General features: G+C 32.3%; 10 protein-coding genes across 29 annotated transcripts; 8 read left to right on the forward strand and 2 right to left on the reverse strand.

Annotated features, from left to right (window-relative positions):
• The first annotated feature begins 4728 nt into the window (after nt 1-4728).
• On the forward strand, nt 4729-6850 carry LOC7477457 (polyubiquitin). The gene is made up of 2 exons (XM_052452628.1): nt 4729-4915; nt 5517-6850. The coding sequence occupies exons 1-2, from the start codon at nt 4853-4855 to the stop codon at nt 6624-6626; spliced, it is 1173 nt and encodes a 390-aa protein (XP_052308588.1). The 5' UTR covers nt 4729-4852; the 3' UTR covers nt 6627-6850.
• A 6944-nt stretch (nt 6851-13794) lies between these two features.
• Nucleotides 13795-27094, forward strand: LOC7477456 (DNA ligase 6). 7 transcript variants are annotated; one of them, XM_024599506.2, is made up of 20 exons: nt 13799-16224; nt 16310-16427; nt 16534-16615; nt 17305-17407; nt 17529-17625; nt 18329-18431; nt 19635-19757; nt 20040-20087; nt 20176-20273; nt 20375-20440; nt 20543-20608; nt 21128-21287; nt 21438-21545; nt 21943-21992; nt 24865-24899; nt 25017-25078; nt 25150-25311; nt 25406-25494; nt 25876-25975; nt 26702-27094. In XM_024599506.2, exons 1-20 carry the CDS (start codon nt 13908-13910, stop codon nt 26864-26866), a joined length of 4152 nt encoding a protein of 1383 aa, XP_024455274.2. In that variant the 5' UTR covers nt 13799-13907; the 3' UTR covers nt 26867-27094. The 7 variants fall into 7 exon arrangements, 5 of the variants coding, with proteins under 5 accessions (XP_024455275.2, XP_024455274.2, XP_024455271.2 ...); XM_024599503.2 differs by having other exon boundaries at nt 13801-16224; nt 26558-27094; XM_024599505.2 differs by having other exon boundaries at nt 13801-16224; nt 18398-18431; nt 26558-27094.
• Nucleotides 27095-37495: 10401 nt separating this feature from the next.
• On the forward strand, nt 37496-40039 carry LOC7487360 (histone chaperone ASF1B). Its single transcript, XM_052451954.1, has 3 exons — nt 37496-37889; nt 39102-39223; nt 39328-40039. Exons 1-3 carry the CDS (start codon nt 37781-37783, stop codon nt 39676-39678), a joined length of 582 nt encoding a protein of 193 aa, XP_052307914.1. The 5' UTR covers nt 37496-37780; the 3' UTR covers nt 39679-40039.
• A 2656-nt stretch (nt 40040-42695) lies between these two features.
• Nucleotides 42696-45455, reverse strand: LOC7477454 (lisH domain-containing protein C1711.05). Of its 7 annotated transcripts, none has more exons than XR_008058928.1 (6): nt 45113-45455; nt 44766-44816; nt 44183-44385; nt 43414-43545; nt 43203-43325; nt 42696-43114 (listed from the first exon to the last, which is right to left on the reverse strand). XR_008058928.1 is itself a non-coding variant. In XM_052451905.1 (6 exons), exons 1-6 carry the CDS (start codon nt 45333-45335, stop codon nt 43031-43033), a joined length of 747 nt encoding a protein of 248 aa, XP_052307865.1. In that variant the 5' UTR covers nt 45336-45452; the 3' UTR covers nt 42696-43030. The 7 variants fall into 7 exon arrangements, 6 of the variants coding, with proteins under 6 accessions (XP_052307865.1, XP_052307864.1, XP_024454690.2 ...); XM_052451905.1 differs by having other exon boundaries at nt 43266-43325; nt 44766-44817; nt 45120-45452; XM_052451904.1 differs by having other exon boundaries at nt 43266-43325; nt 44766-44817; nt 45117-45452.
• Nucleotides 45456-50483: 5028 nt separating this feature from the next.
• LOC7477453 (2-hydroxyacyl-CoA lyase) lies at nt 50484-54989 on the forward strand. Its single transcript, XM_002305807.4, has 2 exons — nt 50484-52139; nt 54284-54989. The coding sequence occupies exons 1-2, from the start codon at nt 50721-50723 to the stop codon at nt 54596-54598; spliced, it is 1734 nt and encodes a 577-aa protein (XP_002305843.1). The 5' UTR covers nt 50484-50720; the 3' UTR covers nt 54599-54989.
• A 128-nt stretch (nt 54990-55117) lies between these two features.
• On the forward strand, nt 55118-64128 carry LOC18097602 (protein DETOXIFICATION 2). Of its 2 annotated transcripts, none has more exons than XM_024599310.2 (6): nt 55118-56247; nt 62224-62768; nt 62861-62947; nt 63068-63124; nt 63228-63466; nt 63591-64128. In XM_024599310.2, the coding sequence occupies exons 1-6, from the start codon at nt 56014-56016 to the stop codon at nt 63890-63892; spliced, it is 1464 nt and encodes a 487-aa protein (XP_024455078.1). In that variant the 5' UTR covers nt 55118-56013; the 3' UTR covers nt 63893-64128. The 2 variants fall into 2 exon arrangements, with proteins under 2 accessions (XP_024455078.1, XP_024455077.1); XM_024599309.2 differs by lacking the exon at nt 55118-56247 and adding an exon at nt 60372-60944.
• A 5152-nt stretch (nt 64129-69280) lies between these two features.
• Nucleotides 69281-72188, forward strand: LOC112327275 (protein DETOXIFICATION 3-like). The gene is given in 7 exon segments (XM_024599643.2): nt 69281-69655; nt 70041-70585; nt 70704-70790; nt 70877-70933; nt 71013-71251; nt 71444-71649; nt 71823-72188. Coding segments are annotated over 7 exon segments (1428 nt in total). The 5' UTR covers nt 69281-69424; the 3' UTR covers nt 71886-72188.
• An 11832-nt stretch (nt 72189-84020) lies between these two features.
• LOC18110020 (protein DETOXIFICATION 3) lies at nt 84021-86933 on the forward strand. Its single transcript, XM_024599150.2, has 7 exons — nt 84021-84351; nt 84737-85281; nt 85400-85486; nt 85573-85629; nt 85709-85947; nt 86140-86345; nt 86520-86933. Exons 1-7 carry the CDS (start codon nt 84121-84123, stop codon nt 86580-86582), a joined length of 1428 nt encoding a protein of 475 aa, XP_024454918.1. The 5' UTR covers nt 84021-84120; the 3' UTR covers nt 86583-86933.
• A 25725-nt stretch (nt 86934-112658) lies between these two features.
• On the forward strand, nt 112659-118681 carry LOC7456844 (WD repeat-containing protein 55). 4 transcript variants are annotated; one of them, XM_052452611.1, is made up of 16 exons: nt 112659-112973; nt 113211-113420; nt 113531-113563; nt 113658-113722; nt 113849-113936; nt 114060-114132; nt 114554-114660; nt 115070-115112; nt 115201-115257; nt 115668-115744; nt 115902-115950; nt 116033-116079; nt 116152-116225; nt 117280-117335; nt 117542-117662; nt 118222-118681. In XM_052452611.1, exons 2-16 carry the CDS (start codon nt 113326-113328, stop codon nt 118281-118283), a joined length of 1047 nt encoding a protein of 348 aa, XP_052308571.1. In that variant the 5' UTR covers nt 112659-112973; nt 113211-113325; the 3' UTR covers nt 118284-118681. The 4 variants fall into 4 exon arrangements, with proteins under 4 accessions (XP_052308571.1, XP_052308574.1, XP_052308572.1 ...); XM_052452614.1 differs by having other exon boundaries at nt 113259-113420; XM_052452612.1 differs by having other exon boundaries at nt 112659-112835.
• Nucleotides 118682-129745: 11064 nt separating this feature from the next.
• On the reverse strand, nt 129746-132264 carry LOC7456843 (zinc finger CCCH domain-containing protein 14). 4 transcript variants are annotated; one of them, XM_024598964.2, is made up of 3 exons: nt 131231-132264; nt 130202-130515; nt 129746-129906 (listed from the first exon to the last, which is right to left on the reverse strand). In XM_024598964.2, the coding sequence occupies exons 1-3, from the start codon at nt 131894-131896 to the stop codon at nt 129849-129851; spliced, it is 1038 nt and encodes a 345-aa protein (XP_024454732.1). In that variant the 5' UTR covers nt 131897-132264; the 3' UTR covers nt 129746-129848. The 4 variants fall into 4 exon arrangements, with proteins under 4 accessions (XP_024454732.1, XP_024454733.1, XP_024454734.1 ...); XM_024598965.2 differs by having other exon boundaries at nt 130202-130506; nt 131231-131965; XM_024598966.2 differs by having other exon boundaries at nt 129746-130515; nt 131231-132263.
• Nucleotides 132265-143234: the final 10970 nt, after the last annotated feature.

The raw sequence follows: 143234 nt of genomic DNA on the forward strand, positions 1-143234 counted from the left end.
GATGGAACAAATTAAAATAAAATCTTTTAAGAATGGAAGGACTCAAAAGTTAATAAAAATGAATCTTTGAACGAAGAAAAAACATGAAAGAATAACATAGAACTAAGATGTGATTATAGAAAATTTGGGGTAAAGGTGTAATAAGGAAGAATTATACATATAAATAGAGTGTTTGGCTTGTTCTATAAGGGGGGAGTGGCCAACCAAGTAAGAGAAAGGAAGAGAGGAAAATTTAAGGGGAAATTCAAGTAAAAATCTCTTTAAACAATCAAAGAGAGCTAGATTAAGGAATTAAAGAGAGTTGAGAAAAGATTTAGATAAGAAAAGTTGAAGAATCCCAAGGGTTTGTACCTTGGGAGGGATGAAAAGGAAGGAAGAAAATAGGGGTGAAGGAAACATGATCTTCCTTGGTATTTTCCTCTTGATTTCTTGTTCACATAATGGAAAAAAAAAACCCTTTAATTGGGTTGTTCTAAATTGTTTTGTGTTTTCAAGCATGTTTGAATTACTATTATTATTATTATGGAAATTAGGTTATTGAATTGGAATGTTTATTTTTATATTCTTGCAGATAAATGATATTATAATGCATGAATAATGAGTGAATGATAGTTTAATAGAAAGAATGGAAGAGAAATATTTGAACTCCCACGATTGATTAGTTTCGGCCAAAACCTAAAATAAAAGAGTTAGGATTGATTGATGAAATCATTGTGAAAATTGTTTGGAATTGTATTAGAATGAGTATTTAATTAATGGGTGAAATTTTAATTGTGAAGATTAGAAAAGAAAATATCATAAGACCATTGGAGGAGGGGAATTTGATCAAAGAAGAGTGTGAAATGATGAACTAAATTGATTAGTTGTTAGTAGGAAATCATTAGGAATGTTTTAGTTAAGTGACAAAGTAAATGTTGATTAGGATAAAATCAAAAGAAAAATTCTAACACCACTGAATACTACCATTTCATTAAAATGGTAAAATAAAAAGGGAAGGACTTTGTTTGGATTGAGAACTAAATCGAGTCAATTTAATGATAAAATGGATTAGTTTATATGAAAAATGAATGGATTGATTTAAATTGCCTATAATTATGCATATGAGCTTTTATTTTCTTGAAATGAGTTTAATAAACAATGGAGAACAAAAGTGGAATTTATTGGTTTAAAGTAATGGTAAGAAATGGAGGTAAAATTGTCAAACACTTATTGATAGTAAATGAGAAGAAAGATATTATGCAAGAAGAAGAAGAATATATTCTTGGATTATTAAGCTAAGGATTAAGCATATAAGAAGTAGAGTTAGATAAATATTTAATTAGAAGTTTTAATGGGGTGAAAGAAGAAAAACTATGAAGTAAAAGTGAATGCGGGAAGATTAGAGTTTGGAAGGAAATTGAAGGAGAAACCTTTAATACCTCAAGTTTAAATTTCAATCTAGGAATAAAGGAAAAGGGATTGACAATGATCTTTGAAATATTAATATTAAATGGAAGTGTTAGGATATTTAGGAATGCATTGAAAGGATTTAATAAATGAAAATTGTAAAGTTCTTTAGTTGTAGGAAGTGGATTAAATGAAAGTTATAGATGAATTTATTTATGATGAAAATTTCAAACCAAAAATAACTTGTATGATAATAATGCAAGAGAGGTTGAGGAGGTTGCATAAAAATCAGGGACAGTTATTCAACAACAGACTACAAGTAGGTGTTTATCACCTTATTATTTTAATAAATCCTTCCAGTTTATTTTAACTACAAATTTATTAGTGCACAATTTCATCATGAAAATTGAATATATATATATATATATATATATATATATATATATATATATGAGAAAGTAAAAGATCAAAACATGAAATGATTGATTGGCTTCCACATGGAAATGTCGGATTAATTGGCATCCAAATAAGATGGTCGGGTTGGTTGGCGTCCTAATAGGAAGGCCAAATGGATTGGCATCCGAATGGGATGACTGGAATAATTGGTATTCACCCAGGAATACCAGATTTATACGCTTTCATATGAAAATGTTAGATTGACCGGCATCCAAGTAAAATCGCTAGATTACTTGGTAATTTAATGAAATTATTGGAGATGTTGATATTCATAGAATTTGCCAAAATAATTGGCTACCATGGGGTTATTTGGGGTTTTGGCATCCACGAAGGATAGCCGGTTTAAACATGTATTAAAAAAATAACAAAACATGAATGAGAATTTTGAAAAGAAATTCAAATAAACTGGATAATAATTTTATAATAAGAAATTGGCTTAAGGACTAAATGTCATTTATGTGTGACTTTTAATAAAAATTAATTTAATATCATAATGTTTAATCTTTTCAGGTCCATCACAAGCACATCATGAGTAATTAGGCTTATGTTATCTTATAATTTTGTTGCATGGTTATTGTACTTGTATGGAAGCCATGTAAAGTATTTATCAATTAGTGCCTTTTGCTATGTAATCCATAATAAAAGGTTATAAATGATGGTATTATAAATGGATGTAAAGTTTAATTACTTGAATGTTTACATTTAGTATATATTAGATCATTTAATTGTGAAGAATTTTTTAATCAAATGTTCTTAATCTTGATATCTTAGTTTATTCAATTTTATGAAAGTCATTGCAAACTATTCTTGTGGGAGGATATTGTGAAATAAGGTCCAGGATGGTTGGACCATAATTAAAAGATTAATTTTGATGAAATGAATGAAGTTGTCGATAACTTGGTATGATCTAAGTTCAAAGAAAACTCTGCTGAAATTTCAATAAAATATTATTAAAAAAAACTTGACTTTATTTTAATAAATAGGATATTTCATAATTCTTAACATGATATGTGAATGAGTTGACATAGAGTCACCCTGAATAACTGGGGGTGTTACATAGATGGAGAGGTAGGAGTTTTTTTTATTGAACAACACTCCTTCATATACATCAGGAGTCAATTGATGAGAAAGGGCAAGAGAAAGCTTGATCTCAATTCCTACATTGAGGAATATATGCGTAGTTAAAAATCCTGGGGAGTTATACATTTTTGTATTGATAAGATCATTCATTATTTCTTGAAGTTTGATCTCTGACCCGGATGAACCAACTAAATCAAATAGACTCTGTTTAACTGTTTATATAAATAGTGAAGTAACTTGATATATTATTTTATGTGTTTGGTTAACAAATTTGTGTTCTGGCTCAATGGTTCACGCATGATGATGATAACGCGTGTGTTTAAGTACTAAAAGAAGCAATATTTTCCTTTATGATTTAGACTACATGCTTGATACATTATTTTATGTTTAGTTAATAAATTCATGTCTTAGCTTAATGGTTGACATGTTGTGAAAATAACACGAGGTCAGGGACATGCCCAGGTTCATGGGCCTCCCTTGGGCCCATACAACTAGGCTTTTGTTAACATATCAATGGCTTATTTAATTAGTCATCTGGGTTGTTTAGCCTTTTTTTTAGTTTTTGGTTTTTTTTATTTTATCCTTTAATACGAGGTTTTTAATTTCTTTGTGTTTTTTTTTAATTTTTTTATGATCTTTTAAATTGTTTTAAATTTCATCTTTTAATATAATATTTTTATTTAATTTTATCCTTTAATATTTAATTGATTTTTTTTCTTTGGATCTATCCAATAAATAAGATCACATCGAAACAACTCTCACACGATATAATTTAAAATCTAGTCAAGTAAATAGTCAAGTCATTATTTTTCAAGTTTGAATATTTGTAATGAATTTCATGACAATACTACAAGGTTTTGACAATCTAAATATTATTTCTTTACATTAAAAAAATTAATCTAATCGCATAGAGAGCACAACTAATAAATAATTCAAAAATAAAAATAAGAAACAAAACTTCAGTTTTCATAATGAAGAAAAATATTAACACAAGCAAAACAACTTTTTTATCAACATTAAATGCAGCCATACGACTTTTCAATTACTAATTTTTTTTCATAAAAAGTAAGTTTAAGGATGTGTTATGTAGGATTATTATGTAATAACTTTTCTTCTGTATATTTGAACCCATTTACATGTATATCAAAAATTAAATTATTGATTCAAGTAATTTAAAGACAATATTATTAACATGAAACTAAGTACATTTAACAGAGGACAATCTAATCTATAATGCTAACCTAGTGGATACATAATAGTTTTGAAATTTGACGTGAAGTATGTAAATAAAACTTAGATTATAGACGGGAAAGGTCATTTGAAGTTATTTCTAAAAAACAATTAAAATTTAGAATGATGTAATTTTAATTAAAAATAATAAAAAATTTTGTACCGAATTTTACTAAATCAAATAAATTATCAATCAATCCAAGTTTTTAAATGAAATAAATTATTTTTTCTTTTACTAGTTGAGACTTTATAACCGAGAGTTAAAGTTATAAATAGAAGAAAACAATAAAAATAAAAATTATTGTATAAAAATTTGTTTGTTTTTGTGTTTTTAAAAGTGGTTTTGAAAAAATTTGAATTTTTTTGTTTTAAATTATTTTTTTTATATTTTTTTAGATATTTTGATGGCTGATATAAAAAATAATTTTAAAAAATAAAAATATATATTATTTTAATAGATTTTAAATAAAAAATACTTAAAAAATAAAAATTATTAACCTTCCAAACATGCCTCAGTATCTGACGTGTAAAAAAAAAGTGTGAGGTATTTATAACTTTGATAAAAAGGGGGGGCAGAAGAGGACGTGTCTTTAGTGTATGCTTTTCAAGTCAACAGCTTCGCGAAGAAGGAAAGAGTTGTGCTTATTAGATCATCGACAACAATAGTGGAGGAAGGAAGGAAGGGTTTTGAGTTTCACAAATGGAACTTCCAACTCCAAGAAATGATTCTCAAGAAGAAGAAGAAGAAGAAGAAGAAGAAGAGGTCTTAACTCTCCACTTTCTCTCTCTTTTCTTTTGCAGTTTTGTGGATTATTGCCCTTTTTCTCTGTCTATAACAACTTGTTGTTGTTGTTGTTGTTGTTGTTGTTGTTGTTGTTGTTGTTGTTTTGTAGCGTTTCTTAGCTGTGGTTTTTCATCTTTACACTGATATAATCTTCAAAGTTTATGGATTGAAAACTTAATAGAGTCTTCTTGAATCAAATAAACCCAAAACAGAGAGTGAACATGTTTGTTGCTGAATGTGTATAAAAATATTGAATTTTATTTTTTAAGTTCAAGATACATGTTTTGTCGTGTCTTGAATCCTCCAAATTCAGGGTTTTTATTTATTTATTCTATTGGGTTATTGTTATTGCTTCCTTATTCTAAGCAGTGTACCTCTCTCATGGTTAATAAAGGTTTCTTTATATTGGAGCATGTTTTTCTCTTCGCTGGCTTGGTTGGTTTATATATATACACACACACTAAGATGTTGTGTGCTCTGTTTTATCTGTGCTTGTGTGAATGGAAGCTATTGTTCGGTTTTATTTATTTTCAAAACTTCTGTGGTTCTTACATAATTTAGAGATTTCTCCCCCTTGCAGATGACTATATATTTGAAAGTCATGAAAACGTCGACGATGAAAGTTCAGAGATCAGATACAATTGGAACTATCAAATCTGCGTTTTGTGAGAAGGAAGGAATTCCTAAAAGTTTCCAAGAACTTTTTTTTAACGGTGACCGGCTCAAGGATGACCAGAGAGTGGTTGATTATGGTATTCCGAAAGATGCCACTCTGCATATGATTCTTCAGAGTTCAGTTGGGGTGAAATTGTTAGTCGTTATACCATCACGCCAGAAAAGTGTTGTGGTTGAAGCAAGGACTTATGATACCGTCCAAAAAATTAAGGCTGTAATTCTTGAGAAGGAACAAATTCTTCCACATCAGTACAATCTTGTCTATGCTGGAGAAGTGCTCGAAGATGATAGGAGTTTGGCCTCTCTGAATTTGCAAAGCGAGCCAACCCTTCATTTGATTTTCAATCCGAAAGATTTGTTGTCATTTTCTGTAATCACACCTGCAGGGGAAACTGTGAAGCTCAAAGTTAAATTCCTGTATTCTGTTTCTGAGGTCAAAGCAATAATTGGTGGCGTGATTGGTGTCCCAGTCAGTGATTATGATCTAATCTACCAAGGCAAGAAGCTTGAGGATTCCAATTCATTGGCTTGTTGTGACCTCCAAGAAGAATCTATCTTGGAGATGTCACCCCAGACATTTCAGGTATTTGTGAAGGCGTGGAGTGGGAAAACCATAACTCTGAATGTTCACCAACGTGATACTGTTGAAGATGTGAAGGACAAGATTTTCCAAAAGCTTGGCGGGCCAAGCTATTGTCAGAGCATTGTATTTTCTGGAAAGCGACTTGAGGCAAACCTTGATCTGGCATATTACAACATCAGGAAGAATGCTACCCTTCATATGGTTTTCTCACCTTCAACAATAACCACCAAAATGGGATTGTCTCAAATCGGGGCTGAACCGAACTCCTCCGCTAGAATACGTGATTTAAAGGCTATGATCCAAAATAAACTTCCCAGCACGGTAAAGGAAGTATATTTCCGTGAGATACCACTGCAGGATGAGTGCTCTATAGCTAGTTACAACATCGGTGAAAGTGATGAGCTGACTGTTGTTTCTGAACAGCGCTGGTAAGAGTCTGGGGAAAGATCGCCTGATATCTGGCACAGCCTGGTGATATGATTTTGATTTGTGTACATGTTATGTTGTTTTGTGCTTGATTGCTCATAATATTCTCGGTGCCTATGAATTTTGTGAACTAAAGTAAGAACAAAAGTAACCTTCTCTTATTATGCTTTCGGTACTTCACAGAAAAAGGGGAGCGAAATAGAAAATGTAATCATCTGAGTTTAGGATCATTTTGTTTATCCTTTCATGCTTCTCTTTTTATGTTCAATTAGGGATTGTTTTTCCCCTAAATTTGCTCAGCTGCTTAAGTGAACATCCCCTCACATGAAAGAGATTACCATGAATATCTCTCTATTTAGTTGGCTGATGGATCCTTGCTGAATTCAGTTTCCCAGGCTGCAGCTGAGCAGATTTTTCTTTAAGAAAGTTACGTTGTGCAGTGCACTCAACTTGAGTGTTTGGGGAGCAGTACGTGAACCAAGCGAATCCATTATCTGAGTCTACTGCATGGAATTACTCTGAACAGGACTCCCACAACTCTGAGTCTAACCCAGGAACATGAATACACTGTTCTTATATATATATATATATATATATATGACCCTTGATGAAACGCTAGTCGATTTACTAGCAATTATAAATAAATACAACTAAAAGAAGGGCTGGGTTGGTTCAACTGTTTATATAAATAGTGAATTATTTATATGAATAGTTCATTTTTCATATAAACAGTTAAATTAAACCACTTTTTTTTTTTTTAGTTTAACGTGGGTGTCCGGGCCAGCTTACGCGCACCTTGACTAATCCCATGGGCCCTGAAGTTAACGATCATGTAAGCCTCCAGTGGCCATCATATAAGCAACTACAGGGTTCGAACCTGAGACCACAGAGGGAGCAAACCTTTTTTAGTTGTGTACGAGATGGCATGTCCGCGCGCTGCCGCGGGCTTATAAAACAAATATACTTGATAGTGTTATAATTGTGAACCAGCGCTAGATAAGTAATAAAAACTAAAGGTATGATGAAGTCAATATTTCATGATGGGAAAAAAAGTTGTATTGGTGATCAAAAACTTAGAGACTGAACAAAATGATTGTTTTCACTATATTTTTTAGCTTTTCTGTTAATAAAAAGAAAAAAAATTACAAAGCTAAATTCTCTACCAACTTAATATTAAAAAAAAACCAACAAAGATAATCTTGGAAGGAAAAAAAACCTATGAGAAAAAACGTTGTAGCAATTGACAATGTTTTGTGAGGAAAACTACAGTGTTTTCACTTCAATAAAATCGACAAAGACAATTTTAGAAAAAATCATAAAAAAACCATTTAGAGAAATATTGTAGCAATTCATAGTGTTTTGTGAGAAAAGTTACAATGCTTTCCCCATATGATTTAGCTTTATTGTAATTATAATTCTTAACCAGCTCAATATTAAAAAAAAAAATCGACAAAAATAATTTTGGAAAAAATCATATGGGAAAACACTACAACAATTCACAGTGTTTTAAAGAAAAAAAATTACAAAGTTAAATTCTCAATAAGTTCAATATTAAAAAAAAATCGACAGATACAATTTTAGAAAAAAAAAATAACAAAAAAGGGGGGGAAAACCATGTTGGAAACATTGTAGCAATTCACAATGTTTTGTGATGAAAGTTACAGTGCTTCCCCACATGATTTAGCCATATTTGTAATGACTTGTAATTGTAATTCTCAACCAGCTTAATATTAAAAAAATAAAATTGACAAAGATAATTTTTAAAAAATCATAAGAAAAAAAAAACCATGTTGAGAGACACTCTAGCAATCCATAGTGTTTTGTGAGGAAAACTATAATGCTTTCTCCACATGATTAAGCTTTATTACAAAGTTAAATTCTAACCAACTCAATATTAAAAAAATAAAATTGATAAAAATAATTTTGAAAAAAATATTAAAAAAAAAAGAAAACACAAAAGAAACTGGAAAAAAACCATATGGGAAAAAACACTATGGCAATTCACAGTAATTTGCGAGGAAAGTTACAGTGTTTTTCTCACATATTGTAACTGTAATTTTTAACTAGCTCAATATTAAAAAATAAAATCGAAAAAGTTAATTTCGGAGAAAATCATCAAAAAACAAAACAACAAAAAACCATGCGGAGAAACACTGTAAGCAATCAACAATGTTTTAAAGAAAAAAATTATAAAACTAAATTCTCAATCAGCTCAATATTAAAAAAATAAAATCAACAAATATAATTATGAAAAATCAAAAAATAAAATAGAAAAACCATGTGGGAAAACGCCGTAACAATCACAGTATTTTAAAGGAAAAAAATTACAAAACGAAATTTTTAATCAGCTCAATATTAAAAAAGTAAAATCGACAAAGATAATTTTGAAAAAAAATAAACAAAAAAAAAAAAGGAAAGTTGGAAAAAAAGAAAAGTCATTTTGGAAGAAAAAAAGAAAAAAAGGGAAATTTGGAAGAAAAAAAAAGATGAAAAAAAAAACAAAAAAGTAAAAAAAAAGAAAAAAGAATGCACTATGGATTACTATTGTAATCCACAATGCATTGGGTGTGGGTGAACAGTGAATTCCCTACACCCTTTAGCTTATTACTTAATTGTAATTCCTAACCAGTTTAATATCAAAAAAATAAAATTGACAAAGATAATTTTAGAAAAAAACAAAAAAAAAACTATGTGGGAAAAAACATTATGGCAATCCACAGTAATTTGCGAGGAAAGCTACAATGCTTCTCTCACATATTGTAACTGTAATTTTTAACCAGCTCAATATTAAAAAATAAAATTGAAAAAGATAATTTTGGAGAAAATCATAAAAAAAACAAACAAAAAAAACCATGTGGAGAAAAACTGTAGCAATCAACAATGTTTTAAAGAAAAAAATTACAAAACTAAATTCTCAATCAGCTTAATATTGAAAAAATAAAATCGAAAAATATAATTTTAAAAAATAAAAGAATAAAATAGAAAAACCATGTGGAAAAACACCGTAGCAATCCACAGTATTTTAAAGAAAAAAAATTACAAAGCAAAACTTTTAACTAGCTCAATATTAAAAATCTAAAAAATTGACAAAAATAATTTTGAAAAAAACAAACAAACAAACAAAAAGGAAAAAAGGGGGAAAAAATAAAAAGTGCACAAAAAATAAAGTAAAAAAAACAATAAAGTAAAAAAAAATGAAAAAGAAGAAAAAAAATAAAAAAGTACAAAAACAAAATGTAAGGGAATAATAATTCCCCGCACATCGTTAATATTAATATAACTTTGTGTCGTAAAGAGGCTAAAACATTAATAAAATCATTTTAGGTGACAGGTGGAAAAAAAGGGTTATTCATCTTTTATATATATATATATATATATATATATATATATATATATATATATATATATATATATATATATATAAACAGATTCACGCGTACATGCTTTGTTGTGATTGGCTCTATGGGGTTTTTTATTGGCTTGGGCTTTTCGGATCTCTTTTATTTATCTTTTGGTTTTATTTTTTCAATTTTATTTTTTAATGTGATGTTTTTATTTAAATTTACCCTACAATATTTTTACCCTCTTTTTTATTTTTTTATTTTTTTTATCAATTTTATTTTTTAAAGGGGAGTTTTTATTTAATTTTATACTTTAGTGCTACATTAATAGTAAATCATTTTTTGTATTTTTTTTATCATATAATAAAATAAAATAAAATAAATTTGACCCAATGGATTCCATAACACGAGTCATGAGTTTGACAGGTTGATCAGAGTTAACCTGACATGTTTCTTGTTTTTCCTTTGATTTTTTTCTTTGAACTTGCCCAGTCAATAAGGTCATGTCGGGACAACTTTCACACGATTTAATTTAAAACTAGAGCTAAGCAAAAATTTGGGTTGAGAGTTTTCAAGTTTAAAACATTGTATCGAGTTTAATGATAATGACAAAAACTTTTCTATGGTCTGCATATTATTCTTTTCAGTTCCAAAATTTTTTAGTACAACATGTAGGAAATAAACTATTAATAAAACTCTATAAAACGCATAGGGAAATCATTATGCATACAAACACAAAAAAATAATTTGTTGCTACCGTGAAACTACATTTTTTTCTTTGAAAGAAAAATGCCTTGGGGTTGGGGGTATTATAGTCTTTTTATATAATTCATTAGTCATTAGTCATTAAAGTATTGTCCAAGGATATATGCATCTTTTAACTTTTTGGAATAATAAAATTACTAAATTTCTCCCTAAGTAAAAAAAAAAAAAATAGAGTTGTTGACCAATGGTATTTCTGTTTTTATATTTTTTAAGAAATAGTAACAAGACATTTTAATTTTTAATATGTCTTTACATAGATGAACTTTATTTTTAAAAACAAAATATTTATTTTTAGATAATATTTCTTCTATATGCAGCTTTGCATTATTATTTTTTTTCTTTTATTTTATTCAATCAATTTCATATGTGTGTCTATTTCTATTATTGTTTGATTTTAATAAACAAATTCAGTGAACACAACCAAGTAAATATCTCATGTTGCGTGATAAAGTATCTTGATCTACACATATCTCTTAATTTTTCTAATTTTATTTTTAGTTGTCGTTAATGATTTTATTTATTTAATTACACAGATGGTTATCCAATTATTTAATTAGATGCTTGCATAAACTTTTTAATTTACACTTATAATTTTTTTTATATAAAAACATACATTGAAAAATCTTGCATATCTAATTGTTTTATTGAGAAAAAAAATATATGATCTACAGTAGAACACAACTTGAATAGCTACTTTCAAAAAACAAAACTAAAGGGGGAAGGGAAATTATTGTAACCCAAAACACTATTCATTGTAATAATGTAATTACTAAATTGCTCATTTGCCATTAAACCTTTGATCTAGGCATTAGGGTCAAGATGATCATTTCACCATGACACAACTGTCTTTTGCAAATTATATGAGATTAGATTGATCATTTTGTTTTTTGTTGCACAGTGAAATTGCTAATTTAACCCTAAAAGAAAAAAAAATATAATGCTTATTACTCAAGGGAGTTTTGGTCTTCTTAATTTTTTTTCTTAATAGTGTATTTAATTTGATGTACTTAAAGAAAAAAAATCAATATAACTCTCTCATAAGGGCTTTTTTTCTTGTCATTTTGCATTGATTTTATTGTAAATTTAAAAGTTACTTAAGAGCATTATTGTAATTGACATATATTAAATATTATTTTAAAAAAACTTGGTGGCATGTGTGTAGCATGCACCTACATGTGAATGACCCCTACACTGTTCGGACAACACTTTTAGGGCCATCCAGCCACCAAACATTGCCTTTTGGGGTGGCGTTTGAAAGCTTTCAACACCCCCCGCATGATGGGGCGCCATGTGTAGCAGAAGTGCCTCTGGTTTGGCACCAATGACCTTTTCTTTCTTCCCCTCCTTGTCTCTCTTTTCTTCTCAAAAATAACATCAGCCCTTTCGAAATTTCAAATAAGCCTCTTCACATTTGGTCCTAATCCTTTTTATTGCCATTTTTTCTAATTTTGAATAAGACATGAAATTACAAAATGCTTTTCAATTTCACCCCCTTTTATTTTTTGATCTTTCGAAATTGGTCCCCATTGTTTTTATTTCCAGGTCAAGGGTTTCACGAGTTATAAATTTTAGAGGTTTGACCGAGTTTAGGAAGTTTTCTCAGGTTGACTTGTTTTTCTTTTTCTTTTTTTAAAGCTAATATTATTTTTTTATTTTTTTACCCTTTTTGCTTTATTGCTTTTTACAAATTGTCTTCTATGACATTAGTCTCAGGCTTATGACTTGAGTCACCAGTTTTCAAAGGTTAATGTGGGTTGATTTTTCTTTTGTCATTTTGTTAGATTGATTTATTTCAATTGTATTTTTCAACATTTAATTTATTTGAAATTGGTCTTCCTACCTTTGTTTTTTTTTTTTTATTGGGTTATCACGATCTTGTGCTTATGGTTGTAGGGTTTGCGGGTTAACATGAGTTGACCCATATTGTTTTTTGTTGCATGAGATTAGTTTGGGTTCATGGCCAGGGTCATTGGTTTAAAGTTTGATGTGCATTGACCTTTTTTGGGTTTTTTTTAAATTAATTTATTTCAATTTATTATTCAATATTTGATTTATTGAAAATTAATCTTTGTACTTTTCTCTTCTTTAATTTCTATTGGTTTAACCCGATCCTATGCTTATGGTTACGAGATTTACGGGTTAACTCATTTTTTTCCATTGTCTTTTTAAATTAAATTTTTTTTGTCCTTTAACATTAAGTTCTTCGATGATTGATCTTCACCTTGGTATCATGATTGGGTTAGAGATTTTGCATCTTGACTTGAATGGGCTTGAATCGAGATTTTTTGATATTTTTTTAATTATATTTTTTTTAATTTTCATCTTTCAACATTTTATTTGCTAGAGATTGAGATTCATTTTTTTTCTTTTCATTTTCATTTTTATTTTTATAAAGTTATTATGTTCTCATTTGATTTAATAGGAATTGGTCTTCGAAATTTTTTTCTTGTGTTTCTTTTTATGATATTATCTCAATTTTATGTTCATGATCACGAAGTTTGCAAATTAACCGGGTTTAACCTATTTTTTAAAAAAAAATTAGTTTCACCCCGCAACATCGAGTTGTTTCGTATTCCGAGTATGCTTAGAGCGAGTTCATTTTATTTTATTTTGTTGTTATTTTTTTACAATTTATTTATTATTGTTATATATATATTTTTTTTACAATCAGAAATAGTTTGATATACTTGAGTGATAAAATTAAATTATGGGGTATAATTGTTGAACTTCAAAATTATTTCTAGATAGTATTTGCCACCCTAAATTATTAGATACCGTACTTTCTTTCACATAAAATATGAAAACTACCATCATAACTATAAGTATTTATAGGTTTCATTATCATTATAAGTCTACGAGTCTCATACTTATGTAAAAAGAGAAATAGTGTACAAAATCCATGCATAAAAACTATTATGATTTAAAAATAAAGTTCCGATTTATTATTTATCCTTTATATATATATATATATATATATATAAACATTTAATTTGTTTTCTTATACTTAAATATCTACACTTAAAGTTGAAATGTGCCCTTGACATTTGACAATATACTCTATACTCCCTACAAGGATATATAAGCATGCAAAAACCTCCCCCAAAAATCCTAGTGAAAAGAAATGCCCTCTCCCTCTCCCACTCACTTCTTCTCCTTCCTCTTTCCCTCTTGACAAATTTCAATGGCCTTTCAATCCGATCACCAAACCCCACAGTCCATAAACTCACAAACCCTATACTACAAATCCCTCACTTCACTTTCCCTCCAAATCCCTCCAACCCCATCATCCTTCCTCCCTCTCCCTCCTTCTCTCCCTCCTTCAAAACTCATCCCCAAAACCCGTTTCCTCATCGACGGATTCCGCTTTTCCTCCCCTTCCATTACTGCCTACTTCCTCTCCCACTTCCATTCTGACCATTACACTGGTCTTTCCTCTCATTGGTCTCAAGGTATCATTTTTTGTTCCCCAATCACTACCTCTCTTGTTACTAGTATCCTTAATGTCCCTGAATGTTTTGTCTTTTCGCTTCCTCTGAATCGTGCTGTTGATATTGATGGTGTTGAAGTTAGTTTAGTTGATGCTAATCACTGTCCTGGCGCTGTTCAGTTCTTGTTGAAAGTGCCCATTTGTAAGAATTTAGATAATTTTGAGTTGTATGTTCATACTGGTGATTTTAGGTACTCTTGTGAGATGAAAGATGATGTTTTTTTGAGAGGTTTTGTGGGGTGTAATACGGTTTTTTTGGATACTACTTATTGTAATCCGAAATTTGTGTTTCCTTTACAAGAGGAGTCGGTTGATTATGTTGTTAGTGCGATTGAGAAGATAGGAGGAGAGGGGTTCAGTGGGGGTTTGGAGAAGAGGGTTCTGTTCCTCGTGGCTACTTATGTGGTGGGGAAAGAAAAGATTTTGATTGAGATTGCACGGAGGTGTAATAGGAAGGTCTATGTGGATGCCAGGAAAATGGAGGTTTTGAGGGTTTTGGGGTGCGGGGAGAGTGGGGTGTTTACAGAGGATGAGAATGAGAGTGATGTGCATGTTGTTGGCTGGAATGTCTTGGGGGAAACTTGGCCTTATTTTCGGCCGAATTTTGTGAAAATGAAGGAAATTATGGTGGAAAGAGGTTACAATAAGGTTGTGGGGTTTGTGCCAACTGGGTGGACATACGAAGTGAAACGTAATAAGTTTGCAGTGAGATCAAAGGATTCATGTGAGATTCATCTTGTGCCATATAGTGAGCATTCAAATTACAATGAACTCAGGGAGTATGTGAAGTTTTTGAGACCTAAACGTGTCATTCCTACTGTTGGTGTGGATGTTGAAAAACTCGATAGTAAACATGCTGCTAAAATGCAGAAGCATTTTGCTGGGTTAGTTGACGAGATGGCTAATAAGAAGGAATTTTTAATGGGTTTTCTTCGTGGGTCGTCTGAGAATGATAAGAAGGTTGAAATGGATGCTGTCTCAGGCTTGAACGAGGGGCTGGCGCAGGAGAAAGAGTTAGTGGAGTCAGTTGAAATGAAAGCCCATGAGAATAATGACACTGTTGCTTGTCTCAACTCCTCATCTATACTGCAAGAATCTCCTACACACAATTTAAGCATGCTAAATGATGAGGAAAGAGATAAACTCGTTCATGAATTGAGTGATTGTTTGCCCACATGGGTTACCCGAGACCAAATGTTAGATTTAATCAGCACTCATGGGAGGAATATTGTTGAAGCAGTTTCTAGCTTTTATGAACGTGAAATGGAATTCCATGATCAAGTAATTTCTTGTAGAGTAACTGTTTCTTCATCTGAGACAGTTCCATTATATGACTCTGAATCACCTTCAAAACCAGCTTCTATTAATACTGATAGTCGAAGTATGGGTTTTCTGTCAGGTCAAAACTACAAGTCACCTAGCAAGAATCCTAAACTAAAGGGTGGTAATTCTCCTGGAAAAAGGAAGAGGAGCGTTGGCAATAAGCCTGGCAAGAAATCAAAAATTAATTCAAAGCTGGAATCTGGCTTGTCGAAGCAATCCACCATTACTAAGTTTTTCAATAAAGTTTTGCCTGATGCTTCTCAAGTTAGTGTGGTTGCATCTATATCTGAGCAATGCCCTGGAGATGAAAATTTGTTGCAAAATGATGATGTTACAGAGTCATACAGGGAGGAGGTAGATCAGTTTATTCAGATAATTGATGGCAATGAGTCAACAAGAAGTTATGCTGCCACCATCCTCAAGAAGACAGAAGGAGATATTAACAAGGCTCTGGACATGCATTATGGTGATCCCATGGGTAACCTTGGCAAGAGTATAGAGGCTTTGGTGGTTTCTGGCAATATGGTTGAGCGCCAGTGCGAAACTGGCTCCTCTTCTGCCAGGGAGAAAGAATTGTTTGGAGAAATAGAAAATATGGTTGATCTATCCGTTCAGGGATCATTAATAAAAAACGTGGATGCAACTCTTGTATCACTACCAACAGAAAAATATAATCCCATAGAGCATGGTTTGTCTCTTCACTTTTGAAGTTGATTAACTTACTGGTATTCTCACATTCTCTCTATGTTGCATTAAGTTCTGAAGTTACGCAGCATGCTGGAATGGTGGACAACCTGCACCATATATCCATCTTGCACGTGCTTTTGACCTGGTCGAGGCAGAAAAAGGAAAGATCAAAGTTACTTCGTTATTGTGCAATATGTTTAGAAGGTTTCCTCATAGGCTACCCTTTTTCTTTATTCATAAAATTAAGGGATGCGTTATGGTAATACTTAGCTCAGCGGGAAGTGTCGCTTGCAATTTTTGTGTCATGCAGTTTGCTGGCATTGTCTCCTGAGGATGTGCTGCCTGCTGCCTATCTGTGCACAAATAAGATTGCTGCTGACCATGAAAATGTGGTTAGTGGTCTTCTTTCTTGAATTTTGTGTTTGCTTTTATCAGTCATGGGATTTAATTACATTCCATCCTCTTTAGGTCTTGCAATTATTCCCATAACTTGTGGAACATTTTATTTCTGGCATTGAATGATCTCCAGATTATGAATTTCACATATATGTTTTCTGGGTCAAATATTTGGAATATTCATATGCTATGTAATAGCATTATATTCATGTTCTATTTGCTAGGAGATATGGACATGTTTCTTCTCTTCTGAGAATGAGATATGGACTTACTTGCTCACATATGGTTTAATAGTATGAACTTTTTATGTTTTCGTAATTGAGCTAGCATCAGTAATTCTTTTTTCACCATGTGTTTCTCAGTTGCCTATAATTCAACTGAATCTTGGTCCAGTCCAAAAGCTAAGCCTTGGTCTTAAAGTAGTTGGGTTCAGTTGCATGGATCCATTTTTCCCCATTCTTTTGTCAGGGCTAAACCAAACCTTCTGTAATTAATAAATCTTTTTATCACTTGGCTCACGTCTTGCTTCATTTAATTCTCCTACCTCTCATATGCTCTGCTTCCCAGTTGCATGTTTTTACTGAAATGCAATTGGAGATGCTTTATAACTCCAGGGTTGAGGGCTTGGTGATTTTCTCTGAAATAGAAGAAAGAAAGATGTACCAATGAGCCTCGAATTTTTCAGGAACTAAACATAGGTGGAACCTTGGTTACATCGGCTTTGGAAGAGGCATGTGGAACAAAGCGGTCTAAAATAAGGGAAATGTACAATAGTATGGGGGATCTTGGTAGGAAAAAAAATCCCTCAATCTTTGATCTATTATGAATTTTTTTATTAGTTTTATTTTCCTGCTAGTTTTTTTCCATTCAGTATGGCCTGATGAACAAATATATTGTTTGTGGTTAAAGGTGACGTTGCTCAAGTATGCCGACAAACACAGACATTACTGGCTCCTCCTCCTCCCCTTCTTATTAAAGATGTATTTTCTGCGCTGCAGAAGATAAGGTATGGCCAGTGTTTGTGATTTAAGATAGAACTGCAACTTTAATGGGATTGTTGGGATGGCTATGAGGATTGTTTTCTGATGTCCTAATTGAACATGTCCGGGATATGTTTTCTGGTGATGACACTCATTAACAGAAGTGAACTCAGCTTTAGGAGGCAAGAATCAGGCAAATTTCTTACTAGTAAAGGTCTTTTTTTGTTGATAAATTTTGAGGGGACTGTTAAAGCTTTAATGGGCTCAGGCAGTCAAGTATCATCTTTACTTTTTTCTCTCTCTTTTGTGATATTGTAGCAGATATCACTAGACAATCTACTGGTGCAAAGTCATAGAAGGAGATCATTACCAATTCCAAATAAGATTGCAAAAACAAAATTTTTCTGTGGATTCTAGTGGCTGCTGGATGAAGGATTGCATCCTTAATGATCTATTGTTCTGATCCATGCTGGAATTGCCTAGAAGTTGAACAATCTTACACTGGAAGTAACTGATTATGTTTGCAGCTTCTTTGTCTAAAAGTTAGAAATTAAATAATCGCACAATTATGTTTACTTCTTCTAATTTTAAATTCCTAGATGATTAGAGTAATATGAAAAAGAGTGTGATGATCCATATATATCTAACCTATCACATAGTTTACAGGGAAGCTCATTGTCACGCAAGTCATTAGCTTCATTCACATTTTTCTCATGTAAGATTCTCCAGTGTACAAACAGGTAGTGGAAGTACTGGTCGAAAGAAGAGCCTCATTGTGAATCTTATGCGTTCTTGTAGGGAGAAGGAGATGAAGTTTATTGTCAGAACTTTGGTAAGAGTCCTGCACAACCTTTCAGGATTATGACCATAGTAGGTATTCTATAATCATTTTATTATTCAAGTAGATAAGCTACTGGTCTTTGCTGCTCTTATCAAACAACATAAGGAGACAAATGTTTTAGGGACTTTGATAATTGCTGATTTACCTAATCTAGCTGTGGATTTGAAAAGGTGACAGGATGATTTTACTCCTGAAATCCTAGTTCAGTTTAATAATCTTTTTCACATGGATCTGTACTTGCATCCCGTTGTCTATCTTTATGCATTGAGTTTTCCCTATCCATGCATTTCTTTTAGGAAGGAAGATGAATGCATTGATAATATTATCATGCTTTTCTTCTAATCCATCTTAATTGTTATTCTTTCTGGACTCTGTTGTGCCCTTTGGTTATTTTGTAAGGGTTACTGACTACTCGTGCACACCACAGAATTTAAGATCTCATTTTTTACATAGTAAGGCCAGGGAAATTTGCATCTTGTACTCTCTTTTTGGCTGTCTTGTGATCTGAGCATTTAGTTCTAGGAGTTGATTTTCATAATTTGTTGTTTTACTTGTCTTTCTCCATAAGTTCTTGTGATGGAATCAACCAAATAAAACTCAATTTGGAAATCTTCTGCAGTAGCACTTCAATCATATTGTCTTTGTTAGTCAATTTAAAACCATTCATATGATTTGATTGAGGTTAGTTTCTGGTATCAGTAATCTATTTAACTTTCTCTGAAGGTAATTGTACTCTTGTAATTTCTGGATTTGATGGAAAGAGATTTTAGCAACTGTCCTTAAGCTGGCAATTTATTGCTATATTGAGTCTATTTCCCTACGAAATAGTCAATCCCCCACCCCCCTCTTGGGAGCCTTACACTACCTGGGATTTGGGTTATTAATAGCCGACATACAGAAAAAGTTTCCATTTATATAAAGAAAAGATGGAAGTCTGTTGAAAAATATCAGTAGTTGATCAACTTAAATAAAAAGAGAATGATAAGAAAAAAATTGCAGCTTTGTTGTTTAGTTGCTTGTGATCAGGACCGGATTTCTTTCCTTGGACATACTGATTGTCATTCTTATATTTATACATGTATAGCCCATTTATCTCTTATTCTAAATTCATAGAGATATGAAAGGCAAATATTGAAATAATTTTTAAATATCTGCTGTGCTGTAGTTTTTTTATTTTTCTTGCTATATGAACAGGTAAGGAATTTACGGATTGGAGCAATGATGAGAACTATCCTACCTGCTTTAGCTCAAGCTGTTGCTTTGAATTCCTTTTCTTCTGATGAATGTAAAGCTGAGAATGTGAAGGAGAAACTTCAGGTTTGGTTTCTAATTTTTATTACCCTGATGCTTGATAACAACATTTTTCTTTTCTTTTCTTTTTTCCCCGTTTGCTTTACTTGATTTAGCTGTATTATATTAAAGTAATGTATTATTTTTATGCAGTAAATGGTAGGTTGAGTGATTTCTGACCACTCATGTACCTTGATGCTAAATGAACTTTTGTCCACTTTCTATGAAAAGTTCAACTTACATTTCTATACACACTGATGTTGGTGTTCTGTATTTAAATTGTTAATCCAATATTTCTGTTACTGTTAGTACATTTCCACAGCAGTGGTTGAAGCTTATAACATCCTTCCTACTCTGGTAAGTTGCTTGTATTTGACTCAGTCATTTTCCTTTTTTGATGTTTTCAATGTGTTCTTCTTATAAATCATGCCAGATGTTCTAACAGGATTTGGTTGTTCCTTCACTCATAAATGAAGGCGTTGGATTTTCATCGTCAACTTTATCAATGGTTGCTGGGATACCTCTTAAACCAATGCTTGCAAAGTACAGATTTATTTAAATCACTTAAGCTTATTATATGTTCATACTGCTCATTAAATATACTGTACTAATTCCTTGAATCATTGTGTGCTTTTGGATGATAGAATTACAAATGGAGTTGCTCAAGTACTAAAGCTCTTTGAAAATAAAGCTTTTACATGTGAATACAAGTGCGTGCTCCTCTTTTCATGACACTCTTTTTTTAAGATTTTTTCCATTTCTTTCTGCGTGCTTTTCCCTTTTGATGATGGTTAGGTACTGGGTTTGTGAAGAAAACCTAGTGGTCACATCAATGTATGCCAGCTAGCATTTTATGCTTACAACAGTGGAGATTCCGGGTATCACAATGATTAGAGATATTGATAATTACTTTAAGAGAACAGTAGCATTTGTAAAGCCTTCATAGAAATGAAAGAGCCTTGATGTAAGCAAAGATGATACATGTAGCTGATCAATCTCCAGAACATCATTCAATGCCATAATAACTACAAATGTCATTGTTCCTAGCAATATGGTTTTAAATTGCAGCTTGAACTTGAAAATTGTGGTCATATTTGTTCCTGCAGCTCTTTGATTTATGAAAAGTCACCATTAGAAACTGTACCTTTTTTACTTGAATCTCCTGTCTTTTTAGTATGTTTTTTAGTTGTTGCCATCAAGATAAGCTCTTTGCCAGATATTTTTATGCACTCAGCATTGTGGAGCTCTTCTTCTAAGAATCATAGTTTAATTGCTGTCATTCATTGATTGAGTTGGGAAAACATGTTATGCACATTATGTGATATCCTATTTGGGTTTTTTTTCTTAGATTAATGGAGGATTCCTTATGGAACTTGTTTCTGTATGTATAATTTCAGATACGATGGTCAGCGTGCCCAAATTCACAAAATGCCAAATGGCACTGTACGTATATATTCACGAAATGGGGATGAAACAACTTCTAGGTTTCCTGATTTGATCAAGATAATTGAGGAATCTTGTAAACCTGCTGCAGCGACTTTAATAGTGGATGCAGAGGTTATATATTTTGCAGTGGAAAGTTTTTTAGTTCTTTTTGTGAATTTTATTTAATTATTATGCTTCAGCTTACGTTACATTAGTAAATTATTGTTCCTGAACTGGACAAGATCCAATTGTGTATAAAACTAGCAGTACCTTTTGGATCAGGTAGTTGCAGTTGATAGAAAGAATGGCTGCAAGCTCATGTCCTTTCAAGAGCTATCTTCAAGGGAGAGAGGGAGCAAAGATTCTTCCATTGCTGTGAATAAGATAAAGGTTTGATCTATTGTCAATTATAATGTATCCACTGCATTACATGCGTGATGATGTAATCCTTGAGACCATTTATAAATTGGTAACTAGTATGCGTTGTGCTAGCCACTAGGTGTTTAGAGTGTTTCTGGGTGTGGGAATAAGCTTAATGTCTTCTTAAAGTGATGGAAAATGTTTGTTTAAGCCTGATGCTGGTGAATGAATAATTAGTGTGCCTGGCGGGCTGAGTAAGGAAGAAGAGAATGGGGGCATAGTCAAGTGTTGGGTTTAATTGCCTAATATCTTACTTTATGTAACATCATTTTCCTTTGTCTTGTTGATGTGATATGGTCTAATTTCATTCTCAGTGATGGTAACTAATCTGATTTTGTATTTTCTCTTATGTTTCCACTACACGCAGGTTGATATATGCGTGTTTGTCTTTGATATCATGTTTGCTAATGGAGAACAGTAATTTCTTGAACCTTCTCTTGGAATTTCGTTACATGTGTCAATTTCTAAGCTACCAGGTAAAATTTTGTGAGAGTTGGATTTGAGATTATTTGTGGTTATGCAGCTGTGCTAACCTGTTTGGTGACTTAAAATTTTTTTTTAAAAAAAACTCTTCATTATAATAGTGTAATTACTAAATTTCCCCTTGTTCATTAAAACTTTGAACTAAACATGGGGCAAGATGGTTTTTTCACCATGACACAATTGTCTTTTGCAAATTGTGTAAGGGTAGATTGATTATTTTATTCTTTTTACAGTAAAATTACTAATTAAACCCTGGAATAAAATAATCTAATGCTTACTACCTAAGGACTTTTTTGTATTTTCAAAAATTTTAGAATAGTGTAATTATTTTGATACTTTTAAATACAAAACTCTCATTTGAGGGTTTTTATCATTTAACATTGTTTTTATTGTAAATTCCAAGGGTATTCAAAAATTGTTGGCGTGTGTTGTGGATGACCCGGCGTGAGGGGTCGTTCCAAGATTAATGGTGGTTTGGTGACGTTGCCAACCCCTTAAAAATTCAAGAACAACTTTTTAATTTGTTGATTTTTAATTTCATCCGTCTTAAATTTTTTTCTTTCAAATTTGATCTTTATTTTTTTTTAATCATTTTATAAATTGATTTTATTTTATGATTTCAACCTTCTTTATATTTTCTTTTCTAATTAAATTTAATCCTTATTCATTTGATTGTCAATTATTTTGTTTTGGCAAGTTTTTAAAATTGTTTCATAATAAACTTTTTTATTGGACTCGGATCCAGGGTTTCATGTATTGCGAGTCTTTAAGATTTGACTAGGTTTGTGATGTTTTACCTGGTTTGCTTGTTTTTTTTTTCTTCTCTTTTTTTCTAAGCTAATAGTTTTTCATGTTTCATCGATCAATGTTTTTTCAATTGAATTACCTTTACAAAAAAAAAAAAAGTTTTTTCAATTGTAAACCGGGTTCCTTTTATTTAGCTTGCTTTCTATTGAATTTTTTGTTGGTCATGAAAATGACCTTGTTATTTGAGGTCTTTGTTTTCTATTTTCTTTTTCCAAATCCATTCCTTTAATATTTGGAATAATTTTTTTAAAACAATTTATGAGGTTAGAATTCTTTTTCTATTTCATCCCCTTTATTTTATTTTTATTTTTCTTTTGAATATAGATTTCATTTATTTCATTTCTATTTGTTTTATTTGAGATAATTTTTTTTAAAATTTTTTTTTTATTTTTTTCTAGGATTTTTCAATGATTTTAAAAATGACCTGGGTTTTCTTGGTTTTTTTTTTTTAATTGTTTCTCTTTATTGGATTTATTTTGGCTAATCAATATTAAATTGGTTAGGAATTAAGTTTTTTTATTTAGGTTGGGTCTAAGATTTAATGGGTTACTAGTTTGAGATTTTTGTCTAGGTTTAGAAAGTTCGCCTGAGTTTTTTTGGGTTTTCTTTTTCTTTTTTTAAAGGTTATGTTTTTTTCAGTTTTATCATTCAATATTTATATCATTAGTGATTATGTTTTGTTTTTTTTTATCTGCCTTCTATATGATTTTTTAACCGGACATTTTTTTTTTTTTTAAGGTTTGTCCATATATCAATGTTTTTTTCTCAGCCACGTCTATGTCTCGAGTAACATTTTTTAAAAAAAATTAAAAACATATTTGCATCATAAAACAATTTTTAAAATTGATTTTTTTTTTCACAATTTCATCCTTTAAAATTAAATTGGTTAGGAATCAAATTCTTGATTCAACTTAAGTTCATAATTTCACGAGTTGTGAGTTTTAAGTATTCGACTAAGTTTAGGATGATTGCTTAGTTGTTTCTTCTTTTTAAGCTAATGTTTTTTTACCATTTTTTTAGAGTTTTGCCTTGTTATTTTTTCTGTTTGATTTCTATATGGTTAGTCTCAGATTCATGACTACAGTCACCGGTTTCAAAGGTTAATGCGGGTTGACTTTGTTTTTTTTTTTTTCATTTTTAAATTTATTTATTTTAATTTCATCTTTTAACATTTATGCATTGAAAATTGATCTTTTTTTTTTTTTAACTTTCCTTTCAAGCGGTTCTTTTTTTATGCTTTTATTTCTATTAGGTTACCCTTAATCGTATGTCCATTGTCATGGAGTTTGTTAGTTAACCCAGTTTAATAGGGTTTTTTTTCTTGCTTTTTTTTTAAAAAAATTCAGTTTCGACCCTAACATTGAGTTTTTCAAACTCTGGATGGGATTGTGTCGGTTTTTTTTACCTCATTTTTTGTTATCATTTTTTTGTTATATTTTTTAATTTATATTATTTAAATTATCAATTGATCTGGTAACTTGGGTCTCGGATTTTTTTTCTTACAAAAAAAAAAAAAAAAAAAAAACCAACCCGCAGTAAAGCGCGTGCCACAAATCTAGCAGTTTACTATGGTAGTTGTGTCATGCTGCTAGCTCTAATTAACATGAGATTAAGGCTTCATTGAATTGAGATTCCTTTGTCTGTGCTATAGGGAGAGGATAATTATCAAGGCAATCAGATAAACTAGTAGATATGGACTTTTACATGTAATATTTGTTCTCAAAATCATTAATCTAAGAAGAGTTTAGATTCCATCAGAAGATGAAATTTTGCTGATATCTCGAAATTAAATAATTAGATCATTGTCACTCCTGATCTGACAACAAGGTTTGGAGCTTTCTGTTCCAGTTTTTAAGATACCTAATCAGTTATGAAAGTGCTTTCATTGTGTGTGGTTCCCAACTGTTAAGAATCAATCAAGCCATACGGATTAGGTAGGCTAAATTTCACTCTTTCCAGAAGTGGATTGCTATTTAAACTGGTTAATCTTCTGTTGCAGGCTGTTGGAGCTTCCTCTCCGCCAAAGGCGACAATGTATGCATTTTTCTTGTTCTTTGAAGATGTATTCTTTTCTTTTATTTAACTGGATAATAACTTCTTTTCCCTGTAAGTGTTGTGTGTTTCAACTCTAACCTTCTTCTGTAATAACAGACTTGAAAGACTTGTTTTGTGATGAGAGATTAGGTTGTTTTGAATATGCGAAGGAGATGACGGTAACTGCTGTAATTTACCAGTTCACATAATCAGTTCTTTTCAGTATTTTAAGTGGCTCTATGCTTTGTAGGTTGAAGCACAGGATGCTTGTTTGACCAATGATGCAACTTTGACCAAGATGAAATCTTTCCTTGAAGATGCATTGCGGTCCTCGTGTGAAGGGATTATGGTGAAATCTCTAGATATCGATGCTGGATACTGTCCATCAAAACGGACTGACGCATGGTTAAAGGTTTGATGTTTTATAGTGTTTTTTTTTTTGTTATCTTACTACATAAAAATATAAGGATGATTAGTTACTGGTTGAACTGATGTTTCTTTTGCAGGTCAAGAAGGATTATGTTGAAGGACTGAATGATTCTCTTGATTTAGTCCCGATTGGTGCTTGGCATGGAAATGGGAGAAAAGCAGGATGGTAGTAACCTTTTCTTTTTCCTCCCCTTTCATAACAGGGTTTCCTGGAAGATTCTGGTGTCATATTTTCTTCTACTTTCTGTTTGCTATGATATAAATACACGAATTAAATTTATTTTGCTGTTATTGATAAACCGCAATGAAATCATTTTGAACAAGTTGGAGGTTGGGGTCTGTACTACAGCACTCAAGTTCAAAAAATAAGGTCAAAGAATGTAGTTTCAGGAAAAAAGAAACTGAAAGAAGAGAAGGAAAGAAAAGTTTGAATGTGCTGTTATGTTCTTTTCTATTCCATGCACTTGCTAAGTGTTTTGTGGGTGTATCCATGACATGTCAAAGTGATGTTGCTACCCTTGATTATCTGACTTTTATTATGTTGCAGGTATAGTCCATTCCTCATGGCATGCTACAACCCTGAGACTGAGGAATTCCAAAGTGTGTGCCGTGTCATGTCTGGGTTCTCAGATGCTTTTTATATAGAGGTAAATGGATTTCATGATTCTCATGTAGATAAGTCTATGCATATGGGCATGTTATCAAGGGTATGGTGGATTTAAACAGAATTGTCATTAGAAGACTCTTAATTTTTAACATTAAGGGGAAGTACCTTCTGATCTTAAATAAATCTTGAGCAAATTGACATAAACATACTTTCTTCCCAAGTATTTCATTATGAACTTTCTTCCCGAGAATTACATGATGAACTAGAGAAGGGTGGTGGCGCTGTGCATATTTCAGCTAGCCATCTAGGTTTCTATAAGGAGAGTACACTGCTATTTACATAGATAGTCAATTCATCTAGTTGTGCTGTTAGGAGATTCTCTGATACTTGCTACCTGTAGTGTGGATGGATCAGTAACCCAACAGGTGAACCTTTAGAGTGCAATTCTTATTTCTCACAAAAAAAAAAGTAAATAAGAAAGTAAAGAATGCAATTCATGCACATGTAAAATATTTGAAAAAATTAAGAAAGCATTTCTTGCTCTTCGATTAGTGTCGAGCTGATTTGCCTTACTCTCTGGAGTCTATCATTCTAATCCTCCAAGGTAATAACCGAGTTGCAGATGAAAGAATTCTTCTCTGGAGATAGGATCTTGGCCAAAAAGCCACCATACTATCGAACTGTGGAGGCGCCGGATATGTGGTTTTCTCCAGAAGTTGTTTGGGAAATAAGAGGTGCTGACTTTACAATTTCACCTGTTCACCAGGCTGCTGTAGGTTTAGTTCATCAATCTCGTGGCATCTCAATCAGATTTCCAAGATTTATTCACTCCATATCGGATAGAAATCCAGAGGAATGTAGCACAGCAGCAGATATAGCTGAAATGTTTAATTCTCAAACAAGGAAGATGGACGTGACAGCTGAAAGATGATTATTATCCCAGCAATCTCTACATAAGCCCTTGTTGCCAAAGTTTGTTTTAGGCAATGTGTTAATAGGCTATTCCAATTTTTTGTTTATAAGATGGCCTGTTGCCATGTTTTGTAACCTCTTTTGGCTGTTGCATAGCCTTGTGATGATGCAAACATCATCCTTAGTCAATTTTTGAATCATTATTGATTGAGAGCCGGAAGTTATTTTAAAAGAATTTTTTATGTTGTTTCTTTGTTTCAATTAAATTTTTTTATATTTTTATATTGATTTAATGTGTTGAAATTAAAAATAATTTTTTAAAAATTTAAAAAATGTTTTAATGCATTTATAAAAAAAAAATATTTTGAAAAACAATTTTTATTATAATATCAAATCGGTTCTCAAAACTTTTCGTTGTGCATTATATTTTTAGGTCTTGTGGTGTTTTTTTTTAAAAAAAAAAATTCTTTTTAACTTTAAATTAATTTTTTTATATATTTTTGGATAGAATATTAATGTAAAAAAAATTTAACTATATATATTATTTTAATTCTTTTCTAAATAAAAAGGTCCTTTCACCACACTTTCAAATCTAAATAGATCTTTTTGCCTCTTCTTCGGCTATTCTATCTGTGGCCATGAAACTTTAATCCTTATGTCAAGTCCATTATATTCATCGACTTTTTAGGCCCAACATTGGCTCGCCAAGTCTAAAATATTTGCTCGAGAACTGAGCCTGCATGGAACTTTGAGTAAATTATAACTTACATCTCTGTCATTTTGATATTTTTCAAGTTATAGAAACTAACTATTATATTGGCTCGTGCGTTGTAGTAGGTTAGTATTAATTTTAAAAAATATATATATAAAGATATTATTAAATATATATAGAATGTTAAGTGTTTTGGGTTAGATACTCATGCAAGATAAAATGTCTTGAGTTTGACAGCCATATCAGACTCACGCGAAAAGAATTTGGCATCTATGTCAAATCTAAAAGTCTTCGATCTTACAGCAATGCCAGACCTAAGCGAATCGGATCTGACATCTATGTCACATCCAAGCGCACCCAAACGAATTGGGTTTGGTAGCCATGTCACACCCAAGTGTCTTGAGTCTAGCAATTATGTTAGACCCACATTACTTGGATCTGGCACCCAAGTAATTTGGGTCTTACTTGTTTGTCAGATTCAAGTAAATATGCGTTCAGCGCAGCTTTTTGAATTTAAAAATAATAAAACAATATTAAAATGTCCCTTATGATTATAGAAAAGTACACAAAAAATAGCATGAAACAAAATTCGCCCGTATGCAAAACTTATTTTGTCTTTTACAAGGCTAAATATGTATTTTAACTATTTAACAGTTTGTGAAATGTCAAAAAATCTCTGGGGAACAAGTCTTAATTTTGTTAACCTTGGGGATAAAATATTATTTTTATTGTGCAAATAATCATCAAAAGACAATTATACTCTCGCTGAAACGTTTAATATTAATGAGCCTATGAAAAATACCGAAATACTTCCACAATGAGGGCTTCAATTTTTTCAATCAAAAGGCAAAATGATAATTTAACTTTATGTGAAAAGACAACATTAGCCTCATCCCGATCTTTTAGAGCTTAGAAAATCCACTGTGCAAGTCTACATTGGATTGTGTCTTGGTCCACAGTACACTTGCACAGGATTGCCAGACCCGCGCTTGGGTTTGGCACCAAACATGGTTGTCAGACCCAAGAATCTTGGGTCTGACGTGGTTGCCAGACCCAAGCAAACAACAAATAAACATATGATAATTGTGCATTTTAATTGTCAGGAGAGAGAAAAGAAAGAAAAAACACAAACAATCGATCATTGGCGGCAATCCAACCATGATGTCCATACGTGTCGCACCATGTGGAAGAGGACACATATGTGTATCTAGTTATACAATGGATTGCCAGATTTGGCCACCGAAAAGCGTCTCATGCGCCTTCTTAATGGTGCGAGTGTCGCCCACTTGCTGCAGCTCTTCGATTAAAAAATAAAAAATACAACGTGAAAATAATAAAACGCCTCCCATAATCTTCTTAATTACACAACATACCCATGTAAATTTCACTGTCACAATTCACAGTAATATGTGTCTAGAGTCATAGTGAAATCTCCACGCCATTTAGTTTTCTTTATAATTAATTTTCAATTTCAATAATCATTGAAAAATTAAAAAAAGAAAAGAAAAGAAAATTAATCGTCCATTGTAACTTTTTTTCTTGAGAAAAACAAAGTATATCCAACTTACAAACTTAAGCATCGACATGTTTTATGAAATATGTGAGATTTTTGTTAATTACTTGTTTTCAGAATAATTCTTATTAAGTAATATCCACAAGAACATGATTACATATAGGATTTGTTCAGTTCAATATATCATTATTTGTAAATAATATAGATGATATTAGTAGTAAATTTATCAAAATAACAAATATACTAAAACACACGGAGATTTCATTGTGGCTATAGACTTAGTTTACTATTCACTACAATAGTAGAATGATATTTATGGCCTTGGCAAAAAAAATTGCATGCCTTTGATTTAGGGATGTTTTGGTATTTTCACGTAGGCTATTTGTCATTATTTATTTGTGTAAGGGTATTTTTTATTGTGCAGTATTTTTATGAATAGTAAAATAACAAAAATACCCCCTAGAGTATTTTGATATTTTTGGTTTTTTATATACAATTGAATTACAATGTACCCTTGTATCCGAAAAAATTAATGCATTGGGATGAGGGGTATTAGAGTTTTTTTGCTCTGGTTTTTTTGTTAATTGTTGGTTTGCATAAGGGTAGTACTATGATTAACTATTAAAATAATATTTTTAATTAAAAAAACTGTTGGCGAGTACTGTGCATGCACCAGCTAGTGGGAGACACCATGTCTTTAGGGTGGCGCGTGTGGTGTTTCCCAGTGGTAAAAAAAGGGATTCTACCGTATGATCTGATTCCCCATCGTTTCCTCTTCCATTCTAATCAGTGTGTGTGGTCCAAATATTACTAGTTTATTGACAGTGATACTTTTTTTCCCTTCATTTCTCTCTCCTACCCTAGATAAATAGATTGTGGTCCTTATTGTTATTGATATTTCACATTCAGTCTTTTTAGTTTTGATTTGTATATTTTTGTCATTTTCTATTTTGTTAAAGTTTTATATGATTTCAATTTAACCATTGATTTCTAATTTGTATAATGATTTTTTATTTGGTCCTCCTGCTTTTAATTTTGTATTTTTGCCCCTTTGTCCTTTTGACAAAGTTTTTATGGCTTTCAATTTATCCTTCAAATCAAGTTTATGAATTTGATTTTTTCAATGATAATAATAGTGATTTTAGTTTGATCCCTCTTCTTTTGATTTCTTACAATAATAATAATTGTGATAATAAAAACAACAATAATAGTGGTAATGAAAATAAAAATAATAGTATCATTGATAATGATAATAATAAAATGAGTGATGATGATGATGATAATGATGATAGTAGTAATGACAATAATAATAGTAGTAGTGGGAGGAGTGATGATAATTATTATTATAGTAATATTAATATTAATAGTAATGATGATGATGATGATGTTAATAATCACAATAATAATAACAGTAATGTTAGTTATGAAGATAGTAGTAGTAGTAGTAGTAGTAGTAGTAGTAATAGTAATAATAATGTTAGTTATAATAATAATAACAATAACAACAACAATAATAATGGTGATAGAAATAAAAATAGTAATGAAAATAATACCATAATAATAGTAGTAATAATAATGACGACAATAATAATAATAATAATAATTAAACATTTGTTATCACGTGTTAACTTAACTCTAATTAGCGTTGTTACAAATTTGTCATAACTAGTTTTTATATTATTTTTTAATCTTATTTCAATACCTAAACATTATTTTTTGTACAAAAAAATAGTCCGACCTTGCATAGAATCAAGCCTAGTGCATACTTGGCCCAAAAAATTTTATATAATTTTTAAAATTTCCCGTCATATAAAGAAAACTAGAAGAAGAGGAGGAGGAGGAGGACATGAAAAAAAAAACATTCTTATCTTTTATTTGCTTGACCAAAGACAACCAAAAATCAAAATTGAGAGTCCGGTATGAATAATAAAAAAAAAGATATACTTTAATATAATAAAATAAATGAAAGATTAATAAATAATATATTATTTTGGAGGGGAAATTGCATAAAATTGATTTAAAAAATAAAACTAAAATAAAAGGTAAAACATTGTTCTCCTAGACATATTGCACTGCGGACGAGAATAGTATTTCCACCTTTTTGCTCTTTTGAAAAAACTAATAGGCTAATAGCCAGGGTAAAATCATCTTCGCAATTGGACCATTTTGCTATTTTTAAATTGAATGGGACATGATGGGTATTTTATGTTCCAATGTCATAGTAAAATTACATCACTACCCTTAAAAGAAATAAATTGTTAGTTCCTATTGAGGGTTATTTTTGTATTTTCATATAAATTATAAAAAGTAAAATAATCTATTTACCCTTGGAATTAAAAAAAACTACCAATAGGGGGCCTTATTGTATTTTTTATTCAAAATGCACAATAAAAAGATATAGATGCCTTTGAAGTTAAAATTTTAACCCTTTGGTCAGAGGGTATTTTCTTCATTGTGTAGCTTTTTTTTTTTTTTTGTAATTAATGAGTTAAGGTGAGGTAATTTAGTATTTTAATAAATAAAAAGTATTATAAAAATACATTGTGCACACATCAGCCGCTGTATCATCTTTGGACGATGCATGCAGTTGATTCCAATGGCTAAAACTGATATTCCGGGTTGGTGTTCGGTTTATCTTAGTGTTTCCTCCATAAACAAGCGATGCGTGCACAAAAAAGATCTTCAATTTGGTGTCGGAGGCCATTCCTTTTTTTCTCTTTATTTCCTTTTTTTTTTTGTTTATGCCTACCCTTTATTTTTTCAAATTATCCACTAAATTTCTCTTTCTTTTTTATTCGGTCCTTAATTTTTTAGTTATTATTTGTTTTATTTAAAATAATTTATAAAATTAAAATTTTATTTCAATTTTATCTTGTGATAACCTGCCCAGACGCACTGGGCAGGAGGAACCACGCGAGGAAAAAGTGAAGAGAAAGGAGTCGCCACCAATCATTCATTTTCTAGGTGTGATTAGCCACCTAATTAATTTCTATTGATTTAAATAAATACCGAACTTTAATCTACATGACCTTAAATTAGGGTTTGAGAGTTTGTTTGTGTTCGGGGAAAATGTCAATGCCCCCAAAACACAAAAATAGTTACCCATAATAATAATAAAAAAATTGGCTTTTTATTACTTTTTATTTTATTTTATTTATTTATTGCTTTTTGGATCAAATTACTTGCTTAAATCACATAAAAACAAGATTAATGAGTGATATTTAGCCGAGAACGAAATAGTAATTGAAAAACAAAAGAGATGTAGAAATTTATAAAAACAGGTCTTATTTGGTGTTTATTCTCGTTAACTGAGCCAAAAACCAGCATAGAGCGAAGTATTTTTTTTAGCTTTCCCAACCCCCAATTTGCGAAATAAACTGGTTCTTGTGTGAAACAAGAAGCAGTTTGCAGCTAGCTTAATTATTATTATTATTATTATTAATTTGCAAATTAGTTCATAAACTTTTAGATTACACAAAAGGGGATGTTATGTATGTGTTGGTTGTTGTGTAAAAATACATCTGGATAATATTTTTTATGATTCTGGTTTTGTATTAAATGGTTTTATGGTGTTAGACACCGTTAATGTATCTATTAATTATGATGCTTCAATTTATATTGTTCAAAATTCCAGCACTATTAATGATAGTAATATCATAACTTGACATGCTAGATTAGGACACATTGGGCAAGATCGATTACATAGATTAGCAAGAGCTGGTCTTTTAGGATCACTTACCAAAGAGAAATTGCTCATTTGTGAGCATTGCCTTGCTGGAAAAGCAACTAGATTACCATTTGGCAAAGCTAAAAGAGCTAGTAGTCCATTACAACTTATTCATTCAGACATTTGTGGTCCAATGAATGTGAGAGCAAGACATGGAGGAAATTATTTCATCACATTTATAGATGATTTCACACAATTTGGTCATATTTATTTGATCTCACATATGAAGCATTGGATTGCTTCATTCGATACACCAATTTTATGGAGAATAGACTAAGTACCAAGATCAAAGCTTTAAAAACTGATCGAGGACGTGAATATCTGTCTGAACAATTTAAAAAATTTTGTGATGAAAAGGGTATAGCTAGACAACTAACTATTCCTTATACTCCACAACAAAATGGTGTAGCAGAAAGGAGGAATAGAACCCTATTTGACATGGTTAGGTCGATGATGGCGCAAGCTAATTTACCAATTTCCTTTTGGGGAGATGCATTATTAACTGCTGCTTACATACTTAATCGTGTGCCCTCTAAATCTGTCTCATCCACCCCATATGAACTATGGAATGGTGTCAAACCTAATCTAGGTTATTTCCATCCATGGGGGTGTGCAGCTTAGATTCACAATACTTCTCATGAATATGGGAAACTTGGTTCTAGGGGGAAGAAGTGTATCTTTATACGATATTCTGAACATTCCAAAGGATTTATATTTATTGGTGAAAAAGCTGATGGAAGAGTAACAGAGATTGAATCGCGTGATGTTGTATTCTCAGAAAAGGTTTTTCCAAAAACAGGTGAGGTTGAAAAAGATTTTTAATTATATGAAATGGAAAATCTAGATTATGGCGCAACAAGTCATTCAGTAGAGGACTTAGATGAAACTTTTAATCCTCCTAGAAACAGTGGGAGTGATATTTTATCTATTTCTATTCTCATGGAGCAAGATCATGAGCAATCTCAACCTCGAAGAAGCATTCGTGAACAAATTCCTCGTCGTCAATTTAAGATTAAAGGGGAAGCGTTTATGATTGCTCCACAAGATGATGAAGAACCTAAAACATTCAGTCATGCTCTATCTGGTCCTAAAGCAAGTGAATGGATTAAAGCCATGGAAGAAGAAATGGAGTAAATGAAAATTAATCAAGTCTGAGACTTGGTTGATTTACTGTCAGGATGAAGATCCATTGGAAATAAATGGGCTCTTAAAATTAAACGTAAGGCGGACGGGTCAATAGAACGTTATAAGGCTCGACTAGTAGCGAAAGGCTACACTCAATAAGAGGGAATTGATTATGAAGATACATTCTCACCAGTTGTGAGGATTACTTCAGTTCGCCTCATTTTAGCTATAGTCGCACATATGGACCTAGAGTTATATCAAATGGATGTTAGAACTGCGTTTCTCAATGGAGAACTAAATGAGGAGATCTATATGGATCAGCTTTTAGGATTCGAGACTAAAGGACAAGAGCGCAAAGTTTGCAAGCTTAAAAGATCCATATATGGTCTTAAGCAAGCCTCTAGACAATGGAACGTTAAGTTTCATCAAGCTATCCTTAAGAATGGTTTTACAATGATGGAAGAAGATCATTTTGTGTATTTAAAACGTTCTAACAATAGTTTTATAATATTGTCCTTATATGTTGACGACATCTTAATAGCTGGAAATAGCAAAGAGATGATTGATACTACTAAAAAGTGGTTATCATCAAACTTTGAAATGAAAGACATGGGTGAGGCCAGCTATGTACTTGGTGTGAAAATCATAAGAGATCGTGCTAAAAGGCTTTTGGGTTTAGCTCAAGAGACTTACATTAAAAAGATGTTAGAGCGCTATCACATGCAAGATAGCAAACCAATGGACACCCATGTTGATAAAAGTTTAAGCCTAAGTTGTGATATGTGTCCCAAGACTCTAGAAGAAAGAAGAAAATGTCCAGAGTACCTTATGCCAGTGTTGTCGGTAGTTTAATGTATGCAATGATGTGCACATGTCCCGATATATGTTATGCCGTTAGATTGGTTAGCCGATATCAATCAAACCCTGGTCAGAAACACTGGTTGGCAGTGAAAAGGATTCTACGATATCTAAAAGGAACTTCAAATTACATGCTATGTTACAAAGGAAAGAAAGATTTGCGATTGATTGGTTTCTCTGATGCTGATTGGGGAGGAGATGTCGACCAATCCAAATCAACTTCAGGATGTGCTTTCTTGCTTAATGATAATGCAATACTATGGAGGAGCAAGAAACAATCCTGCATAGCCTTATCTACCATGGAGGCTGAGTATGTAGCTTGTTCCGCAGCAACACAAGATGCTGTTTGGTTAAAAAAATTTCCTGTATCATTTGAAAATTGTCAAATCAACATCAGACCCAGTGACAATTTACTATGATAACACTGCTGCAATAGCAGTAGCCGAAGATCCAAAATACCATGGAAAGACCAAACACATCAAGATGAGATATCACTACATTAGAGAAGCAATTACTGAACAAGATGTGATCCTAAAACACATTTCTACAAATTCTATGGTTGCAGATCCACTCACAAAACCAATAGCAAGAGATGCATTTGTTAGACATGTGAGATCCCTTGGCCTATGTAGAATGTAATTAGCAATATAATTAGTTTTAAGGATCATACGAAAGCTTACAGTGATTGAGTAATGAATAAATGTCATTAGAATATCATTTTATTCATTATTTGTTTCATGAATATATTGTGAGTATCGTATAGTACAATTTGTTATAGTATGTCGAATGACTTAGATTGGCTCACTCACATGAGCAATCACCTCTGGCCCTTGTAAGGTGTGTAGAGATGAGACTATTTGAGTTTTAATGCTCAATAAGTGACTTGGGCGCAGTGAGAGCAATTTTAACTCAAAATGATTATTAAAAAGTCACCTTGGCTGGGACCAAGATGAGGTTTTTAAATAAAAGAATCGGCATGAATGAATTCCCGTCATTCATGTGTCTATTATGATTGAAGCTGAGTATGAAATTATTCATCTGCTACTAATGAAAAACGAGCAAATGAGAATTTCTGATTTGAAGTCTATGTTTTTAGCAACAAGACTAAGACTCGTATAGTGTATTTCCTCTAACAAGGAGAGCAACGACATACACTCTTTGTCTTAAGAAAAGAAAAGAGTAAGCTCCATTATAGCATGTATTTCATACTACATGTGCTAGCGACCATTACAGGAATAAAGAATGGATCCCTGCTTCTTTATTATGTGAGTCCTGAAGATCATATCTAAGATCTCAAAATCTTACCCTTTGTGACTTTTGACTATATCATGAGGTGATGTATTAATGATCGCTACTTTAGGAGTATATCCTATGGTCATGGAATGATTCGACTTAAAGGAATACTCTTAGGAAAGCGAGTTAATTCAAATTTGATTGATATAAGAGCGAAAGAAAAAGTAATTTTAGTTCTACACCTGTTACTTGTATTCACCGGTCGGGATCATATCACTTGAATAGATTTGATATGATTTAGAATACTTGTAATTGTAAGGATGAATTGAGTATGAAATTCTTGAGGGATTGAATTATATTCAATCATGTGTAACTAAAAATGCTTGGGGTATATTAGTACACTTTAAGGAATAATTAATTATGAGGTTGATGTCTCCTATATGGCCTGTATTAGGTTTATATATTGGAGCTCCTTTCACTGTGTGCTTCAGGTCGCACGGTCCGTTCGTCAAGTATGAAATTATTTGCAAGTTTGAAGTATAATGTATTAGAGAGATTCAGTCCTTCATGGGCGAGTGAGAGATGTTGGTTATTGGGTTAGGCCTGGTCCGTCCATGATGGATGGATCTGGTCCAAGTTATTAAAGAAGTTACTAAAGGAAGTAACCGCCGTCTCTAATCATATATAAAGGGACATAACCCATATGGAATAATAGGTTTTCATTTATTGAAAGAACATAGTTTTTCATTTCTCTTCTCCCATCTTGAATCTCTGCATTAACTTGACAAGATTTACAAAGACGTTTGTATGCGTTTTTTTTTTTATCACTAGAGTTATTTTAAGTCAGAAATTTAAACAAATGTTAAGTTAATTGGTATAATCACGATTTTTTTTTTATAAAATCGGGTATCTACAATCCTCATTTATTTTTTTACTTTGTTAAATTTGATTTTTATTTTTTTTAATTTTTATTTATGTAATCTGATATAATTTTTATAATTGAATTTTTTTTTGCGATTTCAATTTCACCCTTTATTATTTTTTTCCTATTAGATTTCATCCTCGTTCTTTTTAATTTTTTCTTTGCAAAATTTTTAGATCGATATTTTCTTAACCAATTTCATCTTTCAATACTTAAATGATTTGGATTTGAGCTTCTTGATTAAGCCCGTTTCTAGAATTTTACGAGTTGTAAATTTTTAAAATTAACCCAGCTTTAGAGATTTGACTCTAAATTGCTTTGTTTTATTTATCATATTTTTAAGCTAATGTGTTTTCAATTTCAACCTTTAATATTTATTTAAATAGAGGTTGAGTTCTATTTGTTTTCTAACTTTCTACATCATTTGTTTTTTTTTATTTAATTGGGTTATCTTAGATTTTTTATTTGTAATTGTTTATTAAATTTATTTTTTAAAAATAAATTTTATTCTTAAGTTAAAAAATTTAACCTACATAGCGCCAATCACCGAACTCGATAGGACTAAAATGTAAAACCTTGATAACTCGAGCATTTCCAACTCGGCCCTAGTAATACCCTGAGGCTCCCTCCCAAATCAATTCCCGCTCCCTCATTTCAATTCTCCCGCCATTCCCAAACATTAATAACAAAAACCCTAAAACAAAATTCAATTCCAAGTAACCCTGTAATCACTCTCGATTTTGTGATTAGGTTTTCTTCTGTTTTGGGTTTTAGATGAAGGTTTTAGAGCCTTAGGGTTTTTGTGTTTTGTTTTGATTTGATTTGATAGAAAGACGGTGGATAATGAGTGCAGTGAATCTTACTAACGTTACCGTGCTAGATAATCCGGCGCCGTTTTTGTCCCCGTTTCAGTTCGAGATCTCTTATGAGTGTTTGACTCCTCTTAAAGACGGTACCTTTCTCACTGTGTTTGAATCTGTAGTGCCCTTTCTTTTTTCTTTTTATTAATTAAAGTTTGAGTTGTTGAGAAACAAAATTGTTTCTATGGATTCTGAACAAAAAATGTGATATGGGTTTTGATTTAAATCCTTAAAAAGGTGGTTTTTCTAACCCATTGAGTTTGCTTTTTTTTTAAAAAAGCTGTTTTTAGGGATTTAGGTTCTGGTGTCAGAAGTTTGTTCTTTAAATAATTTTAGTGATGTGTATGCGTGGTTAAATGTGTTTTTTTTTTTTTTTTTGAATTGAAATCAAAGATGGTTTGGTTTTAGTGATAGGGCCTATTATTGTTGTGCATCTGACCTGCAATTTATAGTTGCTGATGGGAATTACTTACTGCTCTCGTCTTCTAAGTTGGTGGAATTTCAGGTGTAAACCTGATGCTCTTGTTGTAATCTTACCCATTAGATATGTTAGTTCTTGTCGTTGGTAGGGACCTGATCAGTAACCAAATCTTAGAACATTTTGGCATCTCTTTGATTCTTTGAATGATAACGAACCAGGCCTCTGGTTTTTATTTAACCTGTCATGATTTTTCAGGATATTGCGTCATGATTGTATGAAATTAGTGCCTATGTTTGTCATTGTGGGTAACATTAACTTCAGACTCTTTCTGAAATATCCTGTGCATCAGTGATGCTAGAGAGAATGGTCCCTCAACTTCCTTCAATTAATTGCTCAGTGCTTTACTTATAGTGGCACTTTTGTAGCGTACACCTGCCTTTGCAATTGTTGTTTTGAGTCAGATAACCTCCAAGGCTCCAATTAGTTTTCTGTAGATTGTATGGTGTGCAAGGATGTCTCCAAGGGCAAACATGTAGTGCACCAATGGACTTCATGAGAAAAAAAAAAGATAAAGAAATCCCAAACTGATGAAATTTGTGGATTGGCATACTTTTATTTACCAGATCTGGATCACATACTTTTTTATTACGGTTTGGAATTCCTTGCATTTTAAGACAAGCATTTTCTATGTTCTTTGATTGCCAGGACTGCAAGTAATTTTGTTGGTATATTGTGTTTTTATGTATCTTTTAATGTAAATATCCTACATGGTGTAGGAACTTAAATTGATCTTGTTCCTTTTCAGCCCAACTCTGTCTTCTGGATTTTCAACGATGTTTGTTCATCTTATAGAAGAATGTTCCATTTTGTTGTTGTGATGCAGATTTGGAATGGAAACTAATCTATGTGGGGTCTGCTGAGGATGAAACATATGACCAACTATTGGAGAGTGTGCTTGTTGGGCCTGTCAATGTTGGAAATTATCGTTTTGTCTTACAGGCAATTCTCTTTGAACATTTGTTTAGATTCTTTAAATTAGACTCCTATTTTGTTTCTGATTTGAATAAATTCTGATTCATGAATGCTGGATGTATGCTTTGCAGGCAGACCCACCTGACCCATCAAAGATTCGTGATGAAGATATCATTGGTGTCACAGTACTTTTGTTGACGTGCTCTTATTTAGGTCAGGAATTTGTTCGAGTTGGCTACTATGTGAACAATGATTATGAAGATGAGCAACTTAGAGAGGAACCTCCACCTAAAGTGTTGATTGATAAGGTCCAAAGAAACATCCTATCTGATAAACCCAGGGTTACAAAGTTCCCCATCAATTTTTATCCTGAAAATACTGAGGGTGCGGAGGAACCTCTTGCGAACGATCAACCTGCTGAAACTGATGGAAATGAAGAGCGACTGCCTGCTTCTCCTCATCATTCTTCAGATAAAGAGGGGCCTTAAATTACAATCAGCATCAACTCCTGGCCTCCCAAGTTTCTCATTCAGGTTCATATCATCAGGATTTTAGGTGATGCCTTTTGCCATATATTTTGACGTGCGGAATGTGAACAACTGTTTTTGCTGGAAATCAAGGAGTGATGGTTGATATACTGGGCTTTACTGGCTGTTTTTTTTTTTTTTTTTGTCATCGATACAGTTGTAGTGCCGAGGTGACTGATTTTGTATTCTAATCGGATGGATTTAGTTTGTGATAAGCTGATAGTATGAATAGATGCATCTTAGGTTCATCAACATTTTATTATCTCAATTCGGATCTTGTGATTTCAACATCTAATATACAAAGTGTGTTTCTTTTCTCTGACATGTTTTGTTTTTTTTTCTTAGAGCAGTGTTCGTGTTTTCCTCTTCTGTAGTGTTGCGAGGTATTTATGCATATGCATATTATGAAACAGCAAAATGATCCCTGCGATCCGCAACAATGATGCTTCAATTTGGATGATAGTCGGGGGTTGATTTGTATCCCTAAGCACTGCTTTTTCACTTTTCTTCAGAGGTAGATACAAGCGGGTGCCGCTCCTAGAATCTATGTAAAAAATAACTTGCTGTGAAGTTTGGTTCAGTCAAAATCTAAATCAAACTTCATTTGTCTGAAAAGGATCCAAATTTTGTTCTTCAATGTTCGAGCAAATTTGAGATTGTTCACTTGCCTAACCTATACAGTTTTGATGTATTGCTAATGATAACATCAGTACCAATTATACTAGAATCGAACTTTCTTAAAAAAAGAAATGACTACAAAAGCTAAATCATGAAGGATCTTCAACGTAGCTTATGAGTGAAATCACCTTCTACCTATTCATCCAAAACATTTAATATTGACTGGTGAAGGTATTTAGGTTTCTCTTCATCCAAAACATTTAATATTGACTATTGAAGGTATTTAGGTTTTTTTACCAGATGTATTAGTTATTATCAAAATAATTGGAGATAAATAATTTTTTTTTAAATGAATAGTAAAACGATTAAAATATCTTTAAAAGAAAAAACATTGTATTTACATAATGATTTTATTATTATTATCAATTTAGTTGATGGAGAATTTAATATTTGATCAAATATAAATTTAAAAAAAAAACATAGTGAAACAATTAAAATGCTTTCAAAAGCAAAAACATTATCATGTCAGCTTAGAGCAATTTAATATTTAACCAAATATAAAAATTAAAAAACAAAAAGGTTAGATATTTAACCAAATATAAAAATTAAAAAATAAAAAGGTTAGGGCATGAGCGGTGCACTTTTTAAAGTGCGGGAGCGCCCGCGTCTTTTAGATAGCACATGCAGCACCTCCTCGCATCCAAAAATGTCATTTCGTTGTGTTGTTAGAAGTGTCGTCATGTCTTCTTCTTGGTAGTGTGATAAATATTTTTAAAAAAATACATAGTAAAACGATTAAAATATCTTGAAAGAAAAAAAAAACATTGTATTTACACAATGATTTTTTCATTATTATCAATTTAGTTGATGGAGAATTTAATATTTGATCAAATATTAAAAATTAAAAAAAAACACGGTGAAAACTAAAATGCTTTCAAAAACAAAAAAATTATAATGTCAGCTTAGGGCAATTTAATATTTGACCAAATATAAAAATTAAAAAACAAAAAGGTTGGGGCATGAGTGGTGCACTCTTCGAAGTGCGGGAGGCGCCCACGCTTTTTAGACAGCACATGCAACACCTCCTCGCATCCAAAAATATCCTTTCGTTGTGTTGTTAAAAGTGTCGTCATGTCTTCTTCTTTGTAGTGTGACACATATCGATGATGGTGGTTTGGTTTGTTGCTGATATGCCTCTCTTTTTTTTCTTTTCTCTTGCTTCCCTTGAAAATTACAGCTTGACCTCTTTGTTGTTTGCATTTCAACTTCAATCCTTGTTTTTTTAATTTCTTATTTTTGTTCTTGACCCTTTGTAGAAGTTTTATTTATTTTTAATTTCATCATTCAATTCTCACATATTTGTTTTTTCAATTTGGTTCCTATTTTTTTGATTTTTTTTTTGCCTTTTGTTCAATTGATTTTTTCTTTTCAATTTTACTCTTCAATCAAAAATAAAATTTATTTTGTATTTTTATTTTGATCTTCATTCTTTTAATTGTCGTTTTTTGTTTTAGATCCTTTTGTATAATTGATATTATTTTTCCAAGTTAATCTTTCAACATTTAATAGGTTGGAAGTTAAGTTTCATGGTTTTTTTTTAGATATGATATTTTTAGTTTAATGTCCTGAGTCACAAGTTTGAAAATTAAACACGACATTATTTTTTATATTATTATTTTCACTTATCTCGTTTTCAGCTTTGTAATTTTTTATATATTTTTTTATAAAATTATTCTCATCTCCAAACTAAGTTATAATTTTTTTTATATATATAACGTATTTACGTTATCTAAACATCATTTTTAATAATAATAATAAATTTGCTGCGTAGCACGGCTATACACTGATAGTGAAATACTAAAAGAGCATTGATAATATTTTTTGAAATTATTTCGATCATAGTTGATTTTTATTGACATCTCTCTCAAGGTACAGAGAATTGTTCAAACATGAGCGTTGGATGATAATGGAGAAGGGCATCATTATCAAACCAAACGGGAGAAAACTATCAAATAAATCAATCTCTCTCAAAGAAGTTCCACTGTATTCATTTGTTCTTAGATTCATCCCTTGATTTCCCGTTGAAAAAGAAAAAAGAAAAAATAAGAATTTCTGAAAAACAGAGATGAAAAGGAATGGAACAAGCACAGAAAGAATCATTACCTTTTATTCCCGAATCCTTTCCCCTCTCATTTTTTTTAATCATTACAAAAAAAAAAACAGTACACGGGAAGGAAAGGAGCAGATAATCTGTGTTCTCTGCAAATATAATTTGCGTGATTCTATAAATAAAACTTTGAACGATCCTTTCAATCAGTGATACAAAGCTCAAGGACACGATTCAACAGGGTAGCAACCGATTTCAAAATGAAGCCTAAACCTTGACAAGGCTTTTCAGCTTGGCCTTGATTCTTGGAGAAGAGTTGAAAGAAAGACATCAGAGCAAATACACTGTTATACATAGTACCCGGTTAATGTCCCAGAAAAGCACAGTGTTAAGCAAAATTTCAGTGCTATCCAAACAAAAGAAAGCCCGGTGCAATGCCAGATCTTACAAACATAAAGTTGAAGGGGACAAAGAAACAAATAATTGTCAGCTGGAATTTATCATGCCAAGATTTAAGAGAACACAGTACATGTACGCCGCATGTTAGTAACTCTGCAAATAAAGCAGCAAACACAAATGAAGCTTTCTTCACTTCTCATTTTTACGCCTTTTCTTGGGAGGACTTTTTGTTTTTGAAGTTGTTTTCTCCATGCTTGCAGCATTCCCCTCTTTCTGCAGATAAAATAAAGGAGTCAAACAACCTCACGCAATAATTTAACTCAATCATACAAATGAAAGTAAACAAACAGATAATTTATACCCTCTTTTTTAATCTCTTTAACTCAAACGTACACATGAAAGTAAACAAACAGACGATTTATACCCTCTTTTTTAATCTCTTCCTTTGCCGCTGCCGCCCTTTATTTTTCTTTGTCGATTTACCCTATAAGATAAGTCAAAACTAGATTAGCCACAGGGATATCTGATGTTCAATAAGCCAATTTACTCATTTAGTTTCAAGAAGAAGCAACCTGTGCAAGAGCTACAGTTCGAGCATGTCTCTCTGCATGTGTCTCCTCGTCCAAGTTCTCAATTTCCCCATCACTGTTAAGCATTACCTTCAGCCTATTTTCCTTCATCAATTTCTCAGATCGAGCATGTCTCTACGACCAAAAACAAAACTTCATTAATTAATGTAAGGCTAAAGCTAAGTACCAGCTTTCAAAGCTCTCAATTCCATGCCAATCAATTTGAAAGTAAATGCAGTTACGGAAAGTTATGTTTGTGTCATCCATGTCATGGTAAGATACTAACAAATTCTCATCTTATAACCACACAAAATAGTACATTGATGCAGCCAACAATATTCAATGTTCCACATGGAAAAGTGATAGCGAATAATGTTTTATATTAATGACTGCTATTGAACATGGATGCTCCATACCCTGTTTTTCATAAAAATAGAAAAAAGATCGAAATGATAATACAAGAAAAACAAATGAAAAGGATATGATTATGCTGGCCTGCATAATTCATCTAACAGAGAATACAAAAAAAGAAGGGTAGGAGGAGAAAAAAGAGTGAATTACATCTACAATGACATTGGAAAGAACAAAAAGAAAAGAGCAAAACAATCTATTTGATCGAATAACTATATCATGTACCGAATAACTATATCATGTACAAGTCACCTTATCAACTGGTACTGTTTCCTTGCACATTAGATTCCAAATGGTGGGGTATAGAATTGTTAGCACAAAATTCATTTTCAGAACGAAATAGAAACATGCAATGCCTTACCTTGGAGCTAAGATGGGCCCTCATAGTCTCCTCAGTCAAACAGATAATTCGAGGGCAGATCCTGCACTTATAAACTGATTTGCACTTTAATATACAATCTGGAATATCATCTGGTAATGATTCCTCATCAGCTGTGGCATTAGATTGCTTCTTGAGTATTTCAATGCCAGTACGGGTTTCTCTGTCATCTGCAGTTTCATCATCTTCAGACATCTCAAAATAATAATCCAGTTTTGAATGCAAGTGTTAAGTTGTCCATTAACGTAACAAATCAAACAGGATGAATTGGATAGTAACCATCCACAACTACTAAACATCTTAGACCTGAACAAGGGCTCAAAATAACAGACAAAAGTTGCACATAGGGTCATAGTACAGTGGAAAAAGCATACTCGAAACAATCATTCAAAATGCCAAGGATAATTAATCTATGCTACCAATACTATGACAGTTCCAATTGTAACAAACATGAGTCATTTGATCCCTCAAAAAGAATCATAGAGGACAATTATCCTCCAATATGCATATAGCCTTCCTACTTGAAAAAAATCTCAATACCATAAATGAAAAAAATAAATCCTACCTGATGAATAACCATCAATCACATTTGCTGAGCTATCCTCACTCTCATAACCTGCAACATATCAATGAGCCATAAGAAACCAGTCAGTCAGCAACATACTAATCAAAAGGAAAACCAGTTTACTTGCTAAAAGAGAAGCTTTTCAAGAAAACAAGCAAATAACTAAACATCATAGAAATTTAAATACATGATGGCATGAAAAATAAAACACAATTTGCTAGTAATAAACTATCAGAATGGCTGCCCAAAATCACTTCTCTATAAAGACCAAAACTTTTCACTAATATCAACAATCTAACTCAGACCCACTAAGCCAAATTAAGTAAAACACAGAATTAACAACAAACCTGATGATGATGATGATGATGAAGCCTCCGACTCGCTTTCCACTTTTGGCTCAGCAACTGTACCATCATCCTCAGATTCACTGTTTTCTTCTGGGTCAGCAACCACATCATCCTCTGATTGTTCAGTAGCGCCAGCTTCAGAATCCGAAGAAGATGATGATGAATCAGAGGAAGCTTCATCCTTCTCTCCATGCTCTGATTTAAAAAATCTCCTCTTTATCATGTTTTTCCCTAAGTAGCAAGCAATTATGGTTAAGTCAAATTGAATAAGAGGCGACGGCTTGCTCGCAAAGAGACAGGGTTTTGGGTTTAGCAGGTGCCAACTGCGAGTGAGAGAGGCTCAGAGAGAGAGAGGAGTTCGGGTTTGGTAAGACACCCGGCCCAGTCTTGGTCAAGGCCCATTTCTTAAATCTTTCCAATCTTTTTTCTCTACTTCAAAGAATTTTTTTAAGGGTTTCGTATTTCTAGTTTTCCTATTTTTTTTTACTTTAATGGAAAAATTGAAAAAAATTCAAGTCGAAAAAGGCCACTAGATTATTTGATTATTGGTGGTCATATTTTGATAATTATTTTATTATTTAACCAGAAGAAAAGAAATGCAACGATTCTGTTGTGTTTGGTGCAAGAAATTAGGTTGACAACAGAGTTAACATGTAAGAAAAATACAGGAAGTTGTTAGATACAATTTGGGGTTTGAGCTAATTCAACATTCAAGTCGTTATTGATAAATTAACTATAGAATAATATTATTTTACATAAAAAAAAAAGTCGAATTAATCTAGTAAATTCTTATTTAAATTTGGTTTAGTAAATTAAATCGATTAAATTTGATCAAGTTAATTTTTAAATTAATTTAAAATAAAATTCTGAGTTATGATTAAAAAAAGATGTAATTATAGGAAAATCAATCAGTTGTCCACGACTTAGGGTATTAGAATAATTTACAGAGAAATAAAAATGGATTTGCTTTAAGCATGGGAGCTCTATCATCTCTTAAATATAGATAGCAGTTGCAGATAATGTGGATAACAGGGTGTGTATTAAAATGTAGTTGTGGTTGTTTTTTAAAGTATTTTTTATTGGAAAATATATTAAAATAATATTTTTTTTATTTTTTAAAAATTATTTTTAATATTAATATATCAAAATGATTTAAAAATATCAAAATATATTAATTTAATTAAAAAAATTTAAAAAAATAAATATTTTTAAAATATAAAACAAATAGTAGACGAAAAGGAGACGGTGGTGGGGCAAATGCAACTGTCATAGTGATAATATTTATGGATTAATTTAGTGGTAGCTAAAGGGTCCATCCTCTTTTCTTTATTTATTTCAATAAAATAAGGTTTCGTAGATGTATTGATTCAAATCTTTTCTTGCGTCGTTCAATCCTGATCTCCGGCTACTTTATTTTTTTAAAAAAAATATTTTTAAAAAAAATTAATTTAATATTTTTTTAATATATTAATATAAAAAATATTATTTTAATATATCTTTAATTAAAAATACTTTTAAAATAAATTCTAAATTAACTTTTTTATATATTTTTATATTATTTTGATAGGATAATATTAAAAATAAAAAAATATTATTTTAATATATTTTTAAATAAAAATAACACTTTAAAACAAAATTCTTTACTGGTAAACCTACCCAACATCACCAGACCACGTGTTCAGCAACGACCCGCGACCTTCCTTTTTGAGATAATTAATTAATAATCATCCCGCCAATTAAAGAGCGCAGAATTCAAAATCAATTTCGCTTTGTCTAGGTTAATACCGTCTTTTCATCACCTCCGATGCTTTTCCTCTCAACGCAAGAACCTACCGAACAAACACGTGCCAATTATTCTAATCTCTCTTCGCTCATGTAAGACAAAAGGAAAATAAATAAATAGTTGATAAATCTATTGTTCTTAAATACTAATAATAATAAATAAATAAAACACTAAGATTTCATACTTGTAAAATGAAAAAATCATTAGAATTACATTCCAAAATGCAAAATAAATTAAGACAACTCAGGCTTGATTATTGATACAATGTATAATTTCTCATATTTTTTTCTTGTTAACAATAGTTTTTTTTTAAGTTCCTGAAATTGTTTTCTTTTTGCAATTCAATTATTGAATTTTATATATTTTTTAATTTTATTCTTACAAGTTATTTATATTGAAATGGTTTTATGTGTTATGATATGTTTTTTGCGTATTCAATGTTCATAGAATATTCCATAATTAAACTAAAAATTAAAGATTGATTTTCTAAAATAGATTTTTAGGTTATTATTAAAAAATTAAAAGACCAAAACTAACATAAAAAAAACATTTTTTTTTTCATTTACGGCATTCAAAGTGCATAGAAAACACCAACATATTCCCTCAAATTTTAATTTTTGAATATCTTGTCTCTATTCTTTTTATGTTTTTATGATTCAATCCTAGAGTTTATTTTATCATGTTTCAATTCATGAATGTTTAGAAAGGAGAGAGAAAGTGTTTGGCAGATCAAATTCTGACAATAAAAAAAATATTAATCTTGGTATCAGCTTATTTATCTTAGAAATGAGAGCTTGATGGAGATGGTTTTGACCTTTAAATTTACTAGAAAACTAATTGAGACCCATGAATTTTATCTTGATTCGGTTTGATTTATGATTTAAACGGATTAAAAGATATTTTAGGGTTGAAAATAGTTCTATAGAGTATAGACATTTCTAGGATGTTTTTAGGTGAGAACAAGTTGAAATTTTAGTTTTTGAGGTCACAAAACTCGGATCCTAATTTTCCAGTCATCAAATGTAATTGGAAAATGTTTATGATATTAACACATCAACTTCTACGACACATTATTTGTCAAGGTAGACCATATGTCATCTGTTATTAAAAAAAAAAAAAACTGGAGTAATGATGTGTCGTCCACTCTTAAAAAAAAACTCAACTAAGCTCACTTGAGCCTTTTCATTTTAGGTCAAGCACGCGAGCCGTGTCTGCGAGGCTTAGAACATGTTTGGGAACGCGGTGCAAACTGCGTTCCCAAAAAATTTTAATTTTTTTTTGCTAAAATTTAATATGGTTTGTATATTTTGGATCGTTTTGATGTCCTGATGTCAAAAATGATTTTTAAAAAATAAAAAAACATCATTGGCATGCATTTCGGCATAAAAAGTTATTTGAAAAGCAACCGCTACCACACTGCCAAGCACCTTCTTAGTAGTGCCTGACCTCTTTTTATTTTTTAAATTTAATTTTTAATTACTATCCTCTCTTTCATGTTTTAAATTATTTAATTTTTTTTAAAAATAGTGATTCATCCTTTAGATTATTTCTATAATCTTATAATATCTCAAAGAGATTATTATAATTTATCACCAATCTTGTAAATTTTTGGAAAGATAAGATGTATTTGCACCATGCATGCATTTATAAAAACAAAAATCATATGTATTTAGTGATTAAAATTAATCTCCAAGATAAATAACAGAAAACATATAAAATTAATGGACAACTAAGGAGGTTTTTTTGCATCTATCTTTTGCTTCTTAAAAGGAAGATAAACTTTTATTATAATTTCTAATTAGTATTAACAATTTTTTAAATAATTTAAGGTTCATATATTTCTCAATTTAATTTATAAAACAAAAGCATCGTTTTTCTATTTCTCAATTAAAAAATTTTATGACATTGAAAAACACATCCATGACAATATCATCTTTTTATTTTGTATTACAAATTGGCTTGGAATCCCATCCCCAGCACAACCCGGGAACACTGGCGAGCCTAATCTAGAAAACTATATACCAAAGCAAGAGAGAGGTGAGAAGCTGAATAAAGAAAGAAGAGGAAATCTCAAGCTAGTTTTTATACACTGATCACCAATTCAATTCTTGACTTCGTGCCCTATCTGTTACAATATGGGACACAAATCCCATTGTTTTAGCCTCAATTAGTTTGATTCTTCGGGCTCCGCTGCAAGGTGAAGCAACCTTTTTTTCAACGTGCACGTGTAGCCTATATTTTTAAAAAATAAAAACTTAAAAAAATAAAAATAAAATTATTATCATTACTATTATTAATCAGAAATATTGTATGTTTGTTTCGTGATTGCTTCTGCGTTTGAAGCAAACCACAAAAAATACATGTTTGGTAACATATAAACAGCTGTTTACTGTTTGTGAGTCCTAGTTAAATTTTTATTAAAAACGCAGGTGAAGAAAAAGCTACTCTAAACTGCTTCTCAGCTACTGTAGCGGACGTGCAGAGTGAAATTCACTCTGCACATCCCGTGAATAGTATTCACTATTTATGATCGGATCGGGTCCGGTCCGAACCTAAATGTATTAGACCGGGTCCGATCTAGAAAAAATAAATCCAATTTTTTTATTTTTAATTGATCTTTGACACAAAGACCAAGGAAAACAATAAGAAATCAAAAGAAAATGGACCAAAATTATTTTCATTGAAAAAACAAAAATCATAAACTTAATTTAAAGATATAATTGAAAGCCATAAAAACTTTGACAAAAAAAAATAAAAAAAATAAAAAATAAAAGTAGAAGGACCAGATTGAAATATCTTATATATACAAATTAAACATCAAGGGCTAATTTGAAAACAAACAAAACTTCAATAAAACAAAAATAACTAAAAAATATCAAATCAAAAGTTAAAGGATTGGATCTGAAATAATAATAATAACAAGGACCATAGTGTATTTATCAGGAAAAAAAAATGAAGGAAGAAAAAAAAAATCAATGGTAATACACCGGCCATATTTGAGGAACGCACACAAAATAAAATAGTTATTATTATTAGTGAATAGAAAACGTGAGAGGAGCTACAGTGATGCATCTTACTGTTTTTTAACAACTATTAAAATTAGAAGTTCGAGAATATATATATTGTCACACCGAGAAATTAATTACATAAGAATTCAAAAATACAAAGATGCAAATAATATTTTTAAAATTACATAAAAATTACAAGTTCTAAATTATATAAAAAAATGAATTTTTTAAACCCTAAATAGTAAAGAAAACTCAATTTAAATATCGGTAATTTTTAACTCTAGAATTGTTTTTAATATGTTTAGAAAAATAAACTACACAATTCTATTTATATTATTTTTTAAAACTAAATCCACAATTTTTATATTAATAAAGAATCCAAGATTTCTAAAGTGAAATCATAGAGAGCTCTAACAATTAAAAAAGTAACACAGGAAAAAAATAAATTCTTATAAAAAATTAAAAATAAAATAAAATAAAAATAATCATGCAAGAATTATCCATGCTCATCCCACATCACTAGTCGATTGAACATGTAGATTATTAAAGATCGCAAAAGAGCATATTTTCAAATCAATAAATGCATCAGTCAAGATTAAAACCAAGTTCAAAGAAAAAGAAATGTGAATTTAAAATACACCCTTCCCCATATGACGAAATCCTCAGCACAAACCTAAAAATTCCCAGCAAATGATCTCCTACCTATAAACACCTCACCCGCAACCCAACAAGCCTCGTATCCAAATCAAATTCCTCCTCCCCCACCCCACCCCACCCCACCCCACCCGACCAAACCAAACTCCATTGCTCCTCTTTCATGGCAGAATCCAATTCCCAAACCACCTCACAAACCCTCATCGACGGCAACACCCTCGCCGCCAAATCTCTCGTCGCCTACGGCATAACCCATATGTTTGGCGTCGTGGGTATTCCGGTAACCTCCTTTGCCAATCGTGCTGTGGCCGCTGGAATCCGTTTCATTGCCTTTCACAACGAGCAATCTGCTGGGTACGCTGCCTCTGCGTACGGTTACCTCACCGGCCGGCCTGGGATTCTCCTAACAGTCTCTGGGCCGGGTTGCGTTCATGGGCTTGCTGGATTGTCTAATGCCATGATTAATACATGGCCTATGGTCTTGATCTCGGGTTCTTGCGATCAAAACGATGTTGGTAGAGGTGATTTTCAAGAACTTAACCAAATTGAAGCTGCAAAACCGTTTTCCAAACATTTAGGTAAAGCTAAAGACATTAAAGAAATACCTAAATGTTTTTTTGAAGCGCTTGATTCTGCTGTTTTGGGCCGGCCTGGTGGGTGTTACTTAGATCTTCCAACTGATGTTTTGCATCAGACAATATCGGAATCCGAGGCGGATAGTTTGATAAAATCTGCTGCGGATGTTTCAGAAATTGAAAAGGGTGCGAAAAAGATTACTACTGCAAGTTTGGAAGTTGAAAGGGCGGTGGATTTGCTTAGAAATGCTGAAAGGCCATTGATTGTGTTTGGAAAAGGTGCTGCTTATGCCCGTGCGGAGAATGAGTTGAAGAGATTAGTGGAAAGTACTGGGATTCCGTTTTTGCCAACCCCTATGGGAAAAGGGTTGTTGCCTGATACACATGAACTTGCTGCTAGTGCCGCGAGGTCACTTGCTATTGGGAAATGCGATGTCGCGCTTGTGGTTGGCGCGAGGCTTAATTGGTTGTTGCATTTTGGGGAACCGCCAAAGTGGTCTAAGGATGTGAAATTTATTTTGGTTGATGTTAGCGAGGAGGAGATTGAGTTGAGGAAGCCACATTTGGGCTTAGTTGGAGATGCAAAAAAGGTGTTGGAATTGGTAAATAAGGAGATCAAGGAGGATCCTTTTTGTTTGGGGAAGAATCATCCGTGGTTGGAGGCGATTTCAAAGAAGGCTAGGGACAATGTGTCGAGAATGGAGGCACAGCTGGCTAAGGATGTTGTGCCGTTTAATTTTTTGACGCCAATGAGGATTATTAGAAATGCGATCTTAGAAGTGGGGAGTCCTGCACCGGTATTGGTTTCAGAGGGGGCGAATACAATGGATGTTGGCAGAGCTGTTTTGGTTCAGACCGAGCCAAGGACGAGGTTGGATGCTGGAACTTGGGGGACTATGGGTGTTGGTTTGGGTTATTGCATTGCCGCTGCAGTTGCTGAGCCTCATCGCCTTGTGGTTGCAGTTGAGGGCGACTCTGGATTTGGGTTCAGTGCGATGGAAGTTGAGGTATGAGCCTTTACTCATTACTACAATCATGTTTAAATTTTTCGTGCTGAGAACTTTTTGTGATATTTGATTGTTCTAACATTCGAATATGATTGTGCTTTTATCACTCTCTGTTTCTTGGATACTGCAGCTAGCTGTTTACTGCACTTATTTTTATGTGTATTTTAAAGGGGGACTATCTTTGTTAGAAGATCGAGAAAGTTTTTGTAATTGCTTTTCTGTAACTCCTTTCACTCTTTCAGAGAAATTCAGATGAATAGTTAGATTAAAATATTTTTTAAGATTATGGTAGTGGTTGTTTTTTCAAGAATTTTTTATTTAAAAATATATCAAAATAATATTTTTTTTAAAATTTATTTTTGGAACGATTCAAAATTATATAAAAAATTAATTTGAAAAAAAAAATAATATTTCAAAAGCACCTTTTAAGGCAAAAACAAACACTCTAGATAAAAACTGTGCAATGCGCATTTGGGAGTGCCTTTGCACTTACAATTGTCTCATCATGCATTCTGTTACTTGTATTTCTGACCGTTGTAGAACCATTTCAATTGAGTGAAAGATCGAATGAGTCCTTTCTGTTTCTTCTGTTTTGTTTTTTTTACCCTGAAGTCACTTCAAAATTATTTCTCGTTGGTAACATCAAGCCACAAACCAAAACATCCATTGCATACACGGAATCATTGTTAGTGTCACACATAGCCATTTATCTCCACATGATTTTGTCTGTATCTTTTAAATGTATCGTAGTCAAGCTATTGGAGACCAAAATTTTCTTTGCACTTTTGAAGATTAAGATTAAGATTTTCTTTGACGTGATAAATGAATTGACCAAGTCAAGTCAAATTTACTAAAACTGTGTTTTTTTTTAATTTTCTTTTGAAGATTAAGATTAATGAAATATTGGACGAATGTAAAACATTTCACCATAAATTATCGGTTAAAAAACATATGTAAACAGATTAACTAATTAGTAAAGGAACTTAGCTATTCTCTCACAAAAAAGACTTCATTAAAAGTCACTTAGTCCATCCAAAAACTTTAAGATATAAATTCTATTTAAGACACTATTAATGGTGAATATAAATGGGTCATTCATTAGGTTGTAAATGACATTTTTGTATATCCAAAAACACATAGTGCATGCATCAACCACTGGAAAAGGAAAATTTTTGCGCACCAATACTGTTTGATTCCTTTTAATTTCATTCATAATTTTTTTTTATCAAATCAGAAAATGGAAGCTGTTATCTTGTGAAATCTCTTTATTATTGTTGCCTTAAAAGTTAAATGTCTACTATTCTTTCCAACAAAAAGCACCATTTTATCAAATGCTGAATAGCTGGGCTATCCACATGTCAGCTAATGAGAGTACCACTTCTTTGTCTTCCATTTTCTAATCTTATTATTATATTAGACTAGATATGCAGTCATAAAATGTTATGCATTTCCTTGCAAAGGGTTAACTTTTATGTAGCTTGAAGTTTGTTTGGAATCAGAAGTTCATGTACATGCATGTCTATGTTTCATTGGAAAAGATGTCTATGCGATGCATGGGGTATGAACTTACTTGATTAGTATACTTTGGGAATTTAAAGAAAATAGCAGATTTATAGTATTAAGTAGCATACTATGTGATGTGTGGCTTAGCTTATTATATTACATTGGTCAAAGTACATTTGCTCTTAAAAATTTTTAAGGAATGGGAAATATCACTCTAAAACCAGCTGTATGCTGGTCTTCGAATAACCTTTTTATTCATCACTGAACTGTACCTTTTAGCAAGTTAGTCATGCATAGTTTTTGATCATTGTGTTTTCTGCAGTCATGAAGCATATGTCTTAGAATTAAAAGATTTTCGGGGTTATGGGTGAAAATGAATGCGGTGGTATGAAAGCATATATAGATTTTGATAAAATCTCAATCGGTTTAACTAATCTGCAGATGCCTTTGTTGTTTTCTGCCCTTTCTTGAGAAGGTTTGTAGAAGGTCTCTTTTATGGATTAGATGAGAAAAAAATAATTATAATAATTAAAGAAAAGACAATGCACCTGCTGAATTTTTAAAGTCACCCTTTGTTTTTGCTTGCCTCATGATATAAAATAAAAATAACAGGTTACATTTATATGTAAAATCTTTTGTAGACATTGGTTCGTTACCAGCTGCCCGTGGTCGTGATAGTTTTTAACAATGGTGGTGTTTATGGTGGTGATCGGAGGAACCCTGAAGAAATTACAGGGCCTTTTAAAGATGATCCAGCACCCACTTCTTTTGTCCCTGGCGCTTCTTATCATGTTTTAATTGAAGCTTTCGGGGGGAAGGGTTATCTTGTCGGGACACCTGATGAACTCAAGTCTGCCCTTTCTGAATCCTTCACTGCAAGAAAGCCAGCTGTAATAAATGTCACCATCGACCCTTATGCTGGTGCGGAAAGTGGTAGGATGCAGCACAAAAACTGAGGTAGCCTTCACACGTCTCTTTGTTTTAATCTGTACATCTCTTGGCTGAACTGGTTTTGCAGGATCCCATTTAATAATGTAAAATCACTCGAGTACCGTCTGTTTCTCCTGTTAGATCTTCTTCTACAGGCATGCATGCTGAAGAAGCATAAACTAGTAATAAAACAGAGTGTTACACCTTCTTTTGTAGTAACCTGACTCGAGGAGGGGTTTGGCAAGGACTAGGCTGTAGTTTGATATATGTGTATAGGATTGACATGGCAGTCATATAATGATGGTGATTGAATTAAGTGCTGGGTTCTCATTGTACCCTTTTGTTTAGTTTCGTGTAAGCAAATGGAATTATTGCAGCTAATAAACTAGTTTGTTTAGAGAATTGCAATCAAAGAAACAGACTTCAGTACATGATAAAAATTGAAATTTAGTTAAGCGTAGAATTGAACATGCCATTTTGTTTTTCATTTTCTTTTTTGCATCAACCATGGAGGCTGGTTTATTTATTATCACTTGAAGAACAGACAGGCTGCGTGCTGATGGCCTGACAAATCAACCTTCCCTAGCCCTCAGCCCTCCATATATGAGCTGTGTATCAAATGCGTAGATGTATCGACCATACCTTTTTTTTGATGGACCTTGCCAATATCAACTTTCCCTACCTTCTTTATTTTTGGTTTCAGTAGATGGATTCTTTATCAAAACCATACCTTCTTTATTGGTTCTAACTGTTTATGGTATTAAGATTAATGATTTCTAAAAAATAAACTCAGAACTTAATCAATTGAGTTATACTTCTTATGATACATGGTATTTGCCTCGCCTATGTTGGACGAGGTTTGCTTTTTTGCATTTTTTCCCACATTTGAATCGGCCAAGCTACAAGGATAAAGTAGAATATTCAAGAGACTTGGCCTATGATTCTACTAATTATTAATAATATAGTAATAATTCTGCTTCAAATGCATATAATTTCGGAGGCCTTTTCCACATTGTGCTTAATTTTCTATATATTTTGGTTCAGTAAATGGCCAGAAAAAAAATACACTTGAGTGATTTGGCTCTACTTGGACGCCGGACTCATAGTAAAAGGTGCCTTGCGTGGTGAATTATAGCCAATATATTCATTTAAAATTAGATATGCAAACAATGCATGCTGTGGACAAAAACATTTACTCCTTTTCAAGGCTAAAAGGACACTCAAGTCACTAAAATAATTAATATATTTTTTAACACATATATCATCGTATAAACCACCAAATAACTTTTATCTAGAATCAAACAAAATCTTTTACTCCAGATAGAATCAAAGACCATATAAATCCACTCTACGTAGAACGCAAGGAGCGTTTTCTCTTGATTAGTTCAAACCACCATTTCGGAGAAGAATATTGACTTGTCACTGGCTAGTATATACTGTTATGGAAGAGGTGGAAGAGATCGGGAAAGAGAGGAAATGGCTGATAACATGGGGTGGATTTGTGGAGGAGCTCAAGGAGGTGAGCTACATAGCTGCACCAATGGTGGCTGTTACGGTGTTGCAGTATCTACTACAAGTTGTGTCTGTAATAATCGTAGGACACCTTGGTCAGCTCGCCCTCTCTGGTGTTGCCCTAGCCACCTCCATCAACAATGTTACTGGATTTAGCCTACTTGTAAGTCTCCTGATTCTCTTCTTACATTGTTCTACTCTCTCCTCAAAACGTTCTCTTTGTACATTGTCCAACAAGTGCTATCCCATGTGCGCATCTGGTTGAGATTAATCATGTATCCATATCATGATTGATGGTTTAGATTTTCGATATACACATTTCAAAGCCATATAATCATTGTTATATATCAAATTATTATTTTTTAAGATTTTAAAAAATATTAAGAGTATAGAGATATTTTAAGTAGTTTTAATAAATTTAAATGATCTTGAAACCTGTCAACTCGATTTGTTGTCTAACTCGAGTTTCAAATTAAACCACGTGGGACTAGCCCAAAATGAATCATTCAATTTAATGGGTCCAAATACAATTTGAATAATCAGTAAAAACATGACATAACTTTTAAAAAAACTTTAAGACAATAATTTTTTTTTAAATATTGAGACGATACCTAATTGGATCGACCTCGGTCACCTTACGACCTGGATCATGGACTTTAATGAGTTTAATAACTTTGTTGTTTTTGTAAATTATTTTTATTTAATTTTATGATAAAATTAGATACTTGCAAAATTAAATACCAACCCAAAAACAGATGTTTATTTGAGATCTTAATAACCCTAATAAAGTAGAAAAAAATAAACCATGAATTTCATTTCATAACCAATCCAATATTGAAGAAGAGTGAAATTAAAAAAAAAACCCATTAGAAAAATTAAAGGACCAAAACCTAAAAAAATATATATATCAAGTTTGATGGGTAAACCCGCTGCACTCGTGCATCGGGTAACCCAATTCAACGTGTCAAACTCGCAAACCGGGTAATGAACTTCATTGGGATTATTGACTTGTTTTTTTTAAACTATTTTTTATTTAACTATATGATGACAAAAATAGACGATTACAAAATCAAGTATCAAACCAATGCTGAGAATTTTTTTTTAAGATTATGATAACCTAATAGAAAGAAAAACAAAACAAATTATAAAACTCAATTCTCAATCAGTCCAATATCGAAGAATAAAATAAAAAAATGAATTTTTTTAAAAAGAAAAATTTAACTCGCCAAACCTGTCAAAAGACCCATGTACTTTTTATAATTTAATAACATATTTTTTTTTCTAAAAATATTTTTTTTAATTATATAATAAAAAAATAGACGATTACATAATCAATTTTCATTAGAAAAAAATACCAAATCTCACAAAACCAGATCATTGACTCCTTAAAGTTTAATAACTTATTTTTTTTTGAAATTATTTTTTTTTATTTAACTAAATTTTTTTAAAAGTAGATCATACCACAATGCTAAGATATGTTTTTGATACTGCGATAACCATACAAAATAAAAATTAAAATAAATTATCAACTCTAAATCCCTATAAACACATCATTTAAGGACTAAATTAAAAAAAAAACAATAACCAAAGAAAAAATAGGGTGTATATATATATATATAACAACATTGTGGATTAATAATCTACAATGCTAATGAATTTGAGAAAACAATATTTTTTTTATTTAACTAAACTTTTTAAAAATAAACCATACTGTGATGTTGAGATATTTTTCTAATACCAATTCAATATTAAAAAATAATATTTCCCCATATATTTTAGTTTTATAATTAATAATTAATACTTAATGTGATAGAAAGAGAGGAGCTTATTTTATAAAATGTATTTATGATTTATTAGTTTAGGCTATTAGGTTAGGGGTGGTGTCTATCCTGTAAACTCTCGTGCGTGCAAGCTCAATGTGGACGCGGACACTCAAGCATCTCCCTAAATGTGGATCGGCTTGGCTCGGCTCAGGATAACTGGTGATTGTGGTTTGGCTGGGATAACTTTTTTTTTTTTTGTTTCCCCATGACTTTGTTTCTTTATGGTTGATTAAGAAAACAATGTTTTACGATATTACTATGTTTTTAATTATGGATGCTTAATTGATTTATAATTAATTAATTAATATTATCCTCCTAAACAAAATTTTAGATGAAAAAAACGAGAATACAAAAATTTGCAGACGTTAATATCATGCTTCATCTCCCACATTGGCCACGTGTTTTTATTTTTGGGAAAAAAAATTTATTTTTATCTCTAACACATTAACTGATTTTTAATTTCATTTCTAAATATTATTTTTTGAATTTCACCAATAATGCATGGCCTTTTGAATAAAAATCTTAACATTTTTTTAGTATAAAATATCAAAACTATCTAGATCCATTTCATTGCATAAAATAAAATCTTATGAGATATGGAGAATTTTTTTTTTTAGTGATGCGAATTCTATAAATATTAATATCTGAAAACAAATTTAAGTTTGAATACAAACTTTGACACATAAATAACTTTACATCTAAGAACCAAAAATATTGAAAATTAAACTTGGACCTATTGATTATAGCAAAACAAGAATCTGAAGTATACAAAAACACCACAAGTGAGTTATACTTTGATAAGTCAGTTGTTGATTTTTATCTCAGAAAAAAAAAATGTTGTTCCATGCAAAATACAAGTTTATTCAAAACCTCGTGGCTGTTGAGTTTTGTAGCGAAAAATATATAAAAAACAACATATAGTTATCCTAAATAACCTTAATAGACTCTTATTGGATTGCAAATCATAGGCTCAAGCTAATACTCACCTAACACAAGCTTAATGTCTAAAACAATCATAAAACATTGATTTTAGATGGTTATAAACTCAAACTAAAACAAAGCCCTAAATTAAAATTAAAATTCCAAAATAATTAAAATAAAATAACAATAAAGCCCAAATTTTTTTTTCACATTAATAAAAATAATTTACATAAGCTCCAACATAATCTTCCTTGCTTGAACTTCTCTTTGTAGCTGAAATCACTTCCTAGCATAAATGGGAAAGTGTTGCTGACATTAATGTCCTCTCTGAGCCGGCCTGAAAACTTTTGAATTTAATTATTGATATGTTTCCTTAATAATCTTTATATATTAGGAAATCCTTGCAAAACATGTACAAAACAATGGGGTAGAATTCCCTTTATTATTGCCTATAAATATTGTTTTTTAAGCTAAGATTTTATTAAATAATCCCCTATTACACAAGAAATTTTTTATTGCTGGCATTAAAAATCCCCATAAAATTAAGAAAACTTCCAAATAATTTTTTCAAAATAGGAAGTACATAAGTACAATAAATAATAAAATCTATATTGTATTTTCTGAATGTAGAATAATATACATGAAAATTCTTAATAAAATTTCAATCCAATTCAATGGTCAGATTGAGAGCTATATTCGATAATATAAAACAAAACAATAAACACAAATACACTAAAATTCAAGTTTTCTTATTTAATGTTTTATTGGATCGTAACATTTGGGAACTTAGTTGATGGATTAGGAACTCTGAATGTTATCTCTATTTATAAAATTTTTTACTTAAGTTTTTATTTTGTATAAGCGTGTTCGGATCCACCTGTGTATTATCATACCTCTTTGGGCTGAGCTTAGGCGGTGCGCCCGAGCCCACAAGGAGATGATGGGTATGCTGAGCACTTGGGCTTGATGGTGTGCCTGAGCCCAACCCGCTACTTGGACTTGGATGCTCTACCTGAGCCCTTCAATGGTGTTTAGAAATGGACCAAAAATCTGGTCGAAGACTATTATGAGTTTTGCAATAAAATGGATAAATCTTGATCCATCAGTGGAAACTTGAGTTAAAAAATATGCGACTGCTTATGTAACATATTTTTTATTTTTTATCATAATTATTTTTATTATATTACTTTCTAAAATGTTAAAGTTTTATAGGTTTTGAGTAGTTCCAAATAAGTTTAACTTGTATTTTGATAAAAAAATATAAACTTTTATCCCATCGTTGCATGATATATAAATTTTTGTTTTTAAACTCAAATTAGACCCAAAATATAATGCTTTAGAATTTTATTTATTTTTCTTGTATTTTTTATTTTTCTATTTAGATTAAAACTTTTAATTTAATTAGGATTTTATTAATTATGATATTTTTTATATTTACATAACAGGGTATTTTTTAAAAAGATAATTTATGAAACATTTGACTCTTTTCTTTTTGGTAAACAATAGATTACATTAAAACGCCAGAAAGAGAGGGGAAAAAGTTGCAAAATATAAATATTCAAAATCTACTGGTCATTCCGTAAGATAGGAATTATCATTATAAATTTAATGCCTAAATTTGTGTCTTTACGCAAAATATGACAAAAACGCGAGCAGTTCACGAAAATCATGGTTTGCAAGTCAAAAGCCGTTGTTAATTACTCTGCTGTATTCTAGAACCAGACAAAATACTATTAATCAAGTCAAACAAATTACAAATCAAACAACACGACAATCCGTTCAACATTGAGCATTGTCTCTTCGTTTGTTCTTCACATATAAGGTCACTCTTGCTGTGACTTCTAGGAGGGAAAAAACACAAAATTCATTCACTTGTTGAGAAGTTATGGAAGGAGAGGGAAAGAGGGAAGAGAGAAAATGGGCGATAACATGGGAAGGATTTGTTCAAGAGCTAAAGAAGGCAGGTTGTATAGCAGCTCCAATGGTGGCCGTGTCAGTATTGCAGTATCTCCTACAAGTTGTGTCTGTGATAATTGTAGGGCACCTTGGTGCACTTGCACTCTCTAGTGCCGCCATTGCCACTTCTATTACCAATGTTACAGGGTTTAGCCTTCTTGTATGTCTTCTAATCCTGTCCCTTTTTAAATTTTTTTTTTATAAAGGTCCTTTGATCTTCTTGCATCTTTTAACTAGCATGAATCATTATGCTTTCAATTCAGAAATTAAGGTTGCTTTCTCTTACGTTAAGGAGAGAGGAAGAAGATGTTCTTCAAGAATCCACTTCATCTATCCTGGAATTGAAGACAGGATATGATCAGGGGAAGGGAAAAAGAAAAAAAAAACAACCCTTTAAGGTCCTTGTCTAGTTTTGGAGTAACCCCTAAATCTTATGTTTCATGTACAGAAATCTTAAATTTATCATTTACACATATTTCTTTCCATACAAGCAAGATTTTATTTTTTTCTTCAATTTTCTACTTGTCTACTTGCATTTTCTCCAATATTTTTGATCCCTCATGTTTGTGAGTATACTTACAGTGCATTGCATAGTACTCTTCCCACCCACATCTCTTTCATGAAATCAAAAATAAATTTAATCTTATCAAAAAAAAAAAAAAAAAAAATAGCCAGAAAAAAACTTTTATTGTCAAACCAAAAAGAAAAATATCTTTCATAGAGGAATATACGGGGCGTCCATGCTATGCATAGCAAGTTGGAAATTAAAATGTTTCAAATATGTATAAATAAGTTGTTTGTTTGTTGTTTTAAGACTGAAATTTATTAACATTAATGCATGAAGCAAGTGGGTTGTTGGGGTTTTAAAAGAGTAAATAGTTAATAAAACATGCATGTGTTCACTGTATTTGGACTTTTGTGTTCCAAGTTCTTTAATCACGAACAGAGACTTGCATGTTGACTACCCTCATCCCATAAATTCTCCTCTTTCCTTCTTCTTCTTCTTCTTCTTCTTCTTTTCTATTATAATTGTTTTGCTACGTTACTTGCCTCTTCGTTATTGGCAAAAGTCCTTCCTTTCTTTGTATCAATTGTTCAATTTCATCCCATTATTAAAAAACTTTTCAATTAGTACCCTGTTCTGTTCAATTTTGTCAAAGCTATAACTTCTATAAGAGTGGCCCATCTTTAATTCATATCAGCAGTCTAATATAAAAAATAATAATTATGAATTGAATGATAATCAAACAAATTGGGGTGATATAGGCCAGTAAAGCATGAGCTCTTGCCTAAAGCTATGTATTATTACCATGTTAGAATGCCCTCTGTAATTAAAAATGATTTTGTTTTCCAATTTTCTTTCTTTATCAAGCTTGGTTTTCACAATTATATTTGTGTTAACAAGCATAAATTGACCCGAGTTTGTAATTGGCAAACAGTCAGGAATGGCAGGTGGACTGGAAACTCTAGCTGGCCAAGCATATGGAGCTAAACAATATCAAAAGCTTGGAACCTATACTTACAGTGCAATCATCTCTCTAATAATCATGTGCCCTCCAATTTGTGTCCTGTGGATCTTCATGGGCAAACTACTACCTCTACTAGGCCAAGACACTTCAATCTCACAAGAGGCCTGCAAGTACTCAATGTATCTAATCCCTGCATTATTTGGGGGTGCAGTTCTTAAGCCTTTGACTAGATATCTTCAGACACAAAGTGTGATTCTACCAATGCTCATAACCTCATCTTGCATCCTATGTTTTCACACCATTTCATGCTGGATTCTTGTGTACAAACTGCAATTAGGACAAAAGGGTGCAGCTATAGCCTTCAGTTTATCAACTTGGTTGAATGTGATATTGCTATGCCTGTATGTAAAGTACTCCTCAGCATGTGAAAAAACTAGAGCTCCATTGTCAAGAGAAGCACTTTATGGTATCAGAGAATTCTTTCAGCTCGGTGTCCCTTCTGCTATTATGGTTTGGTAATTTCTTTTACCTTTTTCTTCTATCATGAAAATGCAATTTTCGTTTCGTTCTGTTTTCCTAACTAAATACTATTACGCGATCATCACAGTCTTAAATGGTGGTCATTGGAGTTGCTGATTTTGCTTTCTGGTCTTTTCAAAAATCCAAAACTGGAGACTTCAGTGCTTTCTATATGGTATTTTTAATATTTATTTTGGCTCCTATCCATATATTGACAAATTGGATACTTGTAAAGATTGAATTAAATATTATTATAACTCTAATTTCTCATTAACATTTATTTTGCTTGATTTAGCCTCACAATCTCTACATTGCACTTCACCATACCATATGGATTTGGAGCTGCTGCAAGGTTTATAACCTTCTCCTATTGAAAGCATATTCTTTAATTGAAAATAATGTATAGATTTCATATCAATCTGTTCATCCATATAGATTTCATGGTATTTTTGTAGCACACGAGTTTCGAATGAACTAGGAGCTGGGAATCCTCAATTAGCTAGGATGGCAGTTCTGGTTGCCTTGTTTCTTGCTGGCATAGAGTCAGTCATTGTGAGCTCAGGACTCTTCCTTTCCCGGCAAGTTTTGGGATATGCTTACAGCAACGACAGGCAGGTTGTGCGTTATATTTCAGTCATGACTCCTCTGATTTGTCTCTCATTTATCACGGACAGCTTACAAGCTGTCCTTTCTGGTTAGTTTCTTATCCCAGTTTCTTTTTTTTGGTTAATATACAACTTGGCAATAGTAGCCTTAAATCGTTGTATAAACTTGGCAATACCTGCTGATTTTAAAGTATGTGTTGTCCTTCGCATCAGGTGTGGCTAGAGGATGTGGATGGCAGAAAATAGGGGCATATATCAATCTTGGTTCATTTTATCTGGTTGGACTTCCATTGGCTGCTGTGCTTGGTTTTGTAGCTCATTTAAGAGGAAAAGGCCTTTGGATTGGAATATTAGTTGGGTCATTTGTGCAATCAGTTCTTCTTTCTATCGTTACTGCTTGTACAGATTGGAACAAACAGGTCCTTGGTCCAATCTCTTTTTTCTTTCCTTCAACTTCTCTCCCTTGTATATGTTTTCATGTGCTGTTCTATTATAGGCTCCATCAAGTGCAATGACAAATTGATGACCTTGTGGCATACAGGTAACAAAGGCAAGGGAAAGGGTATTAGAGAGAAGATCTTCAATGAAGGATGAGGAAAAATAGATTATAAGAATGTATATTTTGTTTAGAAATGTTCGTAGCATGATCCTTTGATAGTATGAAATTGCACTTGGTTCATTGCCTTGTTCTTGTTGTGCTTGTGAGCCAAAGTGGCAGGGGACTGCTATAACATTTTAAAAACATCGTAAATACATCATCTCTTTTTTCTTTTCTTTTTTCCAGAAGAAATACCATAGCTTTATGCTTTTTAATCTGATTGGTCTGATCTGTCATGCCTTGAAAATGCATTGACCACTCACAGAGAGGGCGTGACTGCACACGATCGAGGGGACCGCCACCAAAGGCCTCCCCCATAGTTTTGAAACCCAACCCGGTGGTCAACCCGGTCTAATGATCGGGTCACGGGTCAGATGGGTTAACCCGGGTCAACAAAAAAAAAACAAATCAAATATGCAAAGTATTTTGATATAAACACTAACATATAACAATAGAATCTGTAGCTGAAAAAACTTAAGGGAATGATATAAAAATAGATCATGCAACATAAGAAGAGATCCCCACTTGTTGATTTATTTTCATACCGACTGCCAAAGGAAAAAACTTGAAGATAAAATACAAATTACGATCATTATTGAGTTCAATATCTAGAAGCCATTTATAGAGTGAAGTTTCAAATAGCAGAACAAGTTTGGAAAGAACACTCACTGCATCCCATCTAAGTAGGTTCTTGTAGTCCCATTGAATGCTCCAGAGAGGGATGTGATGCTTAACACCCATTTATCAGAAGTGTTCTCATACCCATTAAATGCCTACAAAATCATCACGAACAAGCATACAATCAAAACATGAAATTTTAAGAGATTATTTGCTGACTGTTCAAACAATAAACTAGACTAATCTTATCAGCAACCATTTGCTGCAACACCCGAACAACCTGCGCTCCAGCAGAATGCCCAACAAAGTGAATAGGGTGATCCTCATCCCATTCAGGATAATGACCTACATTCCAATCACAACAAACAAAGACATTTCAAACTTAAAAACAGATAATAACCAAATAGAAAAAACAAAAACAGAGATATGGCTCAAAAATCCAAACTTTAAAAATAAAAACAAAAGGGAAGATCTTCTGACCTTGTTCATAAGTCCATCCAAATTGCGAGTGTCCATAAGCCTTGCTGTGATCTTCTCCTTAATCAACTTGCCCAACTTTCAAATAATAAAATAACTCGCGTGCCCTAAAACCCAGAAAGAAGAGCTCAAATTCAAACCAAATCAAAGAGATTATATTGCCAAAATGAAACCTTTAACAACCCCTAAATCACAAGCATTTGGTAACTAATTACCTATCATATATGCTAGTTAGAGACCCCAAATCCATCAAATTATCATTAATAAAGAAAATGAGTAACTCTAATAACTATCCCACTTGTTGCTAATCACGTTACAGAGACAGATTAAACTGACCATTTATGATACTAGGTTCATTTCTAAAATGATCAAAAGCATTTCTCCAAAAGAAAAGAAATCTCTTAAGAAACAAAAACCCATCAAAAGGGTCTCATTTTAGCAACCTAAGAAGGCTTAAAAATAAAATTTTATAGCAAAACCAGGCGACTTGCAAACATTACAAGTAGAAAAAAACCAAGGTGAAGAAGCTACTTATCTTCTCTCAAGCATCTTTTCGTTGGAATCTGGATTTTCACCCGTAGAAACTAGAAACTGACGGGTCCATCTATGATGCCAGTCAGCAAGAGAACCCATTGATGGAGGGGACACTGTGTTTGGGGTGGAGGCGATTGAAATTGTTTTTTCTTTAATTAGGTTTTCTCTTTCTCTGCAATCATGTATGTTCAATTGTTCATCTTCGTCGTTTCGAGGCTTTGTATATATAAAAAAAAGAGGCCGGGTTTCAACCGGGTTTGCCCGGGTTCCGGGTCGACCCGCCAGGTCGATCGAGTTTCGCCGAGTCAACTCCCCACCGGGTTTTTATTTAGACCCGGACCGATCTCAGGCCCGGGTCGGCCCGCCGGGCCGGTCCAGGTTTCAAAACTATGACCTCCCCAACCATTAAATAACCACAATATTCACACTAATAATTTAATTCAATAACAGCATTAAGAATTAGATAGGTTGATAAATCTAGACAATATAATTGTCTAAAATTTATGTTTGATATTTGTTTGGACATAACTGTCATTAACAATATTTTAATATATTTATAATAAATAATTAATACATATAAATTATTTGTTGGCATATAACAGGAAAAAAACTATTTTTTACCATGGGACCAAACTTGTAATTTATCTTAAATTCAAGGGTCAATTTATAATTTTATAAAATTCAAGGACTAAACAAAAATATCATAAATCAACGACCAAGCTAAAATTCATCATCTTTAACCTCATAATCAGTTATGTATAGAATATAAAAATATGTTTCAAGAGTCAAAATGTATGGTTTTCAAATAATAAAAACTAAACTGTAATTTTTACAAATCAAGAAACAAACTTAAATTTCATTATCTTCAATCTTAGAAGTAATCTTTCCAAAACTCCCAGCAAATATTGATATAACTTCTTAAGCCTTCATACACATAACACAACAATTAAACCAATCATATTTTAAATTATAATTCCTAACAACGTTACTGAAAATCGATCAATTTTATTATTAATATTATATTTGTTTCTCGACATCGCGAGGAGCTAATAAAAAATATAAGGAAGCGCATGAAAAAAAAGAAGCCAACACCACCTGGACCTAATAAATAAAAAACAAGAAGAAAAAAGGTATGAATAAAATTAAAAAAAAAGTTAAGGTGATTTACTGTTTATATAAACGATGTTTAATTCCACCTCATTTTGGAGGAGTGACAAGATCCAATTCAATATAATAACTTATCAAGTTTTAGTGATTTTGAGGTTACTATTGAATGTATATTTTAAGAAAAATTGTAAAGAAAAAAACAAGTAAAAAGAAACCGCGCCTCGGCTTTTAATTACTATTAGATTTAGATACGAGTTTGGTAAAAATTGTGGTTGAGGTTTATGTGCAGCAAAAATATGTATAAAATGTTTGGTAGTTGTGTGGTTACGATTGCTTTTCAAAGTGCTTTTTACTTGGAAATGCATTAAAATAATGTATTTTTATTTTTTTAAAAATATTTTTGATATTAGCACATTAAAATGATCTAAGAACACCAAAAAATATTAATTTGAAGAAAAAAAATAAAAAATTATCAAATTTTTTTAAAAGCGCTTTTGAAACACAAAAACAAACAGTGTTTTACAAAACTCAGTTAAAAATACATGAAAAAACTGTTTCATAAAAACTACATTTCAAACTTGAACTCCACAATATAAAACATAGTTTTTATAATTATTAAACACTTAATATGTTTTTTATACCAAAAATGTAAAAACATGAAAAAACTGCTTCATAAAAACTAACATTTCAAACTTCAACTAAAACATAGTTTTTACAATTATCCAACACCTTAATATATTTTTTATACCACAAATGTAAAAACAAGTGAAAAATAAACCCACCTATTCATGTTGTGTACTTGTGCCTAAGAATGTTTTTTTTAAGATCTCAATATGAAAAGATGCACTAAGACACTTCACAAGTACTGTTTCCAGAATAAATAAATAAATTAAATGACTGCTGATTATTATATGAAATATTATTTGTCTTACGTGCGTGTATAAAACAGAATAAGTTAAAATTTTTATAAAGATAAAAAAGGGCTTCGAGTTTCATAGTATTTTCATTATACTAACTATTAAAATTATTTTGATTGGCTCACATTTTAAAAAAAATACTAGTAACAAATTAGATTTTTTTTATTGGTTAGCTACAAAATAGGAATGCCTAGAAAAAAACTTTTTTTTTATTACATTCATAAACATAGATTTTTATTTTTATTGAGTTATTAACAACTCATTGAAGGCAAAAGAAGATACTAACCATTAAAGTGTCATTAATTCTTCAATATGCGTATAAGGCTAATTTCTGAAAGCGTGTTCGGTAGTGTGGTTAGGATTGTTTTTCAAAGTATTTTTTACTCAGAAATGTATCAAAATAATATTTTTTATTTTTTAAAAATAATTTTTAATATCAGTGCATTAAAATGATCTAAAAACACCAAAAAAATATTAATTTGAAGCAAAGAAAAAAATAAAAAATTTTTAAAATTTTTTAAAAACACTTTTGAAATACAAAAACAAATAAGACCTAAATCATCTTGTTAAATAGTTTAAGCTGTGAGCCAGAATAAAAAACCAAAAAAGAAAAAGAACATGAAGGTATTTTTAACATGTTTTCTGGTACTAAGAAAAATATTAATTGTGAAATAAAATAAATTAAAAATTATATATGTTAATAAATATAGAAAAAAGTTACTAACGCCGACTAAAAACAAAGGTAAAAAAATAACAATAACCAAATCACAAAACCACATGATGATTTTGGGGTCTTACATGAGAACGAAGAAGGGAAAATAAGAGAAGATCTTCGATGAAGAATGAGGGAGATTAGATTAATTATAAGAACGTATATTTTTTTTAAGAGATGTTCGTAGCCATGAAATTGCTCTTAGCTCATTGCCTTGTTTTTTGTTCTCGTGAGCCAAGGTGGCAGGGGGTTGCTATAACGTTTTTCAAAACATTGTAAACACACCATCTTCCTTTTATTTGAGAAGAAATACCATAGCTTAACTGATACTAGTGTCCCTTTTCTCTAAAAAGTCTCAATTTCTAACCTATTGTTTGTCAATTTCTAATTGTTCAATGTCAGTCCAACTGATCAAGCTCCGTTTAGAGGTTGAGTAGCTTAACATGGATGTTTTCCTTTCAGGTTTAAAATGTCTGATCTTGAATCTGTGTGTGAATCTCTGTTGCTGGCAACCCGTATTTTGCAGCAGCTCAATCATGTATGCGTTTCCATTTTCCAAGTTGCCTTTTCTTGGCCTCCTGGGCACCTGTAGCAATCTATCTTGCTTATGGAGAACAACATTATCTATGGCTCCTGTGATCTGATTGGTCTGATCCAGTCCACTACAATAATTTATCACGTTGCAGTGATCCTTTATTCATTTTCCATTCGGCCACCTATCTCGTCATGAGTTTTGTTCGATGCACAGTAAAGGGAGATGTTTACTTCTGATGGATCTCAATCCTTGATTACTTTAATATTTGCTTTCTTACTTCTTGATTTATTTATTATATATGAATCATTCCAAATCTTCTTAACTCTCCTTCACCTATAAATAATTATTATTTTCCACGGAGAACCTGGAGAGTCGTATAAGATCCAAATGCATTAAAAAAGAGAGGCATGCTTGTGACAGAATTTGACTTCTAGTTTGTCAGACAGTGTCCCCTTTCTCTGTTTGTAACATCGCATTTGTTTTTCTCACTTCAATGCAGTAAATGACAAGATTGTAAGAATTCTGTAGGGAAAATTTTGAGAGGGGGAGATGGAAGAGGCACTGCTGCCCCATACTGAAGAGAGGACACGGGCTTCTACTACCTTTGTGGAAGAGCTAAAGAAGGTGACCTACATTTAAGCTCCAATGGTGGTGGTGACGGTGTCACTACACTTGTTGCAGGTTGTGTCAATAATGATGGCAGGGCATCTTGGTGAATTGTCTCTCTCTGGGGTCTCTATCGGTGGATCTTTTGCTGGGGTCACTGGCTTTAGTCTCCTAGCAAGTCTTCTTTTCTCTATCTTCTTACTTGTATATGCACCAAAAAGATACAAGCCTTCGCTATGAGTTTCCTTAGGAAAATTCCATAAAATCTTTATTTATAAAATTCAATCTTGTCAAATTCTAAGGTAGAATTTTAAAACTTGGAAATCACATGCTAAGCATCAGTAGGGCTGCTCTAGTTTGAATAAATATGCAATCGATTTGAAATATTTATGCATCCAAGATATAGTTATTGAAGTTATTCCTTACAATCGTGAAATGCATAGCGAGATTAATGGGAGAGCAGATTTAGTTATTGATTGATGTGTCTCAGTTTTTAGTTCTTGATTCAAGCTTGAACTTGTATGCAAGATGATTGACAGTGTATTTACATACCATGCAGTTTGGATTGGCAGGAGGCTTGGAAACTCTATGTGGACAAGCTTATGGAGCAGGGCAATACCAAAAGTTTGGAACTTATACATACTGTGCAATAATATCTCTCCTTCCAATATGTGTCCCAGTATCTATCCTTTGGATATTCATGGACAGGATATTGATAGCAATAGGCCAAGACCCTGAAATCTCAACGGTAGCCTGCCGATATGCTACCTGTCTCATTCCTGCGTTATTTGCCTATGCTGTTCTTCAGTCGCTACTTCGCTACTACCAGTCTCAGGGCTTGATTCTACCAATGCTTTTCAGCACCTGTGCAACTTTATGTTTCCATATACCTCTTTGCTGGGCTCTAATATTTAAATGGGAACTAGGAAGTACCGGAGCAGCATTAGCCATTGACGTGTCTTACTGGTTAAATGTGGTATTCCTTGCACTTTATATGGGGTTCTCTTCATCCTGCAAAAAGACCCGTGTCATCTACTGGAATCATATTTTCTCTAGCATTAAGGAGTTCTTTCGCTTCGCTCTCCCTTCTGCTGTAATGGTTTGGTAATTTCTCGTTCGTGTACAGTCTAACGATGATGTAATTTATTGAGCTTCTATTTACGTCTGCTTTGAATTTCTAATAATTAAGTACTTCGTTCGTTCTTTTCATGCCGATGGTCAGTCTTGAATGGTGGACCTTTGAGCTACTTATATTGCTGGCTGGACTTCTGCCAGATTCACAGCTTGAAACATCTGTTCTTTCTATCTGGTATGCTTCTTTTCCTATGCTTTAAAGATGGCTGATTGGGGACTTTGATAGGATTGCTTCTGATTTTCTCTTAACATTGTAACCAGCCTAGCAACAACGTCATTGCACTTCTATGCACTATCTGGGATCGCAGCTGCTGGGAGGTTTGATTCATATCTTGTCTCTTCAAGTTTGCATAGATGAAAGAAAAATCTCATTTACTTACTGTGCTTTCTCTGGCAGTGCTCAGGTTTCAAATCATCTAGGAGCTGGAAATGATAAGGCAGCTCAAGTGGTTGTCCGTGCAGTACTGAGTATTTCGCTCGTAGAGGCAGTTATTGTGAGCACAAATATCTTCTGCTTCCGCCATGTTTTTGGATACGCTTTCAGCAATGAAAAGGTGGTTGTCGACTATGTAACTGAAGTGGCTCCCCTGCTTTGTCTCTCAGTTATTGTGGATAGCTTACAAACAGTACTTTCCGGTTAGTTTCTCCTTATTATGCGACGAACATTTACTAACCATAAATTACGCATGTACATGATCAAATGTCTGAATTGTTTGTGTTCCAATCCCATAATTTAGTAACACGCATGGTTACCAAGAAGCCATGATACTAGATGATGTTTCTTGCACAGGGCATGTATGGTACTAACTCGAATCGTTTCTGCGACAGGAATTGCTAGAGGATGTGGATGGCAGCACATAGGGGCCTCTATTAACCTTGGGGCATACTATTTTGCTGGAATCCCAGTAGCTATTCTACTGTGCTTCATTTTCCATCTTAGAGGGAAAGGCCTTTGGATTGGGGTGCTGACTGGGAGTACTGTGCAAGCAACATTACTAGCTCTCATAACTGGTTCGACAAATTGGAAAAAACAGGTTATGCTCATACATCTCCCCCTCTTCACGAGTGTCTATTTCTGTCTCTATTTGCTCTAATTCACTCTCATTTGCTGTTTTGGATAGAGGGTTGGTTCTTTTAGTGGAATTAAGATGGCTATTTTATCAAATGAAATGCTAATTATGATCTGTATGCATGTCAATAATTGCAGGCATCCAAGGCTAGGGAGAGGATGCTTGATGGGACAGCTTCGGCTGATAATGGATTTCCTTGAAGTTTGTAGGGAGGTTTTGCTTGAGGTTACATTGTTTAAAGAGTCAGAAGATCACTCAACTTCAAGTGGGGAACATAACACCATGCTCGCATGAAAAAAAATGCAAATTTAGTAGAGGGTGACAACCCTCGCTACATATCTTTCCTACATATAATCAAGGCAAGGGGGAGGATATTTGAGCGATGTTTAGCTGAGAATTGAATACTATTTTCAAGGATATTTTGTGTGACAGGATTGTGGATGCATTTTTAGCTTTGTGAAATAAGACTTCTTATATGCAAACTGCTTCATTCATTTGAATCATTAGAGATTCTGTCAGCATCAAATTTTATGGGCCTTCAGAAAAATCTTTATACTTTTAACTAAAATTCATAACTGTTAAAATGCCAAAGGGGTTTAAAGAGCTTTAAAAAGGGGTGTTTAAAAAAACCCCATAAAAAATAAATATAATAGGTCAGATGGTGAATTAATATTTTTAAAACTCATCCAATCAGACTCAATCCATATACTATATATTTCTTTTATGTTTATATTTAATAGTTTATGAATTAAGTATTTATTTTTATTTTATTTAGAAATATTTCAAGTTTAGAGTTCTTGCTAGCATGCTCCCTGTCATAACCCAATTCTGGGTTATTTCCAAAAAATCAATTTCTTTTTCAAAATAAAAAATCAAAAAAGTAATAATAAAGGCTGGCAACGTGGAGAAAGTAGGCTGGGAAATCAAGTTGTAATTTTTGGAGGAAATTAAAAACCTAATTGTACCCCATTATGCCCCAAAATAGAGAGAAAATGAAAATTCAAGGTCAAATTAAATGAGTATTGGACGAATTTACATAAAAATTAAGTTCAAGGACATAATTAAATTTTTAATAGGCCAATTTGATTTAATCGTGGGCCAAATTGAATTTTAATTATGTTTAAGAATTAATTTGGGTCCAATTGAAGGATTTAATTAAGTGCAAGGACTTAATTATACTTTAAATGGGTCAAATTAATTTTATTTGGGGCTTAATTGGTGAAATATTAAGTTTGGGAGCCTAATTTGGGCTTAATTGAGAAGATTAGAATTTTAAGAGACCAAATTTAATTTTTACCAAGTTAATTGATTGAAATTAGGGGCCAAATTGCAAGAAAATTGAAGTTTTGGGGTCAATTAGGGGTTAAATTGAAGAAATTCGCAGCTAAGGACCAATCTGCAAAAAACGCCAAAATTTAGAGGCTTAATTGACAAAAAGCAGGGGGCAAAATTGAAGAAATTGAAAGTTTAATGGTCAATTAGGGGTTAAATTGCATAAATCCAAGACCAAGGATCATATTGCAAAAGACACGTAAATACAGGGCTGAAGTTGAAGTTATGCAGGGGCCTAATTGCATTAAATCAAAAATTTAGGGTCAATTAGAGGTGCAATTGAAAGCAATTGAAAGCTGGTATTTTTAATATTTATTTTGACTCAAATCCATATATTGACAAATTGGATACTTGTAAAGATTGAATTAAATATGATTATAACTCTAATTTCTCATTAACATTTATTTTGCTTGATTTAGCCTCACAATCTCTACATTGCACTTCACTATACCATACGGATTTGGAGCTGCTGCAAGGTTTATAACCTTCTCCTATTGAAAGCATATTCTTTAATTTAAAATAATGTATAGATTTCATATCAATCTGTTCATCCATATAGATTTCATGGTATTTTTGTAGCACACGAGTTTCGAATGAACTAGGAGCTGGGAATCCTCAATTAGCTAGGATGGCAGTTCTGGTTGCATTGTTTCTTGCTGGCACAGAGTCAGTCATTGTGAGCTCAGGGCTCTTCCTTTCCCGGCAAGTTTTGGGATATGCTTACAGCAATGACAGGCAGGTTGTGCGTTATATTTCAGTCATGACTCCTCTGATTTGACTCTCATTTATCATGGACAGCTTACAAGCTGTCCTTTCTGGTTAGTTTCTTAGCTCTGTTTCTTTTTTTATTTGGTTAATATATAAGCAAGAGCAGCCTCAAATATGTGTCATCCTTTGCATTAGGTGTGGCTAGAGGAAGTGGATGGCAGAAAATAGGGGCATATATCAATCTTGGTTCATTTTATCTGGTTGGACTTCCAGTGGCTGCTGTGCTTGGTTTTGTAGCTCATTTAAGAGGAAAAGGCCTTTGGATTGGAATATTAGCTGGGTCCTTCGTGCAATCAGTTCTTCTTTCTATCGTTACTGCTTGTACAGATTGGAACAAACAGGTCCTTAGTCCAATCTCTTTTTTCTTTCCTTCAACTTCTCTCCCTTGTATATGTTTTCATGTGCTGTTCTATTAGAGGCTCCCATCAAGTGCAATGACAAATTGATGACCTCGTGTGCATACAGGCAACAAAGGCAAGGGAAAGGGTATTTGAGAGAAGATCTTCAATGAAGGATGAGGAAAAATAGATTATAAGAATGTATAATTTTTTTATAGAAATGTTCGTAGCATGATCCTTTGATTGTATGAAATTGCTCTTAGCTCATTGCCTTGTTCTTTTTGTGCTTGTGAGCCAAAGTGGCAGGGGACTGCTATAACATATTTAAAACATTGTATTCCGGAAGAAATACCATAGCTTTAAGTTTTTTCTTTCTTTCTTACAGGTTTAAAATGTCCGATCTTGAATCTTTGTTTCAATGCCCGTGTCATATGTCATGGGATATTGTTTGTTGTTTAGGCTTGTAACTTTTACTTATGTCGCTGATGTGGTCATTCAAACGATACTTTAATTTATATTTTAAATATTTTTTTTAATATTAATCTGGTAGTCAATCTGTAATGTAATGTAACTAACCCTAATCGTTAAATAACCACAGTATTCACAACATTAGTAATTTAATTCAATGATAGCTTTAAGAACTAGATGAGTTGATAAATCCATACAACATAACTGTCTACAATTTATGTTCGATATTTATTTGGACATAACGAAGGTCTAAAGGATCAATAGGTGTCATTATCAATAATTTAACATATTTATAATAAATAATCAAAAAATCTAAATTATTTGTTGGCATATAATTGGAAAAAACCATTCTTTACCATCGAGACCAAACTTGTAATTTATCTTACATTCAAGGGTCAAATTGTAATTTTATAAAATTCAATGACTAAACTGAAAATATCATAAATCAATGACCAAGGTGAAATTCATTATCTTTAACCTCATAATCAGTTATGTATAGAATATAAAAATATGTTTCAAGAGTTAAATTGTATGTTTTCCAGAAAATAAGGACTAAACTGCAATTTTTACAACTTCTTAAGCCTTCATACACATAACACATCAGTTAAAAGGTGGATCATGCCTATTAATTTTAAATGGGCCTACAAAACCTTTACTTGGCCATAAAAAATGAAACCTCATATGCCCGCCCATCAATGATAGGTTCTATTTTGTAAAAGACATTTCAACAATAAAGAATAGCAATGAGTTAAATCCCATTGACGCAAAATAATTTGCTATTGTAATTCCTCCTTCTTAATATTTTTTCCACAAAAAATGTAACGTTTTTGTTCAATGTTCTTTGTTTACCAAGAATCAAAAGCATTCTGAACAGATTCCTACACTGTTCAAACAGACTCATGGGGTGGGGAAAAGACTTGGCAGGGTCGTAGGGACATTGCTGAGTGCCATGAGAGAAGATCTTCAATGAAGAATGAGGAAAATTAGATTATAAGAATGTATATTTTTTTTTAAAGAAATGGTCGTGGCTATGAAATTGCTCATAGCTCATTGCCTTGTTCCTTTTGTTCTCGTGAGCCAAAGTGGCGGGGGGTTGCTATAACGTTTTTCAAAACATTGTAAACACATCATTTTCTTTTTATTTGAGAAGAAATACCATAGCTTAACTGATACTAGTGTCCCTTCTCTCTAAAAAGTCTCAATTTCTAACCTATTTTTTGTCAATTTCTAATTGTTCAATGTCAGTCCAACTGATCAAGCTCCGTTTAGAGGTTGAGCAGCTTAGCATGGATGTTTTCCTTTCAGGTTTAAAATCTCTGATCTTGAATCTTTGTGTGAATCTCTGTTGCCGGCAACCTATATTTTGCAGCAGCTCAATCATGTATGCGTTTCCATTTTCCAAGTTGCCTTTTCTTGGCCTCGTGGGCACCTGTACCAATCTATCTTGCTTATGGAGAACAGCATTATCTATGGCTCCTGTGATCTCATTGGTCTGATCCAGTCCACTACAATAACTTATCAAGTTGCAGTGATCCTTTATTGACGTAGCGGAAGTCTAATAAAAAAAAGGATCACCGTCCCTTTTCTCTGATTTTGCTCGAGTCCATGAGCAGGAAATAAAACACTCGAATCCACGAGTAAAAGATTAATGTTTCTGAATGAAATTCTTATTCAATAAAATCAAGAGTGTCTTTCAACGAGAAGGGCAGCTTGTATTTAGAAGCTGCCAATCCTAATCTTAATAAGAAAAGTACTTATAAAACTAAATAGCAAAACAGGAAAAGTCCTACTTTAGAGACGTAATTCAAAGTTCTGAGTCGTAATTCAAAGTTCTGATTTGTATGCAAATAATATTAGTCTGCAGGGAATCTTCAATAGGGGAATCCATGTGAAATAAGGAAAAGAGAACAGGGGAGAACACGCTGCTTGCTCCCGTGTTATGTTTCCCTGCAGAATTAGGATACCAGTTGGCCTAGGATTTATTCATTAAGCTGTCCTACATCAGTCTCCCCTGCTTGAAATGAACGCGCCCTCGAGTTGATCAGGTGAGAAGGACATTCATCGGGAGGATGATATTCGAATAGGTTAGCAACATTGAAGGTGGGAGATATGGTCATGTCTGCAGGGAGGTCCACCACATATGCATTATCGTTAATCTTCTGCAGAATCTGGAAAGGACCATGTTTCTTATCGTTCAGCTTGGTATACGTCCCTGCTGGCATTCACCCTTTGTGTAGATACACCATCACGAGATCTCCTACTTGAAAAATTTTAGCTCGCCGCTTGCGGTCTGCTGCAGCCTTGTACCTGGCATTAGATTCTTCTAGGTTCGTCCGCACCTCCTCCTGAATTGCTTTGATCCGGTCAGCCATATGCTCTGCTGCGATGCTCATACCAGGAAGTTTGGGCAGAGGTGCCAAGTCTAATGCATGCCGTGGAGGTTGGCAGTAGACAATTTGAAATGGAGTTTTTCCAGTGGACCTGTTTATCATGTTGTTATAGGCAAATTCAGCCTGTGCCAACGTTAGATCCCATTGTTTAGGCTTCTCACCAGATAGACAGCGGATTAAATTTCCAAGAGTTCGGTTCACCACTTCCGTTTGGCCATCACTTTAAGGGTGGCTTGTGCTGCTGAAGTTTAGAGATGTGTCAAATCGCCGCCATAAGGTTCTCCAAAAGTGACTTAAAAATTTTGTGTCCCGATCAGACGTGATCGATTTAGGGACTCCGTGTAGACGAACGATTTCTTTGAAGAACAAGTTAGCGACATGCACGGCATTAGAAGTTTTTTGCATGCGATAAAATGAGCCATTTTAAAGTATCTATCCACTACTACAAAAATAGAATCAACACTACGTTGGGTTCGTGGAAGTCCCAAGATGAAATCCATTGATAGATCTTCCTAAGGGCCGCTGGAATAGGCAATGACATGTACAAACCCGTATTCTGTGATTGCCCTGTGGCTGCTTGGCACGTAGGACATCGTTTGACATGGCTTCCGATGTCTCTCTTCAGTTGGGGCCAGTAATACCTTTCTTCTGCCAGGGCCACAGTTTTATCACGCCCCAAGTGACCACCCAAACCGCCACTATGCAATTCGTAGATCACTTGTTCTCACAATGAACTCCTAGGAATACACAGCTGGTTGCCCCGAAATAAATACCTTTCTTGAATATGCATTCCTTTATGAGGGAACCCCTGCAGACACTGTGCCCAACTATTTCCAAAGTCTTCATCTTCGGCATACATCTTTTTAAGACAATTAAAACCGATAATTTCAGCCCGTATGGTTAGAAGTAGTGCTACTCTTCAGCTCAGAGCATCAACTACTTTATTAAGTTGCCCGACCTTATGTTTCAAGGTAAAAGTGAATCGTTGTATGAAGGACACCCAGCGTACATGCATTCGATTCACATTATTCTGGCTGTTGATGAATTGTAGTGCATGATGATCGCTGAAGAGGATGAACTCCCTCTGTACTAGGTAGTGCTCCCACATCTTTAAAGCCCGAAACACAACATATAGTTCAAGTTCATATATGGACCATTTCTGGCGAGTTGCACTGAGTTTTTCGCTATAAAATGCAATGGGTCTGCCTTCTTATGATGGCCAGCATCAATGCCCACAATAAACGCGTCACACTCCACTTCAAATAATTTGTCAAAAACTGGCAGTGCTAAAATTGGAGCAGAAGATAACTTTTCTTTAATCAGCGTGAAGCTTTGTTCTGCTTCGGTTCCCTAATGGAATTTTCCATTTTTCATGCATTCAGTGATTGGCGCAACGATCCGGCTAAAATTTCTGACAAACTGCCGGAAAAACATTGCAAGTCTATGGAAGCTACGAACCTCGCTAACATTCTTTGGAGTAGGCCAATCCCGGATGGCTCGAATCTTTTCTTCGTCGACCTTAATTCCATCAGTACTTACAACAAAACCCAAAAATAATAAACTGCTGGTCATGAATTTGCACTTCGTCAAGTTAACATACAACTTATTCTGCTGCAATACTATCAGTACGTTTCTCAAGTGTTCAAAGTGTTCAGACTCACTTTGGCTGTAAATCAATATATTGTCAAAGTACACCACCACAAATTTGCCAGTGAAGGATTTAAGTACCTGATTCATTAGTCGCATGAAGGTACTCGAGGTGTTGGTTAGTCCAAAGAGCATTATTAACCATTCGTATAAACCCTCTTTTATTTTAAAAGCAGTTTTTCATTCATCACCAGGTCGAATTCGAATCTGATGGTACCCACTCCTTAAGTCAATCTTCGAAAAAATTTTAGACCCTGACAAAATGTCTAGCATATCCTCCAGGCGAGGAATGAGAAATCGATACTTAACTGTGATTTTGTTAATGGCTGGACTGTCTATGCACATGCGCCAACTGCCATCTTTCTTTGGTACTAATAAGGTTGACACTGCACAAGGGCTCATACTTTCCTGAACCAGCCCCTTTCTGATCAAATCTTCCACTTGTTCTTGTAGGATCTGATTCTCTTTTGGACTCATCCGATATTGTGGTCGATTTGGTAGACTAGCCCCTGGAGTTAAATCGATCTGGTGTTGAATATCGCGCGTAGGAGGTAACTCATCCGGGAGTTCTGACGGTATGATTTCCTGAAATTTTGCTAGTAAGGGTTGCAGTACCTGTGGGATGTTGGGAGGTTCAACCCCAATTCCTCCGCCAATTACTACTGCAAAAATCTCTCTTGACTCCTTGGCCTCGTCCATAAATTTGCTTCCATTTACAACAACACTAGCTTCTATTTAGTCTTTGGTTTTACTGCAGAGAACTCCTCCCGTATGGAACCCAAAACAACTTTCTGTCCTCCTTTCATGAAGACATACACATTATCACGTCCTTTATAAGTGGCATCCATGTCAAACTGCCATGGCCTGCCTAGAATCATATGGCAGGCATCCATCTCAACAACGTCACAGGTAATCTCGTCTAGATAATTTTTCCTGATGGAGAACTGAATGCGGCAGATTTCAGTAACTTTTGCTTATGCTCCCTGCTTGATCCAACCGATTTTATACGGTGATGGATGTTTTTCTGTTTTTAATCCTAGCTTGGTCACCATGTTTTTAGATACTATGTTCTCACTACTGCCACTATCAATAATAACATCACATACCTTTCGGTTGACAGTACATCTAGTGCGAAATATGTTGTGGCGTTGCGACTGATCTGTTTGTTTTGGTGCCAATAAAAGTCTGCGTGCTACCAGAGAACGTGACACTAGTTCTCCATCATCTCCTCTGATAATTTCATTCTCGTCATAGGTGTAAGCTGTTTCATCCTCTTCTTCTTCTGTTGCCAGGTCTGTTTCTTCCCTTGGTCCAATTAGATTTACTGTGCTGCGCCTCGGACACTAATTGGACCGATGCCCTGGTTGCCCGCATCGGTAGCACATGTCTGAATTTGGTCGAGCATAAGGATTCCTTGGTGCCTCCGGGGGCACTATCCCTGTAGTCTTTGCTAGTGCCTCGCTACTACTTGGCCCTTTAATGGTAGTGGATGGTGGGGGTTGATTTATGGGTGATTTCCCTTTGTTTGCTACAGCACGGGTGGGATCAAAAGAATTCCTCGTCACAATGTTTGCCCTTGACTTGTCTAGTTGTGCCTATGCTTTTGTAGCCAGATTAATGGCTTCATTTAAGAAATAAATGGTCTGCATGGAAACACGATCTTGTATGGTCAAACGCAGCCCACCAATAAACCTACTGACTTGTTGTGCATATGTTTCTAACAGGTTATTACATGAGGATAATTTGTGGAATTCTTCAATATATGCTTGCACCGTTCTGTTTCCTTGTCTACAATCCTGGTGCTGTTGAAACAATATCTGTTCATAATCGGGTGGTAAGTACCTGGCTCGCAGAAGTCGCCTCATTTTTGCCCATGTTTGTACCATTCCTTTCCTCTATCGCATCCGCGTGAGTTGCAGCTGCTCCCACCAGGCAGGGGCTCCTCCCATTAGTCGATAAGCAACTAACTTCACCTTTTTGTCTTTAGGGATTTCCATGTAATCGAAGAACCTCTCCACTATTGCCAGGCAATCGAGAAACCCCTCAATTTGCAGCAGACCATTAAAATTGGGCAAATCCATTTTCATACAGAATGTTTGTGGTTCTCGCTCTCCCACATTGCGTTGTCCCTGTCGATTGTGTCGAAACATGTGTTCGACATATTCCTCATCATCACTTAGTTCATCCTTGTAGGCTAACTGCCTACGTGGAATTGGATGGCGTTCACGCGTCCTTTCTCTGTAATTCTCGCGACCTACCTCACCTTGCTGCAGGTTATTTCCTGTTGTTAGCCTAGCAAGAGTCGTTTGAATTGCTTGTAATGCTTGATGGGTTTCTCACTGGAAAATTCTGAATTCAGCTTGTGTGATCATACCCTCTTCATGTTTGCCGTCATCAAGGGCTTCGTTTTCGTTTCGAGTGTTTGCCATCTGAACAAGTTAAACCTACTCTGATACCAAATGACATAGCGGAAGTCTAATAAAAAAAAGGATCACCGTCCCTTTTCTCTGATTTTGCTCGAGTCCATGAGCAGGAAATAAAACACTCGAATCCACGAGTAAAAGATTAATGTTTCTGAATGAAATTCTTATTCAATAAAATCAAGAGTGTCTTTCAACGAGAAGGGCAGCTTGTATTTATAAGCTGCCAATCCTAATCCTAATAAGAAAAGTACTTATAAAACTAAATAGCAAAACAGGAAAAGTCCTACTTTGGAGACGTAATTCAAAGTTCTGATTTGTAAGCAAATAATATTAGTCTGCAGGGAATCTTCAATAGGGGAATCCATGTGAAATAAGGAAAAGAGCAACAGGGGAGAACACGCTGCTTGCTCCTGTGTTATGTTTCCCTGCAGAATTAGGATACCAGTTGGCCTAGGATTTATTCATTAAGCTGTCCTACACAGTGTTTTAAGACCCGGCCCGGCCCGGCGGGTCAACCCGGGACCCGGCCGACCCGGGCCTGTGGCCGGGCCGGGTCAAAGCAAAAAACAGGCTGGGAATTGGCCCGGCCAGACCCGGTCGACCTAGAGGGTTGACCCGGGACCCGGCCGGCCCGGCCAAACCCAGCTGAGACCCGGGTTTATTTTTTTTTAATATTCTTATGCCCGAAACGACGTCGTTTTGGCCTTTTACAATTAAAAGGCCAAAACGACAAGAGCAGAGAGACGAATCACGAGCATTGTAGAGCAGAGAAGTGAGAAGAAGACCTAATTAATTTTAAGAATTTGTCAAACCCATTTCACTCTCAGTCGTGAAGAAGAGTAGATGAGCAGAAGAATCTTGAATCATTGATCTCCGTTTCAATTCTGAGCATAAGGTTAGATGAGTTTTTAATTATTTCTTTCTTCTTTCGCCTTTCACTCTGTTTCATCTTCTTTCCTCTGTTGAAATTGCAGGAGAGTATAACAGTGGCATCGATTCTTCCCTCTGTTCAATCTGTTGACCCATCGGTTCTTCCCTCTGTTCCCTCTGTTGACCCATCGGTTCTTCCTACCGATTGACCCATCGGTTCTTCCCACAGGTATGTATCTCTGCTCTTTTATTTTTCTAAAAACCAGCAGCTCAAATGTAACAGATAGTATGAATTTAGGTTTAAGCCATGAGAAAGAATTTAGCTGATAGTAATCAATGGTTTCAATTGGGTTTTGAGGAAGCATTTTAGTAGGGCTGTTGTTTAAATTGCCTCAAGATTGTTGGTGAAGATAATTGTGTAAAAAATGAGTTATTTCCTTGATTTTTGCAAGGCATACTCTCATTTTCGGATGTAAAATTGGTTTGTGAGGTCAGGATCCTGGTATGGCACAGACTTTTTCACCTATCATCACCACCATCTCTACCTGTGATTGTTTTATCAGAAGGAGATGGTGACATGAATGGGAGATTGAGGGGTGGTCTGATTTTCATTGCGCGCTGAGACTTTGTAAAAGCGTTGCAAAGGCATTATTAGTTCTTATCACCAATAAAAATGGTCATGGAACTGTCTTGCCATCTTGTTTGGAGAGATACTCCATTGAGGAATGTGCCATCACAAGATGGAGTCAACAAATAACAATCAGAAAGCTGCTGAAGATGGAAGCACAAGTCCTAAGGAGCAAGTTTTATAAGGACCCTTTGGGAGGCTAATGACTTTGCTCTTTATGGGAGAAGAATCTCTCAGCTTTGAAGGTTGTAAGAGAAAGGTCAGTAGTCTTTGCACGCCCATGAAGGATGCAGGGTTCGTTACATGATTAGAGCTGGTGCCAAGAAGGAATGAATTGTGCACTCAAATCCCTCTTCAGAGTTTTAGTGTGATATTGGGAAATGTTAATTACTTTTTTCTTGTCATCTTGAAATATTGACCAGTATGGGATCATCTTACATTTCAGACCAAATTTTGCTGACTTTTGTGAAACTGCTTTATTTATCTTCAAATTTTCTATGCTTTCGTGATCACATTCATACAACAAGTAATTCCGTATGCCATGTAGTTTTTGCATGTCAACAAACCAATTTGTTATGATTGTGCACGTATATATGCTTAGACACTGATGAATTCAAGAAATGTTCACTTTTATTTCTGCTGGGGTTTTCGTTCAAATTTCAAATGAGAAGTTCCTCAAATTTTACACTAAATATTTGCGAGGCAGCTGATTTTGATTTGACTGGGCAACTTGTATGGCCTGGTGCCCTGCTTTTGAATGATTATCTTGCAAAAAATGCTGAGATGCTTCAAGGATGTTCTATTATTGAGCTGGGCTCTAGTGTAGGTGAGTGATAAGTCTAAGCTATTTTTTCTTTCCTTCTTTTTTTTTGAAATTCCTGATTCTGGGAAACCAAGTTATTGCAAACAAGTTGAATCTATATTCTTGTTTGAAACCAAAGTATTGCTAACAAGACAGGAGCTATGCCCCTTGTCAATTTTCTAGACAAATCAAATTGAGAGAGGCTTTGCAAATAATTGATAGATTGGCCCTTCTAGACATTCATTTTTTTTTTTTTGGGTTGACCCGGGTCAACCCGGGTCAATCCATCTGACCCATGACCCGGTCACTGAACAGGGTCGATGACCGGGTCGGGTTTTAAAACTATGGTCCTACATCATTTATTCATTTTCCATTCGGCCACCTATCTCGTCATGAGTTTTGTTCGATGCACATTGGTTTTGCGGTAAAGGGAGATGCTTACTTCTGATGGTTCTCAATCCTTGATTACTTTAATATTTGCTTGCTTACTTCTTGATTTATTTATTATATATGAATCATTCCAAATCTTGACTGATCTTCTTAACTCTCCTTCACCTAAAAATAATTATTATTTTCCAAGGAGAACCTGGGGAGTCGTATAAGATCCAAATGCATTAAAAAAGAGAGGCATGCTTGTGACAGAATTTGATTCTTGTTTGCAGGTAGTGTCCCCTTTCTCTGTTTGTAACATCGTATTTGTTTTTCTCACTTCAATGCAGTAAATGACAAGATTGTAAGGCTTCTGTAGGGAAAATTTTGAGAGGGGGAGATGGAAGAGGCACCGCTGCCCAATACTGAAGAGAGGACACGGGCTTCTACTACCTTTGTGGAAGAGCTAAAGAAGGTGACCTACATTGCAGCTCCAATGGTGGTGGTGACGGTGTCACTACACTTGTTGCAGGTTGTGTCACTAATGATGGCAGGGCATCTTGGTGAATTGTCTCTCTCTGGGGTCTCTATCGGTGGATCTTTTGCTGGGGTCACTGGCTTTAGTCTCCTTGCAAGTCTTCTTTTCTCTATCTTCTTACTTGTATATGCACCAAAAAGATACAAGCCTTCGCTATGAGTTTCCTTAGGAAAATTCCATAAAATCTTTATTTATAAAATTCAATCTTGTCAAATTCTAAGGTAGAATTTTAAAACTTGGAAATCACATGCTAAGCATCAGTAGGGCTGCTCTAGTTTGAATAAATATGCAATCGATTTGAAATATTTATGCATCCAAGATATAGTTATTGAAGTTATTCCTTACAATCCTGAAATGCATAGCGAGAGTAATGGGATAGCAGATTTAGTTATTGATTGATGTGTCTCAGTTTTTAATTCTTGATTCAAGCTTGAACTTGTATGCAAGATGATTGACAGTGTATTTACATACCATGCAGTTTGGATTGGCAGGAGGCTTGGAAACTCTATGTGGACAAGCTTATGGAGCAGGGCAATACCAAAAGTTTGGAACTTATACATACTGTGCAATAATATCTCTCCTTCCAATATGTGTCCCTGTATCTATCCTTTGGATATTCATGGACAGGATATTGATAGCAATAGGCCAAGACCCTGAAATCTCAACGGTAGCCTGCCGATATGCTACCTGTCTCATTCCTGCGTTATTTGCCTATGCTGTTCTTCAGTCGCTACTTCGCTACTACCAGTCTCAGGGCTTGATTCTACCAATGCTTTTCAGCACTTGTGCAACTTTATGTTTCCATATACCTCTTTGCTGGGCTCTAATATTTAAATGGGAACTAGGAAGTACCGGAGCAGCATTAGCCATTGATGTGTCTTACTGGTTAAATGTGGTATTCCTTGCACTTTATATGGGGTTCTCTTCATCCTGCAAAAAGACCCGTGTCATCTACTGGAATCATATTTTCTCTAGCATTAAGGAGTTCTTTCGCTTCGCTCTCCCTTCTGCTGTAATGGTTTGGTAATTTCTCGTTCGTGTACAGTCTAACGATGATGTAATTTATTGAGCTTCTATTTACGTCTGCTTTGAATTTCTAATAATTAAGTACTTCGTTCGTTCTTTTCATGCCGATGGTCAGTCTTGAATGGTGGACCTTTGAGCTACTTATATTGCTGGCTGGACTTCTGCCAGATTCACAGCTTGAAACATCTGTTCTTTCTATCTGGTATGCTTCTTTTCCTATACTTTAAAGATGGCTGATTGGGGACTTCGATAGGATTGCTTCTGATTTTCTCTTAACATTGTAACCAGCCTAGCAACAACGTCATTGCACTTCTATGCACTATCTGGGATCGCAGCTGCTGGGAGGTTTGATTCCTATCTTGTCTCTTGAAGTTTGCATAGATGAAAGAAAAATCTCATTTACTTACTGTGCTTTCTCTGGCAGTGCTCAGGTTTCAAATCATCTAGGAGCTGGAAATGATAAGGCAGCTCAAGTGGTTGTCCGTGCAGTACTGAGTATTTCGCTCGTAGAGGCAGTTATTGTGAGCACAAATATCTTCTGCTTCCGCCATGTTTTTGGATACGCTTTCAGCAATGAAAAGGTGGTTGTCGACTATGTAACTGAAGTGGCTCCCCTGCTTTGTCTCTCAGTTATTGTGGATAGCTTACAAACAGTACTTTCCGGTTAGTTTCTCCTTATTATGCGACGAACATTTACTAATCATAAAGTACGCATGTACATGATCAAATGTCTGAATTGTTTGTGTTCCAATCCCATAATTTAGTAACACGCATGGTTACCAAGAAGCCATGATACTAGATGATGTTTCTTGCACAGGGCATGTATGGTACTAACTCGAATCATTTCTGCGACAGGAATTGCTAGAGGATGTGGATGGCAGCACATAGGAGCCTCTATTAACCTTGGGGCATACTATTTTGCTGGAATCCCAGTAGCTATTCTACTGTGCTTCATTTTCCATCTTAGAGGGAAAGGCCTTTGGATTGGGGTGCTGACTGGGAGTACTGTGCAAGCAACATTACTTGGTCTCATAACTAGTTTGACAAATTGGAAAAAACAGGTTATGCTCATTCATCTCCCCCTCTTCATGAGTGTCTATTTCTGTCTCTATTTGCTCTAATTCACTCTCATTTGCTGTTTTGGATAGAGGGTTGGTTCTTCTAGTGGAATTAAGATGGCTATTTTATCAAATGAAATGCTAATTATGATCCTGTATGCATGTCAATAATTGCAGGCAACCAAGGCTAGGGAGAGGATGCTTGATGGGACAGCTTCGGCTGATAATGGATTACCTTGAAGTTTTTAGGGATACAGTGACCGAATACAACAATTTCAATTCCATTTGCTAAAGATAGGGAGTTTTTGCGTGAGGTTACATTTTTTAAAGAGTCAGAAGATCACTCAACTTCAAGTGGGGAACATAACACCATGCTCGCATGAAAAAAAATGCAATTTAGTAGAGGGTGACAACCCTTGCTACATGTCTTTCCTACATATAATCAAGGCAAGGGGGAGGATATTTGAGCGATGTTTAGCTGAGAATTGAATACTATTTTCAAGGATATTTTGTGTGACAGGATTGTGGATGCATTTTTAGCTTTGTGAAATAAGACTTCTTATATGCAAACTGCTTCATTCATTTGAATCATTAGAGATTCTGTCAGCATCAAATTTTATGGGCCTTCAGGAAATCTTTATACTTTTAACTAAAATTCATAACTGTTAAAATGCCAAAGGGATCTATGAGAAATAGTAATAAATTAAGTTCAATATGATATATCTAATCTCCTCAAATCCAAAAATAATTAAATAAATTAAGTTTATAATTTATAAAATATTAAAAATTAAATCCAAATCCAATCCAACTATGTCGAAAAACATCCCTTAACTTCTTCAAGTGACAAAAGTTTACATTGGGCCGGGAGAGTCAATCTATCACATGATGTGTGAGCATGTCCTCCTCCTTTCGAGTTTGATTTTGTGGATAAAAGGGAAGGTCTTGCTAGCTTTAAAAGGGGCTAGTTTCTTCAAGTTCTATCTTAGATTTGTTGCACCTTATTAATAAAATCATCTCTTGGAATATAGCTAGAGATTTTTGTAGGTTCGATTTGCAGGATTGACTATCCACAAGCACAAATAGATTGGTTTCATTAATAAAAAGAAGCACAAATGGATTGATTAACGCTGTGTTTATTGTATGTGGATCGAGAACTCTGAGAGCTATAGAAGAACAGAATGCTTTAGACAAGTCTGTTTTCTTGATATTTACTTTTAAACCTTTTATTTCTTATTTATTAAATAATATTTGTTTACTGTTTTGGAATAGAAAAAATCAAGGCAGGGAGGATAAAGAGAATAAGTCTTCCTCTATTTTGTGTTTTAAGACTGTAAAAATTCACTTTGAAATTATTATTCAAGACATGGATTTATTTTATCTCTCCATTTTATTTTATTAAAATAAACATGTTTTTATCCCTATTATTTTCATCTCTGACATAATAATAATAATCAAATTCTACGTTAATGACACTGATTTGATTAAACTTTAGACAAGTCTTATAAACCCATGCATGACCTTGTTCAATTTGATGATCTTGAGAATAGACAATATTCACATAAGAACAAATTGATAAAACTGTGCCATGAAAATATTTGAGCTATCCAATCGCAGTGCAAGAAATTCTGCCGAGAAGCGATCCATTGAAATTTGTTTAAATAAATAATAGTCTCTTAGTAACGTTTTCCTTTCGGTATGCTACAATCTCATAATTATAAAAACAAGCTATGCCATGGATGAGAGTAACTGGTTGGCAATTGTAAGGGAGAATGTGCAAATTAATGTTTATTTTATTTTTAATAAGTAGTTTAACAAAAACCCATGTTATTAAATTTTATAAAAAATTATGGATTTATTTGCAAGTTGACTCGATTCACGGGTTTGACGGGTTTAACTTTTTTATTTTTTATTTTTATTTTTTAATATTGGGTTGATTGATAATTAAGTTTCATTACTTCTTTTATTTTTTTGTAAAGTTATCACAGTCTTAAAAAACATTCGGTTAATGCTCGATTTTGTAATTGTTTATTTTTGTTATTGTATAGTTAAATAAAAAATATTTTTGAATAAAAAAATAATTTAATAATCCCATTAGAGCTCATGACCCAGTTCATGGGTTTACCATGTTGATCCGAGTTACCCAACCCGGTAAACCTCATAAATTTTTTTAGCTTTTGGCTTTTTATTTTTTTAATTAATTAATTTTATTTTATTTTTTAATATTACATTGAAAAATAGATTTTATTATTTATTTTATCTTATTTTTATAGATTTATTACTATCTTAACTAAATATCTTTTTCTGTTTGTGAATATTTGCAGGCATTTGAGGTTTTGAGGGGACATGTTCGACTGACAATGAATTGCCTTGATCAAATAAAAAGCAACGACAGAACCATTGTGCTTGATGATAAGTTTGTGAAACAAGCCCGATTCCTGGAATCTTTTTTTTCTTTTATGCTTTATATTCTATTTGGTTTCTCAAAATACATAGATAGACATAAATTAAAAATTAAAAATCTTTTTTTTAGGAGTCTCAAAGATTTTATTAAATAGATTTAGAGTTGTTTAGAATTTATATCAATATTACATAAAGATCAAATATTTTTTTTTTAACTTTAAATATTTACTTTAATGATAAGTTATTGCAAATTATAAACCATTTTAATATCCGATCTCTAATAACAATTCACATAAATTATTAATAAAAGATCTTTTTATATATTACTTTGTATAAATAAAAGGTTAAAAAATATTTTTATATATTACTTTGTATAAATAAAAGGTTAAAAAATCTTTTTATATATTACTAAGAGACCGTTCTATTTAATAATGACAAATAAATCTGGTAGAAAAAGATAATTTTGCCCCCTAAGCAAATTGTATGGTTTCAATTGTGGAGGGCAAAATAATAAATACGCAGTGTGAATCAACAATAAATTATAAGTGCATGCACGGTGAATTCCTAACTCTTTTATTTTTTGTTTTAATTGCCGACCAAACTCAACCTAAATTACATCTCAATATTTTCATTAATAAAACTCGATTAATAAAGGGGTTGAAAGGAGTCCATTTGATCAAGTGAACCGATCGATCCCTACCAACTTGTCTACTAAGACTCGGAAGAGATACACATGATGACCATCCAGCTCCTCTCCCATCCTCCATGGATTGAGCCACTTGACCATTGAGCATCCATTCGCCCACACACCTCATCTACCACTAACAACTCTAATATAAAAGATTGTGTGTAGTATTAATTTATCTTTTTTTAATAGCAAAGGTATTCTCAAATCAGTTGTAAATCAATTGAGATTGAGTTCCTTTTAGAACAATTTTGAAGGTATATTTCTCACATTAGTCTAATTCTATTCAAAATAATTTAATAAATTCTTCTCACTACTAATCCTAAAATCTGAATTCAGGAAATTAAAAATAAAAAGTGAAGCATGTCTTTTTAACTACCAATACAAAAGTACTAATATAGTTATCAATCCTTGCACAGTTCAACAAGTCATCGATTTAGTGACCAGTTAATTTGCATCTAACTCAAATTAGGTTTGTTTGTGAATTGTCGAAAGAGCTTACTTGATCAATTCTGGATAAATAACTTGGTAAATTAATATACAACCTAGTCAAAACTCAAGTGAGATACAATTATCGATATTTTTTTATATTTAAAATGATATAATTTTGTTAAAGAAAACAATTATCCAAAACAATGCTGTTAAATTAAAAAAAAAACAATAAACCCGAATCAACTCATGTAACCTTCATTGCCACAAAACCCATTAACATAAATTTATCTTCACCACATTCTTATTGATTATTTAAGCGAATGATAGGTTCTTTATAGAAGAATCAGGACCAGTAATAACTGAATTAGTCTGAAATTGTCTTGTTTAATTCATAGAGGAATTAGTTGATGGTTAATCCTAAAATTCACAAATCAAGTTTCATGGGAAGAAAACAAATACTCTTAGAATTATTCGCACGCCCTTCATAACCATGAAGGGCCATGGAAAAGTGGAAAGATTTATCTTATTTCCAAAGAAAAACGAAAAGAAGAAAAAAGGGCAACCCCACCTCCCGAATTGAGAGGATTGGGGGACCAAAACGCCCAAGTCTCATCAATCTCTGAAGAAACTTTTAAACATTCCAAAATGGAGTGGATTAAAGATCATGCAAAGCCTTCTGCGAGCAGAATTGATACTTTTCTTTGACCATATACGAAACCTGTCGACAGGAAATGACTACTCTTCTATACTATTCCTTTTCTTCGTGATCATCCAATTAATCTATAGAGTATCTTTTAGGAATTTATTTGAAATACGTGCCTTATTCTTATTGCACAATTGGGTTCTTCATTTTACTGGATATATATCAACTATATATCGAAATGTATCTCTCCTTTTTCCCACTTTTAAGTGAAGATTTGCATCTCAGCTACGGGCTCGATATTGTTTTTTCTTTTTTGAAAGATATGATGGGAGTACAAGCCCCATGTTATTGTATGATCCCAGAGTGTTGACCTTTCATAGCATCGAAGGTCACTGCAATTTGATGAGTTGATACTGGAATTTAACAGTAAATTATCAAAAAAGAAAAAACAAATCTAGAGCTTATTGATCAATTATTCTCCAATCGATTCTTGAGCCCATATTTAATTAAGTCTTTTTTATCCCAGCATGTTAATTTCACTACAGGTCCTTTTACAAAATGCCTTTCAAGATACAAATTCATTAAATTAATTTTGAAGAATAAAAATAATTAATTTGGAAAAAAACAGGCATACACTAAAATAAATAATGTATTTTCGAAAAGAAAATTGAATTAATTGTTTGTTTGAAAATTAAAAAAAAGGAGTTTATGTTTGTTTAATATTCTATCTAATCAATCGGTTGATTACACGTGACATTGTTATATTCATATAAATACATATTTATTATTAATAAATGATTAATTTATCTTTAATATTCATATAATATTAGATTAATGAATCTAATATTTGATTTATGAATTTTGAGTAAAGATAGAGTCAATACGACAAAAATGTTTTGCAAATGAATTTATAAAGTTGTTATAATTATAGGATTTCAATTGTATCAAAACATTGTTCCTAAAATGTTCTTGGTTGATGCTCTCTTAAATACTGGACATTTATTAGAGTCATAAAGACTAGTACATGTTATGTTCTTTCCTTTATGAAAGGAAACAGCTGTTCTTATAAGCTGAGGTATAAGGGGGATACCTAGAACTAATATGTAGGTGCTTGTCATACGACATGTACACTGAACTAGCCCGCAAGAGAATTTTATATGGAGAGATCATTTATATCTATGGAAAGGCTCACGTTATGGCTATGTAAGTGATCTTTAGACTTGAGATCACTAAGTTATCTTATATAGAGAATATTATGTTTTAATCCTGTTACATGTTATCTTAATCGAGGTAACGATAGAGCAAATATTGGGTATAACATGAACTATATGAAATTACTTGAGTGATTAAGAAATGATTCATCACCCTAGGTGAATTAGAAAAAATATTTCATCTATTCTCAAATAGTATTGACTGATAAATCCTTAGTCAAGGTGGAATGATTTGGAAAGAGTTTCAAATCTTATTCAAACAATCAATGACTATTATATAGAGAACAAACATGATTTAATATGACAAACATACTTCATGCTTTAATGTTAAATCAAAACATTATTGATGAAAGAGTATTAATTATACTGAGAAACCGACCACTAAAATGTTAAATCAAACCACCAATGACTTTTCTAATACTTGAGGGATCATGACACGTTGCTAGACGATGCACTTGATATTCAAATATAAATTAATCAATTGTTGAATTGATTATAAATTAAATTGTTTAATTTATTTAATTATATTTAACTAGAATTATAATTCATATTTGGGCCAACATATTAGAAACCTAATGGGTCACACACATTAAGAACCATTAGTTAAAAATTATACTGGAATGATTTAATTAAGTATAACTTGATTAAAATATATTTTAGAAATTAAGGACTAGAATATAATTAATACAGGGATTAGATTTTTAGACCTAGAAAAATCAAGTAAGGACTTGATTAAATTAATTTTTAAAATTGTCTTGAATTAGTACATGGATATTATTCTAGAGGCAAATTGATATTTTGCCAATTTATATTGTTTTTTAGATTTTCTTATAAATAGTAAGCTACGGCTTTTATTTTTTTGTGGTTGCTTGTTAGACAGAAAAAACTACGTAATTATAGAATAGAGAACTAACACTTTAATCATAGCAATCCCTCTCTCCTAAATAGATATTTAGAATATTTCTCACTGGTGGTTCGTGTTGATTATCTTTGGAGGCCGGACAATTGGACGGTGTGTGGTATGCGACAACTCAGCCTTTAAAGAATTACTTAAAGCCAAAGAAGATCAGATCTTCAGGTAATAAATTCATAAACAACTCTAGATTTGTCTAATGAGATCTTAAGGACTCCCAAATAAATTTTTTTTATTGTTTCTGCTGCGTGTAATATATTCAGGAACCCAACAATTTAGAACTAATAACTATATAACTTGGTGATTGATAATTCTAATTTTGGATTTAACTTGGTGAATTAATACACTACCATTCATCCGCTAAGAAAATGTAGTGAAACTTCAGCTACTCCGAAATGAAAAATATATACATCTTGTAGCTGATTTCATAGCTAGGTAAATCGAAGTGGCAAATCATCATGACATAATTCAAGTCACTGTAACAAGCACTAGGAATTGAATCTGAAATTCGAGTGGACAAAAACTCATGGAAAGCCTTCTACAAGTAGAATAGATACTTCTCTTCGACCATGGAATCAGTCGAGATGAAATGACCAATTCTGTATACTATTCCTCTTCTACATCATCCAATTCTAATTATTGGCCATCTTTTAGGAATCCATAAGATTCTTTGTCACTTAATAACACCATATCTTGTAAGTTCTCACATGAAAGAAGCAAATATGCATCTCTCTTCCTTCTTCCTTTTTGAGTGAAAATTGCATCTCACTGCCATGATAGCACTTTCCTTTCGGAAAGATGCTGGGAGTACAAGTCCCACGTTCTTGAACAAAGAGGGCTGACATTGATACCATATATGGAATTCAAAAGGAAAATTCTTAGAAAACAATATTTGTTAAAAAAACTAGAGACAATCGATCGTTTAAAAATCAAGTCCTTTATTTATTATGTCCCAACATATACTACAACATATAACCTTTTGGAAAAACCACAAAACTCTAAGTCTTCCCAACAATGATCTTGTAAACATTAGTTAATTCAATCCACTTAGAATAGTTGTTTCATTAAACCTTGGAAATTTTAAAAATAACTAATGTTAGTTTCTTCAATAAAATAAATATTTTTTAAAGTTGTTATAAAAAAAATCATATTTTTTCAAAATATTAAATTCAGAGACCTATCGGAGAAATCATACAATATATATAAAACGGAAAATTAGTTATTAACCTCACATAAAATATAAAATTAACTATAAATAAATGCTATGAAACTTGATTTTAGCTAACATAAAAGGGGGGAAAAGAAAAGAAAAAAAATGTGACTTCGGATGGAAAATGTATACATCCCTTTTTATTTTTTCCAAAATTGAACCATGATTTATTATATATAAAAAAATTTAAAGTTTAGCGGTTGAACATATACTCCATAATAGAGTCACTATAACAAGCTCTAATAGGATACACAACCAAGATTTTAAGATTTACTCACATAATTTTTTGTTGGTATTTATACTCATAGTCTATCGATAAGAAACTTGTCAATGTGATCACGGAGATTTGTGGTCTGTTAGTAATAATTTTATAGATGGATTTACTGAAGGACAAAGCACAAAAAAAAAATTATCCGCTTCATTCTGTCGGTACTTCCATCGCTATATATAACATATCACCGATAGAAAAACTGTATGTCATTCCATCAGTGATCTTTTTCATCCATCGATATGTTCGTTGGTGAATTTGACATGTAACCGTCAAACATGTCGTCTGTTATTATGTTTGTGAGTAAACAATGGCAGTGACATTTGTAGTAATTATTTTCTAACTCTCTAAAATATACTGACAAACTATGTTCGTCGGTAAACCCGTCAATAATAATTTAAAAATATATATTTTTAAAAAATCTATTCAATAAAAATAGAAAAAAATTAAATTAATATAAAATTCAAATATTTATTACAAATCTAAACATTTATAAGTTCAAATACAATTCATCTAGAATAGAGGCGCTAGAGGAGGAGGCGGGTCTTCACCTGGACCGTGGGTCAAATAAAAGGGAGCACATGTACCACCCATCTGTGATCTCATCTCCAATACCAATATGCAGAGTTTGACCGTCTTGACACTAAGTCGTTCATAATCAGCAGCAAGATGGGTTGTTTGATTTTTAACTCGCTAGTCTAAAATCACCTCGAACTCCAGAGTTTGAGTGCTTGGAACCGATTGCGAGCATCCAACGGTTGAAACACTGTAGGTCATACATAAGAACTCGGTCGTAGTGTTAGAGAGATCATACACCTGATTTCTATTGAGTCCACTGGACGATCCTACCTCCAACCATAAATCCGGATGGGTCGAAGGATCGTCATCGTATCTCTCCTTCAACCAGGTGTTATATGTATTCTGGAAAAAAAAAGTCAGAAAATTCAAAAAATAATAAATTAAGAAAAAAAAGGTTGAAAACAATATACCACAAAGTGCTGAGCTTGACTATCCATGAGTTTTTGCTCCTCTTTTTAGCAGTCATCAATCCGCACATGTGTTTCCATAAAAACCTCCATCGGGTTTGATTTGTGTCCAAGAACCATAGCCAGCAAGAGAAAATTATTGTTAGTTAAATATATTTGTAAAAAATAACAAATAAAAAAATAGATGTAATTAAAAAAGAATCTTACCATCTGCTTCGCATGCGAAACGAACGTATGGAGTCGCCGTTGTGTGTGGTAATGAAACTGTGAACACACCGGTTTTGGTTCTCTACATTGGAGTGTGATCGTCGAATGAAATGATCGGATGTCACGTGCTGAATACATTCCACTCACATGACCTCTGAGATGTACGGATGTCTGAAATCTTTCCAAACCGCCACCTTTTTCCAACCTAAAAGCTCTCTTTCTTTCGTAAATTGTTTGGCTTTCTTTTGCATCTCGTACCAAAAATCACTCAACCTATATGGTACAAATGAATTATCTGTTAGTAAATGAATAATAAAATTGAATAAAAGGATTAAAAAAATTATCTTCATTTCAATCTTACCTAGTTGCAGTGTGATTCTTCTAAACCTTCCTTGCAATAACGTTGCCAACTCTATCCCATTCAAATTTTTCCTTGCAATTAAAATTTGTACAAGAAAAATTTCATTAATAATTTAATAAACTAACCAAATTAACATAATAAAAAAAATTAAGTTAATACTAATTTTAAACCTTCCGAACCATGCATCAATCATGAGTTTCCATTCAGAATGTTTGGAAACCTGATTCCATTGAAACAATGGAATTTCCATTGATAATTTCATTGCCAATGTTATGGTTCTGATAGCCTCAATGTTTGTAAACCTGAAATTTCATTCGTTAATTGAAATTAATTTTTCAAAAATTATTAACATGTCAATGTTAAGGGAAAATAAACTTACATTGTAAGATCGTTCTTCTACTAAGCCTGGTACTTCCGAGTAAATGGATTTCGTTGTGAAGAGAACCCCCTTGACATGGTAGTATCGCACTCGACGAGCCCGTGTTGTGAGTGAATGCTTGTCTCGGGTGCCTGTTCTTCATCGGCACCTCACGACTCATGGTCGACTGAAGCACTGCTAAAAGAACTAGCGGTGATCCATGCGTACAACGTGCTATTAACTTTTTCCTAGGCATCTACACAAACTAAAGGATTAAGGTACTGTAAACCATTTCTATTTGGAAAAAAAATTCGGCAGCACCTCCCCAATAACGGAAATTACCCAAAATCTTTAAATTTGCAAATACACAACAATTTAAATTGAATTTTCATAAACCAGTTGATTTTATTTCAATTTATGTCAGTCGAATAATTTCAATTATGTTAATTTAACCAAATTTTCAATTAACTTTGTTATGGCCATTTGTGAAATTGTCATAAGAGGTTAATATAAAAACATTAAAGGATTTGTAGTATCAATATTTCACATTAAAAACTATTCATTTATCCTAACTATTATCTTAGCTATTTTTCATTTTTATTTATTTATGATGGCTTCTATTTTTTTATTATTTTTATTATTTTTTAGTAATTTTTATTTTTCATGAAATTAAAAATTGTTTGTTAACACCAACAAATCAATTAGCTCACCATATTAATAAGAGAAAATTTAAAAAATTAAAACAATTCCAACAATCTATACACAATCATTAAAGAACATAAAAATTAAAAAATTCCAACAATCATTAAATAACAAAAAATAAAAAAATACCACCAATCTATATACAATCATTAAAGAACAGAAACAAATTAAAAACAAATCCAACAATCTATGTAAAATCATTAAAGAAATATCTCCAATAACATTTATACAATTATTAATAATAAAAAAATAAAAAACTTCCATAAACATTTATGCAATTATTTATAACAGAAAAATATAAAAAATGGAAAAAATGGAAAAAAAATGAGAAGGAAAAAGAAAAATCTTACCTTAATGTTGAGTTTTTCCGAGCCTAAAAAGAGAAAGAAATCCAAACAAATTAAATAAATAGAGAAGGAGAAGAGAGGAAAAGACATATCTACGCGTGGAGAATAAGAGAAGAGAAGATAAAGGATTGAGGTTAGAAGGAGAGAGAAAAGAGAAAGAAAGATGAAGATTTGGGAGGAAGAGACAAGAAGCTACTAAGAAAGAGAGAAGAAGATAAATGTGTCCGTCTATTCTGATATTTTAATTTGGGGCTTTTTTACTGACAGCTTTACCGATGGACAATTAAATATTAATTTCTCCATTGGTGTATCCATTTGTAAAGTCTAATTGAAATTTTCAATTTAATCGAAAATTTTCAGAAACTCGCCAACTATCACTAACTACTTTTTTCATCCGTCGGTGATTCTGTATGTACTGATCAATAATAAACAGTGCAAGTGAGAAGTGAACAGTACCTTAGCTCTTAGGAAAATACAAATGGATATTAACTGCCGGTGATCTTGTATGTATTAAACAATGAACAGTGCCAATTAGAAGGGAATAGTTTTAATGCTCAGTATACTAACATAATTAATTCGTTGGTGTATCTATTTGTATTTTATTATTTTTATTTTTTTATTATTAATAATTGTATAAATGATGTCATGTCATGTCATGTGCTTAACAATCTTTGGTGACATGCAATCTAGGTATGATTGTGAAGTATCTATGTTTTTTATGTGCGACAAGAGTCATTTCCCTTCCAGTTCTGGGTTTATAACGAGCATGCCTACATGTTTTGCACTCAGTCAACTCTGCATTTTCAAGATAGTACAACTTGCAGAAGTTTGGACACATGTTAATTTTCTAGTATCCAAGGCCAAGGGGTTTCATCATGAATTTAACAACATAAAAGTTTTTTTTCAATCTATTCCTTTAAGGTAAAATGCTTTTCGCCCATTCGATAATTCTATCGTAATCGGCCTCACTCAACACATGGTTTGACTTGATGGTGAACACTTGTGCAATGATCAATAATTTATTGTGATTTGTGTACCCATCCCATAATAGTTCATCGTAGTCTTTTAAAAGATAAAAAAATCTGGTCGCGCTTGCATTAGATTCTTCATCTACTATTAGACATTAATCAGCACAACCCTGATTTTATAAAATTTTACAAATAAATACAATTTTATAAAATCTCAAACAAACCCTGACATTTACAAATCATACATTCATACAACAAATTTCTATGGGAAAAAACTATAAAACAAGTAAACACCCAAACAAAATTCATATACTAAAAAATATACAATAAAAAATAACATTTTAAAATTGAGTTCAAATAAAAAATGGGTAGTTTTACTTACTTGAAATGGAGAATCCTTAATCAAATTTGAATCAAAACAGCGATACTGATAAACTGAGTGTTGGGGTAGCTGGATTTGTAGTGGGAGATTGATTTGTGATAAAATTGGAGGGTGTTTGTTGCAAAGAAAAATAGAGGAAGAAGAAGAAAAAGGGGAGAGAGAGAGGGGAGGACCACTTGTTAAGTCATAAATTATATATTACAGACAAGTTTACTGATGGATTTAATCGACATATTTAAATCCGTTAGTAAGTTAGACTGTAAAAATTACACGTTATCGTACTTCTTGACTTCTTTTTTTTCATTCCTTCTTTTCCCATTGTAATTCTCTCGGTATATACCGAAAAAATATTTATGTCGGTGTTTACTGATGGATACAATGAGAGACTATTCTGTCGATAAAGTTCACTGCAATCTGCTGACGGAATTTTTTATCTGTATTTCTTTTTGTATTTGTTGATTTTCTGGTAGTGATAGTCTATAGATTTTTGAGTAACTACTAATTACATCTGAATTTGGATGCAAATACTTAATCACGTCAAGAATTCGATCTCCACTTAGAATTCTGAAAGGAATCTTAGAATTCTGAAAGGAATCACCATTTTCATAGATGACTTTCGTCACCTAGAATTCTCCACTGAGCTGCAAAATTAAATTCCTATTCAGATATGCATAAATTTGGTGGAAAATTGATTCTTCATTCAATAAATATATTTTAGGAGATCATACAACCACTTTTGGTATTCCATATCAAGAAGCAGGCTTTTATTCGATCATTTCAGTGCATTTTACTCGGACATTGTTAAATTTACTGAGGCAGGTCGATTCCTAGTTTTTCTCGCAAGTCCAAAGTCATAATCAAGGTATCCATCATAGAAGCTTTAGGGCTTTAAATAGTTGGAGCCTTGAATAAATATGTGTTGTATTGTGAGACAAAACATATTAAATTATAATTATTTATTAATCATTGAACCATATTGCATTGTGCTTTTGGTTCACGGAATTGGAGGAAAAAGTGAGCCAAAACAGTAGTAGGATACTATATATTATTCTATGTTTTTGGTTTACCACAAGTCTTGCTTTTCCATACCCGAGTGGTTCCTTTCACTTAACCTAAGAGAGTAAATACATCAAATATCTTTAGAATTCTTAAGGAAAAGAATATATATATATATATATATATATATATATATATATATATATATATATATATATAGTTGAGAAAATACAAATATTTTGATTAATTCTCAATAATCGCTTCCCAAAAAATCACTTACACCTAAGAGAGAGTAATTCTTGAGATAAAGTAACATTTTGTAAACCAAACTCCACCTAATTGTTTTTATCCATTGATATATTATTGTACTCTTTGGATTAAAATACTACTAAGGACAGGACTTAAATGCGAGATTTAATTATAAGAATAAAGTAAATTTTTTGAATTTATTTTTATTTGGAATTTTTGTAATTCAAAACCAAGCAGTCAAGAAAACTTTTTGTACATACTGGTTCCAAGGTTTGAACCCATAAAATAAAAGAAGAAAATATAATCTTCACTGTATCCATCAAGGTAGCAATTGAGAGATGTTTAATCATTATAATTCCTAGCTTATTCTCCTCCTCAACTTCCCGATAACAGATGATCAGTGCTGCTGCTGCTGTGTTAACTTTCACACACACACACGACTTTTATGAGATAGGTGGCAAACTAGCTAGCTAGTCTCAAAGTACTGATCACTGTAAGCTTAATTAAGCTAGCTCCTGACATTAGATGATTTAAAGGGGGATTTTTGAAGTACAACAAGGACAAGGAAACGAGGAAAACCCTAAAACTCGTACCAAAGATGTTACGGCTTCGATCCTGGCATGAGTTTACATATAATCTCTAAACAAAATGTGAAGTTCATTGCATATTTACATAGATATAACTATATGCTGGCCTTCTGTGACAAATCTACCTCTTTGAAGAAGCTAGCTACTATTATCCAAAATGGTTTGTTTCAGTATTGGTAGAAATTGAGGTCACTGGGAACAACAATGTATGAATATAAGACTAATTTGATATATATTCTTGATGATCAACATCAACAACAAAAAAGAAGGATACATGTTCAAATATTCGTGGAAATCATAGAGATCACTTAACAGAAAAGTGATGGAGACCCAAATCTTTAATTTACTACAGCTCTGGATTGGAATCTGCAGGGAAAACCTACGTGTTTATGCAGCACCAAATTCAGCTCACTGGTGAAGTAGATGATAAAAATTATCGATCAATGCCCTTCCGATGGCATCACCACTTATGCTTGTTCTTACTTTGTGAAAAATAAATTATACCATTTTCATGGGTCATGTCATGTGCCTTGAAACTTGATTATATGTCAAGAAATATATGGTATTCCCAGCGCACCAAATGCACCTGCAGTAATTATTACGAGGAAATATAAAATAAAAGGATCACCACTAACTAGTTTAGTGATTCTTCAAAAAAAATAAAATTTAAATGAGATGTTTATATCCAATGAAGAAATTTGTTCTCAAGGAAGAAGATATCATATTTGTGTTCTGAGTGTCTTGTCCTTAAGCTGTTTATGCTACAAAATTGTTTTTTATCGAGATAGAAGATTGAAATAGCTTTAGCGATTATGATTTAAAAAAATAAATTTTAAAAAAATAATTTTAGTTGTGATTTTAAAAATCAAGGTTTTTTAAAATACATGTTTAGTAAAAATTATATAAAAATAATTTTACTTACAAAATAAATAAATGAAAAGTTAGTCAGACAGATCGCTAACTTATATAAAAACAAGATTTGAAATGCATGACTAACCAAAAAGGTTTTTTTATATAATTAAATAAAAAAACAGAAACTACCACGAAAGCAAATTTTATATAAAAGGAGGGAAATTGTACTTTAGCTAGCATCATAAGGAGTACGGTAATACATCACAAAATCATAGCCAATCAGAAAAGGTGCTAAGCCGTATATATATTTTAGTGTTGGTGGTCAGTACTGTGATCGTGTTGTTGAAGATGATCTATGTGATTCCACTTTGGAATGCTTTGGTGTTCCCAGCATACCATTTACGCCTGCAAAAGATTTTAGAGGATTCTTATGGTCACAGTACTACTGACCACCAGCAGCATAGCTGGTGGTCAGTACTGTGATATGTAGTGTTGTTGAAGATGATCTACGTGATTCCACTTTGGAATGCTTCGGTGTTCTTAGCTAACCATTAATATCTGCAAAAGATATTAATTAGAGGAATATAAGAACGAAACAATCAAATTAATACAACATTTTATTCAGATCTCCAACTAGCATTCAGTGAAAAGAAATATATATCTCAATATGAGCATGGGCAAAGAAAATAATTGAAAATAACATTGTGGAGGTATATTGGTCAATGCTCATGATCAAACAAACTCAAGAGTAAGTATATATGATCACGCAAGAATATTATTAACAATTCAAGCATGGAGTGAAGGGCTGAAGGTGATGACAGAAGACTAGAGAGCACAAAGGAGTGAGATGCAATTAAGCTCCATGCATTTCATCGTCAGTGCTCTCTATCTTCTGTCAACAGCATCACCAGTGCCTCCTTCACATAATAAAAAGCAAAAAACAAACATTATAAGTAACAGAGGCCAGAGCTCAGAGCTATGGATTCCGAGGGGGGGACCAGCCACAGGAGCAAGAGTCCTGGATGGAAGAAGACAAGGGAGAGAGTTTGTGTGGATGTTAGTTCATGAGGGATTTTTGTGTATGACCTAGTTGATCTCCAGCACCTCTATTTATAGGAGAAAACTGTGAAATAATGGTTGTGCCCCTACCACCTTTTCATGAGATAGGTGTGCATCTATCTATAAGAAAAAAGTGTGCCCAACTTGAAACTTATGATGATTTCATTATCACCCGCTACGCATTTTCTAAGATTATTACGGTTACCGTGGATCATGCATTCAGTCATGCAAGGAGAAACAATTGTCGCCCCCGTTTGCGTTTCCTGACTCTAAATTATTTTACCAATAAAAAAAAATCAGAGAGGATAAACTAAATCCAAAGTCCAAATTAATACGAGGATGGTTGTAAAATCAAATTTGGTTTGACGGGTTGCTCTTTGAAATCCGTACACACTACTAGAGTTTTGCATATTCCTGACGTATTGTTTTGTTGGTTTAGTCTGATGGTAATTCTGTTAGTAATTTATTTAATATTTTTTTTAAAAGAATCAAATAAACAAATTAGAAAAAAATTAAAAGAAATAAAACTAAAATAAAAAATCAAATATTTACTACAAATTTAAAAATTATCAGTTTGAATACAATTCATCTAGAGGATAAGAACTGAAGGAGGAGGAGGGGAGTCTTTGTTGAGACTGGGCAAAAGATGAGGTGGAACACATATACCACTCTTGTTTGACAACAGCTCCATGTACAATTGTCTAAGTTCGGTTGTCTTAACACTAAGTCGTTTTGTCTCGACAATAAGCCAAGCCATTTGAATTTGAAGTTGTTGTTATATAATCGCTTGGAACTTAGAAGATTGAGACCTCAAACCCGATTACGAGGAACCAATGATCGATACACTATAACACGTCCACAATTCCTTGACCGTAATGTTTCACATACCGTAAACCTGATTTCTATCGGATCCACCAGACAATTCAGCCTTCAATCACAAATCTGGATCGAGTTCCGGATAGGTCAAAAGATTGTTCTTATATCTCTCCTGCAATCAAGTTATATATGTTTCCTAGAAAAAAAATCAGCCAGTTATTTTAAGAAAATAATAACTTAAAAAAATTGTTAAAATCCAACTTATCACAAACTTCTAAGCTCGGTTATCCATGAGTTGTTGCACCTCTTTTTTACTGTCATCATTTTACGTGTGAGTTTCTACAAAAGCTCTATCGGTCTTGTTCGCGTCCAAGAGTTATAGCTTGTAAAAGAAAACTGTTGATAGTTAAATATTTTCATATAAAACAACAATTTTAAAAAAATAGATGTAATAAAAAAAGAATCTTACCATCCACTTTGCATAGAAAGAATCCGCTAATGTGCATGATAATTGAACCATGAGTCTCCATGTTTCAGTTCTCCACCTCAGACTACGATCACCACACGAAATGCTCAAATATCACATATTGGATATAAGCTTCCTATATAGCCTCTACGGAGGTCTGAATCCCTCCAAGCTGCCATATCTCCCCAACCTAAAATACCTCTTTCTTTAGCATTTTTTTTGTTTTTTTTTGCGTTTCATTCAAAAAATCACACAACCTATATGATAGAAATAAATTATCCATTAAGACAATGAAAAATAAAATTTTAACATTTAAATAAAAAAATATAACATTGTTAGTTTAATATTATCTAGTTGCGTTGTGATTTTCTCAAACCCTCCTAGCAACAGTGTTGACAACCCTATCCCAGTAAGGTTTTTCCTTGCACGTCAAATTTGTTAAAGAATTATTTCATTAACATTAAAAACTAACTGAATTAAAATAATAAAAAGAAAAAAAATATTTAAGTATATGCTAACCTTGAACTTTTCGTACCATACATTAATCATAGGTTTTCATTCAGGATTTTTAGAAACCTGGCTCTATTAAACAATGACACTTCCATCGATGATTTCATCATTGATCATGTGAATAACCTCCACATTTTTAAACCTGAAATTCCATTTATTACTTGAAATTAATTATTCAAAAATTATGCACTATTGTTTATTTTTTAATCGTGTAGGAAAAGAAAACAAACTTACATTGAGTGGTCGGACTTCCACTAAGCAGTGTGCTTCCTAGTATATACATACCACTTAGAACAGACACCTCCTCTACAAGGCAGCATCACATTTTACGAGCCTGCGTTAAAAAAGGGTGCTTGTGTGTAAGGTGTCCGTTCATAGTCAACACCTAGCAACTCATGGTCATCAAAAGCGCTGCTAGAAGAAATAACATCACTTCTTTTTGCATTATTTATTGGCATCTACACGAATTAAATGATTAAAAGAGGTAATATCATTCCTGTTTAAAAAAAATCAATAGCACCTCCCCTGTACGAGAGACTATCTAAAATTTTATTACTTGCAATCCATATCAAAAAATAAAGCCACAAATTAGTTGATTTTGTTTACAACAATTTCTTTTTAAGCAATGCTACCATAGACTAATAATGGGTATATATATGTGCATGTATGTATATGTATCAACTTAAAAATCATTACGCTCTGGTGTTCTTTCTGATTATTACCATATGTCCCATATTGAACAAATTTTCATACTTAAATCAGACTTCGGATTCCTACTAAGACACGGACAGAGATTAACTATAAATTAGATATGTATGGATGAAAGCTTAACTATGACTAGGTCTCATGAATTTTAAATCTGTTACATTAAAAAATATATATGATTATTTCTAACCCACTCATTTATTAATGATAAATATATTCTTCATTAAATATAACCAATCAATCCTAGAAGTCATTTCTAAAGAAAAAAATGTATAGAAAAAAATGTATGTGTAATAACATTCTGGATTCAATTATTTTTTTTCTTTGTGTAACAACAAAATTATGATCATCAATAATAATTGAAGTGCAAGTAAATTGTTTTTCTCCAAAAAAATGATATAAGCAAGTTTAAAGAGTCTAATAATTCTGAACAAAAAACCTAGCAAACCTGTTTATAGATTAGTGAGATAGATAGAATTAAGCCTAAAAAGAAGCATGTTGACACTAAACCAACATCTTGACATGAGAAAATGTTATAACTTTCAATCTGATTATTAGGTTGAGTTCAAATTTTATCAGATGATTTTACATGTACAATTCTATAGGTGAGTCGATTGATTGTAATTATTCAAGCTTAGAAAGACTCTCAAATTAGGCTTTGAAGATGTTGGGTAAATCAGTTTTGCTATTTTTCTTCGTTTTTGAATGTTTAGTTTAATTTTGGATTTTATGTTGTGTTTTCTTTTTATTTACTATTCTGATTTTTCTATCTTGAAAAGATTGATTTATGTTGTAAACTTTTTTAAAAAACAAAAATAATTATTCAGTAATAAAATGCGAATTAGGATTCTTGTGTGGAAACCCTTTTCTACAACAATTCTTTTTTATTTTTTCTTGCATGTTGTTTCTGTGTGTTCTTTTTTGTCTTCGTTGCAAAGAGAAAAGAAAACTTAATGTTTACCCAAGATCAAATAGCTATGTCGGATTTAGATGTGTTATGGAGTCCATTGAACTTGAAAAAAACAATGAGAGAAAATATACCTTCTTTGTAACTAACAGACATGGAGCTCGTAGTGTACATGTAAAGTAACAGGGATGAGCTCTTGAATTCGAATCCAAATTAACATTTATCATTTTGTGGCTAACATTCTTAAACGTATGTATGCCTACCTGATCTACAAAGCTTTACCAGGTTAGAGAATAAGAAAGATTTCATAATATACCTCATATATCCAAATCAATATCTCCACTGAAAAAGTGATGATGATGCTTAATTATATGCAGAAACTAACACATACTAATTATAATTAATTAACCTTGGTGGTGGCCAGAATCAGCGTAAAATTGACTTGATTCTAAGAACATATAGAAATCTACCTTACTCCATGGGAGAGCAGTCAAATTAAGACCATTATTGGGCATACATGCTAGTTGACAAGAAGTATATGGAGAAGAAAGCAGAATGCTGGCCAATCCCCCATCTCTAAAATCTTATCCTACTTTTTCTTCATCAATCACCATCATCAGTGGTCAGTTTTGCTAAAAAATCATGGGGGAGGTGACGACTACAATCTTTCCACCACCCCCACCCTCCTTTTCTCTCTCAAGAGACCTCAGCTTATCTCCGCCATGAATCTTTCCAATACCCATACCATGCATGTTGTTGTAGACTGGTTCAATCAAGATATTTTGGTCATCAATTCCCATAACTAAAGGTATTCATCTTTTATAGAGAAAAGAAGGTATTCGATCCTAATTTTGAGGCATTAGCACAGCCAGAATATTTATTTTCACTTTATTATCTAAATTTTGAATCTAAAAAGAGACTGAAAGAAGGGGAAAAATATATACGAGAACATGAAGGAAACATCAGTGCCAAGACCAAAAACAAAACATTAGTGGCATATCTGTTGTCCCATATAGATTCCAACTCAAATTATCATGCTGAATTAATCTAAGCATATCTTTCAGTGATCCAAACGAATTGGAAGACATACATCAATTGGATAGAACAGGCTACAAAAAGCCAAATACCATTCCATCAACTGGCAGAGGAGCCCCAGTTCTATCGAGAGAAAGAATAAAGACAACTAGCTAGCTATAATTGGTATCGTCCCACGTGCTGTCTCTTGATTTTCCTCCAATATCTGGAGATGGCAGCCAATTCCTGGACTTATCCTTTTTGGGAGCCTAACCTTTTCAAGACAGGATTACGTGCTTTCCCTATTTGGGCAGGAAAGCCCAAGTAGATACTCCCATGTAGTCCAACATACTCATTTCAGAGGCTTAATTTCCTGCTCAGAACTTGTTTGATTAACAACATAAAAGGTTGCAAAGAAAAAGGAAAAAAAAACCTTCGACATTTTATGTAGTGATATGATGAGAAGTTTGAAATTAAGTTGAATGTTACCTCAGCCTAGCTCTTTTGAGTACACTAATGTTGATCCGTCATGATTAATTAGTGTAACTTATCATAAATATCATATCAACTTATTAAATATTCTTCACCGTTCTTGAATTAAAACAATGCCATGTTTAATCACATATTTAGTCACGAACTGTTATGTTCATTCGATATTATAGTTTTCATAAAAAAAAAATCATGAATAATTAACAAGTTTAGGGGTTCAGAGACAATTTGATGCAGTAGGTTCTGATCAATTGGATATATATCTATTGTATTTGAATAACGAGGAAAGTTTAAAAGATATATTTTTAAACTAGATAGACATATCCAAACTTAAAAAAATCTAGTCGTATCAAATAGTTTATTTAATGAAAACAAGTATAATTTTATATTTGACTATTAAATTAAATTTAAATTATTTCAATAAATTCTATTGATCCAATTTTATAATCAGTTTGCAACCAACCAAGGTTAAGAGCCTTAAAATTAGACTCGGAAAATGTTGTTTTTTATAATTTTGTTATTTTTATATTTAATTATGGGTTTTCAATCTTAAATTCGGGTTTTGTTTTCATTTTTCTTATTTGTTTAGGAATTTTTTTTTTCCTTCTTACATGGTCGATTTCAAACCTATCTAAAAATATTTAATTTTTTTAAAAAAAAAAACACTGATGAAATATTTTTGTCAATAAATTATTGACAAAATATTTTCTCGCTATACAAACGGAAACAACTAAAAATAAATATTCCTGAAATAAAACTACGAGCAAGGTTCTTGTGCTGAGATTGTTTTCGTATTCCTTGTTCTTTGAAATCCTAAAATCTCCATGGATTCCACTTCGTCACAAACTCTAGCATCCAAACTATTATTTTACTATAGCAGAGATGGTTAAAACGGACATATGTATGATAGGGCAAACATCCTCCTTTAGATTCAACATAAATCAAAATCCAGTTCAAGAAGAAATCATGTAGCTAATTAATAGTTTCCTGCTTTAAAAGAGGAATGGAGAATTTTCGAAGAAATCAGTCTGGAAAGCATCATTTCGGTATTGATTGTATTACTTTATTCCCACTTCTCTTGGCCAAAGCACGTCCTCTCCTTTTTTCGACTTCTTGACGTCTGCATGTTATGAGCACTTAGCAAGCTGTTCTAGTGGAGAGGCCTTCTCTCCGACCCCTCGTTCTCCGGTCAGCCATGAAAGAAAATTGTTTTAAATGGTAAATAATGCCTGTGAGCATGGATGCTGAGTGACAATTTCTCCCATCAACCACTAGCTATATTTTATATATATAAAAACAAAAAGGTTTCACGGTTTTTAATTTTCTGTCAAAGAGTAAATTAAATTTCTTTATGAGTTTTTGAGGACATGCCTAAAAGGGGGAAGAAAAGGAAAGGTATCTCAAAAATAGGATATAAGGCTTGAAAGCCCGATATTAGTTAGCTCTATTGTGGGTTCAAAGCGAGGACTGTTTTAGAGTTTACAAAACCTTGAAGATCCTGTATAAGAAGAATTTGAGATCCAAATAATAAAATCATGGGCCTCATTTTTTCCTCTTTTTTTTTCTAATTTTATTTGTTCATCTAAAGATCTTCCATCATAGTTGTTGCCTACCAAACTGTAATCCTCTTTAGATTTTTACTATTTTTTTTTCCTCGCCACAGTGAGGAGAGTGAGGGGGAGATATTAAATTAATTTTTATTGAGTTTTGGTATAATAGAAATACATATTTGTAAGAAAGGAAATGATTTTAAATTATGAAAAAAAAATTATTATGTAAATTTTCAATTTCTTATTTATCATACTTGATTTTCTTACCTCTTTGTCAAAGTGTTTCCCAAAAGTGCAATAAAAGAAATTAAAAAAAAACATATTTTCAATGCATTTTGGCTATTTGCATGTCTTTTTTTTGTAATTTTCAATTAGTTTTCTCTTCTTAACATCTTTTCAAAAAGAATCAAATTCAAAAAAATATGTTTTACTTTTCTTATCAAAATAATGTTAATGTTGTTTTTAAAAAAAAAAACAAAAAAACAAAAAACCAAAATAAGAAGTAAAATGGACTAGAGACTAAAATGCAAAGTAAGAAAAATAAAGAACTAAAACAAAATTTAGTTACTTAGAGAGAAGATGATAAAATTTGTGAGCTATAAATAAATGAGTTAATTGTTAAAAAAAGGAGGGGTTACCATACAAAAAAACACTATTCATCATGCTTTCCACCAAAACCCTAACTAAAAAGTATTATTTATCATCTCTTCCATCAAAACCCTAGTCACCATAAATTCTTTAAGAGAATATGAGCTTAAGAGAATATGAGCTTAAATGTGGAGAAATAAACTGTAGAATAACACTATACATCCTCTCTTACCTTTCTCTCACCATACAAAACCTAACCTTTTTTTTTCTAAAGCTGAAACCCCCCCTTGATTTCTCTTACCTCCAAACTTCAATATTTTTTTTATAAAACCACCACTATTCTCTTCATCTTAAAGCAATCTAAAGAGTCATCAATTGAAAGTAGCAGCCTTCGCATCATGGTAAATAAAAAAGAGAGAAAATAATCCTTAAAACTTCTATCTTTAATTTCTCTCTCCTTCAACCACTAAACAAGGCAAGACCATAACCATTTTTCTCCTCTTGAAGACCACTACACATATATAAGTCTTATACCCCAATAACTTTGGTGTGATCAGATCTGAAAGTTAAAAAACAAATCAAAAAAAGGGAAAAGAGATCATTGCAGCTTCCCAGCATCAAATCTCTCCCATTTATGGGAGGTGACCTACATCGTCACCAAATGAAAGAGGATGGCTTAACGCATCCTGCTGAGCCATCCACACATTGATTAAATGTCGGTGGCATGTGTAACGACACCCCAACCATGACAACTTTTTTAGACACATTTCAACCACATGCCACCATTGTTTTCCTTCTTTCCAATAGAATTTTACCACCATTATAGTCCTTTTTGGTCCTCCTTAGCAACCCTTAAAAGGTTTATTTTGAACTCTAAACTTCCATTGAATAATTATTTTGCTTTATTATTGATCTTGATGTGTTTTGCGAGGAGATTTCAGAATTGTGCAACGTTTATTGGATAGATTTTGTGTTGGAATGATGCTGGATAAATATTTTAATCATGTATACCCATTCTCATGTATCAGGATTATGTGAAATAACATGCTTAGACTTGATTTCAGCGTTATGCATATGTGTTTGTATTCATTACTTATTGTGATTTTATGCATGTAAAATTAAAGCTTGTATATGTTTGATTTTCATTCATTTCATTGGTAATTACATGATCCTCATCATTCAAAACATAAAAAATAATTATCATAGTCATATTTTGCACATGGCCAACCATCTCACAAATAAACAAAACATTCTTGCATCCTTTTTAAATTTACACATGCTTTGCTAATTATTGATGTTATTTTAGTATTTTTTATGTTTGCATTTTTAAAAAGAAAAGACCAAAAGTATTTTTCTTATTACATGCATCCATTTTAGATTTTATAATTTGTTTATAAAACCCATTAAGGTTTGACCCAAACTAAAATGATTTTAAAACAACATTTCAAAAATTCTTTTTTTTCCAAACTCATGATGAATAAACATTTTGTTATTCACTTATAGTATTTGAGATAATAGACTCATGGTGAGCTATAATTTTGAATATTAATAAGGAGTAATGTTTTGTTTTTTCGTTTCAAAATATATCCTCACTTCAAAGTTTCATTTTCAATTTAATATCCATTGATAATAAAATCAAGAGTATTAAATTTTCAATATAATATTCTTCGATAACAAAATCTTAAGTATTAAGAAGATTTTCAGTCTAATATTCACCGAAAGTATTAAGTCCTCATTCAGCAAATATTATGAGTGAAACCTTTAGGTAGAATACCAGTAAATTAGACATAACAAACTATTAAAAATAAAAGACAAGATAACAAATGCAACCTTCCTTTGATAGAATACTTTAGAATGATAATATCTTCCATTTAGCATAACTAATTTCTTACCATAAATCTATGTTGACCAGTTAGGGTTTTCTAATGACCATAATATTAGGTGACAATTTATTTTTCTATTTTTACTCCATTTTAAACAAGCCTTTGTTTTTATGAGCTCAACACGATGTCATGTATGATGTTATTAATGTATTTTTATTTAAAAAAACATGTTTTTTTTTAAATTAATAGTAAGTTCTTTGAATAAAAAACTAAAATCCATTAAAATAAATATTCATAAAAATATCAATAACTGAATTAAAGAGGAAAAAATGTATCTATTCAATCAAAACTATTTTTTTCTTGTTCATTCATTTTTTAATTATTTTGATGAATATATATATATGAGAATCATTGTTTTTTAAATAAAAAATCATTATTATCTAAAAATCAAGGTTTAATAAAAAAAATCATGACTCGATAATTTATAAAAGATAAAAATAAAAATAAAAGATCAATTAATCTAAAAAATTTTATGTAGAAAAAATAAAAAAAATAGATATTTTATTCTTATTTAATATTTATGAGAATATATTTTATAAAATTTGCATATCAGTTACCTGAATAATAATTCATAAAGTAATTTTTAATATTATTATATGAAAACTATGACAAAATTGAATGGCATTTTAAATATTATTTAATTATTTTTATTCATAGTAAAATAAATTAAAAAAAATTAAAAATTTATATAAAGAGAGGTGATATTGGCCCAAAACAATTGGGCCATGTGCCAGGCTGAAACAAATAGCATTGGCACACTTGGACCTAAAATGCCTAGCTCATGTTCCTAATCCTTTCTTATTTTTCTTCAATTTTTTTTAAATAGGCACATGATATATTATATGTCTAATTTTTTTAATAAAATAGAAGATTCATCGCTTGAGTTCTGAATTTTTAACAACAATGTTAATTTAATTCAATCTCAATATATATTTACATAACTTCATATTCATATAACTCAAGTAATTGTATATTTTTTAGATAATTATTTTATCCGATGAAGTAATTGATATAGTATGTGTATTATTAAACATGACCCAAATCTAGCCCTATTTCAAATATAAATATTACTATTTTATTTTTTTGTTAAATAATAAATAATAAATAGATAATAAATATCAATATAAATACTCAAAACGATGAAAATAATATGAATATTTAAATTTTTTTATTTTAAAAATAATAAGTAGAATATAAATATGATAAATTTAACCCGTGAGTATTTATTATTATCTCTAATTCTTAAACTTAAAAAAACTATTTTTTAACTTGTTTTTAGTTAAAAACACTTGCAAAATATCATGTTAATTAAATCCATTATTCACATAAAAATACCATAAAATTGCTCCAAAAACTAAAATTTACATTGATTTAAAAAACCTTATTGAACATTAATATATATATATATATAACAAGATGAAAGTTACAAACTATATTAAACTATACCTTTTTTAAAAAATCATTGACGCAAAATTGACGATTTTTAGCAAGATCAAACTCTCTCTCTCTCTCTCCCCTGTAATGATTTTTTCTTTTTTTTTTTCCCAGCATAAAATCATCAACGACCAAATAAAAAAAAAAAAAAAAAGACCCCACTCCTCCACTCGGACCTCCCTCTCATAAACCCTAACAAACCCCCTCCCGCCACTCCTTTTCTCTGCCTGCCAGTTCTCACCAAATTCTTCCCCGACCCCCGACCCCCGACCCGTGCGCCGCCCCACCAAATCAAGCTCCTGCCCTAATAGACCGGTTTAATTCTTGCACCTTTTTTATTGCTAGAAGAAAAAAAACTGGATATTTTCATAGTATTGTTTTTGGTCATGGATTTCCTGTATGCCCCATATTGCAAACATTCCATTGCATGAGCTTCATATGTCTATTATGCGTGTAAGTAGATTTTTGACCATTTGATTTTGACATATAAAGTAGAAAACCCATTTGTTATTTTGTTAATTTGCATAAAAAGATAAAAGCTTTGAGCTCGAACCCGGTAAATTTGGACTAAATAAAAGAAAAGTATAGCTGGTTCAACTGCTTGTTATTTGTTTAATTTTTTGCAGTACAAAGTGGAAGGCGATTTCTGAGTATCATGAATGATTTTTTTGTTTTGTTAAATATGTGTAGGTTACACTGTGGAGGGATTGTGCTGAATAACTGTGCTTGTTGTTGAAGTGTTCGGAGGGTTTTATTTATTGGCATTGAGTATATATAAAAGAATATAGGAACAAAGAGAGGGGAAATGGAGATAGACTTAGGAAAAGTTCCGTTTACCATGGATTTCCATCCTTCAGATAATCTAGTGACTGCAGGTCTGATCACTGGCGACCTTCACCTGTTAGTAAACTCTTCTTTTGCTCTGGTTTTGTCCACTTTTTATCATTCTAGAAATTGCTTTCAGTTTATGTTTGGTTTAGTGTTTGATCGTTTGAGCTTTCTTGTTATAGATACCGTTTCAATGCTGATTCCTCGCCACAAAGGTACTATAATGCAAAGGAAAAAATCATCTTCCCTTTTTTAATTGTTTTGTGACCTTGCATTTTAATCAACTTATGTAATTCAAACTCTTATCAGATTGTTGGAAATTCATGCTCATAGTGAGGCTTGTAGAGCTGCTAGATTCATCAATGATGGACAAGGTGCTGTATTTTGATTTTCACTTTATGATTTTCCAGTATTCATTTGTTAGCCTTTCAAACTGTACCAGTTGCTGCTATTCCTTTTTTCACTTTTAACAGTACTAACTTATGTGCATTTGAGTTCAGCAATTATCACGGGTTCTAGTGATCGCTCCATTCTGGCAACTGATTTAGAAACTGGGTCACCAATCGCTCGTCTTGAAAATGCTCACGAGTAGGTTACTAATTTTCTTTTTTCACCTCTTTTAAAGGTTGATGAAATGGATCTTGCCCCATCTCTCACAAAAGTTTCTTTTTTAGCTCGTAATTCTCATAGGGCAACCTTTTTCTTTCACAGGGATGCCATCTTTAGTTTGATAAACCTCACAGAGTCAACCATTGCAACTGGGGATGATCAAGGATGTATTAAGGTGACTATGTTTCATGTCTTTCTGTGTCTATTTTTAAAGGTTATGATGATTTAGAATGGACAAAGCTTTTATTTCCTCTTGCATCTTAGTCTTTTCTATTGTAGCCTCTGTAGTTATCTGGATTATGCCCTCACAATACATGCCTCTTGCAATTTGCTGTTTCCTGTTTCCTATTTATCCTATTTTCTTAACTAATTATTTTGTCAAAATGTAATCGTTTTGCTACAATGAACCTTCTAGTATTTGTTGGATGAGAATGTCCTGAGCTTGGATAGGACCAGATTTTTTTCATAATCTTTTGCGCATCATCACATTCTGTGATTCCCCTAATCTTACTCTTCATTGAACTCTTTGAAGTCTTCACATCTTACATTGCAAATCCTTCATTTTGATTCTTTCAGTCATTTGTTCTTCATTGCAGGTATGGGATACCAGGCAACGCTCTTGCTGCAATTCTTTTAATGTGCATGAAGACTATGTTTCAGATATGACCTTTGCATCTGATTCCATGAAACTGTTGTCAACAAGGTATTTAAGACTGTTATAACTTGTTTTATCCCTTCTGTAATTACATCTCCACTACTTTTATTTTGCTTTAAGAGGTTGAGGGGATTACAAAGTTTTTATGAAAACATATGGAACTTGTAGGAGCTTTATGATTCACTTCATTTGTACTATGTTGAGTAGGGGGTTGTTAGCTAAAGAAATCTTGATTTGTTGTTGTCAGGTTCCTCTTTACTTCTTTCTAGTTCTTTCTCTGAAAGATTGGTTGATTCATCTACATATAATTTCTTATGACACAAGTGAGCATCTCACGGGATTTTGTAATTTTCATTTTCACATTGTTTGCTGATACTTCAGGCAAAACTTGTTTACATTTTGTTTGCTGATACTTCAGGCAAAACTCTAATGATTTTCTGTCTTATGTATTGTTTAGTGGAGATGGGACCCTTTCTGTTTGCAACCTTCGCAGTAATAAAGTAAGTTGTTCTTTCAGGAAAAAATAGTACCTTTGCAAAATACTGCAGAGCTGTGCATTTTGATTAATTTGTTCTACCTTTATATCAGATCCAATCTCAATCTGAATTTTCTGAAGAAGAGCTATTGTCTGTTGTTATTATGAAGGTAAACACTTACATGATATTCAAATAGCTTCTGTGGCTGTGAGAAGCATATATTTATCTTTTTGTGAGCTTATTAGCAAATTGTTTTGGCTAATGTATATTTATGACATGGGATTTGTGGGGATAGACTGCTTAAAACGTTCCAATAGAGCACTTGACTCTTGGAGCTGGGGATTCTGAGAAATAAATCTTAAGTAGATGGCGTTGTTATTTGCCACCACAGATCTTACCTTTTAGCTGCATAATGGACTTTCAGGACTGTAGAAAATAAATGAGTTTCAAATGTCTGTCTGCGCATTTGTTCATATGTTACTTTGCTGTAAAATTGTTGCAAAAGGAAATACTTGAAAGCTGTTTCTCATAATTTATTTGTGCTAAATTCCTGTTCTAATTTGTACCATTTTGTTTCAGAATGGTTGGAAAGTTATATGTGGTTCACAAAATGGAACACTGCTATTGTATTCATGGGGCTTTTTCAAGGATTGCAGGTATCCTTTTTGAAAAGTACAAATACTAGAAACTTAGAAAGTCTTGGGACAGTGTGCAAGTCTCTGTTCATGAATGGAGATTTTCAATTGAATTCTCTCTACACAATATTGATTTCTTGCTTGGTGGAGTGTCCTGAATATTTGTTTTGATTTTCAGTGATCGCTTTACTGGTCTTTCCCCAAACTCCATTGATGCTTTGTTGAAGGTGTGATTGATTTATTTATTTCGTTGGATTTTTTACTATCTAGGATTTTGCTTACTTTGAACATTTAAATCTTTTGTTTTAGCTTGATGAAGACAGGGTCATTACTGGATCTGAGAATGGACTTATAAGGTGAGTTGTACAAGATAGGAAGGGATTGTTTTTATCCAAATTTTGAATCACGATCATCACTCTTTTTTTCAGTCTGCTAGGCATATTACCTAATAGAATCATCCAGCCGCTTGCTGAACATTCAGAGTATCCTATTGAGCATCTTGGTACTGTATATATATCTCTTCCTCAATAGAAGCTTTATATTAACTATATTTATTGTAATTGATGGAAGTTGTGATTGGATTGACATGCCATGGAGACTTTTCAGCATGGTGCTATTTCTGCACCTCCATCATTGTACAATTGTGAACTGGTCTCTATGTTAATGTAGAGTTTTTATTAGGTGAGGTTGACTTGTGGCCAACTTGGTTATTTCAAGTGTTTTAATAGGATAAATCACTACACCAGTGGGATCCACTATTTTTAAATTAAAGGAAAATATGCATTGATGCCATACAACAGCAAACTGCCAGTTAATCTTATGGAGTTCTACTTTTTATCAATTCCTCTCTTTGCCTGTCATACCAATGAAAGTTTTTTGTTTTTTGTTTTTGATATTATATGCTGTTGAATATTATACTCATGAAAACAAATTGCTTCAAGTGTGAAATCAACAATCCTAATACTTATCTTTCAGTAGTCATATAATCCAACAAGAATTTTGTTTCCAAAATCCTCCACCTACCTCCCAGATTTTGTAAAGTGGCAAAATAATTGAAAGGTTTTGCTCTCTTAAACCCATGAGTGCTGCTGAGAGAGTTTGCCTAAGAATGAAGAGAGAAAAGAAGTGATTGTTGATTACGCAGGCAACTGTTTGTTTCATAGGTAGAATTGCTGTGATTTGTTTCATGACTTAAGCGACGAATAAATAAAAAAGTACCCCACAAGATGAAGTGAAAAGGTACTGCATAAGAGTACAGAGTAAAAGTGCAGGGCTTATTGATATGTGGTCCCAATAAATGATTTTCTAATTTAAAAAGAGCCCAATAAATGGATTTGCCGATTACAACCCTTGGGTTGATTAGGTTGTCATGGGTCTGACTCACATAATACAAACTTGCTCATGTGTATATTGTCGCATCAAAGTTTGAGGTTTATTTAAGAGTCACTAGTACCATCTCATCCCATTTTCCACTATTGATTGTCTAAAAAGCTGGACTTGTTTTTAGATTGCCAAAACAAGCTTGCTGAGGGTATAATTTTGTTTGGAATCTGCAGCCTTTTCTCATGACAGAAAGTTTCTTGGCAGTATATCACATGATCAAGTGTTGAAGGTGGATCTCTCTCTCTCTCTCTCTATATATATATATATATATATATATATATATATATCTATCTACCTACAAATATAGACAAACATGTCTCTAAACATATGCATGCAGACATGAATGTTTGTGCTCCTATTCACAAAATTTCTGCATTTAACACCTTCTGTGGAACCTTATTGTGATGTCCTGACTCCAGTCCTTGTGTCATTCAGATGTGGGATTTGGATGATCTATTGCAAAATTCTGTAAATGCTCAAAATGATCAAGCTGCTGTATCAGACAGCGATAGTGATGAGATGGATGTGGATACTAAACCTCCAAAGTCTAGAAAAGGTACCCTGGATTTAATTGCAGAAATATGAATAACCATCTTCTTTTGTCTGAAGTTTGCACATGAATAGCTGATATTCAAGACATTATTTTTGCTAGGTTGAGCAAACTTTGATAGTTAGGATAGTGTCCTGACTGTGCTGTTGATCTGTCCTTCACAAATTTAAAAATGTACTGAACCTAATATAATTGCTTATGTGAGAGCACAAGGAACAATATATCTGTTTTACTTAATTATCCTCTAGTTAGGGTTTGCCTGTGAAATAGACGCCACCTACTCCTTTTAAATACTGAATTCAAATGCGAAAGTTGCATAAATCATGGACACTTGAAAATTAAAGAGATGACATTTGACCTCTCAAATCTATTTTGATATTGCATAGTTATCCATATTACTTTCAACTGCCTCAAACCCCAACCTTGCTTCTGCCTTTATTTTTCTGTCAACTTTTAACCTGCCATCGGTGAATCTGTTGATTAAAGCATGCTATGCAGCAACCTTAAAAAGTACAGTGCCTGCAGAATCTGATGCATTTGCTTTTAATTTTCCTAAATTTTTCAGGAGCCAAGAGAAAAAATGAGAATGCTAATGGCGCTGCAAGTAGTTTTTTTGCAGATCTATAATTGGATGGTGGTATTTCTTGTTGCATATTTACTGTCTCTCTGTCAGTCTTTTTCAGTATGGATATACTTATTTCTTCTTCCATGGAGTTCTGGACTGGTTAAAGATATGAAGCAGGGATGATTACTTTGCAGACACAATGTAGGTTTGATTTTGATACATGCTTATTTTTTTCCCCATCTAAAGCATATAGGAGACTTGCAGGTTTTGTTTGAGATGATTTTTCTATATCCATTGACGCAACATGTAAATTATAGTTGAAGGTTAGCTATCCATTAATGATGGGATGATTGTAAAAGCAGAGATCATTCCCTACCGGATTCCATTGCACACTGCTGTTTAACTTGTAAGTGATTGGCAAAAGCTGATAATGAAAGAAGTATGTCTTCCTCGGTTAAAAGGGATGCTTTATTAATAAGCACAACAGAGCTAGTGCTCCATGGATTCGGAAGCAAGCTTTAACTTTGCTGCATCTGTTTTTTCTGCTAGCCAGTGTATCCTTTTTAGCTCATTGGCACATTCATGCATAGGTGAATAATTATGGAGCTATAGAAATTGGATTCATTGTTGGGTGAACCAGAGACCTATTGGTAAGAAACATCATTAGAGTAGTGGCAATAATAACTGCAACAAATAAAAGCAGTGATAAATAGTAAACGCCAATGCAGCATTGACGATGAACAAGGGAAAGAAACGAATAAAGAATGGTGAGAGGAGATCATGGAAAGGAAAGGAAAGGAAAGGAAAGGTGAAATATAAACAAATGAAATCAAGCTTAAACTCTTGTCAACTCCATGGAACATTAAGCCAGAAAAAAAAATGAAGAGAGAGTGGAGATAGAAGGGAAAGGGATGAACTGTTGAATGTCATTGGCATGAGAGATACTGGGAAGAAAATACGATGGAAATCTTAAAAAGAAATCAAGACAGATCCATTTTCTTCCCAGAAACCTCATGTCCACAACTTCCACTAGCTCACAATCTCCCTTTCCAGCCCTTCTCAACTATCTTCCCCTGGTTCCATCACTTTTTTTTCTTTTTTTTTTGTGCCCTACCCCTTGCCCCTACCAAACATGTAGTTAAGAGAAAAGTTATATTTCAAGGCAAATGAGCTATGGTTCAGCTATCTTGCGTTTAAATAGCCTCGACTCGACTTGGAATCTCTTTTTTACAATAATAAAAAAAAGTACTGACAGCCCACACAAAGGATATCGTTCCGTTTATTTCATAACACGAAGATAAAAGGTGGTAGCTGCTAGCTTTATTTCAGCATGATTTCCATCAATTTGCCCACTGCAAAAAACAAACAACGTATATATGTGTAAGAACTCAAGAAATATGTTTATGCATATATAGTAAATTTAAGGTTCTCCTTTGCACAAAAGGGTTGGAATTGAAATGGGAATGATGCTAAGCTAGATTATGCCGAATGAGATCAATAAAAATAAATTGAAATCATACAACAGATGTTCACCGTTCACCTTTGAAGTAGATCCGAGTAAGGTGAAATCAGAAGAGGGGATCGGTGGTTTAGTCACAAGTTGTTGAGGAACTTCATGATTCTGATCCATCATGAATCCCTAGGAAATATACAAAAAAATTTACACAATCGCATGATCACAGAGATAACTTAACCGCAATGTTAATTTGTCATAACAATAAAATAAAATAAAATAAAAATTATTTTTTGAACCATATCACTCACTCGATCCATCGAGTTTCAAGAAAGGAAATGGTATTTGCATGTGAGGAAGAGACTTCGTGTACTCTTCAATGCTCCTGGCTACTTCATCCTCCTGAATTTATATCCAACATTCCAACAGTTAATTAGGGCTTTCCTCTACATCATTTTGTCAAAGTTTCAGGTTAAATATACGTTTGACATGACTTATATAAGACTTTTAGTTGTTGAGTCATCATCAAGAGATTACTTTGAGAAAAAAATATGAAAAAGATAATTGATGTATCAATTCTATTATTTAAAAAAAATCAATGAGTTTTTCTCAAATTGTGGCTCAACTCAGCTTTTTTGATCGGGTTATATTAAATTAATTTCTTATTATTTTTGTGAAATTAGATTCAAATCAGGTTCTAGTTGTTAATTAGGCGGAACTGAGTTTTATAATAAAAGCTAATTATTGGAAATAATTATAACTAACTAAATGATATCATTGGCATAAGTTAATTATAAGAAATAACTTTGAATCACGAGTCAAATTCAAAAGCTATTTTATATAATAATCAGCACAGATGAACTCTTGATTGACTTATATAAGGAATTTGAACCAGACGATTTAAAATGAAATACATACCACATATTTGATACATGAAAAAAAAGAGAAGAAAATCACAAATTGAATCATGTAATTGCCAAGTTACCAAAGAAACCACCCACATGAAAACATACAATATATATATATCTAGCCATGAATTCCTAGCACTGTCTGCATGTGTGTTGGCACGAGCAAGGGAAAAAGAAAGCACCTGCTCGTGATCATAAGGAACCACACGATTCAAGAAATCCAGCATATTTTCTTGCCTTATGGCCCTGGAAATGTCACATCGTTGCAATGTTCGACGCTGGCAATCAGTGGTTTGCAGCCATGCGCGCATGCAGAGTGAGCTCGAGAATTAAGAGCTCACAAGCTTTCGAGATCATAAGAGAGGAGTTTATGCGCTTATCATCTAGTAATATCATATCAAAAACACTACAACATTTAACAATTTTACAATTTTACTGACGGAATTTTTCCATCGGCGTAAGACACATATTACGTCGGTAATTAATTTATCAACAAAATCACCGACGGAAATGCTCTGTCGATGAATCTTTCATCAGTAATTTTTTGTATGTCGGTAAATCCGTTGGTAATAAAAAAATATTATTACCGACGGATTTACTGACGGAACAGACACTTCAACACTCTGTAAAAAAAAAATCATTTTATAAAATTATAAAATAATTAAATTAACATAAATCAACACTCTATAATATATACTCAAAATGCTTGGAAAAAGAATAAGAAAATCAACTCAAACAAATTTGCAACAAATAAATAAAATGAAAAAATAAATTCAACTAAAAAAATTCATATGAAAAAAATGAAGTTGCAATTGCTAAAAATTTAAAAATCCTATAAATAAATCAACTAAAAATTGATCTCATATGAAAAAAAAATCTCACAACAACATTTATACAATTATTAAGAACAAAAATAATTAAAAATAAAATAAAAAACAAATCTAGTGAAAAAAATCATGAAAAAAGAAGAAAAAAGAAAAATCTTACCTTAATGTAGTTGCAAGTGAAGCTAAGGAGAGAAAAAAATAAATCATAAAGCATATTAATTAAAAAAAAAAACTAAGAGGATAAAAGAAGAAAGAAGAAGAAGACATACCCGAGCATGAAGGAAAAGAGAAGGAGATGAGGAGAGAAAAGAAGAGAAAGAAATAGATATTGATGTTTTTTACATATAGTGAAGAAGAAGAAGAAGAAGTAGTAGTAGTAGTAGAAGAAGAATAATAAGAAATGAGTATGTCTCTTGTGAAATAAGAAGATTCAGGTTTTTTATTGGGGCGCGTTAGCGACGGATTTACCAACGGATAATTGAATATCAATATTTTTTAATTATTCCGTCAGTAATTCCATCGGTAATATTTAATTTAAATTTTCAATTTTGTAATTTTTTTTCAGAAACCGCCAACAATTACCGACGATTTTTCAATCCGTCGGTGATTTCGTCTCTAATATTTAAATGAAAATTTTAAATTAATTGAATTTTTTCAGAAAACTGCCAAATAACACCGACGACTTTTAAATCCATCGGTGATTTTGTCCGTAAAGAACAATAATTAACAGTGCAATTGGAAAGTGAATAGTTCTGGAGCTCTCTGGAAAATACTGACGGAAAATTCCGTCGGTGATTCCCTTTGTAATTGACATGATGAACAGTGTTCATAGTTTACCAATGAATTTACCGACGGATTTTACCGATGGAATAAATTCCGTCGGTAATTCCGTTGGTAAAAATGACACGTCATCATTTTTATTTTTGCTTTGTTTTAATTTTTTTTCTCACGGTAATTCCCTCGGTATATACCGAGGGAATATTTTCGTCGGTAAAATCCCTCGAAAATTTATCGACGGAAATATTGCCTCGGTATTTCCGTTTGTATTTATTGATTTTCTGGTAGTGAAACTAGGGGTGAGCAAAAAAACGAGAAAACTGGAAAAAAATAATCAAAAAAACCAAACCATGAAAAAAAACCGATTAAAATTTTGAAAAAACCAGCCGGTTCGGTTCGGTTTCGGTTTTATAAGCCTAAAACAAAAAAAACCGAATCAAACCGAACCCAAACCGAAAAAACTGAAAAAAAACCAAGCCAAACCGGAAAAAACCGAGCCAAAACCAAGTCAAACTGAAAAACCGAGCCAAACCGGAAAAAACCAAGCCAAAATCGAGCCAAACCGAAAAAACCAAGCCAAACCGGTTTGAACTGGTTTTTTTTCTAAAAACCGAACCGAACCGAACCGAAACCGGTCAGTTTGAACCGGTTTATGTTTTTTTAAAAAAAAATTCGATTTAGTTTTATTTGATAAAAACCGAACCGAATAAAAAATGATCACCCTGTAAAAAACATAAGCAGGACAGTGAAGATCTCACACACACACACACTCATATATGTACATTTATATAATATAATAAAATATTAATTATTGATATTAATTATTTAACTATTATATAAAACAGGCTTCAAGTATCGTTCCAAAGAAAAGAAAAACCTGCCCATACAAAATTGTTTTATGTAAATTTTATTTATTGTGATTTTTGTTGAACATATCATTAGATGTGATTTTTAATTGTGCTAAACCTAACCATCAAACACTGTAAATATGATATGATAAAAAATTTATAATGTAAATTCCTTTTAGAATTTTGAAAGTTTTTCGCAACCTTCTTATTCTTTAATTCTCAAATATATTTTTTTCTTTTTTTAAGAAGAATAGAAGGTTTTTCAAGTTGATTAATTTTGGAGTCTATTTACTATGCACTATATAGAAACAAATTTCATCTTAGAACCCATGATGTAAGCTTATATCTATACAAATTAATTATCCAATAAGAAATAACATGAAAGAAATTAACCAAAGCTTTCTTAACAACAGAAATTACGGTAAATAAATATAAATTATGAAATAACTTCTGGCTTCATGAAAAATTGTAAGATATTTATTAGGATTATTAATCTAATGTAATTACTCCTCGTGATGAGCACAATCCATTTATTTTAATAACTTTTAGTATTCTCTTGCCATGAAATTTGGGGAAAACTAATTAATTATCATGCTTAATTCCCAATTTAGTTTACTAATTAATTACAATCTCTTAATTACATATATTCTCTTTTCTTAAAAACACCCTTTTAGCTGATCACAATATTTATCACCAAGCCTTGGGTTGAAATAAGAATTTAATTAGCCATAAAAAATTAAAATATGCCAAACATTGATTTTCTTACAAAAAAACATATATAGTAATTAAGCCATCAAAAATGACATCAAAGACATGCAAACCTTTACATCTCCGTCAGATTTCATAACTCTTTTGATCCTTGCCAGAGGCAATATATAGATGACTGCTCTTGAATGCTGAATATGACGAGGATATGAGGTACCAAGTACATATATATATAATTAAATCAGTAAAAAAAATTAAATTAATTAACATGAATGCAAATAAGTATTATGAATCACCCACAGAAATTACCCGTAGCATTGGAGATCTCTGATAATTGTTGATTCCAGAAAAGCTCCAAATCCTGCCTATGGTGCTGCAATAATTAAATAGGAAAACCTAGCCTGATCAGCATCTATCCATCTATATATGCAAGCCAAACACAAGAAAAATGGTGATAAAACCTCACCTCCTCGGTTGCCTGGTGATAAGGCAGCATGGAAGAATTCACAGGAAGAACATTTTCAACCTGTGCTGAGGGATCATCTGCTGCTAGATCGAATTCCATTGATTGATTCAAATCCATGAGTACCCTCTTTGCCTCACTTCCTGCTTCACTTTGATGTGATGAAGACATAATCCTTATGTAATGAGAAAGAGAGCTAGGTGGGTTCACACATGAAAAATGACAACGAGCAAATTTCAGTTAAAAGTTAGCATGATCTATGAGAATTAATTAAATAGAGGAAGTCTTAAACTAGATTATATATTTTGAGAATATTGCCTTACAATGTGATTTGTATATTTATCAGAACTAGTTTTCTCTAATCTAATAGGTTGTATTGAATAATATATGGATGAATATTTACTAAATTAAAATATTTTATTTTCCAAAATATTAATAAATTCATATAAAATTTGATAATCTATAATACAACTATTTTTTAGCTTTCAAAAGACATAAACAAATCTTGACTACACCAAAGTAAAATTTTGCATTAATTATTTATAGGGTTAGTTAGAAATTGAAATAATAAATTGATAATATTATTAAAATAAATATAATTATACATTAAAATATAAATATGATAATAAGTAATGTAGTAGGTTTTAATTAAAAATGGTGATCTTGGTTACACATTTACAAAGTATCTATATTTATAAATTCTTTTATTTAAAGAACTCTTTTCAATAAAATTCATCTACGTACATTCCATGAATAAATGAGTTATTTAATATAAATAAAAGCTGTAATCAAATTTCAATTCAAACTTGGTATGAAACTTTTGCAGTGCTAGTAGAGTACTATAAGCGGTGAATGGGAATGGGGAAGAAATCTCTCTACTTTCATGAATATTTTTATTTTAAAATCTTTTATTGAAATTATTAGCAACTTCAATATGTAGGAAGTAATTCAAATCTAATTCACATGAACAGATAAAATTTTTAAATTTTAATGAAATCTCTCATTTGAAGGTTTTTCTTAATGGTAATAGAGTTTAAAAGAATGAATGATAGAAGGAGAACATAACCAAAGATCTTGGATAACAAAATAATCAAAAGTCAAATCTAATAATTTATTTAATTTTAAGTTATCTATCTTTTCCGGATTTAATTTTTCTATTTACTTGTTCTAAATTTTTTTTAGATTTTTTAGTCAAAATAAAGTATTGATAAGGTACTACATTGGTTTGGGGTGATTTAAGAGACTTATTTTATGTTATTTAAGATTTTATATACTTTTAAGTTTGCATATATTTAAAAAAGGGGATTAGCTAAATTTTTTTAAAATAATTATATGTCAAGATATCATACATCAAAATCTTGGATGTCCACAACTACTCCAACTCATCTATCAAAACTAAAAAACAAACATCTATATTCTTACTCAAAAGGACCGGGTATGACCTTAGATAAAAACATGAACTTTGACCTTATACACATCCTTGGTGGCAGGTTATAAACTATGAATATCACCGGCCAACAAGAATAAGGTGAAGCAAATGACCTGAATAAATTGAATTTGTCTATATATAAACTAAGACATACATTTCATGATTACATTTAAAATTGAGGATTTACTCTACTATAATGTTTCCTGGATTCACCATTGGAAGGATGTACTATGACTCCATCCACTGCATTATGTGAATAATGTCATATCATGTGCTTAGTAGTCTTTGGAAACATGAATAACCTTTACAGTTTAGGAGTGATTGGAAAGTATCTAAATTTTCTATATGTGATAAGAGTCCTTCCCCTATCAATTTTAGGCTTATAAATCATATGGCAGGTGGAAATAATGATTAGTCATTTAAAATGTAAGAAACAAAAAAGATAAGAGATGATTTCTATTGATTATAATAATAGACCTTGTCATCTTTAAGTTCATTTTAAAAGGTTGAATCATGCACAAAATGAACTTCATCATTCTTGGTTTGAGAGCTATTGACTTTGTTCAATGCCATGTCTAGTAATTTGTCATCCATTGTTGTTTTCAATGGCAAAATAGTGATGAATTTCACACTCAAAATTTTTAGCAATGCATCAAATTTTTGACCTTTTGAAATAAGGATTTTATTGTGTGTTACCATTTAAGCTGCCTCGTTTTCATATTTGTTTGTTTGCTTATTTCCTTTTTCTATAAGCAACTTCCCTATAATCATTACAAGACATTAAGTCCATTGTCTGCACTTTTTTGTCTTTTTATATCTCTGTATAGTTTTTAGATTTTGTATGTTTAAAGTCAAGACTTGAATTTATAGGATGTATTGTTATTTTTATTTGGCAAGTGAACTCAATAGATATGTGACCTTGGATTACGCTGCATTTTGTTTGCTTGTGATCTTATTTTGATCATCTTGTTGAAAATTGATTCTTAGATTGTGAATGATGTTGTTCATGTTTAACTTTGTAACACCTTGATGTGCTTGATTAAATCTGTATTTTTTAGATAGTACAACATGCAAAAGTTTAGATACATGCTAATTTTCTAGTATCTTAGGCCAAGGAGTTTCATTATGGATTAGTAGCATATAAGTTCTTTATTAGCCTATTCCTTTAAAGTAGAATGCTTCTTGCCTATTCGATGATTTTATCGTTATCGGCCTCGCTCAACCCATGATATGACTTGATGGTGAACACCTATGTAATAACCGATAATTTACTGTAATTTGTACATCCATACCATAAGGGTTTGTTGAAATCTTTTAAAATATCAAAAAACCTAGTTACGTTTGCATTTGGTTCTTCATCTATGATTGAACATTCACATTTCATTGCATTCATTCCTATAATATCATCTACAACTCCATGCACGTGGCTAGAACTAGAAGTTGACTCAACCATGGTTTTATAAGGAACATATGGTTCTCCGTGTGCAAACCAACACAATTGTTTCTCTATGAACCCTTTTTGTGGAAGATGCATCATAACAATATCTGGATCAAGAAACTTTTTATTTTTACGCCTCTTATATGGACATATATCGCCTCCATTAATATATTTTTTTTGAATTAAATAGTGCATAATTAATAGAACCCCCAACCTCATTACAATAATCCATCCTATGCAACCCTTCAGGTGAAACTCGATACATCTAAGAATGATAAATCTTTATAGGAAAAAGTTATAAAACAAGTAAACACAAACAAATTACATATACTACATCAAAATACCAAAAAAAATTAACATTTTAAAAATGGGTTATAACAAAAAAAAAAAGAAGGTTATTTTGCTTACTTGAAGTGTCAAATCTTAAAAAACAATTTGAACCAAAACAGAGATGTTGACATGTTAAGTGTCGGGGTGGCTGGATTCGGGATGATGAGAACTTGATTTGTGATAAAATATAGGGGGGGTATTATGTGCTGTTTTTTTGTAGAAGAAGAAGAATAAGAAATGGGGGAGGGGTAGACAAGGAGTCCTCTATCAGGTTATAACTTAAATATTACCAATGGATTCACCAAGGGACATATTTCCTCGGCGATTCTGTCTTTAATAATGAAACATTATTACTTTTTTCATTCCTTCATTTTCAACTATAGTCCTCTTGGTATTTACCGAGAGACATAGTGAGGAAAGATTATGTCGGTAAATGTCACTGTAATTTACCAATGAGTCTTGTTTTGTCACTAGTTCTGTTTATAACAATTTTCTAGTGGTGCTCTTGCATTCCTAAAACTTAGTAAGATGTCTAAACTAGCTTAGCTCGTATTAGATATGTGATTCGTCATGGGTCGGGTCCAATTTTTAACAACGTAAAAAAATTATATTTAGACGTTGTTAGCGTGTTTAAAAGAAGAGAAAAAATCCACAACTTGAGTCATAGACCTTACTGGATCTAATAAGATGGTTTCATTTAATTATATAATAAAAAAAAGAAAGAAAACAAAGACAGTAAATTGATCGAATCTTAAAAGAAAATGTGATAATGATAATCAGAAGAAAAATAAACGTTTTTCAAAAGGGAAATATATAAAATTAAATTTCAAGATAGTTCAATGTTAAAAGATGAATTTGAAAAATAAAATAAAATAAAGAGTCTCGAATCAACTCGAGTTAATATAGCAAACAAGCAATCTGGATAATGAGATCGGGCCAACCTCATAAAAAGTAAATTAAAAATATTAATGATGACCAATTCCTAAAAATTCATATGTAGAAAAATAAAATTAAAAAACAACTCAAAAAAATAAAAATAAAAACCTATAAATTAGGGTAAGGTTATCAAACCAGGATGATACAAACTAAATGATAGGCGCAATGGTTGGTATCATCATACATTGCAGAATTTGACTTATAAAAATAATGTGAAGCAAAAAAAAAAAAAAAAATTCCATGGAATTTTACTTATTTCTCGAAGAATAAAATGCAGAAGAGTATCATCATATAATTTGGCTTTTTCTTACACCCCACAAGTTTAGTTTTACGTTTCTTTTTTCCTTGTCATTCGTGCCTCTACCTTCCCACCCAGCTTGTATTTACTTTAAACGTATTTTTGTATCTCTGTGGGAAGGTGAACTCTAATTCTTTAAGCTGTGGTTGGTTAAGATTTTTGAATAAAAGGGATATTGAATATATATATATTTGATTTGATTTAACAGGGATATATTTGATTTTAAAAAAATAGAGCTAATTAATATATATATAAAAAATTAACTTACTTATAAAACAATTTTAAAATGAATATATATTTGTTTGAACTAAAAAGAAAGAAGAAGAACATGTTCCTTCTATAATCATTATTTATTTCGCCTAACTAAGAGTTGGTTGTTGGGACTGAAACATCCCAGTGCATTTTGCTGAAAACCAAACAAAAGAAAAGGGTGATATTTGCTCTTGATGTTTATGTTTCTTCACCTGCAAGACATTAATATCTATGGATTACGATCCTCTCCTCTTTATATTATAATATTATCGAGTTCAAACTTATATGTCTTCCTATGTGGAGTCAATTAATGTCACAGTGGTACGTACGTAGCCCTCAGATGTTGCTCTTTTAAGCACTCAATGACCTCTGTATCAATGGTAGACTGATCATACAAGGATTAAGGAGATCTGCTTCTTCCAACTAGACAGACCAGCTCTATATATCTTAAACTTGAAGCCTCTACAGAAGCATCCCAAATCTAACTAACTATATATCTATTAATTATATATCCAATAAGCACTGTACTCATGGAAATTTGAACGTCAACACGTCACCGACAACGGTAGTTGGTGTTGTAGATGCCTCATTTGATCAAGAAACCAGCTTCAGATTGGCCCCAATTATTAGACAACATATGTCCAACCAGCCTATATATATATATATATATATATATCGCAAATTAACTACATATCGGAGTTGACAAACATGCATGGAAGTGTGGAACAATGACATTTTATCCTAGAGCGTGTGTGTGTCAGCATCCGGGTGTATATATATATATATATATATATATATATATATATATATATATATATATATATATATATATATAACGTAACCAATTTGACAGAGAAAGCAAAGAAAACCTTACAACCAACTTGAAATTATGAAAGTTGCGTAGCGAAAGAATATCGAAAGAATCATCATCATTACAGATCGAGCTTCGGAGTTTGGTCTAGTTTAGGTTGGTGGCTGGTTGTTCATAAACAATACCTCCAAGCCCCACTTGAAATATTTCCTACAACAAAAAAGATACCCAGTTTTCTCATCGCTCTCAATCTCTATCAGATACAATATTTATATACCTATGTTTTCCAACATTTTATTATCATATATTGTTTTACTTCTTATTATTACTGCTATTATATGATGCATGAATATGATCAGTACTGATGATTAGGTTTATATACATAACCCCATTTGCTTAATCTTTACACCACCTCCCTCTTAATTTTTCAACCAATCAAATATTCAAAAGCCCAAACTAATCCATGCATTTATTTTTAGATGATCAACGAGGACCCAGCAGTAACCTCTCTTGGTCAGTGAGGGAGTGGCGAAAGTGGCATCTGTGGCCATAAGGGCAAACCCCGCCAGCAAGAACCATGCGGCAAGCTTGAGTCTTGTACCTTGGGTGCCTGATAACTGGACGTAGCTCGCCAATGCCATGAGCAAACTGACAATGGTTACCATAAGGACAGGTGCCTGTCTCTTGCCACTTGTTGCATAGCTCTGTCTTCCACATCCCTTGATTAAACACCTCCAACTCCATTCCAGCGGCTATTTCCTCCTCCGATCTCTTTTTCCCTCCTCCTGGCACGTACACCCTCTGCTGCATCTGCACAATCTAACGTATATAAAACCCCTTTTCAATCGCAACAAATTAAAACGATGATCTTTTTTAATTAATGCAAGAAATTCGTCGGAGTGAATGATATTCGAATATCTTTTTCGATCAGATTAATACTATTGGCATAAAATAATGCACAGCCAATCCTTGACCATTATTCGAAGGATCAAGGAGCATAAAATTTATCACTGTGATTAACCAATAAATCAGTACTCTTCAAAGAAAAATTATCCAATTTTAATTGTACATATATTCTTCTTCTGGATATTGGTAACAGACTCTATTGTACAAATTAAGCTTTAAATACATGTACATTACAATTTAATATTTAATTCGTCTACCCTTCTTTCAATTAATTATGTAGTTGTAAAAATAAATAAAATAATATTATTAAAAGGTATTATTATACATCCAATCTGGACTAACAGAGAACCGATGATGGGATAAAATCTACGGCTATTATTTGCTAATATAAAATAAATATAACCCATCAATTAAGAAAATAAAAGAGACTAATAAATTGTGAATTTCAAGATAACAGTGCGAACAAGAGAGGATGATGTTTTAAATATCAAACTAATAACTGCAGTTCTAAATAGCATAACCGGACGAACTGGACACAGTAACTGAAACGAACACATAGTTCACGTGCTATGTTGCATAGCAATGGAAACTTGAAAGCTAAGCAAAACTCAAAGAAATCTCAACTAACCGATCCAGAAACGAGTTGATCGTGTTGACTCGCCACACGAGACCAAGTTGAGTTACTGCTAGCACTACCGCGACCGCCTCCATTGTTACTCACATTACCAGAAACCGCTTGATTCACCTTCACAAAACCACTAGATCTGACGGAAATACTCTTCGGCAACGTCACTCTTTCTCTCTCCACGTTATTAGCATTATTCCTTCTCTCAAATGCAACATCACGATTGTTTCCAAAAGTACGGTTCTGATGCTGCATCACGGCTGCTTCAGAAGAGAGACTGATAAGCTTGACAAGCTCACTATTTGTGACTCTGAGATCTGCATTTTCTCGACGAATCAACTCGAGTTCATTAGTTAGGGTTTGGAGGCGCGCGAGAGACAGATTGTAGTGATCACAGAGGTCCTGGTACTCGAGAATCAGTCGAGCTTGGCGGAGGCGGTTCTCCGTGGAGATTTCATCTGCAGCGGAGGAGGAGGAAGGCGAGGCGGTGGTGGAGGGGGTGAAAGAGAGCGAGTTCGGGAGCTGTGAAGGTTTTGGCGGGAAAATCGAGTGGTAGAGAGAGGTGAAATTGGAAGCGAATTGATCGTGATCGTTTGCTTGATGGCAATCAAACGGTGGTGATTGTGCAGCTGTTTTTGAATCAGACGGTGGTGATTCTGTTTTCTCCATTTCTTGATAGAGAGAGAGAGAGAGAGAGAGAGAAATGAAGCTTCTTTACAGCATATATATATATATATATATATATATATATATATATATAAACCCAAATCATGATGGGTAATTTGTGAGAACCAATCTTGTTCGTCCTGGTGAACTCATCTGTCTGTTTTTCAACACGTGGGTGCAAGTTATTGGTTGGGAGTAGCGAGAGAAAACGGTGCAGTAACACGACAGCAAAATCTTTCAAGAAGATGTGTGTTTCCCGCCAGGGGAAGTGAAAAACCGTTAGAGAAACAGTAACAGAAACAGAAAGCAGTTTTAGAGAGAGAAATTAAAAAACAAAAGTGGAGAGAGAGAGAGAGAGAGATAGGCAATGGATGCAAATGGGAGAGAGTATATATATATTATAATTAGTTAGATAGAAAAGGAAAGGTGGTTAGGAGGAGGAGGAGATGTGGGTGGTGGTGGTGGTGGAGTGGCAAAGAAGGAAGGGAGGGAGGTGAAGGATGAATTTTGAAGGTTTTGAATATAATTGGGTATAAATCGTGGCCATTGATTAAGGTATGGTTTGTATGTCTATTTTAAGTGAGGTTTTTTAATAATTTGGTTTTTGTTAGTATTGTTGCTTCTTTATCACCACTTTAACTAACCATGGTCCCTCTTCATTCTTCCTTTGAATGAAAACCATTGTCCTGTTGGTTCTATGACTAATTAAGAATGTTTTTTTTTCCTTTTTTTATATTTTCTTATGTTAAATATTCCCCTTTTTTTCCAAATTAAAACATATAATTTTTTACGCTAAGTATATATTATTAGCTAATTAGTTTTATTGAGATTTATCGTGGTGAAACCGTGAAATTAATATATATATATATTTTGGATTCGAGGAAACCCCACTTTCGGAAAGCGCACTTTGTGGGTCCAGGTGAGCGATTTAAACCCTGGCTATCTCAGACTCTTACAAGAGGTGCACGTCCTGACTCAAACTCGAGACCTGCTGTGCAGATCTCAAACTCCTTGCCATCACGCCACGCCTTTTGGAGACAATGAAATTAATATACGCACTCATTTTACTACATGCATGATGATCTATTTTATGTAAATCAATTTTAATTCCAATGAATTTTGCTCGTAGCATTGATCAATTTTACTTCACCTTCAATCACTTTTTTTTTCTCATATTATACACATGGAAACATGAAGCTCAAATATTTCAAAACTCCCTAGATATGTATCTCTATATCGTAGTTAAGAGACTACATTTTTTTTCCCGATACAAAACCACCCAAAACTTGAGTTAATGAGTCTTCCAATCAATAGTGGTATAGTTTTGAAATCCAGACCGGCCCGGAAAGTCGATCCGCGGCTAGAACCGGGCCGGGTTTCAGAAAAAATAAGGAAAGAAAAAACTCGATATGACACGGCAGATTGACCCGTCGACCCGGTTGACCGGCAAGACCCAGTCAAAAACTTGGTTGCAACCCGTTGATTTTTTTTACTAAAACGACGTCGTTTTGATTTAAAAAAAAAAAGAATTGACCCGGATGACCCGGTCAAAACCTGAAACCCGGGCCTTAGATCGGGCCGGGTTTAAAAACTATGAACCGTGGGATCGGGTTTCAAAATAGTGATATCTATCCAATCTTACTCCTATATATACAGAATTCGTTTAGTATTGTGATCGTGATTTATTTTTAAAATGTTTTTCATTTGGAAATACATCGAAATAATATTTTTATTATTTGTTAAAATTTATTTTTGACATAAGCACATTAAAATAATATGAAAAAACAAAAAACATAATTTAAAAATAATAAATTTTTTTTAAAAATACCTTTAAAATATATAATAAACGGGTCGTGGTACTTGACTTATATATTACTTTTCATTACGTTAACTTATAATAATAGTTTTCAAACATGGGGAAAGTTAATATAATAAAAATTCTCAGTTATCTGAATATATTATATATTAAAATTTTCTTATAAATTAATATATCCAATGTTCAGAAAAAAATAATATATATACTATACAAATAACTACTAAAGAGTACTGTAAAGAAAATGAAAAATATGATTTTAATATTTTTATCAGTACTCTCACTCCAACTAACATGCAGATCTGTTATATTTTAACTAGTTGTATTTACTTTTAATACTTATTATTTAAACTTTCTTAAAATAATAATAAATAAATATATGAATAAATAAATATTTTTTAATGAGAATTCACAACAAATCATATTCTATTTTTTTTAAAATTATGTGTTCACGTGTTTTATGACCTTGCGTAAGAGGATCCAAATACCATTCCAATTAATTTGGAAAGTATACCAAAACACGTGTATCTCGTACCTAGAAAAATGGGCTGTACTGATTTAATCTGGGCACAAAATAGTTTACGAAATGCCTTAAAGCCTAATCTAAGCCCAATTCACACCGTTTAGTGAGAGCATGGCTTTTATAATCTTTTATCAGCATGGGCCCCTCCATAGATTTTCGTTGTCCTCCAAATTCATGGATTTGTTTTTAATTCCTCTTCATATTTTAAAATTGAAATGAGGAAATAAAATATGTTTTATGAAATATATGGCATTTTATTTATGTTTTATGGTTAAAGATTTGATAGGTGTACCCTATGCTTCATCGCAAGCTAGATTTTTTTTTTCCTGTATAAAAGAATATGCTGACAATATGTTTTTCAAAACGTATAAAAAATTTAATCTTGAAGCAAAAGGTTAATGCATGCGTTTGATAAATATTTGCCCATAGATATATAAATAAAAAAAGCTTTGTCGCTAATCAAAGAATGAGCTAGAAAATTGAGAGGAACATACATATTAAGATTATTAATCTTGTGACACAAGGAGCTCTTTAATTTTTGTTAATTATATAATAATAAAATTGTTTTTTTTTAAAGAAAACTGATAATTTAAACTTAATTAAAAAATAATTTTGAGGTATAATTCCTCCTTTCCTAAAAAAAATAACACTTCATCTGCTGACACAATCATCGGTCATCCTAGATGGTTGGAATATCAAGCTTTGACTCTTATGACTTGAGAAACCCTCTTTTCAACCTTTATCCACCCAAAAACACCTAAACACCATCATTAAGACCTTAATAAACTTATTTATAACTTTAAATCAGACTTTAATCTCTCCAAACATGAAAAGACTTAACAAACTTTTTCCTCCAAGACAAAGGGCTAAAACACTATAACATGACCCCTCCTATTAAAAGGAATTCATTGATATCAAGAATAATATTTTCTGTCACTAGATTGTAGCTAAAAACCTCAAGGAACCAGGATAAGAAATGTAGAAACAAAACATGGGGACTAAAACATTTTAAAACGCGACTCATGTATAACTAGGAAAAAAAAGGTTGAATATTTATTTTGATTTTAAATTTGGTCTCTAAAGCTTTAATTATTTCGAATCAATAAAATTGAATTCAATTATGCCAAACTGAGCATTGACCCAACATCATAACCTATTTTTAACATTGTGAGAACTCCACATCTAGATAAAAAAAAAAAAAAATTCATCAAGCCTAACCCTTGATAAACTCAATGTGAGATGGTAAAATTGAAAAAAAAAGTTAAGTGACAAAAAATTGAAGGACTAAAAAAATGAAAAGGAAAAAAAATAAGAGTCATTATTGCAATTCATAGTGAACCATGCCCCTTATATGTTGCATTTCTATCCTTTTTTTATATATTTCTTTAATATTGCATTGCTTCGTGTGTCCATGATTCAAAAACCATTCCGTGATTCATTGAACAAAAGTTTTGTGAAATGGAACTATAATTGTTGCAAAAAATTAGCAATTAGAAAAATGAGGATCAAATTTGATAATTTTTTTTTTATATAAGCTACCTTGCTATTTTGGAGAGAGTTAGCATGGAAACTAACAAGAGGAGAGAGAACAAAAAGAAAAAAAAAACAAAAATAAAGAATGGATCATCAAAACTACACCAAAGCTCATCCATCAACCGGCGCTGCCATTCATGGAAGCCCTCGCCAAGACAATTAAATTGGTATCAAAGAAGATCACCTTTTGTTTTTGGAGGAAGCCACATGCATCACCACATTGTAATAACCTCCCTCATAAGTTAGGATGTGTGTTACACGTGCCAACCACTTTTCCTCTCTATTTTCACTTTAATCTCTGATTTGGCAAAAAAAGGTTGAACATTTTTTTAATTTCAAATTCAGTTTCCAAAGATTTAATTATTTCAAATCAATAAAATTGTATTTTATCTTGTCAAACCGAGCATTAATTAGACCATGAATCTTTTCTCGACATTATGAGTACCCAACATGAAATCAAACAAAATAAATCATTAAGTTCAATCCCACATCAATAATATGTGAAAGGATCAAATTGAAAAAACAACAAAAAGAAGAAATAAAGGTACAAAAAAGGGGCTGAAAAAGGGATTGGACCTGATTTGGCAGAAAAGGGCCTTAGTATTTTTTTAAGTCTCAAATTTGCTCCTTAAACTTCAATTATTTTAAATCAATAAAGTTTTATTTTATTTTGTCAAGCATTAGACTAAGCTCCAGAATTAAAAAACAAGCAAACCATAACAACTCATCAAGCCCAGTAACATAAAAACTCAATGTAAGATAATTAAATTTAAAAAAAAGAGTCAAGTAATGAAACCAGGGGGGAAAAAAAGGTGTAATACCATTACAATTCAGAATAAATCGTGTTTTTTGCACAATAAAACGTTTTCCGGAATCAATTTCATCAAGTCTAAACATCGAGCTGGTTTTTTAAATTATGAAACATATGGCATTCACGAAACCTACCTCTCTCAACACATCAAGAATATCGGTAAAAAGAAAGGAAAAGAAAATTACAGAAAAGAAGAATATATATACCACATTTAAAATTTCCATTTGGTATATATAAGATACGAAACACTCTTTGGAGAATAAGCAAGTACAAAACATATAAATCATGAACCATAGGCAAATACTTATAAAAAATAAATTCTACTTGGTATAAGATAACTCACGATCTGCTAAAAAGTTCTTTTAAATCTCATAAACCTGCAGCCTCTGTCAAATTCTTCACTCGGATAAACAAATTTTACTTGTCTTCCTGTTGGCACCCTTTTGTTTCCGAAACTACCTGCAGTATTCATGTTACCAGCTCTAAGCATCAGGTCAACGTAAGCATTCTTGGCCTTGCTCAATAACAACTCAGGAGAAGCAATATTCTTCAATATTCTCAACTTGGGCATTGGTTTGATCTTCCAAACCCTACGTGGGATACCTCCAATTCTTATGATCTTTGTCTTCTTCCAGGCTGTGATTGCGCGCGCCATCAAGTCACGAGCTGTGCTGTGGATTGTTGTCAGAAGAGCTTGAATTTATACAGGGGGAGGGTAACATTTTGTGTTTGTCATGAGGAATTGGAGGAATGACGAATAAGAGGAGAGAAATTGGAAAGTATGGACTGAGTAAATCTATTAATTGGTTTAAGAAGGATAAGAATCCGATAAATAACTGGAAAGATCTTTGCAATCATTCCTTCTTTATAATTTTTATTACATCCCTTTTAAGAGGGCTAACTTCTATTTTTTAGTAACCAAACACCGCATTCCACAACAGCGTTAGAATCCTCATGGAGGCCCCTTTATGATGCGGCGACATATGTGACTAATGGGTTTTTGATTTGATGCCGATGACATTTTTTTTCTCTCATTCTTTTCTCTCTTTTCCTCAATCTTTGCGTTGACACTTCAAAATTTTCAAGCAACCCTTCACTTTTTTTGTTTCTTAATATTTGGTTCTCTGTTCTTTTAATTATTATTTTTTTTACATAAAATAATTTATTAGATTGATTTTTTTTATGATTTTATTCTCCTTTATTTTTTTTTCATACGTAAGATTCGATCCATATTCTTTTAATTGCTATTTTATTTAAGATTATTTTTAAAATTGAATTTGTTTTGCGATTTCATCCTCCCTTGATTTTGTTTTCATATCAGATTTGATATTTATTCTTTTTATTGATATTTTTTTTTACTTTGACAAGTTTTTTAAATTGTTATTTTTTTCTTCTAATTCCATCATTGAATATTAAATTGCTAGCGAATTAAGCTTCTTGATTGAGCTCAAGTTTAGGATTTCACGGGTTGCGAATTTGAAAGATTAATCAAAATTTAGGAGATTCACTCGGTTTCCTTTAGAATTTATTTAATTGGAGATTAGACTCCATTATTATTATTATTATTATTATTATTATTATTATTATTATTATTATTATTCTTTCTATTGATTTTTTCACTTATTTTGAAAATAATCTGAGTTATTTCGCCTTTCAACCTTGGATTATTTGATAATTAAGTTTCAAAGTTTTATTCAATTTGCTTTTGAAGGGCTTACCACAGTATCACAACTAGAGCACAAATTTTGCATATTGACCCCGGTGGACTTGGGTCAGGTTTTCCCGACCGTTTTTGGATTATATTTGTTTCTTCAATTTCTTACTTCAATATTTTACTTGTTGGAAATTGAGTTTTGAATTTTTTTTCATTTTACTTTCTATAAGGTTATCAAGTTCTCATTTAATGTTTTCTTTATTATCATGTAAAATCCTTCAACATTTGATTTTTATTTAAGATTGATTTTTATTTTAATTTCATCCTTCAGCATTTAATTGTTTGGGAATTGATGTTCGTGCTTCTTCTTTTTTGTCGCTTTCCTTTCTATGGGGTTATCTCAATCTTATGCTCATGATCACATAGTTAGCAGGTTAATGTGGTTTGACTCAGGTTTTTTTTATTTGCTTTATAAAAAAAATATTATTTTTTTCAATTTCATTCTTCAACATTAAATTGTTTGTAATTGAGTTTCATGATTTTATTCAATTTGTTTTTGGCGAGGTTACCCCGTTGTCATGAGCAAGTCATATATTTGGCACACTAACTTGGATGGGCTCGAATCAATTTTTTTAACCTTTTTGTTGTCATTTTTTTTTCATTTTATTTACCATCATTGTATTTTGTTTTATTTATGTTATGAAATTAGCCAAATATATTACATTTGTCATACCCGGACATCGCGACGACCAATTAAAAAAATATCTGGATAATGGAAAAAGAACATATATCTGTCATCTTGTTCTTTTAGGGGAAAAAGTCTTGTTCAAAGAGTCGCCACCTAGTATTATGGTCATTAGGAACCCTAACTGGTCAACAGAGATTCTATGGTACGGGACTAGTTACGCAAAAGGAAAGGTGTTATCACCCCTTAAGCGTCCTACCTAAGGCAGACTGCATTGGTGGTTTGGTCTACAATTGCTAAGAATTTGTTCTCCTTTTTCCTTTTTTTATTCTTCCTTTCATGTTCCTGACTCTGGCATTAGTGAACAATTCATACGAATATTTCCAACTCTGGCGTTGGTAAATATTGCACAAATCCAAAAATACGATACTCCTGACTCTGGCGTCAGTGAATATTTTCGTGAAAAATGAATTTGAAGAAGAAATTTTATATGTCATTTTTTTTCTTGTTTATCCTTTATTGTTATTTGCCCTTTTTAGATGGAAGTAAAAAAACATTGCACGACATATTTGCATTTAACAGTAATAATCCACAGATTGAGCACATCTACAAAAAATACAAGCACAAAGAAAAAAAATCAAATAAAGTGTGAGGGGCCCACAAATAAATCAACGAAGACCCGTAAATATTTTTGGAATTTTCTTATATTGAAAAGGTGGCTCGTTTGGCCAAACATCAAACTAGAATGGGCATAACAATTATGGCCAAGGTATAAGGGTGTGTTTTGCCAAACACACCCTTAGCAAACACACTTGTGGGCCGGATGGGCCTAAAGCCCAGACCCGGCCCACTCTTTTTTTTTTCTTTTTGGGCTGGATCTAGCCATGCGTGAAAGGTTCACGCGTGCATGCAACAGTAACCAGTTAATTATTTTAGCAAGCAAAAAAGAAAACTTACCTAGACATGCGGCTGCTGGAGGTGAAGTCGAGGGAGACTAGGCTAAAAGAAAGGGTTGAGGGGGGCGGCGGCTAGTATAGGGTTCGCCGCCCCCTTTTTTTTTTATGTTTCTCTCTTTTAGGGTTTCTGGTAATGACCTCCTCTTGGGGTCTCTTCTTTTAGGGTTTCTCTCTCTAATCCTCTTTTTTTTTCATACCCTGAGATCTGTATTTATAGTGCCAGAGTCCCTTCGCGTGTGAGAAACCAAGTTTCAATCAAACTCATTCTCTTCTTTGAAGTTTGAATTTGATTAAGAATCAAATTTGAAAGCGGATAACTATCATTATCTTAAAGGCAATGATTATCTCGAAGATAGAGATTATCTTGAAGATAAAGATAGAATGACAAAAGCACATTGTAGTTCTTAATTTTCACGGAAGTTGACAAATCATACTTTTCATCGAAATAAATCTCTGATCTTTTAATTTTTCATTTTAAACCCTGTAAAAATTAAATTAAAAGTCAAAGGGATAAAATTGGGTTACATCAACCTTCAATTGAGTCAATAATTCAAGACTTAATTTTTTTTCTTCTTTAAAAATATCTATATTCTGTTAACAATTTTTTTTTATTACGTGTCACCTATCTAGTTTTTCTTAAAGAAGGATGAATACAGTACGTATATTTAATTTGGTTTGGAACATACGGTGAATATTGTCCACATGTGAAAAGAATCGAGAGGAAAAAAAAAAGGCACAGTATCTAGTTTTTTTTATCACTTGTACGTTGCATACTGTTTTAGTCAACAAAATCAGGTTAGACAACCGTCCATAATTAATGGTCCTAGGCACGCATTGAAATTAGCATTTTTCAAAAAATTATCACATCACACATAAAAATCTAAAAGATCGACACCGTTTCAAAAAATTTAATGAAATAGTTTGACTATATTATGTTTTAGAAACGTGAGATGATCAACCTGTGTTATTTTTGGTTTAAGTGATTGATTGAGTTGATCCAGTTATATTAACTAAAAGTTATTTAATATAAAAATTATAATTTTATAAAAATAAAATTTTAAATAAATTTTACGAGTCAAAATTAATTTTTTTTCAACTTGTAAATTAAAAATTAGACTCCAATTAAAATCTTAAAAAAATATTATTCATATAGTAATAAATGATTTTAAGCAGTCGGGTGCGAGTCTATCATAATTAAATGAGGATCTGATTTAAATAGATTACATGAATAGCTTAACAAATTTATTTATGGATCAGTGAGATAGGTTTAAACCTAAAAGGAGGTCTAATTGCATCAGAACAAAATAACAGCTTAAAATAATTATAATTTTTTATTCGATTATTGAATCACACTCAATTAAAGGAGTTTCTAGAGGTTGTTTTTTCTATAGTAGTTATTGTGTCGCTATGTGGATCGTCAGGTCTTTAGACATCAAAAATCTTACTAAGATCTTTTTGTTTTTGATAATTTTAAGATTTATTTTGAAACCGATAAACCAATTTATGAATTTAGAAACTTGTCTAGGGTTTCTAAATCTAAATTATGTATAAGTGACTCTGGTTGCGAGATATTTATGAATTGAAAATTTTCATAAATCTAAATAAAACAAGTCATTGAGGCAGTTTGTTTTAATTTTAGAGGAAGTCAATATAAGAAAAAAGTCAATTCTCATGTTATTTTAATGCTTAACGGACTATAATTATTATTTCAAATATAATAATAATATTATATTTTTTATTAATTTTATTCGCATGTTAACTATTGAAGATGTAAAATATTAATTGTTTTTAAAAATTTAGGTTATAAAGTATAATATTCAAAAACTTGTTTGAAAAATCAGAAAATGATCAAACTACATGATCCTTACATTCTTCTTGGTGTGTCGAAGTGGGGTTCCGTCCTCCCTTGCCTTACAGGCCTCATATAGAGAAGAGGCAGTAATCGATGAAGAACAGTCGCAGAAGATTAGGGTTCTATGGCCACCCTGATACAATCAATAGAAGCAGCACATGAAATTGTCTAAGGTTTTTTAAGAACAAGTCAGACATACCATGGGTTGTTTTTGGAGGTGATTTCAACAAGAGAATATCGAATACAGATAAAGAGGGAAGAAGGCTTTTTCCTAATTTTTTCTGTTGTCCTTAAAAAAGAAATGAAAAAATGAGCAAGGAAAATGAGTGAGAAAAAAAAAAAGTACAATGATGAGCAAAGGAGATTAAAAAAATGAGAAAATAAAAAAATCATAAAAACTTAAATTGTTCGGTAAATTCCAATCATTTAAACTCAACAAGTTAAGCAACTAGACAAGTTCTAAAATATAATTTATATTATTTTTAATATAATTATTTAGTCATTAAACTCTAACATTATATGAAGAATAATTTTTAATTTAAAAACTTAAACTATTAGATAAAACTTTAAATTATAATTTATATTATTATTTCATAACATTTCTAGAAAATTAAAAAACAAATAACACAATTTCTGACAAAAATTATTCCATCACTATTTACCAATAAAAATTACAATGAAAAATTTACGTTAGCATTTTTTACTTGTAAAATTGTCAACAAAATTGCCTATAAAACTTCCATTGATGATTTTAAAATGAATTAAAACCCAACAATTCTCTCTCCTCCCCATTTTTCTTCTTCCTTCTTCTTCTTTAATTCAATTCAAACCTTAACTCCAATTTCTTTATATTTCTGACAACCCCCCTCTAAAATCTAATTACTCAACCTGCCAACCTAAAATAACCTCCCCTCTTGATTCTATTTCTTGTCAATTTTCACTCCATCAAGTAAGAAAACCTAACCATTTGTAATGTAATACCAACTTATATTTAAAGTTAATTTATTCAAAACTTGTTTGTTTGATTTGTAGTTGCAAGTATATTTAAGCGTTTTACTTTGTTTTATAATGATAATTTTATTGTATTAATGTATGATTTGTATTTTAGGACTTGTTTGGGATTTGAGAAATTGAGTATAATTTTTTTACTTTGTTATAATTAATTGAAGAAATGATGAGTAATTTAATTAGTACCAATAATAGTTTTTTTTTAATTTATGGTTAAGCTGAAAATTTGAATTGTTTGGATTTCATGAGTTATGTGAGGATTTGTGTATAGTAGTTCAAAATAATTAAGAGGACATGTTATTTTTTTTATTTGATTATTAGACAAATGGGTGCAAAGTTACTTTTAGATTATTTCTAATAAGTTTTATGTTTGGTAAACACAATACGCGATTCACTTGTTCTAAAGATATCATGCCTCCCAAACAAACTCACAGTGATTTAAAATTCACCACTGATTTAAAATTCATCACTCTCATCATGACCAATCTACAAGTACCGATCAATTT

Source organism: Populus trichocarpa, chromosome 4, assembly GCF_000002775.5.
Source record: "Populus trichocarpa isolate Nisqually-1 chromosome 4, P.trichocarpa_v4.1, whole genome shotgun sequence".
NCBI lineage: Eukaryota > Viridiplantae > Streptophyta > Magnoliopsida > Malpighiales > Salicaceae > Populus > Populus trichocarpa.

Bases quoted from the DNA above. Each gene is read 5' to 3' on its own strand.
- LOC7477457 (XM_052452628.1), top strand. From the start codon at position 4,853: ATGGAACTTCCAACTCCAAGAAATGATTCTCAAGAAGAAGAAGAAGAA. The intron at 4,916-5,516 runs GTCTTAACTCTC...TCCCCCTTGCAG, and splicing joins AAGAAGAAGAAGAAGAAGAG to ATGACTATATATTTGAAAGT.
- LOC7477456 (XM_024599503.2), top strand. From the start codon at position 13,908: ATGGCCTTTCAATCCGATCACCAAACCCCACAGTCCATAAACTCACAA. The intron at 20,609-21,127 runs GTATCACAATGA...GTATAATTTCAG, and splicing joins TACAACAGTGGAGATTCCGG to ATACGATGGTCAGCGTGCCC. The intron at 25,976-26,557 runs GTAAATGGATTT...ACCGAGTTGCAG, and splicing joins CAGATGCTTTTTATATAGAG to ATGAAAGAATTCTTCTCTGG.
- LOC7487360 (XM_052451954.1), top strand. From the start codon at position 37,781: ATGAGTGCAGTGAATCTTACTAACGTTACCGTGCTAGATAATCCGGCG. The intron at 37,890-39,101 runs GTACCTTTCTCA...GTTGTGATGCAG, and splicing joins TTTGACTCCTCTTAAAGACG to ATTTGGAATGGAAACTAATC. The intron at 39,224-39,327 runs CTCTTTGAACAT...TTGCAGGCAGAC, and splicing joins GTTTTGTCTTACAGGCAATT to CCACCTGACCCATCAAAGAT.
- LOC7477454 (XM_024598922.2), bottom strand. From the start codon at position 45,335: ATGATAAAGAGGAGATTTTTTAAATCAGAGCATGGAGAGAAGGATGAA. The intron at 43,546-44,182 runs GTAAGGCATTGC...TTTTGGTCGTAG, and splicing joins GGGCCCATCTTAGCTCCAAG to AGACATGCTCGATCTGAGAA. The intron at 43,326-43,413 runs GTTGCTTCTTCT...CTTATCTTATAG, and splicing joins GAACTGTAGCTCTTGCACAG to GGTAAATCGACAAAGAAAAA.
- LOC7477453 (XM_002305807.4), top strand. From the start codon at position 50,721: ATGGCAGAATCCAATTCCCAAACCACCTCACAAACCCTCATCGACGGC. The intron at 52,140-54,283 runs GTATGAGCCTTT...AATCTTTTGTAG, and splicing joins TCAGTGCGATGGAAGTTGAG to ACATTGGTTCGTTACCAGCT.
- LOC18097602 (XM_024599310.2), top strand. From the start codon at position 56,014: ATGGAAGAGGTGGAAGAGATCGGGAAAGAGAGGAAATGGCTGATAACA. The intron at 56,248-62,223 runs GTAAGTCTCCTG...ATTGGCAAACAG, and splicing joins TTACTGGATTTAGCCTACTT to TCAGGAATGGCAGGTGGACT. The intron at 62,948-63,067 runs GTATTTTTAATA...TGCTTGATTTAG, and splicing joins ACTTCAGTGCTTTCTATATG to CCTCACAATCTCTACATTGC.
- LOC18110020 (XM_024599150.2), top strand. From the start codon at position 84,121: ATGGAAGAGGCACCGCTGCCCAATACTGAAGAGAGGACACGGGCTTCT. The intron at 85,630-85,708 runs GTTTGATTCCTA...TTTCTCTGGCAG, and splicing joins GGGATCGCAGCTGCTGGGAG to TGCTCAGGTTTCAAATCATC. The intron at 86,346-86,519 runs GTTATGCTCATT...CAATAATTGCAG, and splicing joins TGACAAATTGGAAAAAACAG to GCAACCAAGGCTAGGGAGAG.
- LOC7456844 (XM_052452611.1), top strand. From the start codon at position 113,326: ATGGAGATAGACTTAGGAAAAGTTCCGTTTACCATGGATTTCCATCCT. The intron at 115,951-116,032 runs GTGTGATTGATT...CTTTTGTTTTAG, and splicing joins CCATTGATGCTTTGTTGAAG to CTTGATGAAGACAGGGTCAT. The intron at 116,226-117,279 runs GTACTGTATATA...TGGAATCTGCAG, and splicing joins GTATCCTATTGAGCATCTTG to CCTTTTCTCATGACAGAAAG.
- LOC7456843 (XM_024598964.2), bottom strand. From the start codon at position 131,896: ATGGAGAAAACAGAATCACCACCGTCTGATTCAAAAACAGCTGCACAA. The intron at 130,516-131,230 runs GTTAGTTGAGAT...TATATACGTTAG, and splicing joins ATCAACTCGTTTCTGGATCG to ATTGTGCAGATGCAGCAGAG. The intron at 129,907-130,201 runs GTTACTGCTGGG...TTTTTGTTGTAG, and splicing joins TCCCTCACTGACCAAGAGAG to GAAATATTTCAAGTGGGGCT.